This window comes from Crocodylus porosus, unplaced genomic scaffold (genome assembly GCF_001723895.1).
Source record: "Crocodylus porosus isolate Cpor-Errol unplaced genomic scaffold, CroPor_comp1, whole genome shotgun sequence".
Taxonomy (NCBI): Eukaryota; Metazoa; Chordata; order Crocodylia; family Crocodylidae; genus Crocodylus; species Crocodylus porosus.
In genome coordinates this window covers 3,829,435-3,958,462 of record NW_017728911.1, presented here as the reverse complement: position 1 = coordinate 3,958,462, position 129,028 = coordinate 3,829,435, and the positions used below count along the sequence as shown (strand labels likewise).

General features: G+C 48.0%; 1 protein-coding gene across 4 annotated transcripts; it reads right to left on the bottom strand.

Annotated features, from left to right (window-relative positions):
• Positions 1-17,071: 17,071 nt before the first annotated feature.
• On the bottom strand, positions 17,072-72,460 carry CD276 (CD276 molecule). Of its 4 annotated transcripts, none has more exons than XM_019533301.1 (8): positions 72,206-72,460; positions 46,870-47,002; positions 41,644-41,994; positions 40,104-40,400; positions 32,169-32,309; positions 25,716-25,757; positions 23,759-23,794; positions 17,072-17,859 (listed from the first exon to the last, which is right to left on the bottom strand). In XM_019533301.1, exons 2-8 carry the CDS (start codon positions 46,937-46,939, stop codon positions 17,837-17,839), a joined length of 960 nt encoding a protein of 319 aa, XP_019388846.1. In that variant the 5' UTR covers positions 46,940-47,002; positions 72,206-72,460; the 3' UTR covers positions 17,072-17,836. The 4 variants fall into 4 exon arrangements, with proteins under 4 accessions (XP_019388846.1, XP_019388845.1, XP_019388844.1 ...); XM_019533300.1 differs by lacking the exon at positions 72,206-72,460 and adding an exon at positions 71,037-71,066; XM_019533299.1 differs by lacking the exon at positions 72,206-72,460 and adding an exon at positions 47,114-47,205.
• Between the last annotated feature and the right edge of the window lie 56,568 nt (positions 72,461-129,028).

Here is a 129,028-nt window from a genome sequence, read left to right as displayed (position 1 = left end):
AGCCCTGGTGCTCACTGAGTTCTGCTGGGCAGGGGGGCGATCCCCACTGCCCCCCACTGCCCCACGCTATATGGAGGGGCTCTTCCACAAGCCCCCAACCTCCCCCTGCTCCCCCGGTCCCCATGGGTTCCCCACACGAGCCAGCTCCAGCCCTTTAAGGAAAAAAAAAAAAGAAAAAAACCCTGGGACTCACCCCAGGGGGGATGGGCTTGGCTGATTTGGCCGAATCGATCTGGGACAGTGATTTGAATCATCAAATCAAATCACTGTCCCCTGAATCGGCCAAATTCGAATCCAAAGCAAATACTACAGGCTTCAGACAGGCCTACTGTGCAGCAAGGACTGGGTGCTCCTCTCCTGAATTTATCTTAGAACTGGTTTATGGACCAACCAGGACTCCACTTGTTTCTACCTGGTATATGCTAGGTAGATTGCCAAGATGGCCTACAACTTTGCTGTTTGCCTCCTTGCCATGTACTCTGAATCCAGAGAGAACTATTTTGTTAGATAAAGCAAAGCTGTCATCATCAAAAACAACCCAAAATAGTGTTCCACCGGACAGCACAGGGTGCATGCACTTCCTTCTTAACAAGCTGCAGCAACCCAGACAGCAAACTGGCCACTGTCCCTCCAAAAAAGCTCGAGTTCTTACAAGTGCTTAAAGTATGCAGAAAACAAAGAAGTTGTGTTTTTCAGTAACAGCCCCCACTGCCTTGGTAGACTGCTGCACAAGCAATTAACTTTATTGATCATACTGGACCTACAGGAGCATTCACATAGCACTGACTAAATTCCCAAAGTCCTGTTTCAACATGCACTCATGGACTCAGCCTAATAAACCTTGTGATGAGAACCTTTTCTTTGGTTATTGCAAAGTCCTGGCCAGGAATCTGGAAAGGATGCATCTGAAACATTCAAGAAGCTGAAAAAGTATAGGTTTTGAATGCCTGAAGGCACGTTATTAGACCTCCACTTATAGACACAAAGGAGGGGAAGGCCATGTTGTACAACCCAGGAAAGGTTGCTAGCTCTAATGTAAAGGCCACCAGTATCTGATCTGCTTACTCAAGGTCGCAGCTATTTGGACATTGTTGGTTTGACCATTCCCCAAATAGTATAAACTCATGCTTTTTGTATGTTTCACTTTGAGCCTCCTTTTCCCCTGTTGTTCCATGAATTAGTAATTTAGTCTACCATCTGTGAAGTCACCTCCCCCTCCCACAAAATACATACGTGTTAAAGGTTGATATAACAAGCCCCCCTTTTGATCTTTTGTTTTACATTCTCCTTCTCTGGGTTGAATTTAGTGATGTCTTCACCTTCTAGGGCCTTCTTGGTGGTTGTTCTTCCTGCTGAGACATACATAGAGAACATATTGGTATGGGGCCATTTTAAATGATACTGGCCTAACTCACTTGTCAATGTGTTTTACAGATCCCACTGTATGTCCGGCTGCACAGAGGACATGACTCTGTTACTGCTCCAGCTAAAAAAGCTTTGATCCCTCATTCAATCCTGAAAGCATCAACCAGTTGTCATACAATCTTCCATGTTCTAGGAACTGTAGAGTGACTAGTCTTATTTTGCATAGGCCTGAATCCAGCCATCAGGGTGTAACAGCTTTTATACCTAGCCTGGGTTTGCTATGATGACCTAAAGGTATCAATTCCTTGAATCTACCCTTCCCACCAAAATTTGTAAATGTTATTGTCCCCACTGACCAAACCAAATCGTGTGCCTCTCTCAGGATTAGCCATTGTAAACCAGGGCAGGGAATGCCACAGGTACAGTGACGTCTTTTAGTACATACTGGCCAAAGAAGGGAATTCTTGCATGTCTTAGGTGATCCACATCCACTTCCTGTTGGGTAGAAAGATGGTGACCATGACCTAGGCCATCCTGGAGACCACAGTAGTGGTCAAGCTGTGATGAAATGTCATACATATTGTCAAGGAATCAATCTACACCTCCATAGCTTACTTTAATGTGCACTTTTCTGGTGTTACCAGTCACCCTCTGTACTCAGTGCACAGAGGGTATGAGTCTGTTACAAACCCACCAAGTGGTTCTCAACATGGCAGCAACTGTGTAGGTCCCCAGTCTAGTGCCCAAGGTGTTACTGTAGTGACAGAAGTTATGATTTAGTGATGCTCCCTAAGGCGACTATAGAAGTCGGGAATTGGGAGATGGTTCCTTAGTGAGTTAAAGTGAGATAAATTAAAGTTATGCAGAGGTTGCCTACTGCTCCACAAAGGAAGCTTATTGTTAGCTCTTCTCATTCATGCGTGCCTGTGTTTACTGAACCCAGGGGGTCACTTCATTAACCAAGATGGCAGCACTTATCAGCAGAAACATGCTAAAAAAAGTGCCCCTTACCTTTCCCCAAGTAAGGCTGTGCTCTCACTCTGGTCACATTTTGGGCCAGTAGATGAAGGAGGAAATTCTTCAGTGGGTTGACCTCACATAGGCCATACGTAGAAGACTATGGCCATGTCTACATGTTATCATGCCTGGCACTTTGTGCTGCTCTGCATGGGCTGGGTCTGCTAAGCATTTTGGGTTGGCTAATTAGCCATGCTGTGCGTTAGTTAATTAGCCTATCCACGTTGCTAAGTGGACATGGCTATATTGCTTCCTGCTTAGGAGGCAGCCAATGTGAAGCAGTGCAGTGTGGCTGAAGGCACAGTGAATTTTTCATTCAGCGGTGGCCTGTGAACTAAAGCTCTGTAGCCAATGAGCTAATCCCAGCAGCAATTATACAAAACCAGGAGCAAAGCTGCCATCACATTCAGAGTCCAGCACACTTTTATACGAAAGTTTCAGGATGTGACTGTGTTTGTGTGTGTTTTAGTAGGTACTTGCAATCTCAGTCTACTAGCAGAGCAGGAAAAGATCTTGGAGCTGCCTAGATATCCCTACTGGAACACACGCCTGAACCGGCAGTAAGAGGTGATCAAACTGGCAGTGTTAAATTAATCCAGATTAAAACAGTATTTCCCAGGCTGCAATACTGTTAGAGAAGAGAGGTGGGTAATGGGAGGGCCAGGGGTTAATTATGAGCAGTATCTCCACTTTCATCCCCTTCCATAATTAGGTCAATAGAAGAACGGGGCGACCTTTATTTATTATTGATGGAGAGAGTCAAGCTTCTATTGATCGGAGGCAGGAAAGTGTAGCCTTGGTGCTTTCTGAAATAACCCAGCAAATGAGATTTTTGGTTTTTAAGAAATGAGGGTGTTTGGATGAACTCTCGGCCTCACCTCCCCCTGGAGAGGACTGAGTCAGAAGACGATGAACAAACACAAGCAAACTCAAAGAGCTGAACTGCCGCCAAGATTGATGCCGGCTTGCTACTCACTCCTTGCTCATGAATAGGATTAGTCTCTTTTTTTCTATCTCCCTATCGGCAGTAGGGACCTGTGCTGGACTTTCCTGTGGATGGGAACAGCATTGAATACCAGAGCTGATCAGCTGCCACTGGTCTCCCTGTTGTCTGACTGCATTCATCTAAATTAAACTGGCTGTTCTATAGGCTACACAATTCCTGAAAAGCTAGTGAATAGCAGGGTTTCTGTTTCATGAACAGCCTTCCTATCTGTTCCACCTATCCATCACCCTACGCAGCTCGCAGTCATGGTGCAAATCTGCCCATTACAAGTTAATACAGATGCACACTGTTAGCATTCTTTAGGGAAGCATGTTGCATGGAGGTGTTGCATTTGGCTGTCAAGAGGTCATATGTTACTTACTCATGGATGGACACAGAGAAACACAGATGCCTTGGGCTCTCTGGGTTAAGGGCACACTTTGGCCCCAAGAAGAGAAGTTTAGGTTACTTCTACTGCGGAAACAATGGACACACTGGATCCAACAGAAAGACCTGGATGTCATTTTGGTCCTGCCAAGAGTCATCTCTTCCACACAAGTTTCTGGGCTGCTCTCCCTTGCAGTACATCTCTTTTTGGATTTGTCATTGTCTTTCATGCCAAGCCTGCACCCCATGCCAAGGAGCAGCAGAAGCAGTGAAGCTGCATCCAAACCCTGGCAGTTTGCCCACTGGAGGTGGAAGTCTCAGGGGATCAACCTTCAGGTTCTCCTAGTTCTTCACAGGCCCCAAAAAGGGCAGATGTTCAGCACAAAGAAAGACAACAATTGAAAAAAATGACGTAAGGAAAGATGGCTAAGAAATCAGGTCTGAGCTCATCCTCTGTGAGAAAAGATCCATCCCTAGGTTGAAGCCAGTGCTCTAAAGGGCACATGTAACTGAAAGAGACAGGTGCTCTACATCTTAATTATTAGCTTGGCTCTTTTCCCTCTTGCCATGCTCCAGAAGGACCTTGGTGAAAATGACTACTCTGCTTTTCTGTATTTGCAACATGTCTTACTCAGCACTGTCACTGAAGACAGCTTCCCCCTCCAGCCTTGCTTTACCAGGAACTGTACTATAGGGCCTCTCTCCTGTCTCACCCAGCTAAAATTTCCATTGATGCCAGAGTATACAATGGATGTTTTGCCTGAATAAAGACTCCAAGCTGTGGCCAGTTGACTCCAGGGGTGGAATACAGTATTGTCAAAAAGCATAGAAAAGCAGGGCTGGAACAGACCTCAGAAGGTCATCTAGTCCTCTGCTCTAGGCAGGATAAACCCTTTCTAAACCACTATAGACAAGTGCTTATCTAATCTGTTCTTTAAAACTTCAGGAACAAATTGCACATATAGCTGATGCCTGAAACATCAGAAATGCTCTTGAACTTGCCACAAGTAAAGCATGGGGACAAGGGCACTGCCAATGTCCTGCCACTGCTACGACAGGAGTAGTTTGTTAAAATACACTGCAGAGATCCAAGGAACAAGACCATACCCTCCATTACAGAGAATGGCAAAACCCCCATATTCCATGCTGATCTGACCACAGGGTACAATTTCTTCCTGATCCCAAATGTGGCAATTTTTTCCTGACCCAGAGCAGAGGAGCAAGACCCTTTTAGCCAGGAACCTCTGGGCTTTCTAAGTCCCAACAGGAGCATCATCATGCCCCAGTCAAAATCCACAGCCTATGGGCTGTCCAACACCTGATGAGGAAGGTGAAAACAACACAGACACCAAATGCAATCAAGAAGGAAAAAATTCCTTCCTGGTCCCATGTAGCCACTAGTAAAAGCCCAGAAGCACTGATAAGTAGACTCCTTCCACTTTGCACTGCAACTATTTATTGTAAATAAATAGACATTCAGTAGGGGTGTGCGAAGCGAGCCCTATTCAATTCAGATTCAGCGCAAATCAGGGACAGTGATTCAACTCGTTGATTTGGATCACTGTCTCTGATTCAATTTGGCCAAATCTGAATCTGAAGATTCAATACTGATTTGGAAAATCAGTGATTCGGACACAGACACAGCTTTTAGTTTTTTCTACATACCTCGAGGTACCAGTGTGGCTCATGATCACTGCAATACTATGGCACATGGAGCATCCCACAAGAGTGTGGAGGGGCCTCCACATGCTTGGCGGCAAACCTGGAAGTGGACAAGAAGTACTTCCAGTCCACTTCTGGACCTGTCAGGGTGCGCACTGGGCCCTTCACCCCTGCACCGACCCGGCTTGGTGACCAGCCCTAATATTCAGATGCCCAAGTTCAAATGAATATCCTAGGACCTTGTTTCCATCCCTTTGGGCAGCATCCTAAGTGAACAAAGTCGCTTGTAGGCTCATTTGTGGGAAGAGCTCATTTTATGCAGACATGGGTGAACGCACACAGAAAGTGAATTCTGATTTCAGCGACTGAAGGGATAGGGAACCAAAGCCCAACTGCTAGTGGATGGAGTGTCAGGGCTGCATTTAACCACCCAGCTCATGGACCACTGGCCTTGCTATACCTGATCATATCCTAAGACCATCTAAGCTCTCTCTTGTCTAATACCACAGTCAATAATCACTGCATCATGGAAAGATAAGATCTGGTCACTACCAGCCCAGATGGCCCCAGCCCATAATATTTATGACTTGTTATCCGTGAAGGGGACAAATTGTTCCTAACCCCTCCAGTGATCAAGCTCTCAGGGATGAGGAGTAGCACAATCTGGACCTTTATATAGCAGAGAAATAGACTCTGGCTCACTCCTGAGTGCCCAGCTTCATTTCTGAAGACCCCACACCTCCTTAACCTTTTGGCTCATTATTGCATTACCATTCACAAAATAAGGCAGCCTTTTCACATACCAAATATTTATGTGGTTTCCACAGACTGCTAAAGCTTACAATTTTTCATTTGAAAAGTTGTATTTATTTTTAATGGCTCTTTTTTCAGAATGAAAATATCTGATTTCAATGGATTGCTTTTTTAGGGGCGGTTTTTCCCCAGAAAACCGAAAACCCACAATTTTTTAAAGAGAAATATAAATGAAAACTTTTTTCTTACCTTCACCATATTTCTCACAGAAACAATAGTTCCTGTCCTGCTCTCTTTTGCCAAGACAAAATGGAAGAATGGTTTTGCCATGTTTAAAATATACAGAGCCCAGTATTAATGTCTACAAGATAAGACCAGTGGCATAGCATATAGAAATACCTCATTTTGATCTCACATACACAGGAACTGTAGTGATCACTGGGTTCAGTAAAGATGTGAATGAGAAGAACTAAACAACAAACTTCTATTGTGGAGCAGTCTGCAGGTGCTGCAGGAGGCAATCAGGAGCTGTGTGACCCAAAAGGGGGCTAGGCTTACAGGATATAAGGCCAGAGCCTGAGCTGGGCCAGAAGTCTGATCCTGGCAGCTGAGATGTGAAGAGCACCTGAACAGCAGGGCTGCAGCCAGGCTCCTGGCAAATGCCTAAGCTAGGATAAGCAGGCTGGTTAAGACAAGGAGCAGTAATGGTCTCATCTGGCTTGGGGGTGGGGCCAGGACCCAAAAGATAGGGGCCAAGGCCAAAGAGCAGGGCCACAGCTGAATGGTCAGGAGAGCAAGGAGGGTCCCTACCCATAGCCTGTAAGGGACAAGAGGCAGAGCCAGGGACTCATAGCCCAGGAGGGATGAGCAGGACCAGGGATCCTGGAGGACTTGACTGGCCTAAGAGTGAGGCCAGGGCCAGGAGGTGCCACAGCTGGAGAATGCCAGGGCCAGGGAACCTGGAGATCTCAACTGGCCTAGGAGTGGGGCCAGGATCTAGGGAGAGGGACTGAAGGCTGGGAGGGCCATAACTAGAAACCAACAGGGTTGGGGACCTGCAGCCCAGAGAAAAGTGGAGTCAGGGTCAGGGACCCAGGGCTGCACCTGGGAACAGCCAAGACAGCTAAGGAGTGGGTGGTAACAGCTACGGGGCCTGAGCATGGTGTGAGGGGCAGCTGGAACCATATAATAAACCCTTCAGGTGCTAAGTGATGAGACCTAAGCTCAGGAGCAGATGAGATCTTGCTCAAGGATCCTAGAGGTAGCTTCCCTCTTTTAAGTACTTTTTTACATCAAGGCATAGCAAGTGAGCTGAAAGGGGAGACTGCTCAAAGGTCCACAGACATAACAGGAGCAGGGTGACTGTCAGGGGGTGCCACAACCACCCCTGGGATCCTAGCCAGTTACATGGAGCAGTAGGCAACCTCTGCACACCTTTTGTCTCTAACTATCTGCTGCTCCCTAACCGAGGGACTACCCCCCAATTCCCAGCTCCCTTGGACTCCTGTTAGGGAGCATCCCTAAATGGTAACTTCTTTCACTACAGGAACCACACCACCTGCCAGTGAAGCAGTCATTTCTGGAGGACAGCCCACAGCTGTTTGACAGTGTGCACTAATGTAAGGAGGAAGAACAGGTGCAAGGAAACTGCAGGGGATGTTAAGGCTAATAAAGAGATGCAGGTTCAGAATTTGGCAGGATAATGGGCCAAATGCCCCAACCCAGGTAGAAACTGTCAGGGGGGTCTTTAATGTCCATGAGTGCCCCAGACTGCAGAATTACTCTTGAAGGTGCATTTACCTCAGCATCAGTCCCATGCTCCAGTGCACAGCTTTAGCCAGCACCACAGACACCACCGTTGCCTCCCTCCACCAGAACACATAGTGGGGCGAGTTAGGTTTGTGAAGCTGAGTGAAGAGAGACACCTCAGTCGCCTCCCATATCCCACTGGGTTTTTGTACCAAACTGCTCACCAGGCCTGGCTTGTGAGAGCGGGTCATAGCCTAGTACCATGAGATGACAGACTGAGTGTGTGGCTGCACATTCAGCTTAGCAATGAGATGTGTGGCTGGCTCCCGGATCAGAGCAGCCAGTGTTCACACAATACGCAGCCTTTGGAGAAATGCAAGGTTCTTCTTTTTGCTTGCCCCGGTGGACAAGGTGAATGTTGGCATCCAAGAGATGCACACATTTTTCTGCACGACAAAGCCATCGATTAGGTGCCAGCTGGAAAGAAACTATCATTGACATTTGCCACCTCCCCCAGGAATTGGTGTCATAAACTCTGGATGCAGCCACATGGCTCAGAGCAGTCAGGCAAGCAATCCACCTCCAGAATAGCTAAGAGGAGGCAGGCCATGAAAGCAATGAGAGGTCCCTGGAAGTGCAGCGATGGGAGATGAGCTGGATTGGACCCATTGTGCTACCTCTTCAGGGATGCAGCTGTATTCTCTTTGTCCCACCCCAGCTTTCCCCCAGTTTGAATCCAGGCTCTTCTACCAGTTTATAATGAACACCTCTTGGTGCGGAGCCCAAGTCACTCAGCAATCCTGGCTGTGAAAGCCATGCACATCTGGCTGGGTGGCACCTCTCTCCCCTGCCAAGCTTGGAACTGGATCCAGCCTGAGGGAGTGCAATTACAGAGATTTCTCTACCTCCAGAGATTTATGCAGACTGACACGAAGAACCTGGTACGGCTCTACTTCTTGCTTTGAGGAAGCCTTCAGGTTGCCTGGAGACTGAGAGGAGAGTTGTCCTGTTGAAAGCAGCACAGGTGCCAATGATCCTGGTCCCTTCTTCCACTGCTGAACCTGCCAATCAGCTCAGGATAGCCTCACTGTGATATGGGCAGCTGCTCCACAGCACTCGCAATAGCTCATCCTGCCCTTAAAATAACTTTGAACTGACAACTTGGAGCTGGGCTCAGCCTAACACCCAGGGTGCCAACCAGCTGATACATGTTCCTGCCTTTGCATTGCTCCTTGTCTGGGCTGGACTGAAACCTCTGCCTTTGCATGGGAGGTTTGAGCCATGATCTCCCTCCCGAATATACATTCCCTTTATTCCATTCCTTGGTTTCTTACCTCACTCCCTCCCCTTTATCTTACCCCTGCTTCTCCAGGCCCCACCATCCTGTCCTGCGCCACTAGAACTATTTAACAAGCAATGTGGAGCAAAGTGAAAAAGCTCAGTCCCACACATCAGCTTCATTCCTGTCTTCTCCCACGGGGCCGAGGGCGAAGGAGGGGAGCAGTGGCAGGGGCGTTCTGCTGGCCGTATTCCCCAGGCCCTGGCATAGTGCCTGGGTGGTAAATTATATTAATGGCACTTCATGGCCATTTTTAAAAATTGCACCAAAGCTTAATTCAGGTCATATATCAAGCCCCACAAATGAAATAACCATCCATCCCCTCTCTAATATGAGTTTGATACCTGCAGGCTTTAACTTGTCTCACTTTTAGAAATATTTTTCTATTAAAATGCAGAACCTGGCTTTGCGCCCAGGAAGGACAGCTAAAAATAATACTCTCCCAGCTACAATATCGGCAGGTGATTTAGAATCGTCCCCTCTCCCCAGAGGTGGCCTGCTCCCACCTCTTTAGCCCTTCCTTCCTCTTCCTTCTTCCTGGCATTGGCATCCCAGTCAGATCTCCAGACTCATCCTGCAGCGTGGCATATGTTGTACCTGTCTCTGCCATGCTGCAGTCATTCAAACAGAGATTTGCTGTCCTCTGGTTCAAGAGCTGGTGTGTGAAAGGCAGGCTGTTGGAAAGATCCAGCTGTATGTTATAATGTGATTTCACTGCATTGGTGTGCAATGTAATGACAAAATACCTGCCTGTCGTGACATTGGACTCCCAGGCCCTGGAGGTAATATGCAGACTGCTAAAACGTCAGGGTAAGGTTTGCTGCCGGGGGTAGACCATCAAAATGAAGAGATTCTGTTTTATTCACTCATATGCATCCCACACTGAGGTGCCTGCTCACATGAGAGCTGAAGAGCACTTTTGAAAATACCAAGACTATGCTAGGAAAGCACTAAGGAAAGCTTGCCTCATGCTTGCTGCCTTGTCTATAGGATTGTAATGCACATGTGAGGTGTTTCAACCCACAACTGCAATATGAAGCTTCATTTCTACCTGGGAGAAATTTTACAAGCTTTGCATTCTCTTTGCCTAAGGAAGGGCGTGTGAGCCCGAAAGCTTGCAAATAATGTTTTTGCAACTTTCTAGTTGGTCTAATAAAAGATACTGCCTCTACCACAAGAGGTGACTGCTTTCACCTTTAAATCAACAAGGCCACAACCTATACTCCTCAACCCACAACTGATTTTCTTTATACCACTGTCTAATTTTGTCCTGGATTTTGTACCTGTTGGTGCTCACAGTAGCTACTCAGTGGTCAGCAAATATTTTCCCTCCCAAAATGGCCACACATAGGAAAACACCGTGCTATCTATGGCACACATGTTCGACAGACCTGAGTAAACTGAAAAACACCCAAAACTGCACAAGGTTCCAGCTAAACTGTGGAAGCTACAAAATAGGCACCGTGATTCTCCATGATTTGAAAGGATGCGCATCTTCCCTGTTTCCTCAAAACAGCCACGGTTTATAGACCTCCACGTTATTACCATGGAGAAGCCTGTAGCAATCGAACACTAGGGAAAACACAATATCCTCTCCCACCTGGTCACTGGCTTGCCCACGTGACCTGTTACAGAGCTAACATGGTGCGGTGGCTATGGCCCAAGCCCAGGACTCGAGACTTGCATTCAAATCCTGGCCCTACCACTGACTTGCAATGAGACTTGAGGCAAATCCCTTCACCAGGGCAAAAAATTAAGCAGACTAAGGCACACAGCAAGCTTCCTCCTGTCTCAGGAAGCAGATGAGAAGCCAGAGGTGCTCTCGGTATTAACCCTTCAGTACAGACAAGAGAGAGCTACTTTGGCTCTCAGAGAGAAAGAGGGGGTGGATTCCTTCCGACTAGCTGGGAGATCCTAGATAAAAGAGAAACAAATTCGTACTGGAACAAGGGAAGGTGATAATGACAATTTCTGCTACTACTTGGTGAGGGAGAGGGAGGCCACATTGCATGACTGAACAAGAGAGAGAGCTGGCTTGATCTACCCATAATAAAAGCTCCACCGGGTATGAAAAATACAATGCCCGTTCAGGAATTTGGTCTTTATTCTGCTGTTCTGGTTATTAAAATAAAGAGGAATTTTTAGGGCTCTCTCTCTTGCCTGCCTCAGCTGGAGTGATTTCTTGCCGCACTTGGTGCTGGGTGATGGATGAGCCTGTCAAGGCATCAGGTGCAGAGGCAACAGTGGAGATGGGAGTTGAGAGAGGGAGAGAAGGGAGCAGCTTATCAGGAAGGTGGAATGGAGGATGAATCCTCCCCACATGCAGCTTTCCCTTATCTGCAGGGTTCAGTGGCATGTGGTTGGAGGGAGGAGAGGGGACACGTTTGGGTCTTGCCAAGCTGCCTGGGATCTTGCATTGCCCTTGGGGAAGTGGGAACCATCTGTCCATAGGCTGCAAGCACGTGAGCACCCAAGCTCCATTACCCACTGCAAGGTTTCCAACATGATCGATATGCTCATTTTTCTTTCCTACCACATACAGTTCCTTACTTTCCAATGCAAATCCAAAGAAACAGGGGGGATTTGTATTGTGTGCTGAAGTGGGCTTGGTCTAGGCTGGACCTGAATGAGCTTCTCATATACAGCTCAGTCTCTGAGCTCTGCTTTGTGATCCCGACATGCAGCAACACCTTCCCGACTGCACAAAACCAGACCGTGAGCAAAGCAACCTCTGTCTGACTAGCAAGTCTTGCTCTAGAGTTCCCAACCTTGTTCAGCATTTGCCACCCTACCTGCAGTACTTTTCATCCACATCTTACCTTAATCCCATATCGTACCTCCTGGGCCTCACCCACCACTGACAAGGCCCCTCAATCCAGACCCACGGCTCCTTCACCTTTCACTTTCTATTTTACTTTTCCTCAGCCTCTCCACTGCTCCAACAATGCTCTTTGGCCCTGACTTGCACCATTCCCTAATGGCCTTACTCATAGAGTCCTCTGAATAATGCATGTCTCTCACACTGCTGATCAAGTTCTCTATGCACAGTGTTGATCAAGTTCTCTATGTTCATGTTCACCAGTGATTTTCATTATTAACAGCCAAAGTAAAACTAATGGAAATGGTGGGTAGAGGATATGAACAAATAACCCTGGGAGATCAGGACTAGGCCAACTAACCTCACTGCAATATCAACCAAAGCTTCCTATTTTAGGTTCCCTATAATGTTTTCAGCTATTTCTTTACTAGCCTCCCTGTCAAAGCCCCGCAGGCTCCACTGTTAGGAGAATATAGTCACATCTCATTCATTGAACACTGACCTGTGTAAGACAGACATGCTCATATATTATTTCCTTGGGGGGAATAGACAAATTATGGGCTAATCTGAATAGCCATTCCAGCTAACAGTCTTTGGGATTTCTTTGTTCATCCTGAGGTTGAGTTAATGGAGTGCTAGGCTGAGATGACCTTTGATAGATGGGCAAAGGAACAGAACAGACTGGATCAGGTTGGTAGAAGGGACGAGGGTTTCTTATTTCCTTGTGCCACACTTAGAATCTCTCATGAATCCAACGCAGCAATTTCCCAGGGGTTTCATATGTTCATTAGAAGGCATCTCACTTATTGGAAGACCTCAAATGTATCTTGTGCCCTCCGCACTCTGTACACACAAGCAATCACACTGTTGTTGCCCTGCTTATTAGAGTGATGGATGTTACAAAAAACTGAGCCAGATTGTAACATGGATTAGAAGAGACTTAATGGATGATAAAAAATGGGAAACAATCAGAAATCACTCCCAGAAGCCATTTTCTCCTCTCCCTTATCCTTCATAAGCAATCTTAGACACATATTATAAAAGCAGATACTCCCATTTGTGGTAATCTTCTATATAAGGAGAGTAGAGTTGGTTAGGAAATGGCTTTTATTCCCATGAAACATTTGAACAAAATTGAAAAAGTTTTCATTTTCATTTAAATCATCCTTAAAAGTGTTCAGATTTCTTAACTTAAAAAAATGCTGCCTAAACCAATCACTTCCATTTTTAAAACTTATTTTCTGATACCATTTTCAGTTTTTGGTTGCCTAAATCTGAAATGTTTCTTGTTGTCAGTGTTTTGGCACACGCTCTCCTACCCAAAACTCATGCGAAAGGATATTTTTGAGGGATGGGACCTGTTCACTATGGCCAAAAGGCCCTGTCAGCAAATGAGGTCATTGAGACTTGGAATTGGGAATCCCTGGACTGTTTGGCTCTGCCAGATATTTAGACACTTGCCCTTCTTTGCACTTTACTGATAAGTTCCCCAGAGACGGGATGCCCACAGAATCTGACAGGGCTGCGGCACAGAGCCTGCTCCTTAGAAGAGACCTCCTGTGGGACCGCAGTAGAGTTTAAGAAATGTCTCTTCCTTTCAGTTAATGATTTATACAGTTCAGGCCTTTCTATGACTTGAGATGCCTCTGCCTGATGACAAGGAGGTCTACTGGGCTTCGCACTCCAATCCCTCATATAAACCAGGCCCAGGAAACTCTGTCAAAAAAGATCTAAGCATTTATTTATATTCTCTAAAACATACTTGTCAAGGCACAAAACACTCCAGATTCTGGAATTTAAATAATAAAAAATACCCCAACAAGAAACCATTGATATTAGCCCAGCAATGACTCCCCTGCCTGCTTGAGCAGGACCAGAGATGAATGCCAAAGGCTGCAGCGCTTCCTAGTCTGAACTCAAATAGCAGGGACTGTGGGTAGCCAGAGTTAAAAGATTTGTGCATAGGACAGGCTGGCCAGGCAATGCTGACACCCACCCAACATTAATGCCTCCCTTTAAGTTTCTACTTGTGAAGGCAGCTTAAATGGCTCTGTTTCTGTTTTTTGCCCTGAATAACTTTGTGTTAGAAGAATGTTATCAAAACTGCTAAGTCAAGCACTCAAAAGTTAAGGCAAGACTTATGGCTCCTCGTGTAACCTTCATTTGACTCATCATCACTGCAGACGTTACAGTACAGGCGCCAATTACCTGATCCCACCCTGTTCTTCTCATAGGACCCATGCCTCATTCACTGCCCAGGGCAGGGGGGAGGGTGTTCCCTTAGGAACAAACCAGTTCCATAAACTGGTTTGACCTAAATCAATTAAATCTAATACTACATCCAATCAGGTTTATCTTAAGCCAGTTTCAACCATTTTAAAAGTGGTTTAAGTGCACTGAACTTCTGTTCTGTCACAGGTATAAACCAGTTTCCAGGGGAACAAATGGTATGTGGCCATGTAATGAAAGCTGGCATCCTAATGTATCTGCACAAAGGGGCAAAATTAAGTGCTGAGTTAACCTTGAGTTTGGTAAATTTTTGAGTGCCTGACATTCAGTGTCCTCATTCCCAATTTCCAACTCCAGTTTCCAGATCCCAGTTCCCCTGGCTCCATGAAATAGCCTGTCCCTTTCCCATGCTGTTTGACCCCTCCAGTCCCACTCACCAAGCATGCCCCAGTCTATTCCCCTCCCTACCCACTAGTCCCATGTTTGTCCTCTCTGTCTTTTAATCTACTGGCTTCAACCTCCATGCTAAGTGCCAGAGATGATTCTTCAGCACACAGGAGAGACAGATGCCATGTTCCTAGTTCCAGTGCCTAAAGCACCTGGGAGACTCTGGATCAGCTTTGACCTGGTGTCCCTGGGCTGGGGGACACTCAGTCACCATGGGTCAATACTGCATGTGCATTCTGAGAGACTCAAGTGTACAAAGAGAGATTATCTTTGGACAATTTTAGCTGCTACAACCAAAGACATTTCTATTGAGTATGTGTAAATTGTGATTTTCACTGCAACAAGGACAAATCTGAGCAGGTTCTTCATGGCAACAGCAAAGGCCATCAAGTGTCAAGTGCCTGGTGCAAGTAGGATGGTGACACCATGATTCAGAAGGTCACCAACCTCTGTAAAGGGAGCAAAGCAACTTCATTTTCCTCATGCCTGATTCTCAGAAATGGCTAAACCATTCTGCTTGAAATTTATAATGAGAATTCACTCCGAGGCAGATACTCAGCAAGCACATTTTAGGTCAGATGGTTAAAGCTGGGTAAAATCATAGGCATTTGCAAACAGGATCTGAAAACAGAGGCATCAGGCAACCTTCAGTCATAGGCAGCACTGCCAACCTTGTCTATAATAGGCATCGGGCCACCATACTCAGGTGGTGTAAATAAATGTATTTCCAGTTAAGTGAATGGATTCACCCCTAATTTACACCAGCTGCAAAGGTGGCTCATGGTGTTTTTAAAGCCAGGGAAACATGCCCCACTGGCAGTCCCATAAACTGGAGCTGTATTTATCCATCACATGGACAACGATGGCAGGTTAAAATTCTACCTTCTCAGCTGCATTCAGGGGTTTCACTTTGATCCTTACGGATCATCTGTGGGGCTGAAAAGACAGGCCAGCCTCCAAGATTCATTGGATTCTCTCATCATTATCCATCCCCAGCTTCTCCTTTAACTTAACTTTTCCAATAGGTAACACACAGGGACACAGGCAGGCTCCATGTAAACCACAGGGCATATTTCATTCGTTTCCATTTACTTTTGGTTTCCCCAACTAAACATGCAACTTGGTGGCACCAGCTCACAGGAAATCTCAGCTTCAAAATGGTTGCCAGAAGCCTTGGAACAGACTAGCTGGCCTGACAGCATTTAGGGGCAACGGGGAAGGCACCTTGAAATGTGCAGGGCCTCATGCACTGTTCATTGCTGCCAGTGGAAGAGGTACCACTGACCTTACTGGCATGGAGACCAGCCTCTAGGAGAGCTTGTGAAGTGAACAAAGCAGACAGTGGGGATGACTTGCCTGTAGAAAAAAAATGGAGTCGTTGCTTCTGACCATTAAAAATACGGTAAACTATCTCTACCTGTAGCTAGTCTCCTTCTCCAGGGAAAACACCCCATTACTTCCCATGCCCATCTCCCTCCCGCATCTCAAAAAAGTAGTACGTGCCTTGTCACTTTGTGTATTTGAGGGCTACACCCGACCTGCAGGTTTCCCTCCTAACTTTGACTTTAGGCAGGTACAACATCCAGTTTCACCTTCTTACTGACCCCTTTGATGATGGCAGACAGGGATGTGCACAAGGAGGAGGGATCTATGAAGTCTCCTCTACCCCACTCCCACCCCACCCCACCCCTGAGAAAATCCGCTAGGCCAAACCCACCCCTGGCATAGCACCATTGTTCCTAACAAAGTTATTTTAGAAACAGATCTGTCCCCACATACTTAAAGAAAGAAAATACAAATCAGAACTGCTGGCTGCCATGCTACAACATTATGAGTAATAATGTGCCTCTGAAGCTGTGCCGCTGTCATGACCAGGGCTACAAGCATGAACAGTTTACTTTCCAGCTCATGCACTTCATCCTCCAAGGCCCTGCTGGGCCTGTCTCAGTCTCTCCTTCTCTCTGGATCTGGATTCTTTGTCTCCACAGAGCTTTAAAGACCTTGTCCAGTCCGCTCTTCATCTCCTCAGGTCTTGAGATTTGGGAAGGAACCACCGAATCTCATCCCTAAAGGCACATTGGGTGCAGACAGTTCCATTATCCCCACACTCCCTTTGCCTGAGTGCAGGAGAGCTGCTGTGGTTGGAATGCAGGCCCCCAGAGGTGATGGAAAGGAAGGCCGATTGGAGGGGGAAAAAAAAATGACTCTCAGGGTCTCTGTATTTAGGGTCTGCTGGCAGACATCTCATCCCTTCCACCCTTTTTTAAAAGCTGAATTTGGAATGTGGGGACAACCTGGAGCTTGGTCCATGATGATATGAGGGGGAAGAGCAGAGGCTTTGGCAAGCTGGGGGTTGTGAGCATGGAGGACCCCCCTGGGCAGGATGGATCTGAGGGCTGCAGTTCTCAGGGGTATCAGGAGAGCAGCAGCAGAACTGGTTCTTGCATTATTTATGTACTATGAAGGCCAAGACATTGACATCTGGTGCCAAAATAAGGCACTGGGTTCCATTCAGGAAAGGTGCTGGGCACTCTGACCTGACTCAGCAAAGAGTTTGAACACATCCTTAAATATAAACACGAGTTAAAACACCTTGCAGGACAGAGCCTGGTTCCAGTCACTGCCTAGGCTCCCCCAGTAAGCCTGATTCCCCATTGCTCTACATCTGGTGCTGTCACTTACACAGTGCAAAACGTGTGCGAACAGTCATGAATAAGAGTATGGGGCACCCATTCTGCACTAGTGCTGTTGAGCCTTCAACAGAAGCAGGCCCACTGGACTTTGGGCTTCATAAGCCTGGAAGAGAAAAACTGGTGAGGCATGAAGAGTTATTTGACATCTACAGGAAAATGAGACCAACCTAGTAGCATAGCCAGGTCTATGAAGTACATGTGGGTGGAGAGGGGATGGGTTTATGGTGACCTGTTGTCTCTACGGGCAGAATATGTAGTGAGGGTTGACAGGGCTGGGATGTATTGTTCATAAGTTCCCGTGTTCCCTATTGTACACCCCCATGGGAGAGTCTGAAGGTATGCTGCCTGCTACCCTGTGGCACCAGGTGTTGTTTGTGCAGCTCCAATTCCTGTCAGGCAATTTCTTGTTCATTGTCTGAAAAAGAAATAAAAATTGGTGAAGAAATACAAAATTAACTGACCTGCCATGGGGGGCTGGGGAAGGGGAAGGAGACTGTACAAAGATGTGAGAGATCTTCCCATGAGGAGCAAAGAGTACAGCCCTCTCTAGATGCAAGTCTGTCAAAGGGCCCAGCAGCCTGGGCGCCCAGTGGATGTCATACCACATTGAATATTTCCTCACAAAATGATGGGAAAGTGGGTTTTCGGCTAAAAACATTAAAAACAAAATGCCAATTCTGGAATGCCACACAAGTGCCTCATAAGAGCTAAGGTTGGAGACAGTCACACTGCAGCTCTCCTCTTCCACCTGAGCCTCCAGATGGACTTAATCTTATTCTCTAGGATTTGTTCCCAGTCAGCTGCTGGCAAACTTGTCAGTTCCATGGTGGGGAACTGTGGGAAGACACTGGAAGACTCTTCGTTCTCAGGTGACCTTGCCCATGTACTCGCTGCAATTGGGACTGGATTTGTGACCCATGTCTCCACACTGTGCAAAATTCAAGTAAGCCTATCCTTGAGGCTATCCTTGAGGCCTATGTGTCTGGATGGTAGTGAAGGAGTCCATGCCAACCACTACCATGTAAATTAGTGGTTGGCATGGGCTCTCTAGTGGTTTTGAAACTCTTTAAACCTTTACAGGTTTTCATAATTTAATAGCACCCCATTTCACTATCTACATATAAATATTATAATGTAAACATAACATTAATTAATGTGTTATTAATTAATCATGTTACTAAATTATAATATAGACTGTAGAATACATGGAAATCTGTCACTGCCTGTTCCCTAGCAGGTACCAAATGGTAGAGAAGCCTATTTTACATCCCCGAGTTCATTCCCTGCAGAGCAGTCAGTCACCAGTGGTGTGGCACTACACACTTCCAGAGACACAAAACCAGAAGGAAATGAACCATTGGTCTCAATTCAGCTCTCAAACAGGCATAAATAAGGAATAATTCCAATGAAGCCAGTGGAGTGACACCTGGGCAAATGGGAGCAGGCCCAGAGCCCGGCTTTGCAAGCGGTCACAAGACTTGGGGCATATTTTGAGCAGACAGCAGCAACCCAGACAGGAAGCGGTGACGTAAACCTCAGTCCCACAATGCTGGCACAGATATGCTGACAGTCATGCAATTAACCGGCGTGACTCCTGGTGTAGGTTTGAAAGCCAGGCCTTCTCCATGCTGCATGGGCCTTCATAACCCCATGTTGATTTTCCCCCTTGGAAGCATAAGTGACATGAAACTCAGGCTCCCACGCTGTCCCTGGCTCTGCCTGAGCTGCTGATGGGTGACTGGTGCATTATCAGCTGCCTTCCCAAGCAGCTGGAGTGCCAGCTCCATCATAGCTCCCGGCTGGCAGCTCATCTAAAGAAGAAGAGCAGCCCTGCCTACCCAGCTGTGATACCAGTCTGTCTCACAGCAATGCCAGCCTCCTTGCTACCTGGCACCCCTCACTCTAGCCTGCCTTATGTTGTATTTGCTCGATGACTCTTTGCTTGGCTGACAGACAGCTGGGAGCAGCAGGTTACAAAAACACCTTTGGCACAAGGTGGCTGCTGCCCGGGGTCCTCTGCTAAAAGCCACCTGCCACCATGCGCTCCCAGCTGTGACATCAGGGCCAATGAACACAGACTCTGCTTGGAGCACCGGGGCATGCCTTTCTCTTCTTGACTTTGATGTTAGCAGTGTTATATCTGGATTTTGTATTTATAGTGAATCTCACTCCTCTAGTCCCTTGGGCTCACAGAAGAATCCTCTAGCTACCTGCTTCTGCATGGCCTGTGGGAGAGGGCAAAGGGAGGGCACCCCCAGAGGGGACATTCTCATGGAGTGGCACATTCCTGTGCCTAGCTGATGAAACCAGGACTCCTGTAAACAGTGTTTTGTGCAGGCCTGGAGTCCTAACAGGGTCTGAGGAGTGGAGGGTTGGCCACCATCCTCTCTCTCACTCAGAGGCCCTCCACAGCCAATGCTCACCAAGGAGCTCAAAGAACTTCACACACTGTTGAATTTAGGTCAAGACTTGTGCAGAAACTGATGCACAACCTGCTAAGGGCCTTGACCTTATTCACCCTTTGACTGAAGCAAGAAGTAAGTCAGGAGCCCTGGCTGCCAGGCATGGAGTGTAATGACAAGGTCATACTTTCACCCCCAGGGTAACGCCAGAGGAGCTGGTATTCTTAATGTAGCAGAGGTTTCCACAACTGCAAGCCTCCCCAGTCTGCCAGCTGAATCCTGCGTGCCAGGATCACACCCAGGACACAGGGCACTCATGACTGCAGGTACAAATATCAGGCTTCTGGTTGCAGTGCAAAGAGGGCCTGGTTTCCCTTTGCAAGCTTCATGCTGCCCTCCCTCTCATGGGACACCCAGTACTGGAGGGCACCAATACATCAGTGCAGACCCCAACTTCTGAGAACTAAAGCCACATATGCCTAAAGTGACTGGCAAGCAGAGTAAGAAGTGTCCCTCTCTGTGGTGCCCCAAGCGGGCTCTCCAGTTCACTAACACCAGAACTTGGAGATCAGTGCCTTTGTGGTATATATAAGGATTCTTCCATCTATCCTCAGTTAAATGGGCAACCTCAATATCAGCCATATTCCCACTCCTCCATTGGAGTGGCTTCTTCTTATAAGCTACCACAACAGGGAGAAGGAGAAGCAGCAGCAGCTAGATGGGGTAGAGTGGCTTAATGCTGTAGCCAGCATTTCCAAAGGTCTGTGCTTTGGTGGTATCACATTGATGTCCCCATTAAACAAGCAGAGAGGTGGTTCAGGGTCAGTGCTAAGAAATCTCCCATCACTCCCCTTTTCCCAGAGGTTGATTCTGCCCATGAAGCACAGGCTAGACAGAGACAGAGCATGTGTGCATGTTTTCAAAGCTCCTTGCACAGGATTGAAGAAGGGGAAAAGAGAATAAAGCAGCAGGAGAATCCTATAAGAGGCCATTATTCAGGCTACATTTCTGCTGAAAAAGCAGTCAAAGAGCAAGCAAAGGGACTCCTCAAAGATAGAGGGTTAAGCAAACAACCTGCATGGGAGATGAAAAGTGAGGAGGCAATGAAGACAAGCACATGCAATCTGCTGAGGCTTGCAGGGAAAAGATAAGGCCAGAGAGAGGAGAAGAGAAAAAAAACCCAGGCAAGTTAGTCCTCTAGCTAAAGGTGTGAAGGGAAGTAAGAAAGTAAGGGCTTTTTATTAATCATTCAGGATGAAAAGAAGCACCAGAGAGAAAGTAGGGCCATTAATAACAAAGGAGGAGGAAGAATTAATGGTGACTCAACAATGGCTGACAGACCAAACCTCAGTTAAAACATCTGCTTTGAACAAGAAAGGAAACGTGTTTCAACCACTGAGAAGATCCCAGGAAGAAAATAAGTTCGCAAAGAGTAGGTGTGAGAATATACAAAAAAATCTAACTGCAACCCAGCTGAGCAGGACCCTTCATTTTAAAGACATTGTCTAATTAATTCAGGATGAGGATTTTCAGAGCTATCAGCCAAAGTTAGGAACCCTGTTTCCTTCGATTTTTATTGAGAATTCACTCCTGGCTGCCCCGTGGAAATCTCCTCCTCAGAGCACATGGGACACGTTTGGTTTCATCATGGAGAACTTTCAAAGTAACAATCATTTGAACATATGTAGTTCTAATCTTCCCAAAAGGAAGGAAGAGCAGTTTTGATAATGACTATTTCAAAGGCCCAACTGCTAGGAATAGTGAAATAATAGAAGTTAATAGGAGGGGGAAAAAAGTAACTGAACAGCTAAAGTGTAATGGATCCATCATCCAAGATGGCCCCATGCTTGGATGAGATAAGCTCATGACTGAAGAGCAACAGCCTAAAACAGATCCTGAACAAAAAGGAGGCCATGTGGATGGGCAGAGGAAAATGCACGGATGAATTGACAGCGACAGTGCAGTCTCGTTTGCTGGAAAATAATCTTGGGATCTTTACTGATGCTACGCCCTTGTATCATATCCTTGCCTAATGCTTCCTAGCACCTCTGGTTGGCTGGGCAATACCAGCCCACAATGGCAGACAGGGACCTGGCCTCAGCGAATCATGCCTTCAACACCTCTCAGCTGAACTACAGCAAGGCAGGGTATTTTGTCAAAATGCCTCTGACACATAAGAAACTCCAACCCAGAGCACTGCAGCACATCTCAGCCCCACACATGCCTGCAAGCCCTTCAAACCTGCCCTCTACCTCTCTACAACAGCACTCTGCAAAATTTTTAATCATATTCAAGGGCTCGATTCTTATCTCTGAGGTGTTCCTTGGCTAGGGCCCAGGACATCGAAAGGATTGTCTACAGCTCTGCAATGCAAAACACGGCTGCATGCTTCACAACAGACACAGTGAAATTTCCTTTAACAAAGGCAACAACTCATCCGTGCAGGAGACAGAGCTTTCTTGAGGACTGGACTGAGACTCTGGAATGAATTCCCCTAGGAACCGAAGACAATCGCAAACCTCCCCATCTTCTGTACATTTAATACACTCCTAGCAGGTGCTCAGACACTACACTGATAAGTGCGGTGTATGAATATGGCAGGAAGGGGAGGGAAGGGAAGGGAAGCTGCACTAGATACTTGGAAAATATACATTTTAGCCAACCTGACTCTTCTCTCTAAGAGATTACAAAATCAATGGATGATGGAAATGCAATAGAGAGAAAAATAATGTGCTTGGATTTTAGTGATGATACTACTGAACTTAGCTAAAAGTCTTACTGGAAAATTGGATTGTCTTGGGATAAAATCACTGATGTGAACTGAAAAGTGGCTGAAAGTCCATGAACAAAGAAATGGAGCTAAGCAGAAATGGATCAATGCTAGGGGCGGTGTCAAGGGGTACGGAGTCCAGACCAGGGCTAGCTCTGGTCTAACTTAACATCTTCATAGCTTATCTGGCAGTGAAAGCCAATAGCCTGCTAATAAATTCACAGCAGGGTGACACAGAGCAGTGAGGCGCTGCAAACACCATGGAGATAAAGGGACTGCGACCGGAAACACACTACAGAATTTTGCCAGCATCACTAGGTTGGTTAAGTGTGTGAAAACATCAGTGCTCAACCGGTGTTGCTTTGACAGCCACGCACCGCTATGGCCACAAAAGAAGGCCTCTTTCAGTTTGGCTTATATTGTTGTGGAGGTGGCATAGCTAAAAAATCCCTTCTGATGGTGAAAACGGACTCTCCACTTGGAATGGAGGAAGGGAGGAGGCTGCAGACACAGCTGTCTCTGCATAGCTACATCAGTACAGGTTCCACAGCCTTGGAAAAGCCGCTTGAAAGATCAGAAGGGCCGGAGTCCAACACCATATAGTAGAGCCGTGTGGCCAGCCTGCAGCATGCACACCACCACGGGCACGGGCAATTTCTATGTGTGCAACGGATGAGACAGGAAGCCTGGGGCAGGGAGCAGAAAGCAAAGCAACAGATCAGGCAGGGGAAGTGGATTGGCCTGGTACTTGTGGGGGGGTTCAGGGCTTACCTTCTGCCACACCTGCCAGAAAGGTTGGCCTCCCACTACACTAGCACAGCGCCTGGTAGCATTTTCAGGGTGTGGGACAGAATGATCCAGCTTGGGTCACAAGCAAGTGGGCAAGCAAGCATCTGGACCCAGCCACTGCCACTGCAGCACCAGGAGAGCTCCAACCACTGAAGCACCACATTTGAGAGCTGGATTAAATGGCTGGATTTGGCCAACAGGCTGTAGGCTGCTGGCCCTGTACTAGAGCTTTCAATGGGAAGCTGTGCTGGTTCATCAGGTGTTCAGTTAGCTGTGTATGTTGCCAACTGGCACCTCTCCCTCCAATGGACCCTGCAGGCAAATGCCAATGGCAAAAAGAAAATACCTCTTACCTTCTTTGTTCTCTGCACTCTTCAAAGGCTGCAAAGCTGTTGGAAAGAAGAGGAAAGATACAGAATGGTGCTTAATTTGCTAATGAGGGCTCAATATGTGACAATTAGCAGTAGACTTAGCATTAGGAAATAGACAAGACCTGACCATATCTCTGAACGATAATACAATCCAGGATCCCTCTTTCCCTCTGCCCACCCAGTTTAAATCAGTAACCCTAGCAGCTGGTCCTGACTGTTGTTACAGGAGTACTTGTTGTCTGCATATATGTAAATAGAGTTAACAGATAATATGCCAGTAGATCGCACTCATGTTTATGTAGCATGAGTTTTATACATTGCAAATGGCTCCCTGTGCAGCTGTTTCTATCAGCTCTTAACAAAAGCCAGCGTCCTGATCAGGCAGAGAAAGCCTGCTTCCTTTTACACAAACATTTTCCAGGCCCTCTTATGGAAACAGCTGCAGCAACATGAAAACAGTGGTTGCTGCATCTTCAGCTTCCAAATTCCAGCATTCACAGAATCCAAAAACTAACTGCTGAAATTTACAATAGAGATTCAAAAATCAATCTTGTGTTTATTTGGAGGTGGGGCCAAATGACTGATCTGGGGAGAAGGGGTGCACGGTTTATCTTCCAGCAAAATTTAATGAAGGGGAAAAAACATCTCTTTGACGATTCACAGCATTTATCAGCTTCCCACAACAACTGTGCTCGCCAGCTTCCACCACAAACCAAGCCTCACTCCTTACATCTTGCAGGCAGCGAAACCAACAAGGAGATGGGATCCCAGGCACGCTGATGCCCAATGAGAGATTAGGCACAAGCCAATCTGTACACAACAAGGCTATTGTTGTGCTCAGAGCAGATAAAGGGAATCACCAGGCATATAATTAACTCATTTGATTACAGCAGAGCGCTGCTATCGTTTTTTATTAAAAGATAACATGGCTTATCAGGGACCTGCCAGTCTGCTCATGGGTTGTGGGGGTTCACTGACAAGCCAGCTGGGCTGCCTCAAAAAGCTGCGGAACAGGATCTGGGTACCCGCATAATAATGTATGTCATCAAGTGCGTGCAACAGGGTGTGCAGGCATGTTGTTGTAAATATGTGACAGTGTGTACAAGGTCAGGCATCAGCATAGTATTGCATGCACACAGTCCATTCGTGCAACACTTCATACCACTATATCCATCTCTCTGTGCATCCATCTACCTGCGGTAGAACCATGGGCTCTTCACAACTGTTTATGAGGCATGTGGAGGTGTGTGAGTGTGCAACCTGATATACCCACATGGTTGTGCCCATGCAGCAGCATGCACAGAAGGTGCAGTGTGCATGGCTCTATGTACCCATGTTTGGGCCTCAGTGGCTTTATGTACAATGTGCACAGTTCACTGCATATGTGAGCATGCATATGCAACATGCACATGGACAAGTATAGGTAGACAAAACTGTGTACATGTGACCTGTGTGCTCTAGTACGCACTCATGATTGCACATCCAAGGGGTGGCACATTGGCTTTATCTGCTTGTCAGACATAATCTCAAGGCCAGGAACTGCCTTTACTCTTAACACTCTCATGAGTTTCATGTTTTTGAGCATTGTGGGATTGACAGCCTGGGACCTTGGCAGGACATGCTTCCAGAGCACAGCTCCCTGCAGACTGGAAAGTCAGTCTGCCTGATCACAAAGTCCCAGGGAAACTAAATTCCAACTGCCAACTGGACTCAGCATGGGATACAGTACACCAAGAACAGCCACTAATAGCACATGCAGCCAGGCAAACCACTCTGTGCCCCAGTTCAGCAAGTAGGGTAGTACAGGGAGGATAAAACCAATCCATTGTCCTCTTGGGTTTCTCCTTTATCAACCCTGACCCTGACATTAAATCCAGGCTACTCCCCCCAGCACCAGGCACCTATTCAAAGAACAGTGCCTTTTTGAGACCTGACTTACCTGTCTTGGGTTCTTCTCCATCCTCATCCTGATCCTCCATGCCTGCAAAAGCCATGTATATGTGAGAGAGAACTGCACAGAGAAATCATCTGGTGAATGGAAAAGGTTTAAGAGGCTCTGCTGACGGTCCGCAGTCCTAACCCACCACTGTGCTGCTATTCTGGGCCTGTCCCTCCCAGCAATTCCAATGCCCTTCACTTTGGGCCCAAAGCCCCTGCTAAGCCAGATTTCCTCTGCACCTCCCATTATGCCAGTGCCCCTGAGTCCCAACCAGCAGTTCCACCACTATTCCAATTGTTCCATGCTCTCCCTACATGCACATGGCTCTGCTCATGCCCCACTGTCCCAGCCTGCCCTCCCACACAAATACAGCTTTGCAGGTCCCAGCTATCCTCACCCCAGCCGCCAAGGGAAGAAGGTTGAAACATTTCCCCTGAAGAGGGGTGGATGACCCAAACATTTGTGTTCATCAGCCCCAGTAAGGAAGAGGCAGGGGGGGCATGGAGGAGCCTTAAGATACTGAATGATGGCCTTTCTACACCTGCTCACTGGATCAAATAGATACAGGCAGGGCCTTGCCTGAAATAATGACTTATTAGCAGCACATATGGAAAGAGGGGTGTGTAGAGGCAGTCACTTGATGTGCTTAGTGGACCTCCCCCAGAGCAGGAGCCAAGGAAGGGGGTATGCCTGCCAGTCTGACCCACCTTTGCTAGCTGTGTTGGTCTCTCCCAGGAACAAGGCATGTCTGAGAAGTTGGAGTATGCCGAGAGATAGCCAGAGCCTTTGGGAAAGAGTCACAGAGGAGGAGACCAGCCCCAGGCTGCCCCCTCCATTATCTCAATGCCAGAGCCACTCCCAGTCCAAGGCTCCTGAGCTGTGAGGCATTGCAGCAAGCAGCCCAATGCTTTGGTGCCACGGCTGCCTCGCTAGTAATCCCAGAGCAGAGCCGGGCCCCAGTGACTGACGACTGAGATCTCCTCCCCTCAGAAGGGAGGCAGATCAGCCTGAAGTGGCATGGACACCTGGCTCTCCCCCACCGGCTTCTTTATTTATAGCAAACCTGCCATCTGGAGCTATGCTTGGAGAATGGCTGAACGAGGCTCAGTGTTCCCAGACTGGGAGCTTAGGGAGGGGACGGGTCTAGAGGCCTCCAACAAGCCTCAGGCTCTAGAATCGGTGGTGCCCACAGAGCCTTTGCTCCACAATACAAAATGGCCAAACAGGACTGCCTCTTCCACTTCTACCCTTGCAGGTAGCATGGGTGCAAGCAGTGCCATCAGACAACCCCTTCTAATACTTCTGCCAGCATTAACACTGATAACTCTGGATACTCTGCTAGTCATGGAAGTGCCCAATCCCCATTGACAGCTTGCTGAATTCTTGGCATCAGTGACTTCCAGCCACAGTGAATTCTGCTAAATGCTGTGAAAAGGAAGTATTTCCTTGAGTACATGATATATGTGCCCCTTTTCAAACTGGTGGAACAATGGAACACTTCCTTCCGTGTATGTTAGTTGCTATAGGTTCATATACCACCTACCCTCTTGCAGAAACAGCTAAATTAGCTGCCCCCACCCCTCCCCCCCATGGCTCTGGTTAGGCAGTAGGAAATGCCCTCTAACTACAAGGAGAGTTAAGTGCTGGAGTAGATTACCGTGGGAGCTTGTGGAACCTCTGTCATTGGAGGTTTCTAAGATAAGGTAAGATAAGCATCCGTCTGGGATGTTTTAGCAATACTTGATCCTGCCTTGAGGCAGGGAAATGCACTAGATGAACTCTCAAGGTCCCTTCCCACTCTATTTTCTATGTTTCTAGTTTATGGTGCCAAAAGTCTTGGGTTCATATTCTGAAGCAGCCTTGGCACCAGCGGTGAATATTAGCCCCCAGTCTATGCTATGCAAGAGATCAGCCTAGAGGATCAAAACAGCCCCTCTGGCCTTAAAAACTATTCATAATTTGTTACTCTGGGTTTGGAAGACATGGGAAATACACACCCCCAATCCACCTTCTCTAGATGATTCATTACAATATGCTTCCTTCACTGGCACAGCCTTGGAGAGGTAAGACAGTGACAGAAAAGTCAGACATTTTTTCTCTCCCTCCTGAAGCACCAGAATCAATGGATTCCGTCTGCAACATCCTCCTTGCTGCCAGAAAGAGGAGGGCAAGAACTCAGTAAGCCTGGGTGGGGTTTTGCAGGGCCAGGCATTAGCAAAAGCCATCTTTTGCCTTGAGAAAATGAGTGGGCTGGACCTAAAGTCGGTAGGGGACGATGTACAGGGCATGCCAACAAAGCTGTTTTTCCAGCCGCTTTGAGCACACTGCCTTTTTAAAGGTGCAAAGATCCCTTTTCCATGCAAATGCCCCTCTGTAAATAAAGAGCTGAGAAAAGGACAAGGATCCAGAAACTACAGAGCGGGGGGGAGAATGATTTTTCAAACAGGGCTTTTCAAAGTGCTTCCTGGGAGACATCGGCAGGGCTTTAATTAATTCTTTCAAAATTGAACACATGCAGGCAGGGATAAAGGAACAAGAGAGGCAGAGCGCAGAGCATCTGTGTCTCATGCTATTTCCTTGTGTCAATACGCTTGACATTTCCATGGTGGCAAGTGCTAGAGGCATCTTCTTAAATGAGAAGCTGTGTGTGTGCTTGTGTGTGTGAGAGACAGGCACAGACACAGAGAAAGCCTGCTTGTATGTGTTTGCATTTGTGTGCGACCGGGTGTACGAATGTGCGTGCCTGTAAGAGAGAGGTTAAAATCTGAGTATGCCTCTGAGAGGGAAAGCAAGAGAAACAGTGTTTGCTTTTATGTATATAAAGAACTGAAGTGTGTGTGTGCTCGCGCGTGTGCGCACACACACTTGCATGCCATCCCATGCGTGTTTGCAGCTGCCTATCTGTCACTTCAGAAGTTGCCTCTCTTCCACTGGAGGAGGATGCTGCTTCAGTGAAGAAAATGTCAGGCCAGATTGGGAGGCAGGTTCTGCACATCTGTCTCTTGGCTCACGCCACCTTGCTGCTTCCAAAATGTCTGCCACACATCCCTCACCAACAAACAAGAACAATCAACCCTCCGGGGCAGTTCAGCTCCCCAAGCAGAGGCTGGCATAAGGGTCTCAGTAGGTGCGTCAATCACCAGATCAAAGGCATCAAAGGCTGCTGCTGCCAAACTAGGATCTTACTCCCAAGGGTCCGAGAGGTCCAAGAGGGCAGGGTCCGAGAATACCAGACAACCTTATTTAACCCAAGGGATAGGGGCGTATCACAAATCTGGGAATAGGGTCTGGGGCAGATACCCAGTGCACACAGTACAACAACACAGCGTAAAAACCTTGGTTCACTGAGGCATCTCAGTCAAAGGGATTAATCCTGTGATCAATTTTTGGACACATCATTTTAGTGACAGCACTGCAAGCTTACATTCTGCTCCCACTAAAATAGCACAGCTACGAAACCAGCCACGTGAATCTGGAAACCTGCCTTTCACAGTCATTTTGCTTCACCTTCTGGCAGTAATAATGCCTTGCCCCTTCCTCCACGGATCTCACACCGCTGGGAAGAGTTCAGCACCGTGCCCCACAGCAACAATCCCTAACTCTTCCCTAATGTTTTTTACCAGTAAATCTCAAAACACTTCACAAAAGAAGTCACTATTACTGCCCTCTTTTACAAGTGAGAAAAGTTAGTACAGGGAGATAAAGGGGCTTGCCAGGGGTGAGTCTGGCAGTAGGACCCAAGTCTACCAAATGCAAATCTTGTATTCTGTCTGCTAGGTCGCACCTTAGGCCAGTGCAGAACCCATCCTTTCCAAGCTAAATAACCAAGCACAAATGTTTAAAGGCTCTCTTGCTGACTGGGTAGTTTTCCCTGGTCACCTTCTCAGCAGGAAACAGGTGTGACTGGGTAAGAAGCCCAACCCGCAGCTATGCTTTCTGCCTTTATTCAGCTCTCTACTGAATACGTGGCAGCAGACAGAAGAGCCAGGGGAGGAATTCCTAGACTAGCTTGGCAGTTTTCACTGACATTTAAATGTTTTCACAGATTTTATGGACAAGCAATTTTCCCCCTAGCATTCTCCTCTTTTCCTTTCTTCCGACAGGCCGTAAGTTAACCTACAGCCCAGATATCACTGGGATGAGCAGTGAATGTCATCCACGTATCAAGCCAATTCCCCTGCTTTACTCCTCTCCCATCCCATTACTGCCTTCTCCAAACACACAGCTGGACCACCTTCCCATCCATATGAAGTGGCCAATGCCTGGGTGCAGCTGAAAAGATGTTAGTAAACATGCTAAATGTGCTGGTTAGTATACAGTAATCTGTCACTGCCCTCTCCTGGCTGGGGACCTAAAGGAGAAAAAAGCCCAACTAACAGGACCAACAGGCAGATCAGAGTCTGGTGTTGCTCCTGTGGTAGACACAGGGAGGCGATGTGTTTCATCCCCATTGTGGTGGGCGCATATGTTTGCTGATGGCTGTGACGTTTGGATAGCTGCAGCTCCTCAGCCTTGCGGCTTCCCGGGGACATTCTAGCCACCCTCATTTCACCCAAGCATGATCCAGAATCACAGAAAATGAGGGTTGAAGGGACCTCAGGAGGTCACATCTAGTTCAACCCCTGCTCAAAGCAGGACCATCTCCAACTAGAACATCCCAGCCAAGGTTTTATCTAGCAACTTATGATACTTGTTTGGAAAACAGAGGGGCACCCTGAGACTTCTCTACAGAGGGGCTCACCCTAAGACTTCTCTGCGCCTGCAGGTCATCTCCATTGCTACAAATGGAAAGAGATTTCTGTTGACGCCAGGAAGCCTGAAATTAAACCATTCCACATTTGAGGTGAACAAGCCACTGTGATCCATATCTCAAGCCTGAGTGAGCAGGGGAGCTAGACCAGATATGAACCCTGTTCTGACAAGATTCTTGAGTGTTTCTGTCCCTGCTATAGGCTATTTTAGGGCTATCCAACTGGTGGCCTATTGGCCACACGCAGTCTTTGAGAGGTTAAATGGCAGCTCTTGCACTCCCATCCAGCTGGCACAAAGTCTCTGGGCTCCCCCTCCCTCTTCTGGCTTCCCTTGTAGAGTGTGGCACAGCACAGCATGGGGTGCTCACAGTGAATCCAGAGCTGCACAATATGGTGCTGTGATGAGAAGGGGTGTCCACATGTGGTCATTGCTTAGCGGTTGGACAGCCCTGGGCCATGCGAGTGGCTTAGAGTGGGGTGGGAGAGGCACATGTGGGACCAACAGCACTCTCTATAGCCAGGTATAACACAGGCCAGTGTGGCAGCAGCCTTCCCATGCAGCGCTCTGCCAATGCACCTCAACCCTGAGCAGAGGTGTCAGGGTTGAGATGTACCAGGATCGGGCCCAAGGGTTGGAGCAGTCAGTCATGTCAAACCTGGATCGCTTGGAAGCACTGTCAGGGGCCTCTGGGGTGAAATGCTCTCAGTCCCTCTCAGTCAGCCAGGAGATGCCCTGGGGTGGGCATTGAGCACACCTACCTACGCAAGAACTGGCTCTCACCACCCCTTTCCTTTGCTCACAGTCTCATTAAACAGGCCTCAAAATGTGCCCCATTCAGGACGCTGCCTGCCAGCCTCCTGGCTGCCCCCTACGGAGATAAGAGGCCTTTTGGAGCATTGCTGAAAACCAGGTATTAGTTATTAATGACACATGCACTCACACAGAGCAGTGGGACCCGTACTGCCCCCTCCACTGCACTACAGACTTGGCTGCCATGGAGCAGGCGGCTCATAGTCTGGCACGGCGGAGACCAGGAGAATCCTACATTAGACCACCTTCACCCTGCTCCTTTCTAACACTTATCTTATAAATGGCCCTTGATCCAAAGCATAGAGGGGCTTCTCACCTTTCAGAACAGTCTTCAATCCATTTTAACCCATGTAAAAAACTTATCACAGGCACCGGATATACACTCATTCCCCAGCCCCTGCCCCCACCAGAGTTAGGTCCCCGGAGGCAGGTTAATCTTCTGAGGCGACAAACCAGTTGTCATCCATATTTCAAGAGGTTTTCTCTGTCCAGTCAATAACTGTCTTGAATTATCAGCTTCTCTCAGGCCACAAGCCAGAAAAAACATGCATTACCCTCAGCAAAGAAGTCAGAGCATCATCGACTGAGATCCAGGGAGACAGGCTCCCGTCACCTTGTGCAGAGAGGACAGCACCACGGGCATTATGGCTGCTACGTCTTAATACCCTCCTGCCCAAAGAATTCCCAAGTGCTTTAAAAGCTCTGGAGCAAAAGGAAAGGGAACTTCCCACCACTTCCCTGAAAGGGAGGCCCCTGATTCCAGTGGGATGCAAACACATGCTTGAAGGCTTCCCTGAACAAAGATGCCTCTCTGAACTGAAGGCTGACTGCCTCCAAGAACTCCCCACCACCAGCACCAGCACCAGCACCAGCGCCTCTTGGGCTGTTTACCTGCATTCTCTTCCTCTTCCTTACAGCTCTGGCGAATCTTCTTCCGGCACACATATGCCAAAGCACCCAGCAAACCAAGGAGGCAGATAGCAAGAGCGATGGTCACCCACAGGGCCACAGCAGGGAATGTGAGGTGTTGGCCTTGAGGAAAGAGAATAGAAAAACCATGACTGTCAGTACTACCACCAGAAGCTGCACCAGGACCCTACGTTCTCCATCCATGGTAGGGTCACGTCTGATGGAAAAGTGACACTGGATGCTTGCTGTCCTGAGCATCAGCTTCAAAAATGCCCACGCTCAGCAAAATGCTTCATGGCTTGCTTAACTCTGTGAGCATGACTGCAACACTGATTTCAATAGATCTGCTCTTAGGCTTTAAATTAGACACCTTCTTAAGAGCCCCACTGAGTCATGACTGGGGGTGATACATGTTGGAGATTTCTGGACCACATCTCTGTGGATCTCAGTGGTCCACTGACCCATGTTCACTCAGGAGCTCTCACAGTCCCTCCCAATGCAGTGATCAGCAACTGTCCAGAAGGCTCAGATGACCCAATCCCAATCTGGATCCTCCTCTGATATCCAGAAGTCTGCTGGTGAACCTCACCAGAAAGGTCGTCACCTTTCAGCACTTCCTGCTTCTTGGGAAGCTGTTTAAACCCCAATTAAACCTTAGGATCAGACTGATTCCACTTTTGAGTGAATAGATTTCTTGAGATAAAGGTGGAGGTGTCTGATGTTACAACCCAACCTTAACCTGCCCTACCATAGCAGAGCAATGCAAGTCTTTGCCCGGAGCATGAAGAAAGAGGCAGTCAGATCTGCAGGTTTTAGAACAAGTCAAAGTGGTCTCCTCCTCCAGCTTCAAATGGCCGGTCACCTGGATTTCAAGCTCTGTCAGGTGAACGTAATGGCTGGCTAAAACAAGAACCATGCAACACAGGTCTTGGATACACAAGTTACACAGAAAGGAGAAGGCTCCTGAATCTGTAACTGACTCGACCAACCAGCATCCCATGAATAAATCTGCTAGAAAGTGAATGAGTCCCTCTCAGATGTGTGCAGCGATGCATAATGTATGAATTCTGACACTTAAAGAGCTGCTTGATAAAGGGGCAGTTACAACTGTGAGGTTTTAAAGTTCTCTCTATTGCCTCCAAGTTTTGTGTAGCTCCCTGGGATGATTTGTACAAACAGCCTAATTTGCATGTCTGCAAATAATTTGCCTCTAATCATAAAATTCAGCTTAAAAAAAAAAGAAGCAACTGTGTAGGTTTAAAGCTGGTGAAAAAAGGGTCAGCAGCAGAGCTCTGGTGAATGGAGTTCTGTCTGATTATCAGCAGACATCATCCTTCCTGTAAAAAGGAGGCATGATCCAGAGGTTAGGGCACTTGCCTAAGGTATGGTAATAGTACTTCCCCACTGCTATAAGGGTAAATGCATTAAAGACTGTGAGGTGCTCAGACACGGTGCTAATGGGACCAGGTAGGTGCTAGACAGAGATAAGAGTCACTGTCCCATCTGCTTCCTTCCACCCCTACACCCCTGACATTAACAACCTGAACTGTTGCTAAAAATGGTTTAATTGCAAGTGCACAGTCCAGACTGAACCAGGCTCAGCTGCCTGCCCAGGGCTGGGCTCTAGTACAACTTTTGAAATGGTGCTGAATAGGATTTGGTCCTGCCTGAACTTGAAGCTTAACTGTTCTTAGCACTGCCTCAAGCCACAACCAGCAGAGAGTGGGTGGACCACTCCCAGGCAGATGAGGCCTAAACTGTCCTAACTGGAAGAAAGATAGGAAGAGGGGGCAGAGGGTGAATATGAATTAGATAAAGTGTTTTTCCAAGCAACAGTTTCTAACCAGAGTTCATGCTACTGGGTAACATGTTTAGATTTCTCTCTTTGGGGACTGTTAAATAATAGCTGTATTAATATATTCTAGTTATTTATGTGTACTGTCCTATGTAACCTGTGTGTTTTATTACAGTTTGCTGGAGGAAATCTATTCTCTGGAATCTCTCAGATAATGAGCACCTTGGAAGACTCCCCCAAGGAAGCAGGTAGTTAAGCATTATCCTAGCCCCAGCCCTGCCAATGGCCTAGTAAATGACCTTAGGTTTCACTTCTTTGTGCCTCAGTTTCTTCATACACAGAATGAGGATGATGGACCTTAACATCTTTGTAAAAGTGCTTTGTGCTGATCAGTGAAGAGTGTCCTGTAAGAACCCCGGGTACTTAAGCCTTACAATTATGGTGATGGGCACTGAGATTTAGATTTGAGAGAGGCATGTTTAGAAACTCCTCCTCCGAAGGGCCCAGCTGCACTTGACAGCACCGGGCACTAGACAGCACCTGTATAACGGCTTCGTGCTCTCCGGCCAATTGGAGTCTGGGAAACAACCACTGGGTGCACTAATTGCTGCCTTCCATGGTGGGTCTGGATTCAGCAAGGAAGGCAGGAAATCAGCAGGTTGAGTCACTCCATAAAACACTTCATTAACCTTTAAATAATTACACTAATAAATTCAAATCAGATGCTGATCTGTCACTCGTTAAGACTCCAAAGAGGAGACTTAGGTCCTGCTTCAAGTTTCCTCTCATGCTTTTGCCTCAAATCTAACTCCATCAGAGGTAGGAGCAGGCAGGGTCTCTTCCCCTCAGAAGGGGTCAGATACAGCCTGGCCTGTTCCTCAACCTTACCCTAAGGATCACCCTTGCCACTCAACACCATGGTAGGGATGGGGCATATGTTCCAGCAGCAGCACTAAAGGAGCTGGGTATGTTCACATGGATTAGGGCACAGAGACCTTCAGGAGGGAGAGAAAAAGCAGGTTAAATTACTTTTACTGTACAGAAATGGCACAGGTACTGTAGCTACTCTGCTGCCAGTGTGCTGCTCCCTCTAGGAGCTGTCCCCTACACATGCTAAAGAGCCTACTACCACGACTACTAGATAACAGCAGGACTCTTAAAGCCCAGGTGGTAACATCCTAGGCATTCTGTACAAAAGGTTCAAACCCAGCTGATGTCCTGCAATGGGGAGAGGCACTACACAAATGGAAGCTTTTGAGCTGTTCCTGAATAATAACTGCGACTCCGTGTGTCTGCTTTAAATAACAGAAGACGCAGCCTGAGAGATGCAAGGCAAGTAAATTAATAATAAGATGCCTTTCTTCCCGCTTTTGTCTTTTCCTTTTATATCCTTGACGCCTGTAAGTGACTGTGATCAAAAGGGACTCAGATTTCCTCTTAGGAACAGGAGTGCAAGAGCATCAGTGATTACACAAGCTGGGAGAAAAATGACAAAGCCCATCAATCTTCAGGCATCGGGACACCAGCCAATCGCCAGCTGGAATCAGGGAGGAGCTTCTTTGCCTTAATCAGGTAGTTGCACACAAGGAGTGGCACTGGTCACTGCTGGAGACAAGAGAGTGGACTGCATTGGATACATCTTCTGACCACAGGAAACCCTGCTGCTACAGAGGATCTCAATTAACCAAGCTCCCCTCCCTGACACATGCACATGTGCATGCACGCACCTACCTCTTCCCAGGAAACAAAAGTGTAGCAAATGAGCCATTTGTATTTAAATATTCATTTGTCCAGCAATTACTTCTATGGTGAAATGCAACTTGGCTAGGAGTGAGGAGAAAGAAAAATGTGTGCAATGCCTGAGCTGCTAGATAAAATACTCATCCAACATGCCTGTGATGCAGAGGGAGGACTGTGAGCTATGAAATGCTAGACAGTCCCAATTGACTGGTCCTGTTTTTAGCCTGCTCTGGAATAAGAGAGTGCTGGATTCACCACAGGCACCATAACATCCCCTGAGCACATGACAAAATGGCTGGTATACATGCCACTTTGCAACCTCCCAGCTGCCTGTCACAGCTGGCCAGAGCAGAGCTCAGGCTGCTCACAGCAAGGGCTCCATGGCTGGCAGCAGCTGCCCCAGAGCCCAGGCCAGCTGTGGTGTGCTGAGCAGAAAGGACCCACATGCCAGGCTCTGGCACACGTGCTGGAGGTTGCCAATCCCTGCTCTGACACACTGCCCACTGCTCTTCATACCATTGCAAGACACTAGCTGAGCTCTTTCTTCAGGGCAATTAATTACTTTTCTCTGAAGACATGGGACTGGCTTTATCAGGAGAGAGGATCCAGGATATGAACTGAGCATACTCTAGGAGACAACCAGGCTTGACTAAAAGCTTCAATCGGACATTTCTGAAGAACCAAGGAGGACATTTGCTTTCCCTTATGATTTTGGTGTCCCCCTAGTCCGCTACCTACAACATTCCCAACATTAAACCGATCCATTTGGAATGTTCTGTGGTATATTTTTCTCCCAGAAAACAGTTACCTGGGAAATCTGGCTCGCACTGTGTAAGCACTAGCCTTTCCTGAAGCAGCACTGGTCCTCCAGCCTCCAAGTAGCATGCATACAGCAGTACTTAGGCTTTCTGGAAAAAGCACTGTGCATCCAGCCAAAAGGTTTATGCTCCATCGGGGACCCTCCTTCACAACTGAGCAACCACTGTACCAAGGATAATTAAGCACTAATTAATGTTACCAGTAAGTGTACAAGGTTATAAAGAGCTCCAAGGCATCAATAAAGCTGAGCTAGCAAGGACAACTGGAAGCCATTTATAACCAGGCTGTGAGCTAGGCACCTGCATGATCGAGAAGAGCCTCATAAAGCTTTTTATTGAGCAGTCAAACTTCTCTGAAAAGTTTAGCCTGGGAATTGGAACTGCCTTGGACCAAATCTGGTCCCAATGTATGCAATGGGGCTGGCTTTCAAGGGGCCACAGTTAGGAAGATGTTTCCAGGATTCTCCTGAACAGAGCAACTGGGGTAGTTCAAACAAGCGGATACTGAATGACTATCCCCACATATCCCAGATGCCCGGAACAGGTTCCCTCCAATCTCCTCACTTTGCATCGCCTCAGTGCTAAAAGAAGGTGAAGCAAGACCATGCACCTACAGCAAACAGAAGACCATGAGTGGTGCCCAAGACATGAGCAGGAAAGCAGGAAGAGGAAGAGAGAACGCAGCCACAGGAATGTCTTATGTGGCAGTCCCAGAGCTGGCGTGCAAGGTGCTTGGCTTTCCCTGGCCTTGCTTCCAGGACTGCAGTGGCCAGAAGTGCAGCCCAGTGCCTGTCCACATACTGATCTATTGCTCCAGGCTGGCACACACTGAACATATCACCATGCCTGGCCCAAGCTTGGGTCCAGGTTCAAGTTGCCCAGCAACACAGAGTTTGGCAGACCGTGTCTTTTGGGTGGGGGCAGTGGAAATGCAGGAGGGTTTAACACAGGACAGCAGGGTTGGGTGAATTTCAACAGGGGGACGGGAAGATGCGGACGGAGTCCAACGGTGGGAAAGGGACCGAGTCACACAGTGCAGATGGCATCAGCGGGGCAGGAATAATGATTTTCCTGGAATGATGATTGCCTTACAAGGCTTCAGGAGAAGGCAATTTTGGATTAGGTACTGCTCTGACACACAACGAGGAGGTACTGCCCATCACAACGAGGAGCCCTGTGTGTCCCCCTGTACTGCTTTAATTTTCCCTGCACGGCTGGTCCCCTATTAACCATGTTTGTTGGGGCTCAGCTTTATGGACTGTGGCTGCTCCCCTGGAGCTCACCAGCACTGCAGTAAAGGCCTTTGCTCCGTGTACCCTTGACTGCTATAGTTCCTGCCATCACCATTCATTCTTGCCCAACTGGGTGAAATGGGTGGAGCACAGGCATAACCTACCTACTCCCTGGCACATTCTACCCCCCCGAATGGGCCACAACTGGAGGTGGGCATCCCTATGACAGAACTGGACCTTTCAAGTCAAGCAGTTGAGGCTCAGGTTTTAAGACTGAAAGGTGCCAGGTTCGATCTCTGCTGGGGCAACCTACCCAAGATGCAGGAGGCCCCTATAGGAATTGAACCCACAACCTGAGCAGGATGGGCCCCACCCTAAACAGCCTCCGCTTTGGGAGAGGAGGGCTAAGGCACCTTCACCTCTGCCACAGGTTTGGTAAAAAACATCATCACACCCCATGCAGGGCCCAGGATCCCCAGCCCTGGAGCCTGCTTCACTCCTACCAGCCAGGGCTGCCTCATCAGCAAGGCTTCAGTGCCACTGTCTCTCTCTGCTCCTAATGTTGCACTGCCAGTCTCCTTGAGTAAGCCCTATTTGCGTTCCCTGACTGTGATAAATGCTGCTAAACTCTTATTTATCGGGCCATCAGAGCAAGACAGTGTCAGAGGGAAGTGGCTAAGCTGAAAGATGCTCTCACAGTGCAGAACCGCCTGTACGATAAACAGTGTTTAATAAACTGGGCCTGCTTATATTTATGATCTGTTTTCACAGCTCCCTCTCTCTCAACTCTTCTACAAACAGGGCTGTCACCAAGTCAAAGGACCAGCCCTGAACTGTGAGGGAGTCATCAACAATCCTCTGGTGCCACTGTTAGCCTGCTGAGACCTTAATTAACAGCATATTAGCTGCAAAAGACCCATATAATGAGCAGAGCGCTCACCATAAACTTCACCAAGGCAGGAGCAGCAGTGTAAAATGGCAGTATCCTTGCTGGAAATATTGCCATAATTACAGGGATACTCATTGCTTAGGAATAGCAGGACTCCATTAACAAAAATTAACATAATTATTATGGTGCTAGCTGAGCTTAAAAGTCATCTTACATTTACGTAGTCTATCCTGAATGGGTCCAAGTTGGAACAGAAAGACAGAGAGACAGAGAGAGAGAAAGACAGAGAGACACAGAGAGAGAGAGAGAGAGAGAGAGAGACAGACAGACAGACATCCCTGCAGCTACTTCTGGGGTGGAACATACCAAACCCTGAAAAGCTCACAGGTACCGAACAGTGTGTGAAAGGAAATGAAAAGAAAAGTCCTGCTCTGTTAAACTTAGGTGATTTAGGCTGGTGGAATACAACCATCTCAGCTGCAGGCTAGATAGGACGCTGGGGCATTATTTTTTTTTAAAAAGTACTGTGGTATCTTTAATGCTCTCAAGCTGTCAGGTCCTTGATTTACATTTCAGTTGCAGCTCAATTTTGTTTCTCTGACAACACAGCGCCCCGCAGTGCCAGGCTGGGACACTGGCTCCATGCTGCCTCTTTGAGAACACCACCTATAGAGCCATGTACCCCACATCCAACAGCATCTGAGCATCTTACTAGGGGCCCCCATGCAAGCAGACAGCAGGACTGCACGCTGAGCAGAGACGCACCTGGAACAGATTTTGTCCTCATGACAACTGGTCTCCTATATGCCAACTCCAGCAATGTGCAGGGGCATAAGGGGAGAACTCCCTCCATTTCAGAGCAGTCTGACACTGCTCATTCTCTCAGACTCTAGTGCTTATTGGCAGGCCAGGATGGAGCTGGGCGCAGGGATTTGTGGTCACACCTGTGCTTCAAGCTGCTCTGAGCTCCACTGGAAGTTGCCTGGGCCCTGCAGCAGATGACACAAAGCTACCTCTGCCCCATCCTTCCAGCCCTCTCACACAGCACAGAAGCTGCCCCTCTATGGAAGCAGACATCCAGTTGGGGGAAGGACTGTTTATGTGTTCCCCTTCCTTTCCACACATACAGCAGCACACTAGGGACTTAGAGTGGATGGCAAGACCCTGATTTATGCAGCAAGACTTAGGTCTGGACAGCCAGGAGGAGGCTCAGGCTTGCTCAAGCAAGCTCCATGCCCCTGGCCAAACTGATAGCTGGGATTAAGGATTAGTTCCAGCCTTATTTTCCAGGGGTCCATCCACTGGTCTTTGGCCTTGGTGCCAAGCTACAGCCTGAGGAGCTGAGTTCGAGAAGCCCCCATGCATGGGGCCACTGGGTTTCAGATAAGCCCATCTCTGTCCTAATGTCACGAGCTCCCGCCAGCCCCACCCTCACCAACTAACCTGTGATAGTGACGGAGGCCTGGGTCTCTTCCTGCAGCACAGGGTTCCTCACCAGGCAGGAGTATGTGCTGGTGGGCTCTAGCACCACCCGCAAGACACTTTGCACATCGAAGAGGCCTTCCTCATTGGCCACCTGGGAGGTGGTGACGTTCTCCGTGAAGTTGTTGCCTTGGCCATCCTGCCAGAGGACAATAGCCTCTGGGTAGCCACGGAAGGTGAGGCAAGTCACTGTCACCAGGTCCCCTGGCTTCAGGTTCTTGTTGGGCTCCAGATTCAAATTGGGTTTGGAGTACGAAGCTGAAAGGGAGGGAAGTGAGCTGGTATGATGCACTGGAAGTGACCCAGCTGGCATGATCAGACTGCTATCAAGGAGGTCATTCCCTCTTCCTTCCCCAAGGCTTTTACCCCCATAAGCCATCACCACACCACTGAGGCACACACCTGCACCCCTCCTCACACCTTTGGAAGACAGTGGCAGAGCAAAGCAAAAGCATTCAGAGATATTTTTCCCATAATGCTCTCTGCTGGGAAGCCATAGGCATGTCAATTCCTAGGAGTAAGGTGGACCATCGAGTTGAGTGCAGGAGCAGAGGTGCAGGTTCCCACACAGCTTAAGAGCCTGACAGGCAAAGTTCTGCGCGATGCAGCCTGAGTTCAGAGACTTCCCACAAAGACACAGTCGCCCTGAACCCTCCACATGGGGTTTGGCCTATCTTCTAGGCCCAGTCCCCAATCCCAGTGCACACACATGGTGCCATTTCCCCCAACAGGTGGGCAGGAACACAGCCACACAGAGCAGAGTTTCTTACCCCTAGAACCAAGGTTTCCAGGGGCAGCACATAGCACAGGAAAGGCCAGGGCCAGCCAAGGAGGATGGCTTCTCACCCCCCTTTTTGCTTGGTCTAGGTGAGATGGTTTCATGTACATTGCTGCTGGGAGGTATCAGTAGCATGAGCCATCCTGTCACCTCCAGGAGCAATGTTTCTGGGGTTGGCCCCAAGACCTCAGTACAGTTCACTGAGGCAATCCTCAGAGCCGTTTGAAGTCAGGATATTCTCCAGTGGGAAATAAACTCCATTCCTGAGCCTTCCTGGAGCTTGGAGTGCTGGAGCTCTAGCTCCATCCCAAATGCTCAGTTCTAGATTTGCAGACAACCCTTGTTCCCACCTTCTCTACCCACCCCTCCGACACCCAGATCCAGCTCATCTTTCGCAAGGAGCAAGACAGTCAGGGATCTGAGGAAAGATCCCTAGGCCTGTGATGAAGGGGAGAGAGGGGTTGCCTGTGAGAAGACAACTAGGGGAGGGAATAGGATAGAGAAATCATGGAGGAGCAGGGAGTGAGAGAAAAAGATTCTGTAAGAGCACGGGAGACTGCATGAAGCTCCAGGTCAATACAGATCTCCCAAGGCGCGCGCGCGCGCGCGCGTGCGTGCGTGCGTGCGTGCGTGCGTGCGTGTGTGTGTGTGTGTTTTGGGGGGGGGTGCTGCAGCACTCTGACCTAGCAATCTTTACAGTGGAAGCCCCTCTCCATCTCTCACCAGCCACCTGCAGCATCACTGCTGCGCTGCTGTAGTCCTGGACTCTGACAAAGCAGGTGAAACTGCCCTCATCAGAGATCTGCACCCTCCGCAGCAGCAGTGAGACATTGCCCTGGGGCAGCTGGTCGTAGAAGAGGGCCGTGCGGTTGACATAGCCTCCACCCTGGTCGGCCAGCTGATCCTGCCCGCCGGAGAAGCTGTGCACCAGGCGCTTGGTGTCAGTCAACTGCCAGATGAGACTGAGCTTGTCCAGGCTGAAGTTGGCATCGGGAGAGAAGGAACAGCAGAGGGTGGCATCTCGGCCAAAGAGGGCAACCACAGGGTCATCAGGGACCTGGATTTCTATAGCACCTGGGGTCAGAAAGCACACAAACAGGCATAGCAGTGAGACAGGCCCAAAGCTACACAACACTGTGCAAACCAGGGGCCTTAGAGCAGAAGGCCCCAGCGAACAAGAGGTCACCTCATCTCAGCTTCCCCTTCCCCTTGAATGGGTGCCAAGAAATCCTTGGGAAGAAGATGGAGGATGCCTCTGGGGAGGTAGGGATTTACCCCCAGGTCCACAGCACTGGGGTTCCTGTCCATTTCCCTCTCTGCCAATGTTTGCACCATCACTAGTGGGCTCTAACTTTCTCCTTGCCTCTGTCTTTCCCTGGCCTGGCATTACATGGTGCTCTCTCTGCTCATGGGGCTTGCCCTGAAATCAGTGGTAGCTCTGCGGGGGTCTTTCAGGATTGTGATGGATATAATATGCTACCATCAAAATGCAGCCAGCTCTGAGGATGAACATGGCAGCTGCTTGGAAGCCCACAGCAACCCAAAAGTTCATGGTAGAAGGTGAAGAACTCCCCTGAACCGCACTGATAGGGCAGGGAGGACAGGATGCATAGTATCTACCTGAATCTGACCTGGACTCTAGAGCTCTTCTGAAGTCTAATGATCACTCATGGTCAGCAGGAGAACGCTCATCTGAAAGACAGTGCTGCCAATAATAAAGCAGAACCCCTAGCAATGGGGGTCACATCAGCGGTGATTCCTGAGGAAAAGCACCCCTTGCTGATGCACACGGATGCTCTCTTTCAGCATGCCACTTCCCTTAGACTTCTCTTATCCAAGCACCAACCCAGCCCATGCCTGCTTATCTTTGAGTGCTTTCACACCCATCCCACCACAAAGAAAGTCCTTTCTGAACACAATGCACACAACACCCTGCAGCCATTCAACCTAAGGTCAGGGCAGGATACAGGTGATCTGACAGCCTTCCTGGGCCAGGAGACTGTTCTCAGGAGGGGTGGAAGATGGGTGCTGTGTCCCAATCCTGTGGCACTGCTGCCCTCAGCTGTCTGAGAGCAGTAGCTGCACCCTCTTCTAATGACAGACCTGCAGATGGAGCTGTCATAGGGGAATCACAGCCATCTAGACCTTAAGATAACCCTCTGCTCCGCTCACCTCTGTATTGGGACGGTATATTTATGCTGCAACTTCTGCCTTGGTGATAATCCTGTAACTCAACCCATGTCAGCTCTGCAATCCTGCAAGCATCAACAGTAAACAATCCCCCTCTACTAGAAACATGAAGGATGGAGTCTCATCTGCTACAGCTCTGCCATTCGCAGGAGTGGGGCTGCAAGCAAGGCAAGGGTCTGCTTTCATACCTGTGGCTGTAATAGGAAGGGAAAGAGGCAGTCTGCATGGTTTTTACTTTGCTCTCTCAATTTCTTCTGAAAGCAGATCAGCATTGTGAGCAAATTGTAGCTGATGCTGCACTGATACACAGCAAAGACTGAAACTTATCACTGAAGCAACAAGAGAAATCTCAGCCCTGGAGGCTACTGTTCACATTCCAGCAATGCCCAGAGGTTCCATGGAGAACCAGTCTCCTGGCATGGTAGAATGGCAGAATCACAGAAAATGATGGTAGGAAGAGAGCTCAAGAGGTCACATCTAGTCCAACCCCCTGCTCAAAGAAGGACCAACCCCAACTAGATCATCCCAGCCTGGGCTTTGCTGAGCTGGGCCTTAAAAACCTCCAAGGATGGAGATTCTACCACCTCTCTAGGAAACCTCCTCCAGTGCTTCCCCATCCTCTTAGTGAGAAAGTTTTTTCCAATATCCAACCTACACTACTCTTGCTGCAACTTGAGATCATTGTTCCTTGTTCTGCCATCTGCCACCACTAAGAACAGTTTAGCTTCATCCTCTTTGAAATCACCCTTCAGGTACTTAAAGACTGATATCAAATCCCCCCTCAGTCTTCTCTTCTCTAGACTAAATAAGCCCAGTTCCCTCAGCCTCTCCTCAGAAGTCATGTATGTGCCCCAGCCCTCTCATCATTTTCATTGCCCTCCACTAAACTCTCTCCTGTAGTAGGCACAGTACAGGCAATTAGCAAGAGAGGATCTCTGCTCCAAATAGCTTATGGACTACACAGATCACACAGACATGGGAAGCAGGAGGAAAAAGAGAGGCATGCTAAGGAAAAGTGACTTGCCCAAAGTGCCCCAGCAGGGTAAAGGCAAGAGTAAAAAAAACAGGTCACTGGACCCAGAACAGTACCACAGCTGCTAGTTGCATTTGGGCACCTTTGCAGGATATCCTCAAGCCTTGATTTTTCCCTGTAAGGCTGCATTGCCTCTGTCCTGACCTCTGGGCTCTGACCTGTTTCAGTCACTTGATTCCAACAGGAAATCCACCTTTCTCTTCAACCCTATTGCATCCCCTTCAGAACCAACAGGTTCCTCCTATATGTCCACAGTTCCCTTTGCAGTCTCAAGATCTCACTCAAATAAGACACTACAGCCCTTGGTGCACATTTGCAGGAAGGAATCATTTTAACTCTAGTTCTAATGGCTCTTTGCTGAATCCTATTTTGTAATTTTCTGCCAGTTTATCATCTGGTAGGCTGTGAATAAGGCACCAATCTACTCCAATGAACACCACAGGTGCAACATTTCTGTCTTTGCAATCCTCCTAACTGCCTTTCTATGGTTCCCTGCAAATCACTGAAAAGAGAGAGAAAGAGATCTGTCAGCAGCAGGCAGCTTTTCCAAGAGCCCACCTGTGTTAAACAAGGACAGACAGCAAATACGGAGAGATGGGTATCAAAGGATGACGCAAGAAATATCTGGAAAAGAAGTTTTCATAAGGGAAAAAATGAGGGGGGTAGGAAATATTGTGAAAGGGGAAGAAATAATGGAATAACTAATTGCTTGGGGACTGCAGATGCAGGAAAAGACTTGCAGAGCAGACACAGCAAGGCAGAGGGGAAAATGGAGGCAAGAGAAAAGGAAAAGGCAGGAGAGATGGAGCAAGTCTTTTTTCGTTATAAAAAGTTTGCTCCAATTACCTGTGGAGGCCCATTTCTCACAAGAAAACCACTCTCTCTCCAATCTCTCAGTCCTGAACCTCAAAGGAAACCTACAAAACACTTCCCAGAGATGAGCCTATGAACTCCACTTCATCAACCTCCTGGATACTAAAAATCATAGACTAAATATAGACATTGGATTTATGACATCTTCCTGACATCTGACTCCCCAGGTACTTCTCCACTGTTCACCCTCCTTCTCTCCCCCACACCCAGCCTGTCTCTCACTCATCGACTCCTCCGTCTACATCTTCACTGACTGCCTGTCTTGTATGCAGACCAGCCCAGCCTCTGGCTTCTTTACTTTTCATTCCACCCAGGAAGAGCACACCCAACTGCTGAAACTTCCTCAGCCTGATGAAGGGTTTTTGAACCCGAAAGCTTGCTTAAAAATTGTTTTCCAGTTATTTAAGTTGGTCTAATAAAAGATATCAGATTCACCCAAAGCACCTTGTCTGCCTGTGTCCTTAGACCAACACAGCTACAACCCACACCCCTGCTCTAGATCAGCACTCCTCACTGATGAGGCAGGATTCAGTGGTGCTTCAACTGTTTCAAGGAACCCGGAAGCAATCTGAAAATGTTCCTGCTTCCAGAAACGGAGAGAGAGGTGTCACCGCTCTGGCCTCCTGCCACACTGCAGCTGCCCCTGTCCTTGTCTTCAGACCCTAACAGGTACTACCTCAAGCAGCCACTTGAGATCTTGCAAGGGTCAGCAACATGCACGACAGGGTCAGGAAGCTCTGTGCAACTCCTTGGGCGCTAGATGGCACCAGAGGTTTGACTTTAGTGTGGAAATGCCATGTCAAGGAACTACAGTGATACCTGCCTACGTCTCCTACCTGCATCTGCCCTGGCCTTTAAACACAGAAACACCAAACCAGCTAGACTGTGTGAATGCATCAGAATAGGATTTCCTCCACGTGGTGCAGTGCCATTTAGCTGCCCCTTCTATTCTAGCCCTAGGGTCCTTTCTGAACTGCCACTGCAATTCATCCCTGACCTGCAATTCATCCCCGATCTGCAGCCGTCTCTACTGTCCCACCTCCCACTGAGTGTTTGAGCACAGCTGTAGCATCATGGATTTGGCTCTGCTTTGTCCTCCTGCTGTGAGCAGCCCCAAAGCAGCACAAAGGCGAGTGACTCGTGACAGGCGACTGTCAGACAGCCCAGAGCCTCATCCACACAGCGCAGAGTCTCTTCCCACAGCATCACCGGGGCACCATCAGGAAGCAACTTGAGGGGGCTGGAGGCACGTGAAGTGAAGTCGTTTGAATTCAGTTGGGTCTTCCTGCCCCACAGGATTGGGCACGGGCAGCAAGAGAGATCGTGTGACCTTACAGGGCCTCCTGATGGGCCAGCCAGGGCTGCCCAAGTGTGGAGACACCAAAGGAGAGAGCTCTCATCTGGCAATGCTCCTGCTCAAGAGCCAGTCAGGACACAGCTGCATGAGTACAAGCATGGAGGCCATCAGTGTACTCAGCAATGCTAAGACATCCTGAGGGGCTTGCCATGACTGGGCCACTGCCTTACCTCACCCTGCACCTTGAGGGAAAGAGGGACCTGAGCTACACCATGTGCAAGAGTGGAGCAAGGAACAGGGGCGAACGCTTCCCCAGAGGTAATAATATCACCTCTCTCCGCAGCTGCCTCAGGTTCCAGCCACTGTTTGCTAGCACAGAGCATCTCCTTCTACCCCTGGGGTCAGGTCTACACTGCAATGTCTTGTCAGCGCTAATGTCAAGCAAGTTACTGGCTCCATGGATGACACTGGGATAGGGTCTGGCCCAGAAACAGCCTATGCGGGATGCACTTCTCAACCTACACGTCTCATGCCCTCTCCGCCCAGTCCCACTTACCTGCCAAACCGAATACCAGCAGTCCTGGTATAAGCCACAGGCACGGCATCATTGCTTCAGCAAAAACCATCAGTGAAAGAAGGCGAGGCTCTCTGGGAAAAGGAATCTCCCCTCTCACAGCAGCTCCTCTGAGCTGAAAAGAAACATGCACAGAAAAAATCAGCATAAACTGCACAGTAACTCAGCAGGCTCTGCCAGGACTCCTCAGAAACAGAGCATCATGCAGGATGCAGACTAGGCAGACCTGCCACATGGGATGAGCCCAGAGGTCCATGTAGTCCTGTACACTGTCACTCATTATCTACTACACCTGACCTGACATTAGATCTACACAGCTCAGGATCCCACCTTTCCACACTAGATCAGAGCTTTGCTCTACCCTATTTGGCCTTGAAAAAGCCACTCCCTCTCTCAGGGATAAAAAGGATGTAATAATCCTTCTGTTGGCTTGCCTATTTAGGCTGCCAGTTCTTTGAGCCAAGGTCTGTTTCTCATTAGCTCCATATCCAGGGACCCTGATCTCAGGGAGGCCTCTGGTGCTACTATAACCCTTCTTCCAGCAGTAGCTTGCATGTCCTTCTTCAGATAGTTATTTGACAATGAACAGCCTGCCTTAGTTACACTGGCTTCTCTCCCACATGCCAGGACTGCCCAGCTTCAGGTTCATCCTAAGCCAAAGAAAAGAGAAAGATTCCTATGGACTTCAGCTGACATCAGAGCAGACTCTGGGGGCTGAAAAACCCCTATGGGCTTGGCTGGCATATGGTGGTGTGGGTGGGGGGTCTTCGGCATGATTTCCAAGCCATGAATGTCTTCTCTTGTTAGATATTTCTCTCCTCCCCTCATTCCTTCTCCATTGTTTCACTCCGGGTACAGCTTTTCCCAGCCTCTCCCAAGCAGAGGCAGGACCCTGCTACTAAAATCTCATTTCTCTCCTCCAGGAAACAGTATTTGCCAGCTCTCATCATTTTTTTGATATTCGTGGCTTGCATGACTCTGGCAGTCAAGTGAACACATCAAAATCACAGCTTACTCATTCTCCCCCATCCCCCCAAGCCAAATTCTAGCCTTCTTGTTGAAAAGCGAAGCAGGAAAAGTGTCCCCTAAAGGCTCAAAAGCCAAAAAAGCAAATAAAAAACACACCAAAATATTATTCAAAAACATCTCAAGATTTTTAAGTTAATGCCATGAATTTTAGAGGGCCTGACTCAAGATCTTTGAACCTCAGGGTTGGTGAGGCCAAGGAGGTTTAGATATACCCAGAACTAGGCCCATCTCTCAGGTTCATCTTGTGAGTGCAGGACCAGGTTGCCACAATGATGGGAGCAATAGAAGAGAAAAAGGAGGCAAGAGAGAGAGAGAAGTGATGCCAGGTTGGTCCACAGGGGAAGCAAAGAAGAGTCAAGGCCTTAAAAGCTTTGTAAGGCCAATGGTGCTTTCTTCTTTTTGTTGGGCCAAACCTAGCAGAAGCCAATGGATGTAGAGAAACTCAGCCCACCCACAAGCACCAGTTTTGTCAGGGCTGCCAAGGGGGCCCCAGATATCAGTGGCAGTTTGCATTAAAAGATGGACGCATGTTATAGGGAGATGCTGAGACCATCTGAGAGGCTTGCGTGGATGTGCCAAGGCAGCATGGTTACAGAGAGCCCTAAAGAAAGTCACATATGAGGCAGAGGGACAGTGAGGGAAACTCACTGAGATGGGCTCTGAGAGGCAGTCCTCATGCTAACAAGCCAAGGCTGCAGTGGCTGAAGAAGCCACATATGATAGTGGGATCTGACCCCCTACTGAGGCTGCTGGTCACAGACCCTGGAATCGAACCGCTACCGAAGGCCTGTATCTCCATTTCCTGACCATATGCCCTTCCAAAATCCCAATGCCGTTAGCCCTCTTCTCCCAAGCCTAGGCAACCCAACTCCACAACGCCAGCAAACCAACTAGTCTGTCCCATTGCCATAGCCTGGTGGTATCTTCTGCCATCCCCCATCGGGAATGAGGAGGTGATGTTCCCAACTCCTCGAGCAGCTGGACATTTTGGTTGGGTTTCATTAGATCAGCAGGGATTTTGGTGCCATGTCAGGGTGGGGAGGAAATTATAGAGAGTGCAAAAAAAGCAGACGGAATAATTGAGGAAAATTAGTGTCTTCCCTGAACCACAGCTCTCAGCCTGGGAAGCCGGTGGCGCCCATGGAAAGCAGAAAGCATCCATAGACAGGGGCAAGGCACGCAGGACAGCCCAGCTTTCCAGTGGATTTGCAACCTGTTTTCCTTGCTGCTAATCTTTTGGCTGGATTTTTGGTGCTCACAGAAGTGAGGGCTGGAGGGGTTTGGCTGGAGATCCAATACACGTGCTATGGACAGGTGGACTGCATGGTCTCAATGAAGGGGTTTGGCTGGAGATCCAACATACATGCTATGGACAGGTGGACTGCATGGTCTCCCCACACACCTGAGCTGTGATAGCCCAGAACACCCACATACACACAGTACAGTCAGTGTACCAGATGATGTAGAACATATAGAGAAGCCAGATAGTCTCTCTCCTGCCTTGTCCTCTGCATCTAAATGCCAAGCTGCTGTAGTGACCCCCAGGTTCAATAAAAACAGGTATGCCTGAATGAGAAGAGTTAAGGAACAAACTTTAATTGTGGAGCAGAAGGCAACCTCTCTGCAGATCCTCTGTCTGGCTCTAACTGATGCAACAGAGGGACCATCTCTCAGTTCTTCCAACTCCAGGAGATTTGACCTCTCCCTAAAATATGCAGGCTTCCCTGAATCCACTGTGGAAGGATCAGTTGCCCAACATAAAATGGTTGGGACCGACATAGTGGTGGAGGGCTACATCTATCATCTCTGCAAGGCAGGGCAATAAAGAGCAGGCAACCAGACAGTTGTTCTCACTGAACAGCCTGATCCCACTTGACATATCCAAAGCCCTCGCCCTCCACTCCTGCATGCCTTCAAAATGTGCAAAAATCTCATATTGCCTGTTAGTTCCAGCTCTAACTTTGGAAGCAAAACAGCTACCAGGACCCAAGGGTTTCAACCAGGCCAGCTACACATTCACTTCCCCGCTCTTCCTTTTCCTATGGTCCCACAGCATCTTGTTGCATGCAACCTGCTGTTGCAGTGGCCTCTCAGACAAAAGCTCTGTTCACTGCCAGTACCAACATTGTCTCTTGAGAGACTGACCAAGCTCCCTGAGGGCAAGTGATGGGAAGAGAGCACTCAGGCTCTGGGGGAACCTGGACACTGAGGCTGGGGTCACAGATCCTAGCCCATTCTCCTGCTGGCACAGACTACTTCATGGAAAAGGGCAACCCAGAGCTGGAGGCTCTATCCACAAACTTCCCAGCTCCAGAAGGATCGCCAGGCAGACTGGAAGCTTCCCACAATACCTCAGAGATCTTATTGCTGTTGGATGTACTTCATGGTTCCACCTTGGCAGCAACGGGAGCTGTTTTTGGGTCACAGCTTGGGTAAAGTGGTATTGTTCCAAATGCACCTTCGTCACTGTAGCTCCTGGCAGCAGAGGAACAGCCACATCCCTTTCAGGTGTCCCATACAAGAGATAAGTCTAGGGTAATGCTTCCTTCATTCGTCATGGACCAGCCGCAGCACCTTGGCCAACCACAGAAGCAGAGCCCCTGCATTAGATGACTCTAGGTGCCAACAAAAGGAGCCCTGCTGAGCAAATGAGCAGAAGAAAGGCCTCACTCTGGGAAGCAGGAGGTGTTCCTGGGAGCACGGTGGATTACTCTTGGGGATCTGTGATGCAAACAGGGTGGGTGGACAGAGCTCCTGATCTGACCACTTGCTCCAAGTCCTGGGAGCTACAGGGGCTGAAGGGAATAATGGGGTTTTCAAACCCTCACTGTTCCTGTATGGAGTTGTTTCTAGTCTTTTCTGCTTCCATTCCGAGTACTTACGCTGCAGCCCTGACCTAGGAAGGTAGGGGCAGAAACCTGCTCTCTGCTCTATAAAAAAATCTTACTACCCATCCTTTCTGGTTTCCGCCTGCCACAGCTGCAGTGAAGGAATGAGGAGCAGTGAAGGGGATGTTTGAGTAATGACCCCTGTGCATGACATTGGCCTGCCTTGGCCCTGCAGGCTGAAGACACAGACTGCAGTGCACAAGGGAGGCTTCCTTACCTTTCCCATTCTCTGCCAAGCCCAATACTCCCCCTACATCTGCCCTGCCTTCCATTTCTTCCCCAGGACAGCTGGGTATTGGAGAAGTTGTGCACCCTTTCTGGAAAGCAACGGGTACATGCTTCAGAGTCCCTCGTACAGGTCTGTGGGCACTTCCATGGCTATGGGTATGCGCGTACGCTTCAGTGAGCAAATGCAGCAACTTGGAAAGGGGACACACAAACGAAAATCAGGAGGGTCTGGAGTCCCCAGAGCTAGACAGACAGCTAAGAGACACCATATCACTATATAGGAGAAGGTAGCTGATGGGACTCTGCCGGATAACTTCAGCAGAGCTTCATACATTGCCCAATTGTTAAGCTGTCCATCCACAAAAGTACACAGTAAAATCCACCAAGACACAGCTGTGAGTCACAGTGACCAAACACAGCTGCTTCGTGTGCATATCCACCCACAGTAATTCAGGGGACTGCCAAGGGTTCCCCGAGGCCGTTCTCCTGCTGGGCCTGACTGGGGCAGCAGTACAGTACACTACAGATGGAGTTAGTTCCATGTGTTGGCAGAATACAGAATATCCATGACTGACATCTAAGATGGCAGAAACATGCCCCGGGCCTTATGCTGGGGAGAAAAGATGCCACGGTCTTGCCCTTGCCCTTGGCCCTTGCTACAAACACTGCATTTCTGCTTTCAGCTGAATCCAGGAATGGAGCCAGTCCCACTGCCCTGTATGGCTACAGTGGGTAAAAGCTTCATCCCACAGGCTTTCAGCAGGAGAGGAAACACAGGCAAATCCATAACGCATAAGGTAAGATCTATGGGGTGGCTGCCACTGCAGCCAGCTAAAGGCTGCAACCAGGTTTTCCCTCTTACCTCCCCTGTGCACAGGATGTCTGGAGCTCTTGGAAGCCATTAGGTCTCTCCCCATTAATGAGACATTTCCTTGACTGCCACCACATCCTTCCCACACAACCCACCAACAGAGTGAAGGAAGGGCTATGCCACAGCATCTGCTTCCTCTGCTGAGATTCCCTTACACCCCCACCCCCTTTACCTCCAAGCTGCTTTGCATAAGGAAAATCCAAAGCCAACTCGCAACTTCAGCTTGGGTCACATGCGCAGCAAGTTGGGTGGGCCTCAGTTCGCTGGAGGGAAGACTTCAGGTGCAGTTGCCAGGTTCAGTTTAGCACAATTCTTTGTCACAATGAGCAAGGCCCTGCACAGAGCTGGAATACAAGGGCAGAAGGAAGGCAAGGCCAGATGTGCATCAGGAGAAAGTTGGGGAAAGAGGCCTGATATGAGCCTAGCTGGCTTGCTGTAGCCCAAGAGGAAAGGTTCCTGGCAGGACCCTCTTCAAACCTTATTTAAAGCTTGGGACAATGCTGCAAGCGTAAAACAGCACATGTGTAAGAGAGCACAGAAACTCGAGCAGATAGTTTGTTTTGTTGTGAATTAAACTCAGCTGCCCTCATAACTCCCTCCATTAGGATGGACCATGTCCTACTAGATGCTCTTCTCCATAACGAGTTTCCTGGATCTAGTTACTTCCTCACTGGAAAGTCTCAGCTGTAGCTCTGGGGTCTTTCAAAGGGCCCAGTTCTGCCCCTTAAATAGCAATAGCTAAATGTCCACTTACTTTCATGGGAGCAAGCTTGGGCCCCCAGTATGCTTTCCAGCCTTAGTTTGATTTCCTGTGTAATCAGAGCCAGTACATGCCAGGAGGCAATGAACAGACAGAGCAAAGATTGGCCGCTGGGCTCCTGTGAAAAGCAGCATTCACCTTTCATACCAGCCCCCCCGAAACCACATCTACAGCCTCTTTATTCAGCAGGTCTTGAGCATTTCCATGTGTTGGCTGGGACAGCGTAAAGCAAGCGGCACCCATGGGAGAGCTTCCAGCAGCTCTATGGATGGCTATGTATAGCAAGCCCAGGCAATGAATTATGCAGGGCTTTTCCAACGGCATCCTGAAGGCCCCAGCTGAGATCAGAGCCCCACTGTGCTAGGTGCTGCATAGATCCACTAGGCAACAGTCTCTATCCTGGAAAGCTTACAGTCTAACTAGTTAAGGTTTCAGCAGTAAATGAGCTGTCTCTAGCAACCACCTAATAAGGCCTTCAGGAGACTCACAGCAAGTGTAGTTTAATGTTTAATTAATAATTCCCTTTCAGGGCATCAAATGTTTGCCAATTCCTTGCCAGGCTTCTGCCAAAATTCATGGGTGCCTTCAACACGTAGCTACTGGCACCCAAATAAATGGTTAGCAAGGGCCAGTTCAGCACAGGACAATAATGAGGTTCAGCACTAAGGCTAGTACTGGTTCTTACGCAATGGCCCAGAGAGGGAGGAGGGAAAGCTTGGGCTTCTTCTAGTCAGGGGTCGCAAAGGGGTGGTGCAGCACTGGTCCCAGAGACTGGAAAGCCCTAGATACTGCAGAGGAAGGAAAAGAAACCCTATAGAAGATAATCATAGTATAACTCGTCCCAGGAGGAACTTTCTTCTTAGCTTTGGGCCAACAAAGGTTGCTTTATGTCTTAAAGCATGAGGGCTTTCAGATCCAGTCCATCTAACAGGGCGTCTTTTATGCACAGAGAGAGAGAGAAGGATGAGGGTCCCAAGCCTCTGCTGGCCCAAAGCTAGGACAAAACTTCCCCCTAGGATGAGTTATGCTATAATTATCTTCCATGGGGTTTCTTTCACTTCCCCTGCAGCATGTGGGACTTTCCAGTCGCTGGGACTGGTCCTGCACCAGCCCTTTGCAACCCCTGACTACCAAAAGCCCAAGCTTTCCCTCCTTCCTTTTTCAAAGCTTGGGTTTTCTATATCAGGGGTTGCAAAGGGTTGGTGCAGCACCAGGCATGGGCAAAAGCAGCCTGCAGGAACACTCTACATCAGTGGTTCTCCATTTCTTTAGACTCAAGACCCCCCTTAGAAAATGCCAACTCTTAGCTCTGGGGTGTTGGAAGGCTCTGATGGGAAGCAACCAGTAGAAGAGTCAGTGAATGGTGAGACCTGAATCATTCCTTTGACATGGGACCTAGTTTGGCCATCAAACTCAACAGCTCCTAAACTTCCCTAAAGATTGGATTAGGAATCAGATGTCAGTTTGCTAGCTTTGATGCAGCTCAGATGAGAACTCAGCTTTCCCTGACAGCTAGCTCTCTATTGACAAATCTGCTTCTGGAGGAGACCTAAGAAGTCAATGAGCGAGTGTAAGAGAGTTATCAAGATGATCTGCTCTAAGGCCCCAATGGAGATGCACTATTTACCAGGACACCCCTAGGAGTAACTAGGAATAATGGCTACAAACTAGAGGAGAGTAGATTCAGGTTAGACATTAGGAAGAAATTTTTAACAATAAGGGTAGCCAGAATCTGGAACGGGCTGCCGAGAGAGGTGGTGCTATCACCTAACTTGGAGGTCTTCAAGAGGAGGCTAGATAGGCGCCTGGCTGACCTCGGTCCTCTTTCCTGCCTGGGGCAGGGGGTCGGACACGATGATCTTTCGTGGTCCCTTCTGACTCTATGAATCTATCTATGAATCCTAAGAACGGCCCATAAACGCTGGCTCTTAGATGCGCAAGGTTCATAATGGCCATAATCCCTTTGCAGAATCAGAGCCTTGAGTACAAGGCATTTTACATGTCATTGTCACGGGGTCACGTAGGTGCCCCGTGACGGGGATTGAGATTGACAGAGCTGCCAATCACCAGGGCAGCTCAGGTGCCGGTTGCCAGGGCGACCAGGCAGGTCAGGTGGCCAGACGGGGGCAGGGCCGGGCCTTTATAAACAGCCCAGGCCTGAGCCTGACCAGCAGTTCTCTTCTGGCAGCAGGAGCAAGACCTCTGTGGCTGAGCTGAGTGGCCTGAGCTGATGGTTGCAGCCTTGCCTTGCTGACCGGCTGCAATGATGCTAGGGATGAGAACACCCTGAAGAGAGGTAGGGTCAGAAGCCTTAGAGGGGCTTGGAGTTTGCATTATGAGCGGGGAAGCTCTGTGTTGTTTATGTTGTAGCCAGGTGGTTCGGGTTTCAGTTATAGTTACACCGGAGGACCGGGTGAGGCCGCAGGGGTGAGAGGAGGCCTCATGGGAGTTCCCCAATAACCTGGGGGTCCCGGGTGCCAAGTAGTGGCACAGTGAGCGGTGCCAGGGGGGCACTACTGTTTGCGCCAGAGAGGTGTGGGGTTTCGGACCCCAGCCTGGAAGGGCGGTATTTTGCCCAGTGGGGCAAACAACCCAGAAAAGGGTCAAAGGGCCAGGCACGGCTGCGGCCACCTGAGCCCCAAGCGTGGAGAGCGCGGCGTAGGCCCCAGAGTGGGGCAGCAGCCACGCATGAAGAGCGCAGCGTAGGCCCCAGAGCGTAACAGGGCGGCGGCTACGGGCCAGGCCCGGGGGCACCAGGTGGGTGACAAGCCTGGCGTGCCAGAGGACAGGGGACCAAACAACGCCCAGGGAACAGCTGCGAGGCCTGGGGCGTGCTAAAGGGGAAGTAGGAGGCATGCATAGCCCTTAAGGCAGGGGGCACAGAGGTACCCCATATGGAGTTGAGGTAGGAACACTCACACCATTCACCAGGGGGATGAAGGCAGCCTCCCATCTAAACCTATTTATCATCAAAGATGTGGCGGGCAAGAATCCAAGGGTGCTGAGTCCACCTTGAGTGACGGTAGGGGGCGCTAGGGAGTTCACAGCCGCTCCTAGACCCCACTCCCTCACAGTCATAGACAGAGATGAAAGGACAGATGGACAGAGCAACACTTCACTGCAAGTGACAAACTGGCATCTTGTTTCAACTCAATGGAGTGAGACCAGTGACAAGCCACTTTCTCCTTCCCTTGTTTACTTTAGCTCCTGGATGATGGAAATGCCAGATGACCCGATCCCATGTTATTTTGGGCCTAGAGCACTAAGAAAAACCCATGGAAAAGGTAGCAAAACACACCAGACAGACAGCTGGGTGAAGTGTGGCCCCGTGGAACTCCAGTACATAACTCTGCTCTCTGGTTCCCATCCACTGCACAGGCATGGTCCATTTCTTTATTTATAAATATAAATCCTTTATTTAGTGACTGCAGTGCCATTATTATACCTCCTGGGTGGCACCAGTCACAGAATCTGAGCCTCAGGCCGATGTCCTGTGTCAGGGTACCAAACCATAATAACCATCCTAATGGCACAGCCAAACACCCTGACCTGATATGAGGCCACAAAGGTTTCCATGAATGTGGCACAAACCTAGAAATTTGGCTCTTCATCTTCTTCAAATGCATTAAGGCAATGGTTTTCAACCTATGGTCTGCAGACTGCTGGGGGGTCCACAGACTGTCTCTAAGGGGTCTGCCAAAGATGACTATGATCAATCAAAAGTATGCAAATACCCACACTTACAATTCAAAGGGGTCTGCACTTCTATTCAAAATTTTTTTAGGATCCGCAAATGAAAAAAGGTTGAAAACCACTGCATTCAAGTCTGTATGTCTGCTGAAAGCTGCATCTTTATCACAGATGCTCCCTTTCCTCCTGCCATTCAACTCTAGATTAATTCCAACTGCTTTTGTATAGAAATGATTTATCTGATCTGAAGCATTTTTATGCAAATAAGCCAAAGTAGGCACAGAACAGCTCAGTCATAAAGAGGTGCAATTTCTGCAGAACAACTGCTTCAGTAGCAACTTAGCCATCTCTGTGTTCAAGTTAAAAGAGATACAGTTAAGGACCAATTTGGGCTGCCCATCTTACAGTTCCAAAGAAGAGCAAGGAGATGGAGCAGGTGAACATTAATTGTGCTGTTTTGCTTTCCCTCGTTATAGTATGACTGTTTTAACCCTACAGGTCTTACACAGCATAAAATCCTCTTTCTGGCGCACAGCTTGGTCTGGATGAGACCGTGTCCACAGTAATATGTGTGATAGACACCAAATAAATGTCTCGGCTCCAGGAACAGCCAAGTGGCTGGGATTGACAGCTTGGCTGCTGCAATATACAAAGCATTTGAGGGCAGTATCCCGATTCAGTGAGATTTGCATGTCCACATAAGATTACAAACTAGTACCGTTACCAGCTAATGCAGTGATACTCTGAACGTAGCTGGTGCTCTTTGCTTGCCATTGGCTGTTCACACGTCCCCTGACTATCACTGAGCTACTGGAATGAATTTTTCAGCTTTGCTGGTTTTGGAACAGTTAGTGCCTGGTTTGATCTAGGCAGAAGGGATAGAAAGGATGAATTCCTGCAATGGAGGGCTTTTCACGTTGTTCAACAAGTGCCCCAATATCCTAGAGAGGGCTGTCTACAGCAGTGGTTCTCAACCTTTTTAGACATGAGGCACCCCTCCTTAGATTCAAAGCAACCCCCCATAACATTTGTGAATTAAGCGGCACTCCATTTCAAGAACTACTTTATTTATTACAGTGCTTACCTCCTTGCAGAGGTGCCAGGCACTGGGGCGAGGGGAAGAAGGAGAACAACTAGGCAGGAGAGCCTGAGCCTGCTCTTATCTGCTTATCTTCCTACATTTCCTGCAGCACCCTTCAAAGAACCTAGTGTCATCCTTGTCAAAAACCACTGCTCTACCAGCTGGAGCACAGCACACTGTGAACAAGCGCACCTACGTTGCACCCAAGTTGGCCTCTCTCCCTTACCAAGTCCCTGCAAAGCCCTGGGTCTCTCTGCTCAGCCCCCTCTATCCAGGAACCACTGCCTTTTCCCCACAGCCCAGGAGCAGTAACTATTTGCAAAGAGGTTTGCAGGCAGCCAGAACCAAGCACTGCGCATGCCACCACATGCTGTGCACTGACATTTCCCTTCCAGCAGTCTAATTACAGCCCCTATGGCTTCATCCCTATTTTTGCCACCCTAGGAGTTGGCTATTTATAAATACACGTATTTATATTTAATATTAATGTGCTATGTTTTCAATTCACGGCAGTTCCTCTTTCCTGCCCCAAGGCTTTGCTCTTTCCCCTACCATCCTGCTGGTTTAATCACTCTGTTTTCTGCCTGCAGTCAGCCAGCACATGTTCTCTGGGCCCACTCATGCCCGCACTCACCCAGCCATCAAACAAAGGAGTCTGCTGCTAACCACAGTCAGTCACCCCCAGGACAAGGAAGCAGCCTGCTGCAAAGCAATGCCAGGTATGCATAGCCCACAGGCACGAGGAGACTGAGATGGGCTGGGCTGCAGTACAGCCTTGGTTGCCACAGTACCTAGACTTGGCAGCTCACCTAAAACCCTGCACCCCAGCTCCATGTGGAGGGTCCACCTTGAACCTAATCCAACAGAGCTCCCTCCCCACCATTCACTATAACTCATAGCAAACAAGGAGAGTCCATCCTTTGCCCAGCCAAGGACAACACTGGCATCAGATCAAGGGGCTTTTTGGTTTTGGTTGTACTCTTTTCTCAGTATTTGGCTGGCCAGTATTTGGGGCCTCGAGGCCTCATTTCCATTAGGAGGAGGAACAGACAACGTGACTTAGGTATATTCCTTGGTGCAATCCTAATTACTTCCAGAGAATGGGCACAAAGTCCTGACTCTCTGAACTTGGTAAGAACAACCAACAGCAGGCAGTTTCCTTGCTTCACAATTTCTGAACCTGCCTTTCCAGCCAGTCTTGCATCCCAAGGACTTTTGTCTCTGCTCACGTTTAAGGCCTTGCTCATAACTGTTTATCTGGCTTTCCATTGGCTCTTCTCTTTGCTCTCCAGTTGCTCTTTCCTGGCTCACACAACAGCTACAGCCAACCCGTGTCTCAGACCTTCTGTCTGCAATCAGGCTCATGGAAGGCAACTTACTCTTTCCAAACTCAGGACTTCCCACTATCCATTGCTTTGGGTGGTAGCCCCCCATTGCTTCCAGCTGTTTCACTTCCAAATGGATCTTACTTGCTCCTTTCATTTAGCCTGGATCCAGGGTGCATCTATTACAATAATGTCCATGATTGACTGTAGATCAAAGCCACCTTCAATAGCAGTCATTAATACCTTCCAGCATCACAGCATTATGGAAGCACCTGGCAGCGCTAGTGTCAGATCACAGTCCCATTGCTCCAGGTGCTGTTCATATAGTGGCCAAGTTGGCAGACAACACATAAGGGACTAAAACAATGAACAGCAGGGGAAAAAAGGCACAAATAGCTGCAGTTTGAGCACAGCAGCATGCACGAGATGATGGCAAAAAAACTCCCAGTCTCTGCAGAGGGTGATGAGTCTCCTGCATGCACAGAGGCCTGTAAGGAGACAAAGTCCTTGCCACAGAGTGCACAGTCTACATGCACAGGGTAAGCAAAGTCTAAGAAGCGCAGCAAGGGGAAGGGGCTGGTCCCAAGTCACACAGCTTTACAAGGATATTCTGCAGCACTGACCCAATGCACTGCAGGCACCACAGTGATGCTACAGGACTTCAGCTCCTACTCAGGGAATGCCCCAGCACAGGCTTGCATTAAATACGAGGCTGCAAATTCTCTTTCCATGCTGGAAGTTCAGCTCCAAGCCTCCCCCGCTTTGCACTGCCAATCTGCAGCGATTCCCTGCTACTACCCCCAGGTAGCAGCAGAGTGACCCTCCCACCCACACTGCCATTTCACACAGCAACCTGCACACCATGATTTTCTACATTTATTTTTAAATCTCCTGTGGGCTTGCTCAGAGATGGAAAGCAAAGCAATGCTGCTCCACAGCCCTCCGAAAGTGCTTGCCATCTCAAGTGCCCTACAAAGTATCCTCACGCCCATTTTACTATGGGGGAAACTGAGACATGGCAAAGATGGAGGGACTTGTCCAAGGTCCAACTGGAGGCTTACGGGCTGTATCTCCCATGGCTGCTGCTGCAGGAGTCTCTGGGCTCCCCCTCCCACCTACAGACTGCTTCTTGCCCCGGCTGGAGGGTAGGGCAGTGCAGCCCATGGGGACCTGGGGAGTCTGTGCCTGTGTGATAGGGGAGGGAATCACACTACTCTCAGTGCCCAGGCAGTAGGGTAGAGGAATCATGCTCCTGAGACACCGTTCCCACCATCCTACCCACTGCATCACATTGCCTCACAAGCCACAACTGTCCTATCTTGCTGTGATGGGCTAGCTGGCAGTGACCTAGCCCAGGGGTTTTGAAAGGGTAAAAGATGATTGGAGGACTTGGGATTCCCTTTCCGCACCAATCAGTCCCCAGACACTCCCCCCACCCCCCCCAGTGTCCCAATTGGCCTCTTGGGTCACCTGGAGGGGGATAAAAAGGGCAGCGTGGGCTGGCTCAGGGAAGAAACCAGTGAGGGATAGCAAGGAAGGAGCTTCACAGAGCTGGCAAGAGCTGAGCCAGGAGGGCAGGAGCAGTGCCCCGGAAAAGCCTGAAAGAGCAGGACCTGCAGGCAGCAGTGGGACCCTCAGCAGCGCAGCGTGTGGAGAGGCTCCCCACTGGGCTCCAGGATCCCCAAGGAAAGGCTGCAGCCAAGAAAGGCTCCCCCACGCCAGGAAGGATCTGAGCAGCGACCTAAGGGGTTCCCAGCTCTGCTTCCAGCTCCTCCAATCAGAGGCCAGGCAGCTCCACATGAGGCTGGATTCCGGGAAGGTCAGGACCCCAGCAGGCTGGACTAACGCCACCAGTGGTGGCAGTGTTCCTCCCTACAATGTGGGGGATCTGGGTTCAAGTCCCAGCTGAGGTGACTTGGGGTGAATGAGATAACAAGAAGTAAGTCTTCTTGCAGTGTTAAGGGACCACTGTGTTTTCTCCCCCTCCAGGTACCAAGGCCCTATATTTCCTCATCATTTTGCACCTTTTTTATATTTTACCAACCCATATTGTTTGTTCTGCTGTTTGTGTTTTATATTTTGTTAACCCTGTTTTCTGTCAGCGATTGTAAGTGTCTAACCTTTGTTGAATCCTGCCCCCTTGGGGCATTGTAGTGTCCACTATCCCCTCTGATTTATGCCTGTTATGTTCCCACTGTTAAAAGGTATATGGTTAAGTCCCCATTGGTGGTCTGGCTCTGCTCTATAGGCGGAGGAGAGTTCCTACACCTCCCACAGCGCTTGTGCACCTGCTTTGATCCCTTCAGTTGGAGAGGGGGTACCTCTTGGAGTACTGCCCGGGTTACATTAGAATTGCTGCATAAGCATTTGCAGTCAGTGGGAGAAGAGCAGAGATGACACAGACTCTCTCCTCCCCCTTCCCTTTCTTTCTTTGGAGCACAAGGCTGGCCAGGAATAGGTTGGTGGTAGGGTTTTTCACCACTTCCCTGACACTGGATGAGAACAATTTTTTTCTAAATCTGGCCACAAAGGAGCCAACTCCTCCCTCTCCACCAGTCCAGGAGGCAAGCAGCAAGTGAGAGAGGGTGATGGGGCACCCCTCATCACACTCAGCCCCTGCTTGCCTCGAGACTAGGAAAATGTGAGTTACTTCTAGGTGGATTTGCACTTGAAACTGTTCCATTTAGCAAGAACTTTCACCGATAGAGGCATTCGCTTTGGCTGTGTGCCCCAAAGGATGACAAGGTCAAACAGTTATAAACTACTGCAAGACCATTTCAGGCTGGACATAAGGAAGAACTTCTTTACTGTCCGAGCCCCCAAGGTCTGGAATAACCAGCCATAAGAGGTGGTTCAAGCGTCTACATTGCCCGCCTTCAAGAGAAATTTGGATGCTTATCTTGCTGGGATCCTATGACCCCAGCTGACTTCCTGCCCCTGGACTTGATGATCTTCCAAGGTCCCTTCCAGCCCTAATGTCTGTGAAATCTGTGGGAACTGGAATGACCCCACAGGGATAGCAGCATGGCTGGTGGCTCAAACATCAGGCTGGGAATCAGGAAACCTGGCTCTAGCCTCAGTTCTTCCACTGCTTTGGACAAATCATTGTTCTGCTCTCTGCCTCAGTTTCTCCCCTTTGGAGCAAAGCAAAATGGTAGGAGTCAGTCACTGCCCAGAATACAATTTCTAACTCCCTTGCATGTGACTAAGTAGGAATTAATGCCAATTGAAGTGATTTTAGATGTAGGATTGGATGGTCCTCCAAAATATAAGGCACTGGACAAAACAAGGAATAATTCAAGGAGACTCTATAGCAAGTATTATAGCAGAGGTTAGCCTAGATGACCACAGTGGTCCCCCTATCCTTACAATCTATGAATCCAGCTAGGCCCATTGATTGCTACCACAGAGGATCAATCCTGTGGATGGCAGCACTATGGATAGCAGCATTTCTCCATGGTGCCAGAGGAACAGGGAAGGGCAGAGCAGCCATTGAAGCAGGATTCCCCTCTACCTTAGGAGGCTACATCCCTTTGGCTCTGCAGCTTCCAAGCCCTCCCATCTGCAGAGGTGGTTATTTGGGAATTCTCTATAAAACCAGGCTTACGGAGTTTCCTGGCTCTCTACTGCACTCCGCGGAAGAGAACGATCCCTGTAGGCAGCAGTGGGTGCTCAATGCTTTCTCAAAAGTGGGTGCCAGGTTTCCAATGGGGCATACAGAAACAGTGGCCACTTGGGACAGTGTTGGGTATGAAGCCACAAGATCTTGGAGGGGAGAACCAGGCACATCAAAGCTGGAATCAATTTAAATACCCAGAGAATGAGTCATAGGTGACATGTAGGAGGGGCCGGGGAGGACATGACCCCCCGAGAGTGACAGCGAGTGCTTCAGCTGGTAGGGGGGCACGGAGAGTGCTAGTGCCCCCCCTTAAACTGGCCATGTTGGTGGCATGCCACAGGCGCACTTGGTGACTGCCTGCTGGAGGACAACTCCCTCCCAGTTGCTGGCTGGCTGCTGGGGGGCCCCACCCCCCCGGTTGCTGGCTGGCCACTGGGGGAGCCCCCCCCAGACTTGGGAGGCACCAGTCACCCATGGAATGAGTCCTAGTCTACCTCCAATCCCAGCCATGTCTTCTGAAGACAGATCAAAGACACGGAAGTTGTGTGCTAGGAAAGGAAATCTTGTCCCTCTAGATCACCAACTTAGTGTAGAAAGATAATGAATGATTTGGTGGGTCTCAACTGCTGGGAAAAAAGCATCACAGTCCAACCTGGAAATCAGTTTCAGAAAGACCTAAAAACTGAATAGGCATCAGGATGAAATTCCCTTGTTCTCACCTAGATGCCGTCCCTCCAGGCTGCAGGAACACCGGAGCTGTTACAGTGAGTGAGACTCTGGTCTGCCCAGTCCAAAAGTAGCTGCTGCAGGGGAAGAAACCTGTGGGTAGCCACAGAATGACCTTCTCATCCCCCAAAGCAAGATTTAGCAAGCCCTTTGCTTTCCTGCCAGCATTATTTTAGATTTGTCATGATGAGAAATGCCCAAGCCTTTTTTCAAGTGCTGCTGCCTCTAGGCTCTTGGCAACGAGTGCCACAAGCTAACAGTATGAAAGAGTAGTTCCCTTCACCAATTCTTGGCCGACTGAAAGGCTGGGAAGCACGCGTGAAAGTCAGCACTGATGCTGTACCTGCTCTGCGGATAAAGGGAGGACTTCAGATGCCAGCTGGCATCTTTCACCAGTGCTGAAGAAAAATGTCCATCCTCTCCAACAGAAGTGAGTTTTTGCCCTATGCTTTAGCAATAGGAGCTCTGTCAGATTCTCCGGTGCTTTGCTGCCTATCTGGCTGGGCTCTTCATCTTTCCAGAGCCCTCATAACATTTTTCAAAAGCATTAGATAGACAATACAGAACCACCGGTCTTGTAGATACAGACACAGCAGTAAACAGAGAAACGCAAAGCTTTGGCACTGGTCACATCCTCCAATTTGCCCAACACCACCACGTTGCCTCCTCACCCTCCAACACAGCTCTGATAACTTAGCTCAAGAACTTATCCTGCTCATCTGAAGGACAAAATGGCTGAACCACCCGAAGAGTTCCCTCTCATCAGGTTTTGTCAGGCTGTATACTGTTGTCCTTTCTGCTCAATAAATCGGTGAGCTGATGGGTGACCTCCAAACTCTATGACTCATTCTCCTTCACCTCAGACTTTGCTTTCCCAGTGTCCAACTGGGAGCCAGCCGACTGAGCCTCAGCCCAAACTAGGGTTAGCTGATGCTAGTTGACTGATGAAAGCAAATGGGGCAAGTGCAGAGATGGCATAAGGAATCCTTCCAGAGTGCAAGACCTAGAACAAAGAGTCCAGTTTTTCCCAGTCCCATGGGGTGCGAGTGGTCAGAAATTCCTTTCCTCCATTCATCTGTACTTAGGGACAATTCTCCAAACTGTCGGTCCTACCATGGTGATCCAGATATCTAGGACCTCTGAACTGGGTTAGATGGGGCTTCCTCAAGATCAGCTGCAACTGCAGCCTCTGGGTGTCAACCTTGCTCAGTTGTATTAACTGAGCAAATCCCATTTTTATACAGCTTTTTTGATGAGCAAGAATTTATACAACATCAGTAGGGCTATTGAAATCTGCCCCCCATAAGTTGACCAATAAGTCGCTTTGCAAAACATGTGCAAACAATTTAAAATCTCAGTAAACGTGCTTTTTACAGAGCATGTGGCAATTATTAAACGTAAGCCACATGCAACAACATAAATCACTAATTTCCATGCACTGCTCACCAGAACACAGCACAAATTCAGATTTTCATAGAGGAGCAGGGCATCTATCTTCCTTTCCGGAGAGGACTCCACCCTCTGTGAAAGTAACACACCATGTTTAATGGGTGTAACACTATGTTTAAAGACACCCATCCCATGGAGACAGCCTGCTGGCATCCAACGTATACCCTGAGGAATGTGAATTACCAGCCTCTGCCCCCTCAGATGATCAAAGAACTCCATAAGCTGCGACTAACCGGCAAGTGTCGCTGAACCAGCCGCAAGTAAGAGCTATAACTACATGCAGAAACCTAGTGCGCCACACACTCCCCATAAACAAGTTTTCCCTACATTGTAAGAGGTCCACGGGAATTTACATTCCACCTGCAATGTTATATTGCAATAAATGATGGCAGTAGGGAAACAGATGCCATAGCTCAGGGTTTCTCAGCCCTTGGGTCATGACCCAAAAGTGAGTCACAAGAATATATGAAAGGGTCGCAAACAAACTTTACAAATGGAAAGTAGAAAAATGTGGGAAACAGCGGCTTTTCCCTTGCAGGCTGGCAGAGGTCCAACCTGCGAGGGGATGCTTGGGGGCCCCCATACCCCACACACCCATGCCACACACATTGGGGGCTGGTGGCGGGGGGCAGTGGGTCGGGAGTGAGGGGCATTGGTTTGGGACTGACCATAGATGTTTACAAATGGGTCCTGGTACAAAAAAGGTTGAGAACTACTGCCATAGCTGACAGTGGACCAACCTAGGAAGTCCTGAAGGACAGCAGAGGCCTGGGGTCTTGGCACTGAAGATTCTGCTTCCCCTCACCCTGCCAATGCATGTAGTATGTTCATAGGCAATCAAGTTGCAGGTGCCCTCTACAGAAAAGAGTGCTTCATTGCAACTCTGGAGGAAAACCGTGACATTGTGGCATTGCATTAGAACATGATGAAACTACAGTAAATTCTAGTCACCTGACTGGAGGCAGAAGTGACGGGAGGTGACCTGCAGAACTGGTGGCACCACTCGACTGGAGATAGCAAGAGCAACCACCAACCATGTTCTGTTCCCTGCAGGTGAGTGCCTCTAGGGTTGGCTCTCATCCCCCAAAGACGTTCTTTCTGGGAAAGTGCACCTTGTCCAACCACTCCTGCCGATACAGGGAGTAAGGAAACAACTGTTTCCTTTACTACAGCGGCTCCCAATCTGTGGTATGTGTGCCACCACTAGTATGCACGCAGACAACCTGTCAGTGGTAGGCGTTAACAGATTTATTATAATTACTTTATATGACAAAAATTTGCTAGTGGTACTTAAGGTTGTATCATTTTAAATTGGTGGTGCACAATCCATCAGAGTTTGGGAACTGCTGCTTTGCTATATTTTATTTTACATGGATGAAATCCTGAGTGGTTCATGCATTTGTTGTTGGCAGCAACAACTCTGGAAACCGAAGGCCTCTGGTCACCAATAGAGTACAGCAAGCTTCTCCAATATACATCTAAAAAGACCAAAGTTAGGCTAACAGGGGAGTTCATTGCCCAATGCCATTGCAGTCACTGGCATCTCTGCTAAGACTATGAACAAGGGAACAGCCAGCACTTGCTGTCGTGGTGGCTCGTGAAGCAGACATTTGGCCACTAGGAAGCAGACTGCAGCCACCAGGTAATCTGTAATCTGCTAATTATTTATGGTTCAGGAATGTGAGCCCTTTTTTTGCAGGGGACATAAGGAGACAGCCCTAATTGTCCAAAAAAATCACGAAGCTTAAGAAAATAATCAATATGGAATTTGATTTCTTTGTGTCTTGGATTTTGAGCCTTTAAGGCAGGGGTGGGAAAAATATGGCCTGCAGGCTCATGCCACACTCCCACCTGTACCTGTCAACGGCCACCACCCCAGCCCTGGCAGGTTGCACCCATGACCACCTGGTACTGCTCATCTCCTCCTGCCTCCAACAGCTCCTCCTCCTCCTGTGCTGCTCCAGGAAGCAGGTAGCAGAGGGAAGCCATAGGGATGCATGCCTGGATGCCCAGCCAGGTGGCAGGGGAAGCTGCAGCCAGGCAGGTCCTGCCAAAGCACGCAGGGCTCCAGCTCCAGCCACTTTCCACCCACTCAACCACCCAGTGCAATGAGCAGCTACTTGCAGGTGCCCCCCCCACCCTCCCTACACACAATATACAAGAGTAAGACTTTATTTTGAGCTATTGTGCAATTGCCTCTATATACACTACTCAAAAAAAAATAAAGGCAAAAATTATTTTTTGTAATGAAATGTTTTAGCAGTTGTTTGATTTTTAGTATATGATTTGTTTTTTATCTATAATTTGTTAAAATGATATCTTCTGAAGATTTCATGTGTGTGGCCCTTGACAGCTCACCAACACTCATTAAATGGCCCACCAGCCAAAATACTTGCTCACCCCTGCTTTGAGGTATGTATGCTTGGTTCACATGTTCAAGCTCTTTTCCACAACCATGAAGCTATTTATTAAAGAAATACATGAATGCTGAGATTCTCTCATATTCACTTGTCTCCAAAAGCTGGGGTTATCAGTAAATCAAGTCTGTCAGATGAAAGCTCAGCATTTGTTCTAGATTGGATTGTTCCTCTGTCATTATCTAAAAGATCCAATTCTTGGAGAGAATTTTCTATTTTCATTTCCAACACAAACCCTCCACTGAACAGCAAAAGAAATGTTGGCAGGAAAGAGCTTGCCTCTAAACTGTAGCGAAGTAGGCTGTCTCCCTGAAAAAGGATACGGGTCCAACAGAGTCTCTTTTTGATTTTAGCTGCATGCAGGCTGGGAGGGCAGGGAATGCCGGGAGAGGCAAGTATATATAAAGCAGACATCTCTTCAATAGAGAATTGGGATATCAGGCTTGTTTCTTGCTGCTGGGAGGGATAGACTACAGCAAATTATCCTTCTGCTCAGAGTCTAAGGCCTGGGAATAACCATTTTATTGACAATAGGCTTGTTGTATAAAAATCATGGGCGGGGGGGGAAGGCTGGAAGTGATGTCAGGAGTCATCTAGCCCAACTGCCTACTCAAGGCAGGATCACTCATGTCTAAACCATCCTCAGAAAGTGTTCTTCTAACCTGCTCAGCAGGGGAACTAGGGCAATGCTAATTTCCAGCCACAGCAGGGACAGGATGTAGTTGTTAAAATACATTCAAAAGATCCTTGGTGCATTTTACATCTATTATGTCTAGCCCCTTCCCCAGCAGACACAGAAAACAGTCAGTCACCATCCTCTTTCTAACAAACCTTTTTGTATTTGAAGACTGTTACCAAAGCCCCTTCAGTCTCTTCTTCCCCAAATGTATAATCCCAGTCCTTCCGATATTCTTCATATGTCAAGTTTTCTAGACCTCTAATCATTTCCATTGCTCCTTAGTGGAATATTTTCAATTTGCCCGTGTCTGTCTTGAAGTGCACTGTGGTATATCCTTGTCCGACTGTGCAATGTGCCACTTGAGCTAAATAAATTAAATATGGCATTTAAAAAAGGATTTAAGTTAACATCTTTGTGACACCTCTCCTCCTTGCCTGAGATTTCACTCCTGTCCTTTGATGAATCCTCCCCTACCCTTTTCCCAGCATTTTGGGAACCTAGTCATCACCCATCATCACAATATCTGAGCACCTCATAGTCTTTAATTCGCATTTCTCTTCACAACATCCTTGGCCACAAAGGTTGAGAAGGAAGATTATTGCCATTTTACAGATGGAGAATTGAGGTACCACAGCATATTGAGAGGACAGTAGACAGATTTTGGCTAAGGACACAAGAGCAAAACTTTTTTATTGAAAGGACCTTGAGCTCCTGAAGGCCAGGTAGCACCCAGCCTGAACACGGATGCCCAGAGACCATGTACAGGGAAGAGCTACAGCATGACTGAAAAGGCAGGGTGTGTTTTCTTCTGTCTCTGGGTGCTGAGTCCCTGAGAAGGGAGGGAAGAGACCAAGACCCTGAGGCACACTGCACTCTTCTGAACCTGGTGTAGCTGCCATGCTGCGACATACTTAAGAAGGCTGTTTCCAACTGGAAGAAACAGCCCCTGTGCCTATCCAGCACGCCAGAGGCCACTAATAATTCAACCTAATCCCCGCTGAGGGTTTTTGTCTCAGCTGAAAGCTTCCAGCCTTGGAAAGTCTGAGCTGATCGTGTATATCTGGAGAGTCAAGTTCTATCACACCTGATGCTTGGAGCCCAACGTCTTCTCCCCTAGGCCCTTAGCACCTGACCTCTTCGATCCTTCCCCCACGTCCCAATGGAAGAGGCTCCATTCTCTCTTCATTGTTTCAGTCACCAGAGACATGCCAGTGTTTAATACACTGGTGAAGCACTCTCCTGCACTGTTATTCCAAACAACTATCAGCCCTTCTGTGCATCTTGGCTCTGAATGAAGCATCTGTGTTTGAAACTCATTGAGGTGGGGGAGAAAAAAAAAAATGATGGTGTCAGCTGGCTGCCTCTTGCCAAAACCACAGGCAGGGATTGATTTTTGGGCCCGAAATCCTGGCCGGGTAAATAATGCCCTCACTGATCTTGTCTACAGAGTGTGGGAGGAGGAGAGGAGGGGAAAGTCGGGCCCATGGGGCTACGCCTGCAAGATTCACGTGCTGGATGGGCCTTGGAGAATGCTCTCTGTGGTCAGTCGGCTCTGAAAACACACAAACCGCCAAAGCAATCAAAAGAAACCAAAGTGCTTCGTTATTTAAGGGTCTGCACATTAAGGACAGGGCACGATTCATTAGTTAAGTGTCCATGGGGTGCTGTGGACTACCAAAGCCCCCAGTCAATGCACAGCCCGCACATGTTTCACAAACAGCCATGCTGAGATGCTGGCTTCCTTTTGCATCCGGCTTGGCCTCCTTCCTTCCCAAAGTATGACCTTGGTAAGCAGCTGGCTCCCTCCAGGATCAACCTCCGGCTCTATCTCCCTCCCTCACATTCTTATTTCCTCCTGCTGTGGCACAAGGCAACAAGATGCAGGAAATTATATTCCCTCTAGTTTTCCTGCCGGAAACAGGCACCAATTCTGGCCAAGTGACAAACAAACCTCTGGTGGCTCAGAGATCCCCTACCCAATCTTTGTCCCTTTTATAGAAAACTGTTCCAATGGAGCCAGAAATGCATGCAGAACAGCTTCTCCAGAGCCCTTTCTATACTTCCCCTTCACATCTCAGAACTACTGGCAGGAATAGAGAAAAGCCATTTAAATGGCCACTGTCCACTTTGATCTTTTTAGTTGGCAAAGTATCAGAAACTAGATTTTTTTAAAGCTATCCTATTCAGCAATACCCATCTTGGCAGATGTGATAAGGGGATTTTGTTGTCTTGCAAATGATTCCCAAGTCCCTGGGTGACCCCGAGACCATCACCACTCATCATGCTGTGCCATTCTGCCCTTTGGAACTGGACGGTGGTACCCCACAGGCTGGATGAGAGGTTTGGGGCTGGCCCACAGACCAGATCCCACAGGCAGGGTCAGTTCGCAGGCCAGATCCAGCATGGAGCTGGCACCACTAGATCCAGCTGTGGAGCAGACCCACACACTGGATCCAGCTGTGGAGCAGACCCACATACCAGCCCATTCCCATATGCTGGATCTGGCTGGAGCAACTCCGCATGCTGGTCCAGCCCCACCTGTAGCCCATGGGGCTTCCTACAGGTCTGGAAGTTTGGCAGCATTAATTGCTGTGGCTTCCAGAGCCAGGTTAATTAATGCTACTCCTACCCCACTAGCAAGCTTCCAGACCTGTGGGGAACCCCATGGGCTAGATGACATGGCCCCATGGACCAGATTTAGACCCTGGGCTGGAGGCTGAGTACCACTAACTTCAACTGTTTTCCCCTCTGATCTTATTCACTAACAGGAGTCTTGGGAGATATCTAGAGTGCAATCATGAGATACCTAAACTAGACTGGGTAGTACTCATGGTAACAGAGGCTACTTTACAGCTGAAAAGCAACACAGCGTAGTGTACACTTTGTGGTTATCTGTAATGAACAGGTAGGACCCTGAAACAGAAACGTAACTTTGAAGTTAACATTTTTTAATATCACATTCAGCCTAAATTCTAGATAAAAATTCAGCTGTTATTTAATCTGACTCAATCCCCTGGGCTCTGTGTGTCACTCCAGACACAAAGGAAATGGTTGGAACATTTCCACTCCCCATCCATCCTCCCAAAATGCTGAGGCCAGCAAACATGCTGATGAATAATCTTAACCCACGGGAACCCTAGGCAAGAATTTTTGTTCTGTCTCAGAATACATGGGTTTTTCTGGGGTCCATTTTCCATCTTCCAAGACATCCAACCCGGCCTGTGCCCAGAACAATGGTCCTCAACCAGTGCCATGTATCGGCAGCCTTACAAGCTCTGCTTCTCAGGCAGCAGCACAGTCAGTGTTTCCCAGAATCATGATCACATGCACTGCACTCGAGAGGTGCCAGCTTCCAGGAACCCAACAGGGGACTAGCCTGGTGCCTACCGCGCTGAGCTGCATCCTGAACAAAAGCCAGAGACTGCCCCTCCCAGCAGCAGAGTTTCCCAGGCAGCCACGGCTCCTAGCCAGTTTGGTATGAAAGATGCCCCAATGCAACTGAGCCCTTTCACAGCAGCCACCAGCAACCCTGTCCTAGGAAACTGAGCCTGCAGCTGACTTCATGCTCTAGGAGCAGGAGCCCAGGAAAATCTCTCCGACCAGACAGAATAGTGTTGGGAGGTACAAAAACTGGAGGAGCCCGGCAGCTCTGTAAGGGCAGAAACTGAATGGGGCTGAGCACAACAGACCAATATGAGTTGAGGACCCGATCTTGAGAAGAGCCCACATCAGCCTGCGTTGTACTGCCAGCCCTGGACAGGAACGCCCTGGCAGTGCCTCCTCTCCTGCCAGCACCTCAGGAACCTCCCTCAGGCTGGCCATCCGCCCACTCTGGGCATGGGCCAAGGGCCCGCGCCTTCCAGCACGGCAACACCACAGCCATGGCCAGCAGCCACCCAGCCCGGACTGGCCCAAGACCCTGCGCTCAGAAGCGTTTGGGAACTGCAGGACTCTGAACACTTCTCTGCTGTCTCGACGAAGAAATCGGTGGGATCCTCTTCCCTCCCCAGTCAGCCATGCTCCGGGGAGAGTCAAATCTCAGCCCAAACAGTGAAGTTAATCAACTGTTGGATTGGCCCCGCACGCCCTGCAGGCGCACACTCTGCAGCTGGTGCGTTAGGGGTCAGGGGGCGCACACAAACAGTCAAGGAATACAAACGCCCAACCCCGGCCTGCAGAGCTTTCTGCTTTGCAATCACTGCAGTGATTTAGGAGCACCCCCTAAGTGGCTAGAAGCCTTCCCAATACGGCTACAACCTGGCCACCCCCCACTTAAGTGGCTTAGGATCCCCAAGTTGTTTAAGAGCCCCGCCCCCCACTTAAGTGGCTTAGAAGCCCCCTCCACCAGGTGGCCCTGCCTAAGTGGCTTAGGAGCCCCCCCAGCAAGTAGCCCCACCTAAGTGGTTTGGGAGCCCTTCCTAGTCCCGCCGAGGCGGGGCGCCCTTGGCACCGGGACCCGCTCCCGCCCGCCCCGCACACGTGGCCGCCGCCGCTGCCGGCTCCGAGCTGCCCCACCCGCCCGCGCCGCGCGCACAAAGGCCGCGCCAACAACTCACCCGCGGGCTCGGCCGCTCCCGCTCGCGCCCCGCTCTGGGCAGCTGCGCGGGCCCGGCCCGGCCCGGCCGGGGAGGGGAGAGCAGAGCAGAGGCAGCGGGAGCGGGAGCGGGACGGGAGCGGGCGGCGCTGCCTTTGTGGGGAGTGATCTCATGGCGCCCCCGAGGCCGCGCCGCCCGGCCCGGATTGGCTGCGCCGCCTCCTGCGGGATGCCCGGCGCGGCGCGGCCTGGCCGGGGGAAGGGGGAGCGCTGCGGGGGCGGCTCCGGCCTGCACCTCACCGCCGGGCCCTCAGGGGTCCCCGTGCCCTTCCCCACCCCCGGGGGGCGCTGCGGTGAGGCTGCCCCAGTGGGCGGCCAACGGCCACACCCATTCCCTGAGGTGAGCCGGGGTAGAGCAGCGTTGGGAGGCAGCGGGTCGGGCGTGGCGCGGGGTCGGTCCCGCGAATGGGGCTGGGGGGTCCCCCGCCGTGCTGGTGACATCGGCTGGCGGGAAATAAAGACATGCCAGAGCAGTTTCTCAAAGGAGGCACTTGCACACCAGCTCCTGTGCTGGATCTCCTCCTCAGCCTTCATGCTCTGAGAGAGGTGGCTACCAAGGTGCAGGCAGGGCCACCCTGTGCCCTCCACCTCCCAGCCTACAGCCTTTGCAGCAGCCTGCGGCTAAACCCAGATGCAGGTTTTCTCCTGCCTTTTATACTGGGATCCTACAGAGGCACGAGCAATTGACCCCCTGCATAGAACCACAGAAATTAAGGGCTGGACCTGGAAAGATCATCAAGTCCAGCCCCCTGCTCTGGGCAGGGATACTGCGGAGATCAGATGATCCCAGCAAGGTGTCTGTGCAGTCTCCTCTTGAAGACTTTCACGGTTGGGCACTGCACCACCTTCTTGGGACATCTATTCCAGATTGTGGTCACCCTTACAGTAAAGAAGTTCTTCATTTCCAACCTGAAACCAGCCTCCAACAGTTTATGGCCGTTGCTCTTTGTCCTCCTCTGGGGTGCCCTAGTGAACAGTTTCTGGTATTCACCACTTACATACTTATAGACGTCCACCAAGTCCCCCTCGGTCTTCTCTTCCCCAGGCTAAACACTCCCAGATCTCTTCCTCCAGGCCCTTAATCATTCTTGTGGCCCTTCTTTGGACCCTTTCGAGATTCTCCACATCTTTTTTTGAAGTGCAGTGCCCAGAACTGGACACAGTACGCCAGCTGGGGTCTCACCAGCACCGAGTAGAGAGGAAGGATCACTTACTTAGCCCTGCTCAGAACACGTCAGCTAATTCAGGGGCAGGCAATTATTTTGGGCAGAGGGCCGCTCACTGAGTTTTGGCAAGCCATCGAGAGCTGCATGACAGGCAGCCAGGGCAGATAAATATTAATTTTCTAAATTTTTTAGATGCCCCGCGGGCCGGATAGAATGACCTGGCTGGCCGCCTCCGGCCCCCAGCCCACATTTTGCCCACCCCTGAGCTAATGCATCCCAGTATGCTATTAGCCTTGTCGACTACAGGGTCATAGTGGTGGCTTGTGTTCATCCTGTGATCAACCATAACCCTGACGTCCCTTTCAGCCATTGTGCGGGTGAGGACCTATGAAGAATCCTATGACATGACACCTTTTGCCCCGGAGACAATTGGGCTAATTCAGGTAAGATTCTATTCAAGCTGTGGCTAAAAGCAAAATTAGCCTAAAAGCATACAACCAGGTTGATTCGGATGTGAGCACTTTGTCTGGCAGCAAACCCCAGACTTAGAGGGACAAACCCATTGCCCCACATGATGTCCCTGTGACTGGGCCATGGAACAATTGTGGTTAATTCAACTTAATTGCCATTTAAGGCCTTGTGCAGACATTCAGTTTCTCCTGGGAGAATCACTGCTCTCCCATGAGAAACCACAAGTGTACAATATTTAGGGCTCCTACAAATGTGTGGGGAGCCTTCTCTGACGCACTGGAAATCCAGTATGTGGGAGCAGACTTGATTAATCAAGTCTGCCGAAGCACAGAAATCAACACACTTTGGCAGCCTTCTGCATCTCGTATATCAGCATCTTCATGCTGGAAAAGTGGCAGTGAGGCACTTGAAACTAAAACACATTCAATGAGCTTTAGTTCAAAGCACCTCACTGCCATTTTTAGTGTGGGGACACCGATACACTTGACACAGAAGATTCGCTAATTAGCAAGTGCACTAATTTAATTAGTGCAGCTCGCTAATTTAAGCACCCAGCACCGCATCCCAAAACACCCTTTTACTCTGGGCTTTTTCTCCCAGAGTAAAAATGGTCATTCCAGGTGAAAAATAACCTGGGCACAACCAGGGTTAAATCAATTCTGGGAGAGTTTCTCCTGGGAGAGTGAATGTCTGTACGTGCTAAAAGCACAGGCTGACCATGGGTAGTTTGGGTTAGCCAGTCACGGCTGCCCTCTGCACTGGTATCATCTGCTATCATTTGTTGCCAGGCAGACTAAGGAAGCCTGGAGAGCATACTGAGACTTGTGCACAGGACTGTCCCCTGGCTGCAGTGTCAGCCCTGCAAGCTGTCCACCCTTCAGGGCCCCAGCATTTGATTGCCTGTACACAAGGCTCTAAGTTTTGGGTGGGGGGGGGAGGTTCCCCACAAGATTAAATCTAGTTTACTCAAGGTTAAACTGCTCCCAGTTTATTGTATGTGTAGACACACCCACTATGGAGGACGTAGGCTGGGAGCCCAATTTTCACTTCACCTCTGGCACTCACTTGCCACAGGACCATGACCAACTCAGGCCCCCACTCCATGCCCTGCCTGCACATTTTGGCTCCTGATTCTATTCTACCCTTCCCATCATTCACAAGGGGCTGGAGAAATCCAGCAGTCAGTGGCTGGGTGGGCTGTGCTCTGATATAGCGAAGCAGAGGATGGTAGCAAAGTGCACAATTTTGTGGGGAGGTTAGAAAGGGTTTGGGAATCACAGTAAAAAGTGGAGGTTGTAAGAGCTGACAGAGTGGGAGCCCCAAAATGTAGGGATCTGTGCAGCCATGACTAGCTATGCTTACAAGGATAGGAGATCAAGGCCTATTGAAAACACACTCAGAGCAGAAACCATTTGCAAGGAGGAGGGTCATAGGCTTTGTGAGTTCACCTGCATTGAATAACAGGAAACTGGATGCACTTCACAATGGGGCTGTACTGCATCATAAGCCAGGAAAATGGCCCAAGCCTCAGAGCTTGGAAGAAGCAGTCAGGGCTAGGAATGGTTAAGAAAGGAGTTTGTCTGCTCTCTAGGCCCAGGTTCTGGGCAGGGGGAGACCCATCCCTTCAGGGAGATGAGGCATTGTCTACAGTGGAAAACAGCAAAAAAAAAACAAAACCACATGATGCAAGAGGCACAGGAGTGAAAACTCCTCCTTCTTTGTCCCCTACCCCCCTCCCTACACTTGTTTATATGGTAGATGCTGTGGATCAGCTGGAGGAAGAAAAATCCTATGGGATCCCTGCAGCAGGTGCATGAGCTTCTTTGTTTCAGCTCTCTAGGTCTTCAGAAATGGGTTTCATCCTGACCTAGTTCTGATGTAGGACTTGGTGGGGTAGGTTATGGTCAGATGTGGTCCAGGATGACCTAAAATCGGAGGTCTCAGACCTATTCATGGAGTTCCAAGAGTAGAGGAGAGCAGGCGAAAAGTGGAGCACAAGCTTGAACAAGTTGCCTGGGTTCTGAGCATCCCATGACCCACCCTAGCCCTAGGGTGCTATTCACCACAGCCCTTGCCCCTGTCTCTGCCCCACCCCCTCACTCACTGTGGGGGCCTCTATCTGTCCCCCCACAGCAGCTTACCTGCTGTGGTGGGCAGCGCTCTACACACAGCCAGGATGCTGCTGGCTGTGGCTTCATGTCTGTGTCTGCACACACTCTTCTCCTCCCCACACTGCAGCCACCCAGAGCCTGTGCCTGAGCTGCCCTGCAGCCCTCTGCACTACCACTGCTACCCCTTCTTTTGGTGGGCTGAACCCCATTAGCCCCGGCCTTCTACCGTCTATGGTCCCAAGATAAAAAAAAAAACCCACGCTGCAAAGTAACAGCATAGAAATGCCTTCATGTGCAATGTGTGGCAACACAAATGGGTCTACAGTGCAATATACTGCATGTCTGCGCTCATCTGGATGTGCTCTACGACATGAGAGGAGTGTAGACATATTCCTTCCCCCCTCCCCAAGTGACAGACACACAAACACAATGTTCCCTTTCAGCTGTAGCCATGAGTAATCTGTTCTGTGCATGAATGTACATGCGGCCACAATACTCCACTCCCAAGAAGGCTGAGAGGTACAAAAGGGTCCGGTCATACAGTGTGAATGGAGGGTAGGGACAGAGGGAGATCAAATGGAGAAGGGAAGAGAAGAAGGACTAAGACAGGAGAGACAGAATAGAAGGAAGGAAAGGGAAGGGCAGATAGCAAGGGAGAAAATAAAGAAGAGTAAGTAGAGGTTGGTTGAAGTTGGAGCGCTTTATAATGGAGGTGGTAACATATAGAGGTGATGTATTTCTGTCAAAAAGGTCTGTGTATATGGTGTTTTTCCTCAGGGAAGCTTGATTCAGATGCAGATGTGTGTCTGTGTATCAAATATATTTTCCCAAGAGAAATGGCTTCTTGTTTTTAACCTGTTTTCCAGCGTGGCTGACAGGTGATAAGCTCATTCAGTATTACCAGCTCTTGAATTATTATTGTAAGTCTCATGCTATCTGGTGTTTTTTCCTTAAAGACCCAGCTCCTGGATTCAGATGACTAAGTGTGTCTTGTGGCCGGTCTAATCATTGGCCCACTCACCTGTCTAGGGCCATCCACCCACCTGCCTGACCTTTGATCCAACTGATAAATAGTTATTCACAAGGCGGGAGGCTGCTCATTCACTGCCCAATGCTAAGGGCATAATACAGAGCTCCACACCATCCCTACACTGTGTCCCATGCCTTGCAGATGTCTTCACTGTATGGCTCAGGCCTCACAATGGGCCTCACTCTATGTCTGCCTGATGTTCAAACCCCACCCGGATCCCTCTTCCTCAGGCAGTCTGCTTTACCCTCATTCTGGACGGCAGAACTCCCCAAGCCCTTTTTCCCTCATGGCCTCACTGGCCCTGGCTTTGCCTCTAGGCAAGTCAGAACTCCTAGCCTCTAGCCATCCCTTGCAGTGGGCTCTCTGGCCTTTCTACCAGTCTGGTTCTGGCCCCAGCATGGACCAGTGAGGTTACTTTGGGTAGGTACTGAACCACTCACCCTCACAGTCCCATACAGGTCCACCTTCTCAGGCCCCTCCCAACACAGCTCCCTTTCTACTTAGGCTGGCATATGCACAGTCCTTTGGGCCCCTGCATACAGACATACTCTACACAGCCCACTTTTACACACCTCACCAGGGCTCTTGGGCCTTACACCCCTTGGGTCTCAGGCCTGATTACATGCCTGAACCCCTTGCCTGTCCCCTGTATGGGGTAACCCACCAGGTCATGGGGGCTGAGGCTTTCCAGCACTCCCAAATCTCACCTTTCACTGGGGAGACACTGGTGTGGTAATTCCTGGAGACCATCCTGCCACAGGCAGCCCCACCACACCATCCAGCACCAGCAGGGTTTAGTTTTAGGTCACGTTGTTGTCCTGTAGGGTCAGGCCAACTCTCAGGATCTCAATAGTGTGCTGTTAGACAGGAGAGTGTGACAATTGCACATATACAAAACACACAAATCAATTAGGTGCATATACACACACACACCGTCCAACTCAGGCACATACACATCCAAACCAGCCTAGGCACATGCATACCTATCACCAATTCAAGCACATACACCCCAAAATTAGACAAAAATCAATTGTCCAGACCCATACACTCAGTACACATACACAAATCACTAATTTGTATATCATGCACACAGTGACATTAATATATATATATACACATACATCACACCCACTCATACACACAGGTAAGTTCCTAACTTGGATGGTACAGTATGTATGTGTGTGCTTGGGGTACCTGAGATACTTGGGGGAAGGTGAATGTGAGAGAGAGAGTTAAAGTGTAGGGAGTAAAAGTTGCCAGAACTGGGATTAGAACCAATGGACTAGAGAGAAGCTGGCTGAGGAACTGAGGCTTGGGTTTACTTAAGATCAAGTGGCCCCAGGCTTATGTGAGGTCACTGCTACAAGGGGAAAAGCCCATTGGCAAGGAGGAAACAGCCAGGAAAGAGAGGCAGAAACTTGGGAGCTTGGGGCTGGAAACTGAGGCAGACAGCTGAGATATTGGGGGTGGGGGGGATGGAAAGATAAGTGGTGGCAAGAAGGAGACAGGCAGGAGAGAAACTGAGACAGAAATGTGGGAGCTCAGGGGAAGAGGCAATAACAGTGGCAGGGATCTGGAGAAAAGGCAGTGGGGATAAGACAGTGGCAAAAAAACAGGGTTTTAAAAGCAGAGAGGAGCTCAGGACAGGTGTTGGAGGTGGTGGTGAGCCAGAAGCAGGAGAGAAAGAAATGAAACAGAAGTTAGAGGGGTGAGGAGCAGGAATTGGAGCAGGGCTGAACCGTAGTAAAGCAAAACCCAACTCAGGGGTTCAAATAACAGTTTTATTAAATAGACAAAACACAAGCACTCACAATGGCAGTAGGAGAAAGAGACTCAGGGGAAGAGTTGGAGTCCAGGTGGGGAAGAGAAGAAGAGTCCAAGTCCTTGGTTGAAGAGGGGATAGGGGGTGATAGCTACCTATCCAGGCTGGAAAGGAGTCCTTGTCCAGTAGGTGTTGACCAAAGGGGGGTCACCAGCAGGGCCTCTGGGTGGATAGGTGGTGTGGCATGGTGCTGGTCCAGATAGGGAGGGCTTCCCAAGGAGTCAGTCTTCACTACCCCTTTTATGGGGCAGACTACCTCTGATCTCCTATAGGGAGGGCCTGTCCCGGCAATGCCAGTCGTGTTCCAGAGGGCTCCAGGTGTTCTTACTGAGCATGTGCAGTCTTGGCACAATGGTGGGTTGCCTCATCTTTTGTTTCTTGAATGCTGAGGGTGGTTCCAAGGGCTGGGTCGTTGATCCCGGTATTGGTGTTAATGGATCAGTCATTCAGACGGAGCTACTTTTAGACCTTCTGCCATTGTCTCTCAAGCACACTCATTCATCCTCATTCATTCAGGAACCAAGTTAGGTAGGAGGGTAGGTGTGTCATAGGTTACACAACAGGGCATGGAGACAAGATGGATGCTTGACAAACAAAATGGAAACTTGACATGACTTATGCTGACTTACATATGTAGGCCTAAATCATATAGTACCAATAAAACAGTAATATAGAACAGTAAAAAAAAAATCAATATAAACCCAATAATTATACAATATAAAGAAGGGAAAAAAACAAAACAAATACAACGTGCTACTAAAATAAAATGCTGAAGCTTATCTTATGTCTTAGCTCACTTATACTTATCTCTATGGAATAGAGAGGGTGAGAAAAAAGTTAGAAATGGTTGGGGAAGGGGAGGGAATGCATTTTAAAAGAAAAGAAAAACTGGGGGTTTTGCTACGACGTCCCAGGACCAGGACCCTCCTCCATCTCCATAGTCCCTACCCTGACCTCCAGGTGTTGTGGGAACAGCAGCTCCAGCTGGCAATGTTACTCCTGCAGCAACTGCCAGCTCAGCTCCGAGGGCCTGGGTTTATATAGAGGCTGCCCAACCCCATCCTCCAATGCAGGAGCCCTCTTGCAGTCATGTGACCACCTCGTTAGGCCACACCCAACCTGCCAACTGCTCCACAGGCTGCTCAAACCTCTCAAAGTGGCAGGCATCAAAGGTACCTGCCACACTAATTGATACATTTGTCTTTGCTTAAAATAAAATAAAGGAAGTGTCTTATCTTTGTGGTTACAGAAAAACTGCAACAGCTGAATATGGGGAACCCAAAGCCTATGAGGCAAATAAAAATATCCTGAGATTGACTAATTTGAAGATCTCGTGCTTTGGAGGAAGATGTTCTAATTCATAATTGTTTCTATTTTGAGCATTCTTGAGAAATCGGAAGTATTAACCCAGCTGAAGCTTTGCATGAATATGACCACTGTTTCCAGTACCCAAGCTAGCTCCTTCACAACTAACTCAGGTAGCACTGCCTTCTGCCATGCAGACATACCACTGGGCACATCTACACAAGACACTTAATGTGCAGTAGCCTAATAACACTGCACAGTAGCACATCACAGCATGGATAGTGGTAATACAGCACCACGCAGTATTACTAAGCTACTGTGCAGTAGCATCACTAAAAAGGTGATCACCAGTTCTACTGAACAGTAACTCTAGTTAGTGCGCATTTACTTAGTACTTCATTAAGCAAGTACTAAACTTAATACACAGTCACTACTGTGCATTAATGAATGTGTAGATATGCCCAATATGTGTCAAGTTGAGCACTCAGGTTCCTGGGCCGTTCCCAGACACACTGGCCAATCTTGAGAATGGTGGCAGCAACCTCTCTGCCTCATTATGCTGATCCCAAGAGATACAGAGATGTTCCCACGTACGGCTGATTGCAGAGAGCCACAAATTGTGCGCCCTTGGAAGGACTTATAGAAGAGGTCACGTCTTTTGGCTGATTAAAATTGGTAGTTTGATTTTAATTAGTAACTGTCAGTTACTGTCCATTTTTCCCCCACCCAAGAGAAGCAACAATGTGAGTCATCACAATGCTGGAAGGGGCTAACAGCAAATGTTATTTGTATTGCTGTAGCATGTAGAACCGCCAGTCAAAGACAGGGATTGTATGAGGCTGTACCAGCATAGAGCAGAAAGATGCTCCCTGCCCCAAACATCTTCCAGGCAGCAGAGAGTATTGACAGCTTCTCTTCACTGGCTAGTCCAGTGGCATTTAATATGATCAAACCTCATGGTTTGCATATAAGATTTTTTTTCTGAATCCACCTCATGTGGTGTCTTTTGTGTTCAGTCAGCTATGAATAAGCAGCAGTCCGTATCCAAGCTGACTTTTTTAAATGCACAAATCAAAAAAAAAAATCAGATAAAATACTTGAAGCAGATTCTGTCATAGTAGCTCCATCAAATTTTTAAATTAGATACTGCCAAGGTTACTCTTAATTAATAATGAAAAGACTACAGCAGAGAAATTTAAACACTGGGTGTTCTTGGCCCAAACAATTATTTCTAGCTAATTCTCCCTCCTCAAAAACTGAGCCATCTAAGGTATGTGCATAACAGATGTGCATAATAATGAAGCCATCACCGAAAAATATAGAAAGGGAAAGAAAAGGCTGTAATTTACAAGTTTAATTTTGCACTCATCCAATATTTGATCAAGGAGGAAAATGAAACCTGGAAGGGATGTGTCAATGTGTCTTTGCGAGCCCTGTTCATGCTGACAGGGCTTCAGCAGCAACTTGCAGATAGCAAGCACCACGAAAAAAGGTGGGCTGGGGGTCAGCTTTCTGCTTATTAGGCCTGCTTGTGCTTACCCCCGCGGCTCCTATGGTTTCTCCCATTTCTCTTTCATTCAACAGCAGGGCTAGTGCAGACAAGGTTTAAGCCTGTCTACACTATAGATGCTGCACACTCAGAGGCCACCTGAAGCAGCAGAACCATTCACTCCACAAGAATTGCTCCACCTCTCAGTGGCTGGCGAACGTGTGTGAAAACATTCCCCCATGACATGGTTCGTGGTCCCTTCACCGGCTCTTGGGGAGTTGCCAGAAGACTGCAGACGTGCCTGTACTCGGGGGGCTTGGATGCTGGCCACTGGCTTCCTCCGGAATTTCTTCCTACCAAGCCAAGTAAGTCTAAATATTGGCAGAGATCACTTGCAGTAAATACACAGCTGCTTGGCATTTCACTTTATGGACACTTGGGATTTCATGGCAGCAACAGGGACAAGCCTTGGGCTCCAAAAGATAGGCATGAACAAGTCAGCCAGAGGAAAGTCTCCACAAATTGCCATCAGTATGGAGCTTAAGACACACAGGAAACATTATACTTCTCTTATTCCTTGAGAATATGTACAATTTTTTCTGGAACTAAATGGCTGCTGTGTTTCACCTTGGAGGTGGCTGCATGTGATTATTGGTGAGCAATCACTTATACTGTAATGTTATCGCTTCAGATCCTCAGCTGTGGCCAAAAATCTGCCTTTGTGTGGCTTTGATCCTGGATGTACTGATCCCCTAACATAAATCAGAGCTGCTTTCCCCTGGCCCCATCCTCTTTGCTGGCTACCAAGAGAGGGAGGATATATGAGCACCAGTGTAGGCTCTGTTGGCAGTTTTACATGTGCTCTGGGAGGCATGGGGGTGCTTTAATTAGTGAGCCATGCAAATTAAAAGCATCCAAGCATCACGTATATTGGTGTCCCCCATGCTAAAAAATGTTGGCGGGGCACTTTGAACTAAAGCTCATTGAACAAGCTTTATTTCAACGTTCCCCACTACCATTTTTCAGCACAGGGACGCTGATACACAGTGACACTGGAGCCTGCTGGAGCACGGTAATTTTCGTGCTCCAGCAGACGCAGTTTAATTGAGTCTGCTCTGTCGTGCTGGATTTCCAACACGTTGGAGCTGGCTCCCTGCATGTGTATAGGCGCTAAGGTGGCCATCATAGAGGACATTCTGGTTTTCTGCTACTCTGTCCTCTGCCCTCTATTGATACAAAACCCAACACCTTTATGTCCCCTATTTTTTTCTTGAAGAGAAAAATAGAGGACATAAAGACATCCAGTTTCATATCAATAGAGGGCAGAGGGCAACAGGACTGTCTTCTATGATGGCCACCCTAATAGGTTCCCTATGCCACTGAAGGATCTCCCTACAGTGCCCCTCCATAAGGGCACTTTACACAAAGCACCTGCATTACAGAAGTTAAGTCATTTTTAATATGCTAGAAGAGATATCTCTACTCAGTGCTCAAAGTCCAGTCTCATCAAGTGGCCCTGGCAGGAAAGGTAATGCCTCAGGGCAGGAGAGAAACAGAGGCCAGATGCCAGAGTGCAGGAGCTGAAGTTAGCAGCTCTCTGAGTCTGCAAAGAGCAAAGGAAGGTGAAGAGGCAGGCAGCAGATTCTTCAGGCTGCTTTGAACTGAGACCAGAGGACTGAGCTTCCAGCCAATCCCAAAAGTAAATCTGTGCCAGCCTCTGGCCTCCAGGGTGCTGACCTTGCGCTCTGAAGCCTTTTAAATCGGGCTTGGCTGAAACAACAAAAACCCTGCTCACTTATAAAAAATAGCGAGGAAGCATTTCAGGCATGCGTGTCCCAGGATGTTGGGGTAGGGCATGAGTCACTCACCACTGCCTGAATCGAGACACATTTAAGTTCTATTTCTGTGATGAAAGGGGAGAGAAGGGAGACACAGCAAAGGGGAAATGGCTTTGTACAGTGCCCAGCATTACTGCAGTGAACAATGGGCATTCACTAGCAACTCGCCTGTCAGTGAACTCCGGATGGATGAAGTCACAGAGAGAGTGGGATTTGGTACTGTGCCCTTTCCTCCCCGTTCAGTTTAGATCAGGAGCAAAGGTTAGTTTCTACCTGGACTCTACTGGCTGTTTATCTGTATCTTAAAACCACAGTGCAATGTGTTGATCTTGGCTGAGGACAGGCCTACAATTGCAGTGGCCAATGGCCCAACCGCCCAGGATTAAGATGTACCGGCACAGATATGTAGAGATTGCTGGCTTGGAATTGGTGGGTGCTTGTAAAGCAAGACTGAGTTGCCTTGGCAGAGCTCACTTAAAACTGTGAAGATTGGGACGGAGGTGCTTTGGGGAAGCATTTGAACAGCACCTGTTAACCTTATAGCCAATAGGTAGCAAGTGCAGTCTGTCGCTCAGTTGACTCATACTTTCTAAAAATGATTACATATGTTCTTGTAATGAGCAATTACAAACTTGTTCCAACTCAGACAGGGTCTGCAGCACACCAGAGGTTCTCTGTTGGGTCCCAAATAGCTGACGGAAGGTCTCAGCTCACCAGAGAGATTTTAGTTTCCTGCAAACAGAGATCATATTTGGATTCCAGGCAAGTATTTAGGAGTTGGAGCTAGATTGTCAGTGACACGCCCATCAGCCCCTGAGCTCAGACTCAGGCCTTTCCTTCCAACAGCTTAGTGGAAGCATATGACGGATGATTTTCTTGGCTTCAGCACCAGAGCTGAACAACGCTATCCCGCCCCAAATGAAGGAGAGCTGTGATGAACCTGAACCAAACGCCTTGTCATAGCCAGCTCACTTCATCCTTCCTGCCTTCATCTGGGAAATTCTTTGACAGGCAGCTGTTTGCAATGGCTTTTCATCCAGCCTCTGGAAAAAGCTCTTGCTGCTAACCTACTTACCACGCCACACAAAATCGTCTTTCCTTTGTTTTCTCTCTGTTGCCCCTGGAGTGTCCAGGATCTAAAAGTAACCATGTCAGGCAAAATCACGCAGCCAGCCCTTTTGAAGAATGGTGTCTAATGCAGAAGTCATGCCTAGGGTTACCATATGTCCGGGGTTTCCTAGACAAAACCTCTTTTTGGGTCCTCTAATCTCTGTCTGAGCGGTTTTTTGAAATATAAACAAATGTCCTTTGCGCTGCTAGTCCTTTTACAACATCATTGCTGCTAGAAATGCATCTCCTGGCTTGCCCTATCAGCATGCGTGTTTACAAGGGATCCGGGTTTTCCATTTGCTGCGCAAAAACATTCCTCTTTACAGGAGGAAACTGTGGGCTTCCCTTTGCAGGCTGGCAGCTTTCCAGGCTGCAAATTGCTGTGTGGGGAGACTGGAGACAGGGGACACTACATGTGTCTGAGCACACACATGCTCGTGGCTAGCCTACAGCCAGGCAGGGTGGTGGGAGCAGCCCCGGCAGCTGGATAAAGTTAAGTCCATGGGGAGCAGGTATTGGAGGGCCAGGGCTTGGGGACTGTCTGTGAAGCTGTGTGTGTGTGTGTGTCAGGGGAGTGGGTGCCTGCTGGTGCTGGGGAAAGGTGTCTGGGGGCTGCAGCAGAATAAGGGGGGTGAGGAGGAGGCACCTGCCCCTCCAGCAGGAGAAGGGGTGGGGGGCCCTTCGGGGGTAGTGGGGAGCTGCATAGCTGGGCCAGCAGTACTAGGGTCGGTGCCTATGGTTGCAGGGGTGGGGCAGCCAAGAGACACTGCCCAAGGTGGGGGTCCATGGCCAGGCCACGTGGCATGGCACAGGAGCCCCAGTCCAGGTCAGGGGGTGCCACAGGCCTCCTCTCCTCCTCCCTCCACCTAGACTCACTCCATCACCGCCTGCATGAATCAAAGCCACCACAGCCTCTACACTCCACCCCAGTCGGAACGGTTGTAGCTGAGGGCCCCCTTCGGCAGGACTCGGAGAAGCTGGTTGCTGCAGGTCTGGAGTGAGGGGCACCAGCAGGGCTGGGGGGCTGTGGCTTGGGAGTGAGGGGCACCAGAAGGGGCAGGGGACTGGGTCAAGAGTGTGGGGCACTGGCAGAACCAGGGGGCTGCGAGTTGGAAGTGGGGGTCAGCAGCAGGGACAGGAGAGCTGCGGGTTGGAAGTGAGGGGCAGCAGCATAGGCGAAGGGGGCGGGGGACTGTGGTTGGGCGTGGGGCACCAGCAGGGCCCAGGGAGGACAGGGGACTCTGAGTTGGGAGTGAGGGGCACCGGCAGAGCCAGGGAGCTATAGGTTGAGAGTGAGGAGCACCAGCAGGGCCAGGGGGCTATGGGTCAGAAGTGAGGGGCACCAGCAGGGCTGGAGAGGGTTGTGGTTTTATTTTTGTTTTACATTTAATTTCTGAATCAATAACACTTGTTATTTCCTGTAACACTTAGAAACTGCCCCCTCCAATCCTATTCCCCACCCCCCCAACACACACACAAACACACATACTCCCTCCCATCAGGTGTCCTTTGTTTTGGAACTGGAAATATGGTAACCCTAGTCATGGCAAAGAGTGTGCTGGTTTCCTTCCCATTTGTTATCTGCAGCAGGGCCATTGCCAGACTGGCAACTAGCAGCCTTTTAAAATCAGAAGTGCCTTTTTCAAAGTGTGGTTTTCTGTTCTCTAGTAACACTGAAGAGTGTGCTAGATCTTATATGCTAAGCAAAGACAGACTTGCTCACTCTTTGGATTAAAGGTGCGGGAAAATGTCAAGGGACATGGTGGGAAATGGACTTGCTTTGAAGCCTGGAAAATGTGGAAACAAATCCCCAGAATTGAAGTCCCAACCTCGTACTCAGCTGCAAGTTTGGTGTGTGCCAGTCTGTTTGCATGTCACCACAGTGCCCTCTGCTGTCTAACAGCTGATTTCACCACCATGAAGCTACTATGGAGCTCTTTCTATCCAAACCAAGCATCCCTGAAATGGGCAGGAGATGGAAAAATGAAGGGAAACAGTCAGGGCAATCCCAGCAGAGGTACCACAACTGCAGGATGCACTGCCATCAGATGTGCACATGAGTCTGATCATGTGTAGAAGATGCCACAAGATGCGCACAGCTTTGGTTTTCTGTAACTGTAGCCCCTGAAAGCTTATCAACTCTGTCCTTTAAAATAGATCTAAAAAGGAGGTGGAGTGGGGGGCATGTCAGCTTTGCTTCTTTGTAATATACAGAGAGAGAATGAAAGTCTCTTACTATGGTTCTTCAGCTAGCTGAATCTCTGTTGCTTCTTGGGGTCCTATTAAGAGTCCCCCTACAACTGGTGGGTGTTTCCATGTGCCTGGGTTACACTCACTCTTAGACCAGAGTCTGGGTTACAGCTTCTGGACTAATCATGACTACTTCAGCACAATCAGTGCGTGTTTAGACCCAGCAAGAGTTTTTCTTCAGGAGCCTGTGACAGCAATGTAGCAAAGAAACTCAAAAACAGCTTATACAGAAGAGAGCATTATTATTTATTCTTTCACCAAAGTACGAGGCACACAGGGCCAAAATAAGAAATCAGGAAGTATCCTACTTACATGATCCTTTATCTAAGTTGAGCCTGTCCTTCAGAAGCTCACTCAGGTTCAACTTATTCACTGTCTCTGCAGTGTAAGAAATAGCTTAAACTATGGGAAAATCTAAAATTTTGAAAAGAGGGGTGCAGATGTTTAGATGCCTTACTACATGTAGTGCAACCCATATTTTTCTCCACTTAAAAATAAACTAGAAGCTTTACTAATAAGCTAGGGGCCTAGAGCTACATTATTCAATTTAAGATTGAAGCAAAAACAAATACAACTTTACTGGAATGTGCATTAATTTGCTATATCATATATTGTGTATAAAAATGCAACAAGCTAGGCAAGAAATAATCAAAATATTTTGTTTCATTAGTCCTGTAGTCATTAGAATTAAAAGTACATCTCTTTTTTTCAGATTCATAAAACAAACTCTAGCCTTCTTGAGCATCTTGACAGTGTTTTGAATGCTTGAGTGAAAGTTATTTCCACACCTGAGTTAAATTTCACCTGTGTTAACATTTTAACACCTGCATTAATGTTTTAAGCTAGAGTTAAAAACAGTCCACAGGGCTGTGAAATAGAAGTGATGTTACCAGGAGCAGCTAATAGATAGAAGAGTTGCAGAAGAAAGGCTATCTTGATTAGTGGACCGTTAACACCATTAAAAAGGGCAGAGGGTCATTAACACGTGTAATGAAGAGTTTAGAACGTTTCAGGCAGATTATAATGAGCCATTAAATTAATGGACTCCCTCACTTCTGCTTGAATAGAAATGCTGCTGCCACTGCCAGGCACTTGGTTTTAAACTTTGGATGGACCAAGAATCAAAGGGGTTTGCAACTGCACCACTCTGCATCTGCCCTTTGCTTGAACTGCCTGCAGCATGCTCCCTCTATCTTCAAGAGCTTAGCCACACAGATGGTTTAAAGTGGTGCTAACCCAGTTGCATTTATGTAACAAGATCATAGAATCATAGAAAATTCAGGTTAGAAGGAACTGCAGGAGGTCATTTAGTCCAACCACTGGCTAAAACAGGACCAGCTCCAACTGGATCATCTGAGCCAAGGCTTTGTCTAGCCAGATCTTAAAAACTTTCAAGGGTAGAGAGAGAGTCCACATCCTCTCTGGGCAACCTGTTCCAGTGCTTTACCTACCTCCTCATGAGAAAGTTCTCTCTAATATCTAACCTAAACTTCCCTTGCTACAACTTGAGCGCACTGCTCCTTGTTCTGTCATCTGCTACCACTGAGAACAGTCCAGCTCCATCCTCCTTGGACCCACTCTTCAGGTAGTTGAAAGTTGCTATTAAATCCCCTCTTGGTCTTCTCTTCTCCAGATCAAATAAGCCCAGCAAGCATGAAACACAACTCCCATTGACAAAACTGGCAAATAGTTCTAGAGTTTCTAATTCTGTTAGAGTCTTTTCATAGTGTAGTATGTCAGGGCTGTCAAACTCAAATTAGCATGCAATATTTTCTGCCAGTTCCCAGGGGATTAATGCTGCCGACACTCACCCATATCATTCTGATTTTTGTTGCCAACAGTAATCAAAAACTTTATATTCAGTGGTACGAAAAGCGTGGATGAGAGACTACCTATGTCCAGCAGCCACTGTGCTAAGCCACCAGCTGCTAGCCACACCAACGCAGAGGCTCTGGCAGCTTCAGTGAGAAGCCCCACAGACTGCTGCAGGCAGATGTTTGACAATCCTGGAGTATATGATAGTTATGTTCACATGACAGCATCTGGGTTCTGAGGTATTTTGCTAGTCCTCCAGCCATAATCCCACCATGCTTTGTACCCTACCCTGACTGGCTGCTTTATTTATCTGCATGGCCTCTACTGCTTTGAGATTATAGTACCCAGATGTCACTTCCCTGTTTAAATGATGGCATATACCCTGGTTTTACCTGCATGCTCCAGGAGTCAACATACTTAGCAAGCACCCCAGTATATTTTTCTAACAAACTGTGTCAAGCTTCCAACTGGACCTGTGCTGAGGTCTTGTATCTCCTCACCCTCTGGACAGAGACAAAGGTTCATAAAGCCTAGAGGGTTCATGAAGTGCAGAGGTCCAGATATAGAAACAAAGACAAATTTAAAGGAATTGAACAGAGAAGGCCAAGCAGGGTCTCAAGCAGGATCCTATGCTGTACTTTATTAAAACAAGGTATTTGAAAGTGGCTTATAAGAGAGTTGACAACAAAAAAAAGACAGACCTCCAATAATGCTCCAGCCACTTGTTCATATTATAGAAAGTTGTTCATATTATAGAGAGTTGGAGAGGATTTTGACATGAGAAACTAAAATAGTTATGCACATTATCATGGACACAGTGGATAAACAAAAAGAAGCTGACAGATGCCACCTTGTCTAAAGATGTTCCTGATGGATTTGGAGCTCTTCAGTATACAGAAGCCCAACTGAAGCACTGTATAGATGGACCTGAACACCCAGCCCTCCAGCCCTATTGCCAACCAAACTTCTGCAGAAGAGAACAAGCAAGGTGATAACAGCCGTGCAGAGAAGACCAGCCCAGTAAGCATTCTTGCATTTGCCTTAATAATAAGTGCTTGGTGTTGCCTGCTCAAATACATAATTCCCCGTTGTTTTTATTCCCAGTTCTGGGTGCTGCCATCTTGCACAGATGTGAAGTACCACCCTTTCTGAGATATGTTCTCCTCCCTTTGAGGTGCAAGACTCTTCTGTGCATTCCAAATACTGACCACTTTGCAATGCCCATCTGCCAACTACAGACCCTTTACCTGTCTTTTCCATTTCCCTCTCCCATCCTCCTGATTAAGCTAGTGCCTGCCATGTGCCTACCAGGCAGGATAGATTTGAACCTTATAGACAAACCAAGTAGATGTAGATCTATACAGCACAAGCTTTCTTGGGCAGAAGGTTATTTCATCAGGTACTGTAAATGATGTGCTGGGTCTAAGGAGAGAGAAATTTGAATACAAAAGCAGAAGGGAGGGACAGAAAGGGAGAGAAAAGAGAGGGGATCCAGGGAAGAAGGTCAAAATAACCGACCTGACAGTTATCTTCTTAGTTGTCTGCTTCTCCTGTCCCAAACTTAGGCTCCCACCGGTGCATCCACATAGGCAGGAACATGTGTTTCCCCAGGGACAGAGCAGTGGCACAATATGTGCCACTGATGCAGGAAGTGCCTGTGCATACACACTCTGATACATGCATGTCCTGGGTGGGGTAGGGGAGGCTGGGGTCAGCACCTGGGCTGGCTCCAGCAGTCTTACCTGTGGTCCTGAGGGCTTCCAGTGGCTGCAGCAGTGGAATTTGGCAGCACATAGCCTAGCCAGCAGTGGCGGCAGCACATAGCCTAGCCAGCAGCCAGAGCATGGCTCCCGCTGGCTGGGCTCTGGTTTCCAGCAGTGCATGCTGCTGCCACATGTGCCACCCTGCTTGTTTAAGACACAGTTTTTTTGACACCAGGATCTCCCAGTGTCAACCCCCTCCCCTCCCCTCCTTTCCTGCCCCCCCCCACACACATACACACATTTGAGGCACCACATACTGCACGTCTGTGCTCATCTGGATGCACACCCTTTGTCTACCTACCCATTGTCTCATGTTCCAAACTCTTAAAAACGTTATGATAAAAATCTTGTTTTTTAAGAGATGAGCATTCTATTAATTAGTTTCTGAACAAAGTACGTGTGGCATTTTAATTATGCAGGAACTTAATTCAGTTCTTCGGTGCATGTTTGTTATCAGTACAAATCTTAGCAAGTGTTTTCTTATCGATACAAACATCAAGGTCTTTCCCCTGTAATAAAACCTTAGCAGAGCATTTGGGATTTTTATCAACACAAACCTTAGAAAGGCTGTTTAATCAATAAAACTATCAATACAGGCCTTTCATTCGTCTAAAAATACATTAAATAAACAAACTACTGGTCAGCAAAACACTGCGCTATGCAGTTTACAAGGCACCAAGTTTATTTGCTCCAAAATGCCTAAAACTCATTTCAAAGCAGCATTAATGGTACAGCAACCTCCAAGTCTGTCCTGAGGGGTATAAAACAGAATTTTAGATAGACAAAGTGTTTTAGCAGGCCTGTAATATTGTGAGACAGGGTTGCCTTCTCTCTGGTTTCCAAAGTAGAAAGATGTTAGCCATGTCAGTTTGAAGTCAGGCAGAAGGCAGGGCAGGGTGAGATGAACTAGTTCAAAAATGTATAAGCTTTCATAGGCTGCAGCTAACTTTGTTAGTTGTATTGAATGGACTTGCACAAAGCAGGAGTTCTAATAGGAATCTAAAATGGGATTTATACACAGAAGATGGGGTTGGCACAGTTGAGAGAGGTGAAGGTGCTTTGAATAGGTCTTTTTGGATGAACAAGGCAATTAACCCACTGAGGGACATAGGGGTTATAAAAGCTAGTTCAGGTAAAGGGATAAAAATCCAGAGTCTCTGTTGAGACTCCCTAGTAGGTAGTCTCTACTTGGGCCTTCTACCTGGTTCCCAAAAATACTGCTGTTGCCTTCCAGCCCCACAGAATGTGGTACCCTTCTAGTGAATAACGGCAGTGAGTGTTTGGCTGGGTCCCCCTTAGCCTTCATAAATAGTTTCTTCATTACACAGATCCAGAACATGCTCTTGAATATTAGGGCTACGTGCAGAAACATAAATGCAATCACTAACTTGGTCTCAGCAGGACTTCCTGCCACATGCTTCCCCCTGAAATGTCACAATTATGCATTAATTCAAAACTTGGCCCCATGGCGTCTGTCCCTGGACTGTCTTTCTAATGTAAAATAAAATACAGCAGAGCAGTAACCCAGCATGTCCTGTGCAGCAAAGTGTCATTGTGAGCCAGGGAGGGTTTTCTCACATTGTGATCCCAAAGAGTTTGGAAGGAAAGGTGGGAAATGACTTCTCATTTCCAGAGTCTCCCAGGACTGAGAAGAGGCTTTGGGGTCAGCATTCCAATTGTGGGATGGAAAAATACTATCTTTGTTACCCTGAATACAGAACAATGAGTTAGACCCTCTTACTTTTCTTGTAGGTTAGTGCCAGTGCCTCCAACATCCGTGCCTTCAAAGACACAAGCATTAACCACTGCCCAACATCTGGCAAACCCATGAGTTTTAACAAAGTGAAAACAAGGGAAGAAACTTTCTCAGTGGAAGTCTTTGAGAAATATGGGAGGGTGCCTCAAGAAAGGCGAACGTATCTCAGGGAAGAGAAGAAAAGGTAAAGAAAGATGAAGACAGGAGGTCTCAGGGTCACCAAGGAACTAGTAAGAAAAGATTTTGTTTTGACACAGAAGCTGGTTGGGAAAAAACTCATTATGATAGACCAGAGTCTTGCTGTAACTAAGTGAACCAAAGAATGGGCATGGGGAGGCAGAGGCAACTGATGGAAGTAAAGAACAAGCAAACATTGCTCTAGGAGAATATACTCCATCAAAGCTGCCACTTGCATTCTGCCTCCTACTCCACTGGCACCCTAATAAATGTAAAGCAGCTGCAAAGTTCACAGCTCCTGGTACTACAAACTGTGCGTCTTGATGATCTTGGTGACTGGACCCAAAAGCACTAGGCTTATAAATGGTAATCTGTCTTGCATATTTACATCTCTAATGTTTTCAGTGCAGACTAATAACATATCAGTGATAGCATAGCCCTGGTGAGCCTCATTTAAATAGGGGCATCTTGTGGACTGCTCAGAGCTTGAAAGTCCCTGAACCTCTGTCTCCCAGGCCTGGGTGAGACTGTCTGCTTTGCTCCCACAGACGTTATGAAGAATTTAGCACGCCATTTTAATACAAGGAAGGTATTGCTTGGCTGCCTCAAGCTTTCCAGTTAGCACCTGCCATTATAGCGTCTCCTATAGCGTCTCCTCTCGTCCTCCTCACCCGCCTACATTCCTATTCTTGTCTCATTATAGATGCAAGTGATAAAGGGGAACAGTAGCTATAATTAGGGGTGCACAAAATCTGTCACGTGGGCCAGATTGGGCCCATGCAGGGTCTTTGTCTGGCCTGCGGCACGTCCCTTGGTCCCACCTGACCCAAGCGCCATCCAGCCTGTGGCACGTCCTGCCACCCCTGGGCATGCAGCGGGGCTGGGGTGGCTCTGCAGATGGACTGCCTTTCTAAGCAGCCCAGGTAGTGGCAACTTCTTCTGGCTGCCACTACCACTGGCCCCAGCCATGCACTACTGGTGGGGACCTGTGGGCACAGCCCTGACCCTGGCCCGGCCCTGCACAAGCTCCACACCGCCCAGCCACATGGGTCAGGGGTGACAGTGCAGAGAAGCCACAGGTCAGGTTAGAGCCAGGCACAGAGGGGCAGCCCAGGCGTGGGCTCTGGGCAGCTGCAGCAAGAACAGCCTGGCAGTGGTGAGGGGGACAGGCCGCTTTTCCCCCATGCCAGCAGCAGCTTCTGCCCAGCCACTGCTCAGCGTGGGCTGGCAGTGTGCAGCAGACATGGGGCAGGGTGACATTGGGGCTGTGCCCATGGGTCCCCACCAGTGCCACAGGGCTGGGGCTGGGGCCAGCGGTGGGTGGTGAGAAGCAGGCATGGGGTGGGCCGGGTCAGGGCTGTGCATGTGTGTCCTGCCTGGTCCCCTCCATCCAGGGTGAGTCTGAAGCAGTTGCAGGGTGGGCCAGTGTCAGGACTGTGTGCTGTTGGCAGTGGCAGGGAGGAGCCACAGGGTACGTGGGCTCCAGGCTGTTGGGGGGTGCCGACGTGGACCAGTTCCCCCTGGACCAGTTCCTTTGCAACCATCCCTTCTGCCCTGTAATGGGAGAGACACACTAATCCCAGGGCTTGGAGGTGGTCACCCCAGGAGCTCGTGTATACCGCACCCCCAGCCCAGGCCCTGCATCTGCCACCACCATCACCACAGCTGCCATCACCACGGGGGCCCATTGGCTTCCATAGCAAGGGCAGGGAGGGTGAGGGGGAGCGTAGCAGGCCTGGGCCCAGGTGTCCTCGGTCTCTAGGGGAAGGTGGAACAGAGGCACCAGTAGCAAGGGCCAGAGGTGCTACAAGTCACTGCTAGCAGAAGCTACAGCCCTAGGGCTCAGTGGGCCTGTCTGCCCTGCCCTGCCCTGCATGTGGGGGAGGGCTGTCACCCTGGGAGCAGTGTGTGCATGTGTCTGTGCACGTGTATGTGCATTTGTGTGTGTGTGCATATGTGTGTGCATGTGTGCATGTATGTGCATTTGTGTGTTTATGTGTGTACCCCCCACACACACACACCAACAAACCGCACAACCACAACCTCTCCCACAAACCCCACACCCTGCCTACACCCCCACACCCTCCAACAAACCTGTCAAAGGCCAGGGCTACCCTTGCAGCCCCCCCACAGCTCACCAAAACTCATTAAGTGGCCCTTCAGCTGAAATAATTGCCCACCCCTGCTATAATTCCTACAAAAAGTGCAGCCTAAACTGACCACAACACTTACTTCTAAGCAGTTTGCAAAGCTACTTATTACAGCATAGAGAACTGTTCTATCCATAATGATCTATTAGGGGTTTGAAAATGGCACTTACTGCCCAAAGAAAGATGTGGAAGGAATCACGGGATTTTTAAAGTGTAGCCCCCCTCCTCAGTGTGAAATGAAATAACTTCCAGTCAGCTTCTGCTATATTACCTCCCATGTGTTACAGGACCAGTCTTACAATGCACAGAAGCTAGCAGGAGCCTAAAGGAGTGTGGGCTCTTGCTACCAGTGCTGAGCCCACACCTTCTGTATGTGGAAGCAATGACTCATAGGGAAAAAAAAACTGACTGTTCATTTAAGATAATGCCAGTGAGTGCATCTACATATGCTGAGGTGAAGCAATAAAATTCAGCACGATAAGTGCTGGAATTTATTTAAACTCCAGCACTTATCATGCCAGAATTTATTGCTCCCAGGTGCCATGTTTTCACATGCACTCAGGACTGCAGCATGTTGAGCCAGGTCAGAGCAAGTTTGGCTGGCAGGGGCCCCAGAAGTCAGCCTGCCAGCCTGGGGCTGCTCCAACACGGCTCAACATGCTGCAAAGAGACTGGCTGTGGCATGAGGGTACTCCGCTACAGGGCTAGCTGGCAGACAGCTCCCACACTGAAGCACCCTCATGCTCCAGTCAGCTACGTCGGCTGCCTCAGCATCTACACGTGCGGTGTTGCAGAGTAAAAAACTTTGCAGTAGGATAGTACTTGTATTTAGAAGTACGACCCTGCTGCAGAGTTAGTTTCCTGCGGCCTAATAGGGCCACATGTGTAGATGCGAGCCATTTACTGCAGCGCTGATTAGTCTACTCCGCATTAAACACGCTCAGTTTGTACAAATCAGTTCTACTGAAGCAGAGGTTTAATGATGTGACTGGAAGCCCAGGGCAACTGACACACATGCAACTTCTGGTTGCTGCTGTACCACTGGCATGGCCATGTGACTTCAGCAGCAGCCATATTTTTCTGCCCCCCCTCCCCGCCCCAAGTCAACACCCGTAGCAACTGCCCCAGTCACCCTACCCTGGTTACTCCAATTTATCAAAGAATCCACTTTGAACTAAATCCTCTCAGGTAGACAAGTCCTGAGTGTGTCTTTCCAGTCTGGTCAGAGCCTTTCACTGACACACCCTAGGCAGCCTCAGCTCACTGAAGCCCCCTCCCTCTCTGTGGCATCAGTCATGCAATTTTCCTCATCTCAGTCTTGCCCAAACAGCCTGGTTACTAGGGCTGAGGCTGAGGAGTTTCTTATCATGGGTCTGGTCTTGGATACTATATTTGAAAGGATGCTTCTTATCTAGGCATTGCTTGTCTGTCTTGCTTGATTTCTGTACTGCCTCCTTTATAGCTTTTGTGCTATATTTCCTAACCCAAGGAGGCTGGAAGTCCCTGCACCCACTAGGCTTCTGAGGAACCTCTTCACAGGGGCCTCCATGGCACACCAGACAGGGATCTACACCCTGCCTGCTCATAGGGTAGAAGGCATGTACAGGAGCATCAGGGCTCTGTCCTACTTCCATGAGGGAGCTGGACAATAGGCAGTGCTAGGGACTGGGAAATAGACTCAGTGCAGGGATGAATAGGGATCTCCATCCATATTCAAGCTTCCAACTACACCATGAAAAAAGAGACTTGATATTTCTGATATTTCCAGGGCTAAAAGACAAGCAGAATGATTTCTTAAATCTTGCTGGGTGCCTGTAGGCATCATAAAGCAGTCAACAAAGGTACGAATCCATTTTGTTACGTCACTACAGGTCACGTTTAAAATTTCATTCTGCTAGAAAGACATGAGTGATTCTGTCTGCTTGGGGAAAGGGCCTACTCCTAATTGAACCCATGTCAAGTACACTTCACATACCTCTGGATCAAAGCAACAACCTCATTGGTTTTGCAGTGTTTTGACTGGTCAAGGGAGCCTCTGAAGACACCAGTGTGCACTATGGGCTCTTGTATAATGCCTGGAAACATAATGTCTGACACTAGGAGAGGATCTGACCCAGCCAGGCTGAAACATGCTGCCCACACAAAATTCTGGTGTGGTCATAGGCTGCCTCAAGGCTGTTATTTGTACTCATGCAACACACTCCCATTGGAGCTTTTTTTAACCTTTAGTCTCTGGACCATTCAAGCTGTATGTAAATAGAGGCCAGCATCAGCAGAAACCTGAAATAACCACTTAACCCAAGTCTCTCCCCTGTTTGTTCTTCCCTTTCTGAAGCCAGCAGGAAATAGCCCTCTGGGCCATGAGTGGTTTATTTGAAGCACTGAAATGAGATCAGAAGCTCCAGGCATCAGCACATGAAATGCAGCCTGTTCCCAACTGTACCCAAATGCCAGAGCAAAGTAGCTCTTGTTTGGGGAGGCCCTTTCAATATTAATTCTGGCAGCCTTTTCACACTTGACCCTGTCACTGTAGGATTATCATTCATCAAGCACTTACCTCTGTTGCAGGCCTATGGACATCTCAGGGCCCCTCAAGGGTTTGCAATTGGCAGCTGCTTGTTTTGTGAGGCAAGGGACGGGGGGCAAGAGCTCGTGTCCTCCTTCCGCCTTCCAGCGAATGAATCCCAATGACAGCCAAATGAGCCTCAATCAGTACTACTTAATTGGGATTCCTAACTCAGTTCTTTGCCTCGGTCTTCCTAAACAGGGGGCAAGATAAGTCTCACAATGGGATTGTAGACAGGCAACAGCTGGGCGCCAAACTACCAAGCATTGACTCTGAGATGTTGCAGAGCCACTTGGAAGGACTGGATGCCTATAAGTCGGCAAGCCTGGATGAGCTCCATCCGAGGGTACAGAAAGCACTGGCTGATATCATTGCACAACCACTAGCAAGAATATTTGAGCACTCATGGCGCATGGGCCAGGTCCTGGAGGACTGGAAAAGGGCCAATGTGGTCCCTATTTTCAAGAAGGGGAGGAAGGAGAATCCAAGCAACTACAGGCCAGTCAGTCTCACCTCCATCCTTGGCAAAGTCTTTGAAAAGATTATTAAGGCTCATATATGTGAGAGCCTAGCAGGAAAAATTATGCTGAGGGGAAACCAGCACGGGTAGATAGCAGGTAGATCATGCCTGACTAATCTAGTCTCTTTTTATGACCAGGCTACAAAACACCTGGACACAGGAGTAGGGGTGGATATCGTTTATGTAGATTTCAGAAAGACCTTTGACACAGTATCCCACCCCATACTGCTGAACAAGTTAAGAGGCTGTGACTTGGATGATTACACTGTCCAGTGGGTGGCAAATTGGCTAGAGGGTCATACCCAGAGTGGTGGTGGATGAGTCAATATCAACTTGGAAGGACGTGGGCAGTGGGGTCCCGCAGGGCTCGGTCCTTGGACCGATACTCTTCAATGTCTTCATCAGTGACTTGGACGAGGGAGTGAAGTCTCCTCTGTCCAAGTCTGTGGATGCTACAAAACTGTGGGGAAAAGTGGACACACCTGAGGGCAGGGAACAACTGCAGGCAGACCTTGACAGGTTGGACAAATGGGAAAAAAACAATAGGATATGATTTAACAAGGAGAAATGCAAAGTGCTGCACCGAGGGAGGAAAGATGTCCAGCACACCTACTGCCTAGGAAATGACCTGCTCAGCAGCACGGAAGCAGAAAGGGATCTCAGAGTCCTAGTGGACTCCAAGATGAACATGAGTCATCAGTGTGACAAAGTCATCAGCAAAGCCAGCTGCACTTTATCATGCGTCAGCAGATGCATGACAAACAGAACCAAAGAGGTGATACTTCCCCTCTGTCAGGCTTCCCCTCTGGTCAGACCGCAGCTGGAGTACTGCGTGCAGTTTTGGGTGCTACACTTCAAGACGGATGTGGATAACCTGGAGAGAGTCCAGAGAAGGGCCACTTATATGGTTAAGGGCTTGCAGGTCAAGCCCTATGAGGAGAGACTAGGGCACCTGGACCTCTTCAGCCTCCGCAAGAGAAGGTTGAGAGGTGACCTTGTGGCTGCCTATAAATTCATCATGGGGGCACAGAAGGGAATTGGTGAGGCTCTGCTCACCAAGGTGCCCTGGGGGTCACAAGAAATAATGGCTATAAGCTAGCAGAAAGCAGGTTTAGACTGGACATTAGGAGGAACTTCACAGTTAGAGTGGCCAAAATCTGGAATGGGTTCCCAAGGGAGGTGGTGCTCTCCCCAACCCTGGGGGTCTTCAAGAGGAGGCTGGATGAGCATCTGGCTGGAGCCAACTGAACCCAGTGCTCTTTCCTGCCTACGCAGGGGGTCAAACTTGATGATCTGTTGAGGTCCCTTCCGGCCCTAACATCTATGAATCTATGAACCAGCCCTTACCCCTGCCCCAATTAGCACACTTTGGTAGAATGAGCCCTTTCCTCTCCACGTACTACAGAAACTACACATTTTAATGCCCAACCCCCAATACAGGAGGCTTGTCCCAGATCAATTGCCCAGTGTACCCCAATATGGCAACTTTTCAGATTCAGCCACTCCGATCTCCTTTGCTGACTGAAGAACCCAGTTCTCAGCTGCTCACCAAGGTCATCTTAAGCACGTTTAGGACCCTCAGCCCTCATATAGACTGATCCCCCAACATCAGGATCACAGCCCATGAAGTCATGACGGAGGCTTGAAACCTTCACTGCTGTCTGTTTCAGAGATGAAAATGCAGGGAAGCCCAACCTCCTTGCCAAGGCAAATCCAAGAGCTGTGGAACAAACCAATATAAATTCCCCTCTACAGACACAGTGACACAACAGGTCCTAAGTGAGTCTCTTGGATTATCTTTTGTGATCCTTAGTCTCATCCTCATCTCATGATCCTGCACAGTCTCCATCCTCTTCCTTGCTCAGTGATCATACCTGGTCTTACTCTGATTCTTGAATACATTTATACCTGCTTCTGTGTCATCTGTCCCTATTCCTCCTATGAATGCTGTCATGGTGCTGTTGTATAAGCACTGTAGTAAGTTCAATCATAGACATATGGATGATTCACTGATGGCTGGAGCATAGTTCTTTTGACCCCCCGTACCCCATTTCTCTAGTTGCTTTTGACCCCTGTGTTCCAACACAGCCATTTCCCATTTACGCCCTGGTTTCAGCCCACCATTTGACTCCCATTCTCCGTTCACACAGATGAATAGGCAAGATGGAAGAATTGATCAGCTTTCTCCCAGCAAGAGGGAATTGGACAGCCCAAGACTTTCAGCCTCAGGGACCTTCAGTTTAACTTAAGACAATATGACAAACACATAAGAGCAAGACAAAGTATGTCTGAGAGAACACTATGTACTTCTCCTCTGGAACTGGCTGCATCCAAACTGGGACCCAATCAATGTCAGCTCCTTCCAGAGGTATCTAAGAAAGTCCAGAAACTCCTCACACCCCTTAGCTACAGACATCAGATGGGAAGGACAAGGAAGGAGCCTGGAAACCTATCTGGCAGGGGGGTGACTGTATCAGGCCTGATCCACTAAACAGGAACAGTGTGGCCAGTGGGGGTCAGGATCACTTCCCATGAACTGCTCTCCACAGCTCCTTTCTTCTCTCCTTGGAGAGTCCACATGGGAACTGCCTTTCATGCCAAGTGGTTTCCATGCTGTGCAGATCTACTGGGAAAAACTGAGATGGATGTGGTCTTAGTTCATCCCCAGTGAGATCAGGGGCCAATAAGGCCAGGAGTCTCTGGCCCATGAAGAGATCTAGATCCAGGCTGCCTGAGCCCAGGGGAGGTGCCAGCTCTCACACAAGCTCTTTGGCCAAAAGTTGCCAAGAATGAGAAGGTCTGAGACAGGGGGACAATAAGGGATTGTTAGGGTCCATTGGGCCTCCTAGGTAAGGATTCGACAGTGGCTAAGATAAGAGAGTCTGCCACCTGCCCTACATCAGAGTAGCACTTTCTGGGTCCACCTTTACAGAGCCTACATTTTCCTGTGAGATTTAAACTGGGATTTCCCAGGCCTCCCAGCTGGGTTAGGAGTAGAAATCCTGTTCACATTCCCTGCAATACTTTCTACTGATTTTACACTCTCAAATCAATGGCCCCTTTAAACCGTTTGGAGAACTCTAACAGGTCAGTTGTGGATTTTTAGGTTCGCCAATACTTGCTTTCAGTGTCTTTGGCTCCTTCTTGAACAAGTTACCTTTGGCACCTTCTTCCCTCTTGAGAGGAAGTGCTGCTCTATTTTTTTAGCTTGTGCTCCATATAGCAGGAATACACAGAATTTCCCAGTGCTCCATGAGCATATGCTGCACTTCTTACCACCTGCTTTTTTCTCTGCCTGGCCCCCAACACACACATCTTACAGTAATGCTCAGCTTCTCAAATGTGGTCTCATCTGCAACCTGATTCTCTGGTAAACAGGGCATGACTCTGCAAACATTGTCCAGAAGCAATCCTGTCTGGCCTGAACAAAGGAACGTGGTCTATGTAAATACAAGGACATACCTTCGGTCAGAATCAGCTTATTGTGAAGAAAACAACACTTGATCTCAAATCAACATCTCAGACAACGATATCCTGAGATGAGTTCTTCAGCTCTTGTTTGGCCCTTGACAGCTGCTGGTAAAGTTTTGTTGCATACTTTTTCTGATAAAGGACCACAAGATACGCCCCTGTTGTTGGTGCACTCGTATCAGTTTTCACTTCCAACAAGCTCCTGAGTCTCAGCCATGAGCAAACTGCCTCATTACAGCTTCCATGACCTCTGCCTCAGTAGGCACATCTACATGTTTATTTACATGTGCCTAAACTTAATGTGCCTTTGCTTAAGGCAATTTAGATGTCTGTCTACACATGGATGTGCTAATGTGCATTAAGGCGCATTTAATTTAGGCACGAATAGCTACATTGCATTAGCACACGTGCAGACACACTAATGCACATTAACACAGTGTCTATCCATTGATGCACACCGCATTAATGTGCATTAGCATGTCTGTACATGCGCTAATATGACTTAGTAGTTATTTGCACCTAAATGTGATACCTGCTTAAATTGCCATTTTAAAGGTGCATTAAGAGCACGCACATGTAGACACATGCCCTTAATGCACCTTAAAAATGGCAGTTTGGGGCTAATCCCACTTAAAAGAGCTAATCCCACTTAAAAGAGGCACATGTAGATATGCCCAATATGTCCCATTCAAATCTCAGTTTCACCTGGAGGAGATAAATGACTACAACTTAATCTGTTATGGAATCATTAAGGTGTAGGGCTCCAGGGGACTTCAAAATTACTCCTCTCCCTTCTGTGAGGCAGAATATGTATACCTAAAACATCCCTGACAGGTGTTTGCTTAAACTGTTTTTAAAAAAGGGACAATGGAGGCATTTCCACAACCTTCCTAGACAGCCTGTTCTAGTGTTTTAACATCCCAATATAAAGCTTTTCTTCACAGCCAACAAACATCTTCTAAACTGCAACAATAATCTGATTTTTCATCTCCTACCTCCACTGGACAGAGAGAGCTGATCACTGTTCTCCTCAGGGTTGTAACTAGGGGTAGATGAGGAGGGCACTAGCTCTAGGCACCAGTGGCCTCTCCTGCAGAGCCTGTGCTGCAACAGCAGCATCCAAGGTATTTGGGTCTCTGGCTAGATAAGACTGACATCCCACCATGCCCCCGCTCTCCAGCATTTCTGCCCAAGGTGCAAAACATTCTAGTTATGCCTCTGCTTCCTCTTATGACAACCTTCTACTTTCTGGGCCCAGCTCCTTCACCCTTTCTGTAATTCTTATCAGTCCCGGTTCTCTGGATTTCCTCCAATTTATCTATACCTTTCTTAAAATGTGCTGCCCCAAAACTGGACATGGCCAAATCCTCATCAGGGCTGACTCAAGTGAAATAATTGCTTCCTGTCTTTTGATGCAAGACTCCTGTTCAAATATCCTGCCTTTCTGGACAGAGGCTGCCAATCTGTTATTTTAAAGTCCTTTTTTCAAAGCCAGTTTTATTTTCAGAGTAGGGGGGTTTGCAGACTTTCCACTATTTTTTGTTGCCTTTTTTATTTCCCTCATGCTTTCCTGAACCTGTAATTCAAGCAACTTTAATTGTTCAGTATCCTCTTTCTGAATTGCCTCTACGAATAATTTATCCTCTTTTGGTGTAGCAATGTGGCGGTACAATCTTATCTTTCAGCTCCAGCAAGGCAAACAAGCCCTGCTCTTCTAACTCTTCCTGTTCTTCACTATTTAAGGGCTTCGTTATGTAGCTGAGTACAGCAAAATTGTTTTTTTTTCTGTAATTTTACTGCAATCTAGCTCCAAATGCCCAAAGAATCACAGACAACTTTTACATGCTCATTCTTTAGCTAGTATAAATGCCCTTCTATTCTGTCTAAAAGTCCTCTAGCTCTTTTCACTGGCCACAGCACTTACAAGCAATTAAATGCTATGTTACTAATTTTCAGAGCTTTTGGGAATGAAGAACCTACCCTTCTGAATGGGACATTGGGAATCTATTCTTGTAGCTGCCAGGTATCGTGTCCACCCAGGATTCAAAAACCTCTTACCCCTATGAGGAAGCCAGTTAGGGCAGCTATCAGCTCGTTTGCTTTGTATGTGGACACAGAGAAGCTACAGAGAATCATAGAAAAGTAAGCCTGGGAAGGACATCTGGAGGTCAACCCCCTGCCTGAGGGAGGATCATCCAAACCATCTCATACAAATCCTGGTCTAACCTATTACTAAAACTACATTTTCAACGTTGTCACACAACCACAAGGCATAGTACCCTAACCTGCCACAGGTAAAGCAGGGGGACAATGGTGACCAGTGTTTTGCTGCTGCCAGGGTTATTAAAATACTCTTAAGTGGTTGAGGATTGTATGGGGGCGGTGCTATTTGCTTCATCTAAAGATGAGGTTATAGATTGCACTCCCTTCTCTGTAGTATGATCTCTACAGTGATTTAGGATTGTGCATCTGGTTTCTTATGTAATGGTCCTTTATCACTGTTTATTTTAAGTGGCATGTTCTCAAGGAAGTGGGGTGTCTCAGGTTGCACTGAATCACTTTTGTTAAATTGCTGCATCATGAACGTAACAGATTAAATTAAATTTAGTTTCCTACTCAGAAAATCCTCAGCACCGTCTCCCCAGATTAGATGTACGTTTCTCCAGTGTACCTTGAGGGATCTAGCTATGCCTTGGTAGCTCCTGCGTTTCTTTTTTGCTTTCACACTGGAGAATCTTTTTTCTCACATCAGTGGCAATGCATTGAATCTCTGTTTGATGGGTTTCTGGACAAGTATGTTTGCTAGCTTTAGGCTCTTTATGTGAGGAATATCAGATTAAAACAGACCTCCTAGGTTATTGAGTTCAGGCAACCATATCCTATAAAATATATGTATGTCTATAGCATGTCAAGTTTTGATTAACACATTAATAAACATTAAGGCCTGAAGGGACCACTGTGCTTATCTAGTCTGACCTCTTGCAGCACAAAGTATTACAGAAAAAATGGAGACAAATCAGAGTTATCTTCCCCCCAGATATCTATTACCTTTACCCTAGTGTAAAGACAGGTCAACATCTCTAACTTTGATTTAGCTAGTCAAGGTCAGCACTGTGGGGAGCTGAAAAGAAATGTTTTTCCATATGAGTAGGAGTAGTGCACATGCTCCCTGGCCACCCATCTTCACAAATGATCTGTGCTTCAGCTGCAATGGGCTGTGTTGTTTAAAAGCAAGTCATTGGTGTGTAATCTGTCTAATGAACTCTTGGCTGTGCTATCCTCTCCAATGGCTTTCAAATGATCCTGGCCTTATTGTCTTCATTTCAGTTTAATTAAAGGCATTTAGTCAAATGTATTGGCTTTTCTGCTTGGCTGATTCCACAGCCATGAGCCACACAGCTGGAACATAGGGGGAAGGCAGCGATGCTATTGCAGTCAATGCAAATGGCATGATACTGCCATTTTCATTGACATTATCATTACCAGACTGCTGCCCATTCCAGGTCATGTATACCAGCTCTGAAGACTTCTACGGACACATGTATGCTGGCTGTGTCTCAGCAAACTCTGTCCATGGATTGACAGTAGACAGGAAATGAAAAGCAAAAGCCAAATTGCCCTTCCAGCTTGGCAAGCCCAGGGAGTCCTTATCTGGGATGGAAAGATAAAAGGGGACAGTAACCTTTTGGTGGTATTCCCTATTCTTTCTCCCCCTCACCTGTCTCCATGCCCACAGAGAGGTTTTTGCTCTTGGTGGGAAGGAGGCAAGCTGGAGACAAAAGTACAGGGCCTGAACTGGGAACTATTCATAGATTTCATAGGTGTTATGGCTGGAAGGGACCTCATAAGATCATCAGGTCCAGCCCCCTGCCCAAGGGGCAGGAAGTCAAATAGGGTCAAAGGATCCCAGCAAGATTAACATCTAAATGTTTCTTGAAAGCATCTAGAATAGGTGCTTGCACCACCTCTGGGAGGAGTCTATTCCAGGCCTTGGAGGCTTGGACAGTAAAGAAGTTTTTCCTTATGTCCAGCCTAAAATGGTCTTGCAGGAGTCTGTGACCATTAGGCCTTATTATCCCCTGGGATGCTCTGGTGAACAGGTGCTCCCCCAGATCCTGATGCATACCCCTTATGTACTTATAGGCTGCCACCAAGTCACCCCTGAGCCTGTGCTTCTCCAGGCTGAAGAGTCCCATAGCTCACAGCCTCTCTTCATAAGGCTTGCTCTCTTGCCCTCTGATCATGCACACTGCTGTCCTCTGGACCCTTTCAAGCTTCTCCACATCCTTCCTAAATTGTGGAGCCCAGAATTGGATGCAGCACTCCAGCTGCGACCTCACCAAGGCCAAGTACAGCAGAAGGCTGACATCCTGGATCTTGCTCAAGATGCATTGGTAGATGCAAGCCAGAGTTTTGCTTGCTTTGCCAGCTGCAATATTGCACTGGTGGCTCATATTCATCTTGTTGTCAATCATGACCCCCAAGTCTCTTTCAGCCATGGTGCTAGTGAGCGTAGCATTGCCGATATAAGTGTGATGTGGGTTTTTATTCCCGAGGTGGAGCACCTTGCATACCTCCGTATTGAATGCCATCAGGTTTTCATCTGCCCACCTTGCAAGCCTATCGAGGTCCGCCTTGATCACCAGCCTGTCTTCAAGTGTGGAGACTCTTCCCCAAAGTTTGGTGTCATCAGCAAACCTGGCCAGTGTGCCTTTGACACTAGTGTCCAGATTGTTTATGAAGACACTAAAGAGTACAGGTCCAAAAATGGAGTCTTGGGGGACACCACTAGTCACCAAGTGCCATGTTGATTTGCCGCCATCAACTACCACTCACTGGGTCCAACCTCAGAGCCAGTTCTTCAGCCATCGGACTGTTGAGTAGTTGAGGCCACAGTTGCCCAATTTTTCCATGAGGACATCAGGGGACACCAGGTCAAAGGCTTTTTTACAGTCCAAATATATGACATCAACCTCTTTCCTTTTGTCCAGGTGATACGTCTCCTGGTCATAGAAGGAAATGAGAATGGTCAACCCATGCTGGCTATCCCTCAGAATGTTGCCTTCTGTTAGCTGGCAAGAATGGTTTCTTTGATTTTTTTTTTTCTAAAATCTTTGCAGGGATTGAGGTCAAACTGACTGGCCTGTAGTTTCCCAGGTCTTCTTTCCTCCCTTTCTTAAATATGGGCACCACATTGGCCCTCTTCTAATCTTCAGGTATTTTGCCTGAGCGCCACAAGTTCTCGAATATCCTTACACCAGTGGCTGCGCTATGATGTCCGCTAGTTCCTTTAGCACTCTTGGGTGCAACCTATCTGGACCAGCTGATTTATGGGGGTCCAGCCTCTCAAGATGCTCCCTCACAAGATCCACACTAATTCATCTTCACCCTGGTCATCCCGCATCATGTTAGGCAGGGTGGTCCCTCTGGGCTGGCGAAAAACTGATGCAAAATAATCATTGAGTAAATTGGCTTTTTCCTGAGTGTCGGTAGTCAGCTTCCCCAGCTGGTTTAGCTGGGGTCCAATTTTGCCCTTGTTTTTCTTTTGACTCCCCACATATCTGAAGGACTTCTTATTGATTCATATAGCTGGATGTATATCAGTTGCAGCCTTGGCTTTTCTAGTTTGCACCCTGCAAGTGCAGACCACTGCCGTATACAACTCCTTAGTGGTGTTTCCTGTCCTCCATCCATTATATGCCTCTCTTTTTAGATGTAGGAAGTCCATGAGTTCCCTGTTGAGCCAAGGGGATTGTTGAGCCCTTTTACCACCTTTCCTATGGGTGGGGATGGACTCCCCTTGTGCTTCTAGCTTTGCTTCCTTAAGGAGTAACTATTCATCATGAGCTCCTTTCCCTGAGAAATCAGGGCCTCTCAGGGCCTCAAGAACAAGCCTCCTGAGCTTATGAAAGTCAGCTTTCCTAAAGTAGAGGACTACTGCATTGCTGGTTGACTTACCAGCTTTGCAATGGATAGTGAAAGTGATAAACTCATGGTCACTGTCACCCAGCTTCCCTTTAATTCTTAGATCACTGATTAGATCATCCCCTTTGATCTACTAGTTTCCTTGATCCACAACACAGCTGTAGAACTGCATTTTGAGAAGGTTCTGGGGATACCTGATGATGTGGGAACTCCTGGCAGCACATCTGAACAAAGACCAGGGATTATGGGCCTGAGAGGGAGAACTAGAAGCTGAAAGATAATGCGCAGGCCCAGGGCCTTTGGGCAAACAACATTCTCTCCACAGGCACCTCAATATTCCCTGGGTTTGGGTGAAAGCGTTACACATTATAAGGAGGAAATCAGACCCTGACTTTACTGAGCTAGGGGAACATCAAAAAGGACTTTGTAGAAAGGACAGATCCTTACACAGGTAATCCCCAAATAGCAGATGATCTAAGCCCAAAAGTCTAGCTTGAACCTGCCACTGTGAGGTTATTTAGTTAGTTTATAAGGCTAGGGACAGACATTCAAAAAGCCTGACCCTGAATTGATTCAATATTAGCAGGTTAGTCTAACCTGCCAAGGCTGAATCTTTTTGTCACTGTACAGACATCCCTTCTGGCTGGCAGGACATTGATCAGGGAGGAGCCTGGGACGGACATTGCATAAATTGGTTTGACCCAAATCAGTTATGTCTGATACTAACATTCAACCAGGTTTATCTCAAACCAGTTTCAGCCATTTTCAAACCGGTTTATGTTCACTGAACATCTGTTCTGTTATGCAGGGTGGGTAAAATACGGCCTGAGGGCCAGATTCGGCCTGCCAAGTCATTCTATCCGGCTTTCAGGGCCCGTAAAAATTTTAGAAAATTAATTTTTATCTACCCCTGGCTGCCTGTCGAAGATGACAGGCAACCAGCAGCAGCAGGATTCAGGGGGAGCCTGTGGTAGGACCCAGCAGCTGAGCAGCAAAGATGGCACGGCTCTACCCCACCTCCAGCCCCCAACCGGAAGCCTCTGTGGCTTCTGGCCTTATGACCCTAGAGCTCTTCCCTGCCTCCCTCTGTCTGAATGGACAGTAAGATAAGATTGGACACAGGAAGGGGGGAACCATGGTTCTTGCCAGGCCAGGCTGTAGCCAGAGCAGGGAGCAGCAGGCAGGGAGGATGGAGAGAAGTGGCTATGGTGGGGGAGTGGGCAGACTGTGGGAAGCCACGCAGCGAGCAGTGGGGGCTGTGGCTGCACCAGCAGGGAGTGGCAGGGGCTGCAGTCATGCTAGCGGGGAGCAGCAGGTGGTGCGGTGAGCAGGAGAGGCAGGGGCCTTGGGGGCCATGGCAGTGGCATAGGGAGTGACAGGGGCTGTGGCTCTGGCAGTGCAGAGTTATGGGGGATGCAGAAGTGATGTGGTGAATGGCGGGGGCTGCAGCAGTGGTGAGTGGTGGCAAGCAGTGGGGGCTGCAGTAGGGGGGAGCGACAGGAGCCACAATAAACAGCAGTGGCAGGGAATGGCAGGGGCCACTGTAGCAGCACAGAGAGCAGCAGGGGCCGTAGCCGTAGGAAGTGGAGGGGACTGCAGCAAGTGGTGTGGAGCAGCAGGGGCCATGGTACCAACACAGGGAGTGGCGGGGGCCGTGGCCCCAGCAGCATGGAGTGGTGGGGGCCACAGCAGTGGCGTGGTGAGCAGTGGGGGCCATGGCAGTAGCAAGCAGCGGGGGCTGTGGCAGGGAGCAGCAGGGGCCGCGGGAGGTGGCAGCAGTGGGGGAAGTGGTGGGCAAGTGTGAGGGAGGGAAAGTAGGGAAATGGCAGTGGCGGGTGGGTGCAGAGCCCATGCAAGTGCCCTGGGACCGGCAGGGACCCAGGCTGGGGTGGCATGAGAGTGGAGCTTGGGCACAGGGTCTGCCTGGCTGCATTGCATCACAGCAAGAGCCACATTCAATGTAGTCAGCAGCCCGGCCCCGGCTCTCTCTTTCTCTCCCGTCCCACCCACCATAGCCACACCCCACCATACACACCCACTCCCCAACCACACCCTGTTACATACACCCCCTTATCTCCCACACACAGCATAGTAGCTCAAAATACAGTCTTACTGCATGTTGTCACATCTATATACACTTTGTAAACCATAAATGAGCACAAAATATTTTTAAATAACATTAAAATAAGCTATAGTTAATGTTTTATTTTTTTGTATATTAATTGGAGTTTTTTCTGGTTTCAAGATTGCAGCAACCTTCTTCCCAAAAGGCGTACTTCCAGGCAGAAAGGAGGGACTGCCAGTGGCAAAGGTCAGGGATTGGGGACAGGACTTCCAGTCCCTATATGGCAACTGGGGGGGCAGGGCAACTGTCAAGGGATGGCCCTTGACAGCTCCATGTGGCCCTTGACAGCTCCCCAGAACTCAGTAAGCAGCTCTCCGCCTGAAATAACTGCCCATCCCTGTGTTACAGGTTTAAACCAGTTTCTGATTACTTAATCAGAAGGCAGGGTGAATATGCACCTTTAGGCTAGGGACAGACATTACACACAAACCGATTTGACTTCAGATTAACACAGTTTACTACCTCTCCCCCACGATGAGCCAGTGATAAGTTAAGTTGTTGTTTTCATGTGCATGTCCAAAAACGATTTCTTTGTATCCCTGTGTGCATAGATTTCAGCCTGACGCTCAGCTCCAGCCTACTTTCCTGGGGTAACGCATATGATTTTTATCCCTGCTCCTTGCAGATCTTCCTTCAAGATTTATCAGAGGAACCGTCTTCCTATTCTGTTACTTGGAGTTCCTACTAAACTGAGCACTGAGCTAATCTATTAGTGCCATCTACTGTTTACTTCTATCAGTGCCATCCACGAACTTATCTCCAGATAATTCAGCTTTCTCAACTGTTTTTTTCCTCTGAATAGGAACATCTCTCCCTTCATTGCACCTTTTCTTTGGAGCCTACAGTTTAACAAGAGTCTAAATCAAAAACAGGCAATCCTTCCAGAAGTTATTGCAGCAATAAATCCAGCCTGGTGGATGTAACAACACGCTTCTGAAAGGACAATTACCCCTTTGACTGGGAATCAGAGCTGTTGGCACTGGTCACAAAAACTTTTGAATGAAACAGAATTATTTTTCGTGAATTATTTGGTGAAAAAAATCAACTTTTAAAAAAAGTACATGGGGGGGAGGGAGGAGAGCAGAGCTTTTTTTCACTTTCCTGTCCTTCTTTCCCCCTTTTCAGTGCATAGGGCAAAATGAGAAAAAGCTAGGGATTCCTTACTGAAACAAAAAAATTGGCAAGATGTCAGAACTTTTCATTTTGAAATGCTGACCAAAACAATACTTTATTTGTTATAATAATGCTTGTTTTGCTTAAGAAGCCATTTTTCCTCAGGGGAAAAAACCCCAGACATTTCAGTTTTGACCAATTCTGCCAGGAACATCTGAGGATGAGAGACAGGGTGGAGTGTGCTGGAAATAGCCAAATCTCCATTACATTGTAGTATTGAGATGCATATAAACCAAACTTCGTGTGAACCAGAAAAACAATGTGTCCCCTTTTCTTTCTTTCTCCTGTCTTTGGCTCTTTCATCTTTTTCTACATCCAAGACCACTCTCTCTGCCATTTCAATCTTTATTTTTCCCCCTGTCATTTCTCAAGACAATTTTTCCTATCCTTTTCTGTCTTTTCTCTCCCTCTGTTTGAATTTATCTTCAGTAGTTTTTCTCTCTTGTCTTCACTGATCCACTTCATTCTTTCCCCACCATTGTCTCCCTCTCACATATTCAACTCATTCAGCTCAGTGCTCTCTCTCTCATCTACCTCTCTCTCTGATTTCCTTGGTCCTCTCTGATCCAATCCCCCACTCCTCATCCTTCTAAGATAAAGGCAGGATGCTCCTGGGATGAGGATCTTTTAAGCCTTCTAGTATAGATGATGATCATCGAACATGGGTGAGAACAATCTGAGGTCATCATTACAGTAATGATGTACAGAGGCAGCTTTGTGAATGAACCAATAGGTCTTTCTTCTACTGTATTCTGATCAGGTTTTCAGTCACTATCTGGCTGTATTTCTTTTCCCCTTTATTTTGTTCCTGGTGATTTCCCGTTGTGGACCACTTCTGTTCTCAGGGGCTAACCCCAAATAGTTTGACCTGTTTTATCAGCAATTAAAAAAGGGAGCTTCAAACTCACAGCTCCATCTGAACTCAACTGGCATATGGCTTTGTCAGTTCTGCTTTCAAGTGATGTTGTGAGCAGTGCACTTGAAAGGAAGGCAGCTGCTGATGAAAACTCCTGGGGGCAGGCATTCTCCAGGTGCCAAAGCGTATCAATAAATATGTGGAAATAACAGAGAAACCTGATAAACAGATAACTCCACCTGAAAAAAAGCTTTAAAATGTCCTGGAAGGAATAGAGGTGCTTGTATCTTTTTGTTGCTCTGTGATATATAAAGAACTGAAGGTTTGTTTGTTGGATTTCATATGTATTTTTTTTTATTGTCTTCTTTGTATATTTGAATGAGAAATATCCTGGTTTGTGGCTACCCTGTTCCTGCTCTAGGAATAACCAAAAACCTAGTGAAATTATGGCATACCAATGGCAAGAGAATACCCTAATCGAAGGAGAAAGGAAGGGATTTTTAAGGCAGACTTTATGGAAATCTTGACATTTTCTCCACAACTTTGTGCCAGAAAGGTCAGGCATTAGCAACATGGGGATTTGAACATGTGCTGGCAAAGCATTATTAATCACAACACTTGACGGTTGTAATTGATGTAATGCTGGTCTTTACACTTTATAATAAAACTATTTTTTTCATACCCTTAAGCTAACTACACCAAGATGGATAAGAATTACATTTGGACTCTACATTGCCAAAGGCAACGTTTTACACAATTTTCAAGTGGAAATGCACTTACAAGGCACTGAAAAAAATAGGGGCTTCCATTCCACACTAGGCATTGTGGCATATAAAGAAATCCCACTGTATAAGGGTCTATGTATAGTATGAGCCAAGGGATCTGGGGGGAGATAAATACAACATGGTACCAGCAGTAGGTGTAGGACAATGAATTCTGGGATATCCCACCAGACAATGCTGAAAGGAACGAGGACTTGCCAGTTCACACAGACATGGGTGAACAGATCTGGTCATGTAGCATAACAGAAGTGCACTGAACTGGATCCAGGAAAATAGTTCTGTTCTACCTTAGGCCCAGGCCGCTGGCACAGTGACTCACGATAAGCTGCCATGGTTACAAAACAAGTATTAGTAATGGAGTGTGCAGATATAAATCATGCTTAGAAGCAATTGCATCACTAACTTATTATAAACTTGGCAAAGATTTCTAATCTAGGTAGGGCCTAATATTGTGTGGGTGTTTGCAAAAATGGAAGAGCTATAGCACAATTCACCTTGTGCTAACACATTAGCAGCAAAAAAGCGTAAAAGGAACAGAAAGAGGAATATCTCCCCAGTGAAGGCTTTCTTCCTGACACTCTTTTCCAGCTCTCCATCCATTCCTGCTTTTGCCTCCTGTCAGGAATTTTCAAGAGTACAATAAGTGCAGGAGGGGGGAGGGTGCGAAAAAGAGGATGTCTCTACACTATGACAGTGAAGACAGTAGCAGCATAATAAATTATACTGCTGGAGAGTCCAATGAGTCATGGAGATGCACCAGGGAATTTTTTTAATGCAATATGCTCCTCAAATTGAAAGATAGGTAACAGGTCAGCTATAGTACTATGGCTGTGTTTGGAGAACTAGAGGCTATGATTCTACAATACAATTCAACGCAGGTTTTATAGCCATTGAAGTGTGCTGCTAATAATAATGTTGGCATTATTATTTTGTAATAAATCTTTTCCATTTTTTGTTTGATCATAACAAATAGGTAACGTACTGAAGATACACAAAAGTACCATATGTCTGAAATGAGAAAGAACCCAGATACTTATGCAATACTGGGATTTCCACACATTGACCATAATAGGTGTCTTTACATAATAGGTTCTCAAAAGCCACTCTAATTAAAGCGCCGACAGCACCTCATATATTCAGCATCCCATACTTCAAGATGGCAGTGGGGGTGCTTTAACTACAGTTTATTTGGCAAGCTTTAGTTAAAGCACCCCTGCTGCCATTTTGAAGCATGGGGACACTGAACAGGAGATGCCAAGGGTGCTGGAGCACACTCGATTAATTGAGTCTGCTCCAACATACTGTGATTACAGTGTGTCAGAGCAGATGTTCCACGCATCTACAGGCCCTCAGTGTTTCCAGTCCACAAATTGTTATGGCAAATAGAAAACACACATGCACACACACATAAAGAGGTGGGGAGGGTAGGAATTTAGGTTGGAGATTAGAAAGAACTTTCTGACTTGACAGTGGTTCAGCATTGGACAAGGCTACCTAGAGAAGTTCCATCCCTAGAAATTTTAGACAGATGCTTGTTTGGGATGGTTTAGTTTGATTCAACCTTGCACAGAGGGCTGGACTTATGAGGTCCCTTCCTGCCTACTTTCTAATCATAAATATAATGAATACACACACACACACACATATACATTTCTATGTGTAACAGAATAACAAAGCTGAAACTGCAGCTGCTGCAGAACATGGATCTCCATGGACATGTCTTTGATTTTGGAAAGAGCTAAAACCAGTCTTGTGAAATAGGAGAAGGGAGACCAGGAATAGCTAACAGCAAAATTACGGGAAGAAATATTAGCTTGATTAGCAGAACATCAAGACTATTAAAAAAGGAGAGAGAGTTATTAGCACCTGTAGAATGAAGAGCAATGAGTCATTAAGTCAGCTGCCTGAATAGAAACACCACTGCTGCTGCCAGGTAGTTGGTTTTAAACTTTGAGTGGAGCAGGAATCAAAGTGCAGTACTTCTATTCTAGGCAAAATAATAAACTTCTCTGCTTAAGGCATGCCCCCTCCCCCTAATTTTGGAAGGCTAAGTTTTGGGAAAAAGGTTCATGTGGTACATATTCTTATACATATATGAAGAAACAAGAGTAAAGAGGGAAAAGAGTATGGGAATGCAAGGGGAACAAATGAAAAGAGGAATGGGGCACTGAGAGGAGTATGTGGGTTTATTTCTTGTTCTTTAGGTGACCAGTTCTAAGAAACTTCTCAAAGTATCTCAGATATTCCCAGGGTTTGCTGCTTATTGTATGTAGTATGTTCTCATTCTCATTATACTATTATTACCATTATACTAGCTTTTGAGATTTGGGGGGGGGCGGTTATTTTTCAAACATAATAAATGTTGATGTCTCACAACTGGTATCATCCTATATAGCCATCCCATTTAGCTACCCCATTTGGCTTGAATTTGCTGAGTACAAAACCATGCATACAGTACACATACCTGCTTTGAGAAGTATAGCATAATCTGTAGAATCATATTGATTTTAAGTCTAGAATAAAGAAGACTGGCCAGGAACGTGATAATAGACTACCTTATATACAAAAGATTGTTAAAAGTAAGACAGTGATATGAGATAGCTGCTAAACAGAGGAAATTCTATAAAATTTGAAGTTCTGATGTTTCAGCCAGTAAATATTTGCATAGGCCAAATTCTCAGGTGAAGTAATAATAAATTTGAACATTCTCCAGCACACCCCAGCTCTTCACACCTCTCCAGCAATTCGAGCAGGCAAAAGCCTGGCTTAACAGGACATCTTATTTGGTTTTACACAAGGCTTGGGTCCCCAGAGCAGCACAAAGCAACCAAAGCATGCTAGTGAATCTGACCTATTATCTCTGTTTTACAGATAGGGAAATGAACAGAGAGGAGTTACGTGGATTTACCAGTGTCCCTTAGGGAGCACACAACAAACCCAAGGAATAGAACAGAGATTCCAAAATCCCACAGTTTTGGGCCTTAGATACAAAACCATCTCTCATTCCCTGAAAACCAGTAAGAATATCCAGTGAATACAGGATTCAACTGGGAGTCACTTCTCCTGAGTTCTGTTCTACCAGCGACGTTGGACATTTTGTGTCACTTTTCTGTGCCTTACTTTCCCAGCTGTAGAAATGTGGCAGGAGCACCTCTGGGGTGCTTGCCACTTAGCAGGGGCTGCAGTAGGTGGGGCAGAGCCCAGCAGGGAAGGCAGCCAAGTGAAGCCCCCCAGATCTCATTTTAAGCGGAGGAGCTGTGTGGCAGAGCACCTTTGTGGGTGCTTGCCACTTAAGGGCTCTCACAGGCTCCAAGCGGAGCTTGTTTTGGAGAAGCAGCAGGGGAAACTTTCCCCTAGTACCATTTAAAGGGGGAAAATGTGTGGCAGGGCACTGTGAGTGCCCGCCACTTTAAGACCAGAGCTAAGCAGCCAGCAGGTGTTTGATTGTGGCAGCCATTTTAGATCCCTGGCTGCCTACATAAACAGCTTAGGTACCTGCTGGCTGGGAAGGCAGTAATGTTGCTTAGTTGTGAGGCTTTGTGTATCACCTTGGAGGTAAGGGAGGGGCTGTAGGAGATGGCCAGGAGGGTCCTGGTCCTGGTCCTGGTCCTGGTCCTGGTCCTGGGCATGACCTAAAGCTGCACTTAATGGGAATGGGTGGCCTGGTGGGGCTCTCAGTGGTGTGGGAGCCCCCAGGAAGTGCTAGGCCAGTTATTGTCCTGGTGAAAGGTAGGTAGGGGTATCTTAACCCTAGCCCTCAGCTTTGAGTGGGTTGTATGGCACTGGAGGTAGTTGGGGGCCAGGCATGGCTGTGGCTACTTGAGCCCAGTAGGGTACAAGACCCTGAGAGGGAAAGCTGGGGCCAGGCATGGTGGTGGCCACCTGAGCCCACCGAGGAAGAAAGCCCTGTGGCCCCAAGTGAAGGGGGTGGTGTAGAGCCCCAGGTGAGGGGGGCAGAGAGGAGTAGCACCATGACCTGCTGCTCTGTGTGGGGAGTGAGAGTCCTCTGTGAGACCCTGGAGCACCAGTCATGGTGTGAGGTACCCCAGCTCCCACATCCAGGAAGGTGGACCCAAGAGAGAGTGTGGGGTTAGTGAGGGAAGCTGGAGGTAGAGTACCCCTTCAATTTGGTCAATGCTGGGGCCAGGACCAGGAAGGTCGAAAGGGCCAGGGGCCCACTGTGAGGGACACTCAGAGCAGAGGGTCTGGGGTCCCACCTGGCCATGGAGGTGAGGCCTGGGCCTATGTGACCAAAGGTCCCGGGGGAACCATGCCTGAGAGGGCATGCCCAAATGATGGTGGAGTAGGCTGCTTGAGCAGAGGAATCAAAGGAGGGTCCTGATAGGAGGATTCTGGAGCCCAGTGTGGCACTGGTGTGACTAACAGCGGGATGCCATCTGTGAGGCATGGGCTGCAGTGTAGGGGAGGTACAGAACAACAGATAGCACCCCCTGGCATTGGGGCATAAAATGGGCAGCCTCCTGCCTTAATTAACATCCTCATTCTTTAAGAACAAAGTGTGGCAGATGAGTTTGGTGGGGGTGGGGGGCATGCCAAAAAGCAAGTGGGGAACCTAGCACTGTGGTTGGGTGGGGCACCCCACTTTGCCACAGGATGAAGGTTTGCAAAGCTCTTTGAGATGTATAGTTGAAATATGCTATATAAGAGCTACGCTGTATTATGTGTTTGCTTTACAGTAGGTCCTCCTATTCTTATTTGGGAACTGCATCTCATTAAACCAGACGCTGCATAGGCATACAGTAAGAAAGTACCCCTATCCTGTAGAATTTACACTCTAAATAGAGAAGACAAAAAAAAAAACCCCACAAAAAACCCCCCCAGCAAACCAACATACTTATACCCTTGTTACAGAAATGAGGTGCAAGGAGACAAAGTGACTTGCCTAAAATCACACAGGGAATCTGTGGAATGGCACTGAATCCAGCTGTCCTGAGACCTAGCTAAGTGTGTTACCCAACGGAGCATCTACTTTCTCTGAGTTATCACTCCCTACAACATTTCACAGGCTGTGCCAAAGATTCATGGATCACATGCTGAAGACAATCTGTGTCCTGAAATCTGATGTGCAAGGGAACTCTACTATAATATGATGTTCATAAAGATTACATCTTGCATATACTTATCTCAGAGCCAAAAGAAAGAGTGGATAACTTGGTAACCTTTTATGGATGTCTAACAGTGGATCCATCCAGAAGCTTAGCTCTCCTTGGGAAAGGTTTAAAATATATTTATACTTATGAAATCCTGCCCAGACATTCCAGTTTAATAGATGAGAGAGAGAACATAACCCTGCCTAGGACTTCCATTCGTGGTAATAACAAGAAAGGGTCAGATACCTCCACTTCACACAATACCATCATAACAAAAGCAGCTCAGTAAATCCTAACAAAAAAACTTCTTTTAGTCCCTACTTCCTAGTTATCTGCCAGTGTCTCGGATCTATAAATAGGGATAGGTGGGGATAAAAATAAGGACAAGTTTAATCAGGACATAAGTTTTCTGGAGAGTTGCACTGGAAAAAAAATGTTATCACCTCCAAATAACAGCCTCAGCTCCTATACACTGAAGAGGGGTTTTGGTGCTGATCTTTCAATCTGACCTGCACAGGTCAGCTCCTGTATGTAGGGGAAGCTCTGCTGGCCATTGGGAATGAATGCAAGCACAAAAGACTGTCCATTTGACCTGGGTTTCAGGGACAGAAGTGGAAAGGGAGTCCACCAAAGTGTGCTTGAGGAAGTAATGGTAAAGCAGGTGATGCTTTTCCCTGGTGGTTTGTAGGGAAGGAATGGAGGTCACCATGCTGTTGGAGGAAGGGGTCATTCAAAGTGGTTTTTGTTTTTTTTAAAAAGCCCTTGTGCTCATCAGAGAGCCCGTGGCACAAGGGTGTTAGCCAGAGGATGGCCATCACAGAGGACACTGGTTTTCTGCTACTCTGCCCTCTACTGATACAAACCCTGCCTATATGTCCTCTTCTGAGAGAAAAATAGAGGACATAAAGGTGTCTGGTTTTCTATCGATAGAGGAGAGATGACAACCAGACTGCCCTCTAAGATGGCCACCCTAGCCAGCCGCATGCCCAGAGCAGGTCTAGTTTTGGTAACTACAGCCTGCTGTCCCATGTTCCTTGTGCAACGAAGCCTGGGTTTGGGCACAGGCCTGAAGCCTGGCTCCCGGAGACATGATGAGACCCTCTTTCCTATCCAAGAATGGACGGTGACAGAGAGTGCCTGGATGGCAGCCTCCTCCTAGGCCAGCCCGGAGGGCTCCCACATGAGGGGCCCGGTTGCTCCTTTACGAGCCCTTGGGTCCCCTGGTTTCTTTGAACTAGGCGGGCACCCGCTGGCCCTCAGGAATCCTCTTTGCACACAGGTGGTGGGATGCTGCTTCAGGATGGAGGGGGGCGTGGCGCATGCATGTGGGGGATGTTGCTTCGGGATGCACGGGATCCCCACAAGCCAGGAGCGGGGCACCTACTGGTCTTGGCCGGCACTGATGTCTGCACACACTTGGGGGGTGGGGGTGTCAGGATGGACGTGACGTCACCCGGCCGCGCTCCCCTGTCACGTGACGCGGGAGGGGACGGTCTCGCGAGCGCTGGCACCGCTGTCGCGAGAGCGGGCGCTGCGCTGCGGTAGGAGGTCGGAGGCAGAAGGACGGAGCCGAAGCCGCTTCGCTTCGCTTCTCACCGCCTCTCGCCCCCGGCCCCACTGTCAAGATGCCCGGCTCCACGCCGCTGCCTGTCGCGCTGTCTCTGCTGCTGGCCACGGCCGGCTTCCTCCCGCCGCCCGGCGCGGCGCAGAACGGTGAGGGCGGCGCGGGCGAGCCCCGGTGCCGGTTCCGCTCCCACGCGTGGGGTGGGGCTGGGGGCGGGGGTCGCGCGGGGGCTTCCGGGAACGAGGCAGCGCTCCGCGCCGCCGCCCCGTTGCCTGGCAACGGAAGCCGTCCTGGGGAGAGGGGGGGGCTGCTTCCCCACGGCCCGCCCCGCGCCCGCCCCCTCGTCTGCGGCCCCTGGCAGCCGGCACCTGTATGGCACAGCTGAGGGGCCAGTCACGCAATAAATGGAGACTGACTTCGCACACCACGGCAGGGCCCCCCCCTCCCCCTCTTACAAATTTTAGCATCCTCCAACAGCCTCCTTTCAAATGTGACACAGTGCCCGTCTTGTGCAGCTGAGGGGCCAGTCGCGCAATAAATGGAGACTGGCCTCGCCTGCAATGGCGTGACCTCCCCCCACCCACCCCTTACAAATGACTGGCCAGGTGCTGGCTCCGGCTCAGCACCATGGCACTGCTCTGCTGCTGGTTTCTGTCTGACTCGCGCTCCAACACATGGCAGCCCCAAGCAGCCGGGGGGAGCCAGGCTGAGGCCATGCGAGATTGCGCGCCGCCGCTGCGTGCGATCCCGGAGGTGTTGCTGGAATCGCTGAGCACGGAGGCATCGTGGCCCGGGGGCGGTTCCTGCTGGTATGGCGTGATTGAGGCGAAGGCACGCTGGAGTAGGGGGAGGCCTGGGCTGTTCAGTCGGGAAGACAGCCTGAAGCATCAGCACGTAGCTTCAGACACGTCCCTGCCGGGAAGCAGTGGCTTGCTCTGTTGAAACGTTTTCAATTTTGACGGGTTTTCAACATTGCTTCTTGGCCAGCAGAGCTTCATTGTGAGTTTTTTACTTTGTCCTGGTGTCAGGCTGTCACGTTATCATACCCGGTTAGCGCCGCTGCTGGGAGCGAGCGGTGAGAAGCCCTTCATGTATTTATTTGAGAATCGCTGAAAATGTTATTAATAAAGGAAGAAAAATGCACCAAGAAATTAAATGAATGGAGACCTGACTAAGGTGTAACAGCCCTAAGCTACATTCATGCTTAGAAGTCAGAAAAGAGAAGAGGTGACAGCATTGCCGAATACATTAACTGGATTAAAGAAAGTTTCAAACACCTTTTAAGATGAATGAAAATAATAGGTTTGTCTGCAGGGCCAAAAATTGCCAAGTCAGAGTTTCAGAAGAGCCTGAGGGAATAAGGTTGTACATATCCCACTGGAGTGCTGTGGGGCATAGGCCTCTTACCTCCTTTACACCCTTCTGAAAATGCTGGTTGGAGTATGTTATGGATAAATCTGATTTATCGTGTCACAGAAATGCTGCCTGGCTTCTGCTTTCCAGGTGTCATCTTTACACAGTTTATCTGCTCTTCCGTTGCTCTTCCTATTTTATCTGGGCAAGGTGAGCGGTATCCTCATTCAGAGTTAAATGGATCACATGCCTCTTAACCAGTGGTTTTCAGCCTGTGGGCTGCACGCAGCCTAGACAGCGCACTGCTGTGGCCCACGTGACATCCTATTAAAACATCTTTTAAATGGAAATACAGGAAGTAAATTGTTCAGGTGTAGCCCAGGCAATACTTTGAGAGCTGCGAGCGTGGCCCACTATGGCAAATAAGTTGAGAACCACTGGTCTAAGTGGTTGTTGCCCAAAAGTGGCCAGCAGAGTATTAAATGATGGCAGCTGGTATAGAAATTTCTAAGTTGTCAGTGGGCATAGCATCTAAAATGTTTATTTAGTGTCAGTGGGTACGTGTCTGTACTTCAGTGACAAAGTTGTGGTCAGGTGAAGGCTTGAGCCTTGCAGTGTGCTGTACACGTGGTATTGGGACTGAGTGGCCTGGAGACCCCAAATGCCTCAAAAACCTGTTAATGAGAGCATTTATTACTTCTTCAGTTGGCTAGGTGAAGATTGTACTAGGAATTGATTGTTAAAGGAGATGCCATGAGTTTTATGCTGAGTTGCAGGAAACATAAGTGAGCAAGCTGAACTCTATTCTAAGACTAATGAAAAAAATGGGGCCCTTTAAAATATGATCATCTGTAGATCTAAACCTTTTATATGAACTGATGACAAGGGTCTTACAGATTTAAAATACTACCATTGGTAGTAGCCAGTGAGAGCAAAATTGGAGACTGGATGGAGTTACAGGTCCTGCCTTGAAATTTATTTTCTGTCCGCTGGCACTGGCTAATGAGACTGCTAGTGTAACCACAGTTTCCCGCTGTGACACGAAGAAGGTACATTGCCACTAATTAAAATGCAACAGACACTTATTTTGTCAACTGCTAAAAATTAGTTTACAACTTGATTAGATATGCTTTAGTGTGTTCAGTTTGGTGATAACTTTGTTAGAAATGTGATCCCTAAATACAGTAAATATTACATTCATGGAGTGTCCCTGTCATGCAGAATGATCCCAAACTTTTACAAAGTGTACCCAGGGATCACATAATCTATTATTGATCAGTAACCATTGCTCTAGTGAAAGGTGATACTTCTAAGTGTTTTGCAGTGCAGAGCAACACTACGTAAGAGTTTAGGATGGGAAATGAAGAGTAACAGCAATTGAGAATGTAGGAGACATTAACTGCAGTATTTTGATTAAACAACTTACTCCTCCAACAGTTCTGTGGAATCTCGAATGGCCCCAGGCAGTCAAGCTGTCTTATTTTCTGTCTTAGGCAAAAGATCATAATTGAATTACCATTGACTTTCTAAGTTGAACTGTGAAATTTCCACTCTTAAATTGTCACTTGTTTAAAATCTGTTTGGGTTTTATAAATGTTCATCAGATGGATATGTGTTTAGACTTTTCACACAACCATATGGCAGAGGTAGGGAAATTGGCATGCTTTCCTGCTGGGAATTCCTGGGAGAAACTTGTCAGGTTTTGCAAGACTGCATTTCTGATGCATGCTAGTTTCTGTCACTCGTAGCTAGAACACAGTCTAGACAAGGCGATGAAAGATATATCATTTGAATGAAGAAAGGAGGGATGGAAGAAAAGATGAAGAAGCACAAGCAGCAGCAGCTGGAGAAAGTCAGTATGTCAGGAAACACTAAATAAACCTCAAGCTTCCAAGTCATGTTTGTTACTAATGTAAAGTTCAGAGCAGAAAGTCTCCTCTGAAGTAAGGCTTACATGAGCTTTGTGTTGGCAAATGCCAAACCTTTTCTGGTTTCTGTTTTTTAACCATTGTGATGTACTCACTTCTCTAGCTGCTCATTTAAAAATAAGTCAAGATTTAAGTGTACTAATACCAGTACTTTTATCCTGATGTGTTTAGATTTAAAGGAGCATGGCTGTAGTTTTTATTTATTTATTTTTTTGTTTTGTGCTTAAATCAGAAGCTGGGACTACAGTAAAAAATCTGAACTGTTCCTCCAGCATACTGTCTTAGGAGCAGAAAATCTATCAACTTTTAAATCTAGTGCTTCCCTCTTCAGAGCTCTGGTCTGGCAAAGTGCATTTAAGAACACACAAGTTCTAGCATTATTTAACTATTGAGAGAAATAACTCTTTAAAATTGTTAGGATGACTGTGACTGCTGGCTGAAATGTCCTAAGGGGATTTAATAAGAGCTGAAAATGAACAGGGCAATTAAAATGCACTAATACTGTTTAAAAGCCATTGCTTGAATCATACTGATGTCTGAATCAAGAGGATCCAGCTGGCTAAAGGTAAAATAAGCATTAAATGAATATAAGCATTGTCCATAAGCTTAAAAAAAACAAGGGATATATATTTTTTTAAGAAAAGCAGCTGTCCTGTACCAGTCGTGCTGCTTCTGATCTCTAGGACTCATCTGTTGTGCCCTTTGATGGTAGGAGCCATCATGAGAGGTGAAATATTGAAAGTGAGAGCTGCAGAAACATTTGTAGAGAGAACTGGATTTATATTGCTGGGAAGAAACTGAATGTGGAAGAATGTGTTTGAAGTCCTTTCCACTTTCTCATAATTTCTTCTCCATCCAATCTACGCACTCCTCCCTTCTTCCTCCCCTGTCGAAAATCAAAAGTTTAGTTGTGTTACATATACCATGTGTATAGTTTTAAAATTCACAGCAGGATTTTTACAGATCTTTGCTAGTAAATCCTGAAGTAGAGAGGGTAACTACTAATTAGATTGAACTCATCAAATAATTTTAAATCTTTGGTAGAAGCTATGAGAAACCAAGAATCCCATGTTTAAGCATTGGCATGTATGTGTAGAATTGGGCACATTAAGTTGGTTAGGAGCTTGCTCTTGGGTGTATGAATGAGATATTTCAGCCCTCATAATGAAGTCTCTCTCTTGTTGCATGACTTTTATCCTGTGATCTGTTTCCAGTCTGGAAAAAGCTGGAGTTTTAACAGTTACTTAAACCGAGCTTTGACGGAAGGGAAAATTTAGCACCAACCCATTCTATCATGTTTTAATCTTTTTTTTTTTTCTTTTTTTTTAATTTTATTTCTTCTTCTGTAGAAGAAAAAGGGTAAGAGTACCTGTTGAGTCACTGAAAAGTGTTCCTTTACAAATATACTTTTTGTTGGAACTACAGCAAGATTAGACTACCTTAATTTAATTGATCAAAGAACTGAAATTCCCTTTTCATGCAACGTTATATTAGAAAATAAACTCTTGCTTAGCTTTATACTTTGACAGAATGTTTTAATAAACTCCTTTTGCTCCTGCTTGTAATGGTTAGGTGCAGTCAGGGCTTTTGCCAGTATGCACAGCAGCGCATGAGTAGTTTGTTAGAGCTGTGTAGTCAGTGATCAAGTCCTAGGTTTTTTATTTTGGGGAGAGAGGATGAAATTGCATATTGCTGTAAGAAGTGTCTTTGAATGACATGTCTCACTTTGGGATGTCACATTCTAACCTACCCTAGCTCTTTCGCTTGAATGCACCAGGGCCCAACGCCTGTCAAGTAATTCTTAGCTTGTCTTTAGGAATTCATCTGTGTGATATTGGTTGCCCTGTTTACATCCCATCCAAGCAAGAAAAATACGGAACTGCTTGTAGCACCATAGGCTACCATAACCACCTAATGGAATTGTACTAAGTGTGTTTAATATTGCTGCTTAAAATATTTAGTTTCTTTCCAAAATTGTTTTTTAGTAATCTAAATCTTAATCCATATTAAAATAGAGAACTTGAATGAAACTGAGGGATGAAAGGGTTTTCAAAATGTGGCTGATAAAACAATATTAAGTGGCCATTAGAAAATCAAATTCAAAAGCAAATCACATCATTCAAAATGTGGTAATAATACCTGTGTAATGTAACTGTGTGGTTCCAAAACTTAAGTAGCCTAACTTCTTTAATTCTTCGTTTCAGTTTTTGGAATTAAAGCGATTGTGTCGCATGGTATTTTTTTTACCCTCTTTAACACCATGGTGTGACCAGAGCAATCAAAATCATGCTGCCAGGCATAAGTCACTGCTGCCCCAGATGCCTGGCCATGTTATGCTGCTACTGTAAGGTTAGCATTCTCCTCTGGGCATGCATTCCTTGGGTAAACCCAAATATACTTTCAGTCTAGAGCTGTGGTGTCAAAGGTATGACCCAGTGAGTCCTATTATCTTGCCTTCCCAGAATTGCCTGTGGGTCTCAGACTGTAGCATGCACTAGTCTTACAGTGCGTGAAGCCCATCTGGCATGGGCTACACACAGTACCATGGATGGAGTTGGTGTGTGCTGCACGCAGCCCGTGGGGCCAGCCTGGGGTGTGATCGACTCATAGCACTTGGGTCAGACTGATGCTGCATTCTGAATCTGGGGCTGATCCAGTTCAGGCCCCATAGATGGTCCTATGTGCTGGAGCCAGCATGCAGGGCCAGTCTGACTGCAGTATATGTTCTAGACTTGATCCATGCATTAGACTAACCCCACGTGCCACATGGGGTGGGGGCAGTATGCACATTGCAAATAATGCAGCATGTGCTATGTATAGTGCCAGCACTGAACTGGCCCTGTGGGCTAGCTCTGGCACATGTGTCTAGTCTGTGGGCTGAGTCTGGCCCCCACGTTCCTCATCCAGCCCTAGGGTGCCACATGAGTTACCCCTGGTTTAGAATGATTCTTTGTGATTAAATCAAATTCTTCATCTTTGTAAGTAGAGGTGCACCCATGTATCGTATCGGTTCATATCGGATCAACACTGATAAAAGGAAAATTGATGTTATCGGCTTTTTTTGGCAGCTGCAGCATGCATACAGCCAGGAATGCAGCCCGGCAACTTCGAGAGCAGCATCTGGCTGTAAATCTGTGGGGGGGGGAACAGGTGAGGGGGAGGAAAGGAGCCTGTGGGGGCAGACTGAGGCCCTCACGGTGAGGGAGGGAGTGGGGCAGGGGCAGATGCTGCCCAGCCAGGGTGGGACAAGGCGTGGGACAGAGGTATGAGTCAGGGTTGCAGCAGGTGCAGGCAAATGGAGGGGGGGCAACTTCCCACTGTTTCCCGCACCCCCTGGGGAGGCAAGGGAGGCATATGCCCCCCGGATTTGTGCACAGGGCGGGGATGGGCTGTGGGCTTGGGACCAAGGGCTGTGCTGACCTCTTCCCTGTAGGGAGATGTGGTGGGTGGTGGCACTGCTGGGAGAGGGGGCTACAGGGTGGGCTGCAGCCACCCCAATATTTGCCGTATCCACCCCATAGCCCCCCCCCCCTTTCCAGCACCGCTCCCACCCGCCCCAAGTACAGCCCTGGCCCAGCCTCCGTGTCAGAAAGGGGCCAGCACAGCCCCTGGGCCAGAGCCTACAGTGGGCAGCCTGCCTCTACCCCATGCACAAATCTGGAGGAGCTGCTCCATGCCCCCCCAGGATGAGCCGACTGTGCTTCTGTACTACACCCTGCTCCAACCCAGATGAGCATTCCCTGCCTCTGCCTCATTACCTCCCTCACCATGGGGGCCTCAATCTGCACCACCTGCCCCAATTTACCGGCCGCTCTCTCAGCTTTATACCGGGTATGTTATTGGTATGGACTGATACAGCTGGTTAATAATCGGCCATCGGTATCAGCCAAAAGAACTTAATCTGTGCACCCCTTTTTGTAAGATGACAAGTACTGAAATTATCCAGTACTAAGGGGGAAGCTTTATTTTTTCCCCTGGCTAATGTTGTGACTGAGAGCAGTTTCTTGCAGAACTCAAACTTTTATTTAAAAAATGGTTTAGCTCTTGGGGCTGCAAAGAGAGCCTTCTAAATGTGGCTGGTAGATGCTACAAACCTCTGCTGTTCAGAACTGAAACACTTTACAGTGACTTCTCTGGTCAAATTCAGTGTTGCTGTTCAGAATCCTGTGGGAAGCAAGTAATGGCAAGGGTATCTTTCATATTGCCTCTATCTGGGGTGGAAGTGTGAACACTAGCAGGGGCTGGTACTGGAGATAATTCTGGGTAAAGTTGTCTCAAAAATAGCATAATGGGAGAACTGTACAATGGTAAGATCTCTCATGCCCTTCCTTGCATCAGCTTTGAGATTGGAGGTGTGGTAAAGTTCCTTGTATCAGCTTTTGAAGTGGGGGACAGAGAAGAGACAATCTTCTTTCCATCCCTCTATTGGCTAGGTGAGGAAATTCATATTTATAGCATGGCTGTGGATTTACTGTTGATCCAAAGTTAGGGTTCAAGAACTCTAATAAAACTCACAGCAGCTGATAGTAAGGTGGCTGGGTCACTTATGAGGACACTATTTTTACATCCTGTTGGTTCCCCATTACCCGTCCACAAAAAGTAGCTTTAGTATCCTGTGAAAGTAACGGAACTCTTATTTTAGAGAGAGACTGTTTGCCTCCCTCCTCTCCCTACCCTTTTTAAGCCTTTGTATGATCATAAAAGAAATACATAGCATACAGATAAATAGATATGAGCTTGGGCAGCAGTTGCCTGGAAAGCAAGAAGCATGAGTTAGAGAATTAGTGTCTGTTAGCTAACTAAATGAATTGGAAGTAGGATGCTAATGTAACTTCCATATTTTTTCATGTATTTAAAAAACCCCACTTGATTTCATGTTAAAGCCTTCAGTGCAGAAACTGGGAGATAATGAGAATCAGACACGCATTTTAATAAGGGTTTAGAAAACTGTTAAACAGGAACACCTTTAATTATCCATCTCTGTAGATGCTTGCCTTCAAACCATTACTATTTTTGGGTGTATATAAACAAAGAATCGTGCCACTTTATTTACTGCTTGTTCACTCACTTTAGGCAGATCATGTACTATTTAGGTCTCCATTCTTAGAAGTATATAATATAGGAAACAGGAGAGACTAGAGAGGAAACAAACATACAAGGATTGGAGGGGATGGTAACAACACTGAGGAAGAGAGTAAGATAAAATGATGGTGTTGTAGAATGGAGAAGGTTCAGAGCGAACCTGAGCAGTCATTAAAAGCTTTAGGTAACAGCAAAAGTAAAGAAAGATTATTATTTAGTCTGAATTTTAGAAGGACTGGTGTAGAGCAAAGATTTGAAATGAAAGAAGTAGTAGTTTAGCCTTCACATTGGAAAAAAGCTGTTAACAGCAATTTAATAGGAGTAAACTCCCAAGGGAAGTGTTTGAAGTAACATCACAGCAGAGTGATAGTAGAATTGATAAAATAATTCAATAAGGTTCCTGCTCAGTTTGCAGCAGTAGTATTAAAAGTGGGGGAGGGTGGGGATTTTGGTGCATTAAAAATGTCACTCATTATTTGTGTGGTCCTTTTTAAGCCTCGTCTAAGAGCAGCATGTGCACACAAACTAGGAACTGTTATGTAAAAGAGGAAAAGGATTTGCTTCACATCACCTGTTCTGCAGTAACAGGTGCATGCTCTTACCCCATAATTGGTACACTAATCTGCAGGTGTGTGGCTATTTTATTTATTATTTACCCATTTTACTTTGTGGTAACAAATTCCTGTGCACATACCCTGAGTTATATTGTTTAAGTTGCAATTTTTTAACCTAAATTAGTTTATTTAACCTGGTGCAAATCTCTAATGTGAAAGCATTGAAACCAGTGCAACCCTTGTCTAATTTGCTATTTCAGGTTGAATGGATTTAACAGCATAAGCTAAACCACTTTAGAGTAAGCGTTAAACTGGCTTAAATGCATCTTGACTGACTTGATTTTTTAAGTTAGTGTGTAAAAACAGAGAAGCCCTGCATTTCTGTAGTTCCCCCAAATTATAGAATCTAGAGGCTGAATGTCACCAGCTGTGTATGGAATACTATATCTTGCACTTTGTATCATTCTAAGAGAGACTCTGAAACCAAAGCCTTGAATCCAGGGATAACAAAGATGTCTGTAAACCACTGAGACTAGCATTACGTGGAAAGGTGATAGTCATGAAAAGATGTCTTTGATAGAGGTTTTAAAAAATTCAAGTCTCATGATACTTTTTCCCCTCCTAATACTCCCTCATAATACAACAAGGAAGTATCAGTAAATCCAAAAAGAATGGAAAACATTTGCTGCTGAGTTTAGCAAGCAGTCAGCATATGTAAATCACAGCCAGAAGAAGCAGAGTTAAGTATTACATCTGAATGACTTTAGCGAGCAGTAATTCATGTAGTTTTTTTCCATCCTAAGGTGAAATGTGTTCACTTCTTATTGCTGAGTGAACCAGGTGTTGCATGTATAGGGGTCTTATAATCTTCTGAAGCAGAGGTTTTCAACCTTTTTTAACAAGTGCACCCCTTCGGTCTCAAAGTTTCACCTCATGTACCCCTTTATATGTTTTATTTGTTTTTAAGGAGTGGGGGGAGAGCAGATCAAGGCCCCTGTGGTAAGGGAGGCAATGGGACTGGGGGAGGGGCAGGCACTGCACAGCAGGGGCGGGGTATGGGATAGGGCAGCGAGCGGCTTGTCCAGAGGGTGTGTGGGGGGGGGCGGGTGGCTCCCACCACTACACTCACACCAGGAGGGCTTGGGGGCTTGTGCCCCCAGATTTGCATGTGGGGAGGGGTGGGCTGCCACTATGTGCTGGTGTCAGGACTGTGCTGGGCTCTTCCCGGCAGAGGGTTTGGGCTGGGTTGCAGTCAGGGCAGGCAGGCACAGTGCTGGGAGGGGGGTTATGGGAGGGGCTGCAGCCACCCCAAAATTCACCATAGCCCCCCAGCACGCCCTCCTAGCAGTACTGCTGCATGCTCCAAATGTAGCCTGGCCCAACCCCCCTCCCCCCCCGAAAGAGACTGGCCTCTGCCCACAGTGGCAGGCCGCCCTTGCCCTGCACACAGATCTGGGGGCACATGCCCCCCCAACCCTTCCAGCAGGAGCCCTACCCCCCCCATGTGGCTCAGTCCTGCACC

Bases quoted from the DNA above. Each gene is read 5' to 3' on its own strand.
- CD276 (XM_019533299.1), bottom strand. From the start codon at position 47,167: ATGAGTGACAGTGTACAGGACTACATGGACCTCTGGGCTCATCCCATG. The intron at 25,758-32,168 runs GTAAACAGCCCA...TGGCTTTTGCAG, and splicing joins GGAAGAGGAAGAGAATGCAG to GCATGGAGGATCAGGATGAG. The intron at 17,860-23,758 runs GTAAGAGGTATT...TTTCTTTTTCAG, and splicing joins GAGTGCAGAGAACAAAGAAG to ACAATGAACAAGAAATTGCC.